The following is a 143,013-nucleotide window of genomic DNA, read 5'->3' as shown; positions in this document are numbered from 1 at the left end:
CGTCCGAAAGAATTAAGATGATTTCTCAAACTCACTATCTGCTGTCGGACGCAAGCATCAGTTGTACCGGACGTCCGATACTCCTAACGGCTAGTTGACTCTTCAACTACCTTCTATCCGTTGGAAACATTAATGAAACACTTTTTTGGTCTCATATAAATAGAGGATTGTCAGAAACTTCAAACAACTTTTGCACACTGAAGATACAAAAGATATAGAGTAGTTTTAGTGAGAAAACACTCTCCAAAGAAGATTTGTAGTCTTGGTGGTATGAAGTTCTTTGTAAGTTTTTCATTTGTGAGTGAATACTTCAATAGTGTAGTTCTGTGAGAGTTGTCCTAAGGGATAGTAAAACTTCCTAACTTGACCGAGTGTATCTTGGGGCAAGGAGGAAGTGAGTCTTCCTTTGTACATAAGATTGGTTGTATTTCATCAATTTGAAGAAATTTGTTTGAATTGATCTACAAGCTCAAAAGAAACTTGGTAGTCAATTGGTTTGCAATTCTTCCCTTCTTATTTACTTATTGTTATCTTGTGATCTTTAAATTGCTTATATTTTTTACTTCTCTCAAGTGATTTTATTCATTCATTGATTGATTCATTGTGTGATCACTTAGAAAAGAGGGTAAATTTCATATTGAGCCAAAAATGCTCATAACTTGATTAGTTTCCTAATCAATCTAATTCACCCCCTCTTAGATTGTTTTCGATCCTTACAACACGTGCAGTTTTTTACACTATGATAAGATATTATGTAGAAGAGTTAATAACTGACAAGATTTATAAAATTTTCCTAGAGATTATACTTGATTAGATCTCACTCTCTTTTCTCACTGAGCTTATAGACTGTTGAACAACTTCAACAAAGAAACAACATCCACAAACTCACTTTTCATCAACCTTGGATGGTTAATCTTATTTACAAAATCAATTCAAAGAAATTTATGTGGATAAGCACCTAGCAACTCTACCGTTCTCTGGCACATACCTCCTATGCCATTATGAGGAATTGACAGAAACAAGCCAAGTTCTGGTGAGTAAAAAGATATTAACCCCAAAACAAGAGAAAGGGAGAATAATTGTAAAGCAATCAATTAAAGAACCTGGTCCCACCAAATTGGACCTTGTTTTTCATGTACTATCTAATTTTAATCTTTTTATTTAGTTACCCTCATGGGATGTTACTAATTAAGATGTTGCTACATTCTACCAAACCCCTAACACTTTAGATTGTATACTCTTCTCTTTTTTGGAGAGACTTATGAAAGATATGCAATTACTAACCAACCTTGAAATTTACTCACATAATATGGTCATCATATGGAAGAAAAGAGAAGTCATTACCTGATTGAATATGAAGGCAGTTTGTATTTATCATAAAAAATGTTGCCTACCAACTAATTGTGGGTTAAGTAGAGAAGCAATTTGAAAGTTCAAAATCAATGGTAAACATATTTTGTGCAAAAAGAAGAACCATGCTATAAGTGGGCACGGCAAAGTAGTAGTTGAACTTGTAGCATGAGTTATTGTTAATTTCTTACCTTTTTTGTTGCATCGGCCGTTTAGTTGTCCAAGAATTTGTTTCTGCACCTTTTCATTTTTTTTCCATTATTTCAACCATGGCACGATTAAGTGTAACTTGTGAAGGTATTAAATACATAATTATTCTCAAAGAATTTATTTCAACAACTTAATTATCTCATAGATACAGTGTGCATCGTACATACATGCAATTTTTTTCACTATAATAAGATATTATGTAGGACAAATAATAATTGATAAGCTTTAGGAAATTTTTCAAGAGATTATATTTTGATTAGATCTCACTCTATTTTCTCACTGAGTTTATAGGTTGTTGAACAACTTCAACAAGGCAATAACATCCTCAACCCACTTTTCATCAATATTTGGATGATAAATCTTAGTTACAAAACTAATTTAAGGAGATTTATACGGATAAGTGCCTAGCAACTCCACCGTTATCTAGCACATCCCTCCTACTCCATTATAAGGAATTGTCATAAGAACAAGCCAAGTTCTAGCAAGTAAAAAAGGCATTAACCCCAAAACAAGAGAAATGAAGAATAATTATAAAGCAATCAACTAAAGAACCTTGTCCTGAATAAGAAAGATCGGTAAACTGTGCTGCATTTTCTCTCGGGTTATGATAGTGTAGTAATAAAAAGATCCAAAACTAAATCAAATTTCAAAATAAGTGGATATATCCTTTTTGTTGGATTTTCAAATGACAATGACAAGTTTAGTGAGGAAAGAAAATTTTTTAAATGAATTGTTTTCTTTTGCTAGAAACTTAGTTAGGAATTTTGTTGTCATAGATATTGCCTTTAAATGGTAATGTGAGTTAGTGGCATTTTCCTTGCTATATGTAGTTCTTTGATGACCAGAAAAAAAAAAGAAAAAAAATAACTGATGCCAACTTTTATTATAATTGAAAACAAAAACCATCTATTGTGGTCTTCATATAGATTTTGAAGTAGATAATCTTCATAGTTGAAAATGAAATGCTACTATTCTATTCCGAAATAAGAGAAATGTTTGTGTTGATTAAGTTTAGAAGCATTACAAAGTAATTAATTCTTTCAATTTGAAACTTTTGAATATGCATAGATAGTAAATCCAAAGATAGGTAAGAATGTTTGACCCAATGTAAATACATGTCTTTTTCAAAAACTTTAAGTTTCCACGATGGGATGCACTTGAATGTGAATTCTTTCATTTTATTTCTTGCTTTGTATTTCATTATACTCACTTGGCATTCCTTATAAAAAGACAGGTGTATAGTTCCAGAAATGATAGCAAAGGATAATCATGCAAATCTTAAGGGAATTCCACCTATAAAAGATCTTCTATCATGGATATTCTCTTATAGGTCGGAAAAGTGTTTAGTCCAAAGTAAACTCTTAAAATCAAGTTATATGACCATTATTCCAGAAAACCCTACTGTGTAATAAACACAAGTTGAAAATAAAAATAAATCTTGCTTAGGGTATAGAACCCTATGCTTTAAAATATGATGAGTTGCAATTTGCCAAAATTCTTCAGAATTAGACACTTGTTTTCTTGTACAACTAAAATTTAATCTTTTTATTTGGTTACCCTCATGGGATATTACTAATTAAGGCTTTGCTACATTCTAACAAACCCTTAACTCTCCAAATTGTACTCTTCTTTTTTTTTAGCGACTTCGGAAAGACATGCAATTGCTAACCAATCTTGGAATTTACTCACACAACATGCTCATCATATGGAAGAGTGTAAAAGTGATTACTTGATTGATAATGAGAGGCAGTTTGTATTTATCGTTAAAGATATAGTCTACCAAATAAAAAGATTCCATCATGTCTTATTGTGGGTCAAGTAGAGGAACAATTTGAAAGTTCAAAATCAATGGTAAACATGTTTTTTGCAAAAGGGAGAACCATATTATAAGTGGGCGTGGCAAAGTAGTTGAACTATTGAAATTAGTTATTTTTAATTTTTTACCTTTGTTTGCGGCATAAGCCATTCAGTTGAACAAGAATTTGTCTATGCATCTTTTCATTTTCTTCTTTCCATTATTTCCACTATGGCACAATTAAATATAACTTGTAAATGTATCAAATACATAATTGTTCTCAAAGAATTTATTTCAACAACTTAATTATCTCATAGATACAGCGTGCATCATGCGTACATGCAGTATTTTATACTATAATAAGATATTATGTAGCACGGATTATGATTGATAAGCTTTAGGAAATTCTCCTAGAGATTATATTATCTCACTCTCTTTACTCACTGAACTTATAGATTGTTAATCAACTTCAACAAGGCAATAACATCCTCAACCCACTTTTCATCAACATTTGGATGGTAAATCTTATTTACAAAACTAATTCAAGGAGATTTATATGGATAAGTACCTGGCAACTCCATCGTTGTCCGGCACATATCTCCTACTCCATTATAAGGAATTGCCATAAGAACAGGCCAAGCTCCAAATACTAAAAAAGACATTGACCCCAAAACAAGAGATAAAGTAATCCACTAAAGAAACTGGACTTCATTAAGAAATATCAGTAAACAACTATGCTGCATTTTTTTATTGGGTTATGATAATGTAGTAATAAAAAGATCAAAAACTAAATTAAACTTCAAAACAAGTGAATATATTCTTTCTATTGTATTTTCAAGTGAAAATGGCAAGTTTAGTGAGGACAAAAGATTTCTTAAATGAATTATTTTCTTTAGCTAGAAACTTAGTTAGGAATTTTGTTGTCATGGATATTGTCTTTAAATGATGATGTGAAATAGTGGCATTTTCCTTGCTAGATGTACCTTTTGGTGACAAAAAAAAATAATGCCCACTTTTTTATTGTTGTAAACAAAAGCCTTTTATTGTGGTTTTCATATAGATTTTGAAGAAGATAATCTTGACAGTTGAGAATAAAATGTTACTATTCTATCACAAAATAAGAGAAATGTTTGTGTTCATTAAATTTAAAAGTATTACAAAGTAATTAATTCTTTTAATTTGAAGCATTTAGATATGTATAGACAGTAAATTCAAAGATGGGTAAGAATGTTTCACCCAATGTAAATACATGCCATTTTCAAAAACTTTAAGTTTTCATGATAGGATGCATTTGAATGGGAATTCTTTCATGTTATTTCTTACTTAATGCATTTGTATTTAGTTCAACTCACTTCACATTCCTTACAAAACGATAGGTATATAGTTCCAAAGATGATAAGAAAATCATCCAAGAAAGTATAGTCAGCAAAGAATTATCATGCAAATCTTAATGGAATTCTACCTATAAAAGATCTTCTACCATAGATATTCTCTTATTGTTTGGTAAAGTGTTTTGTCCAAATTAAACTCTTAATCAAACTATATTATTCCAGAAAATCCTACTGTGTAATAAACACAAGTTGAAAACAAAAAATAAATCTTGTTTAGGATGTAGAACCCTAAGCCTTTAAAGATGGCGAGTTGCAATTTGCCAAAATCTTTCTGAATTAGACCTTGTTTTTCATGTACAATCGAGTTTTAGTCTTTTTATTTGGTTACCCTCACAGGATGTTGCTAATTAAGACGTCGCTACATTCTAACAAACCCTTAACTCTCCAAATTATGTACTATTCTTTTTTTTGGAGAGACTTAGGAAAGACATGCAATTGCTAACTAACATTGGAATTTACTCACACAACATGGTCATCATATGGAACAAAGTAGCAGTGACTATTTGATTGAATATGAGGGGCATGTTATTCTTGGTTTTGATGATCACAAAAGTTCGTTTATACAGACCAAGAAAGTGAACACTTTGATCAGGCCTGATGGAACAAGGAAAGCATATGTCTGATTGACTCCAGTCTACGATGCTTTGGATGTGGCAAACAAGATTGAAATAATATAAATGAATTTAGTAATTGTTTTGTTCCGATCAAAGATACTGTCTTTTAAGTGTGTCTTGTGTGTCATTCTTGGCACTTTGAAATGTTTATCTAACCTTCTTCGAAAACAAGTGTTTTTGTCTATCCAAGAATCAGGTTCGAATATGTCATCAAAAGCAAAACAACCAAAATGTGAAGCAAAAACAGGACAATCAGGTCGGACGGCCGAAAGGAATCTGTTGGACGTCCGAAAGGATGAAGAACATCAGGAAGGAAGCTCTGTCGGACGCTCATATGGGAGCATCGGACGTCCGGAAGGATCGGACGCACACCTCGGACGCATATCAACCAGATCGGACGTCCGAAAAATTCCAAGATAACTTGCTAGCTCTCGGCCCAAGGTCGGACGCTGTGCTGTCGGACGACAAAAAAACTCATCGGACGTCCGAACCTCAACTTGGCTATCATCGGACGATTGGTTCGGACGATGATTCGATCGTCGGACGTCCGACAGCCCCAACGGCTAGTTGACTCTTCAGCTGCCTTCTATCCGTTGGAAGCATTGATGAAGCCCATTTCTGGTTCCCTTTAAAATCAAACTGGTCTGAACGAAGTAGGAACTTTAGCACACTTTGTTTACAAGATCTCAAGAGATATTTTAGCTAGAAAATAGTCTCCAAAGCTAGATTTGTTTTAAAGTGGTGTGAATTTCTGGTGAGCATTTCTTTTGTGATTGAAAGGATCTTTAGTGTAGCTTTGTTGAGGGTTTTCTGAGTGATTGTAAAACTTCTTAGCTTGACTAAGTGCGGCTTAGGGCAAGGAGGAAGTGCTCCCTCCATTGTACATCTAGTTGATCTTCTTTCATCAAGGAGAAGTTGCTCTTCCTAGTGTTTGGTCTTCAAGTTTGAGGACAGCTTGGTAGACACTTGGTTTGATTCCCTATCTTACTTTTCTGTTTAATAAAATCTTCATTGCTTATCTATACTTGCTTCTCTGATCAATATTGCTATTGTCTTCTAATCTACTTGGTTGATCATTACTAAAAAGGAAGGTAAACTTTCATTAAAGAAAAAGTGCATAAACTTGGTTAAGATTTTAATCAACCCAATTCACCCCCCCTCTTGGTTGTCTGTGGGACTAACAGGGCACTTTGTATTTATCATTAAAAATGTTTTCTACCTAATAAAAAGATTTGTTCATGTTTTATTGTGGGTTAAGTAGAGGAGTAATTTGAAAGTTCAAATTCAATGGTAAACATGTTTTGTACAAAAAGGAGGACTATGTTATAAATAGGCGTGGCAAAGCAATTGAACTTGTAGAATAAGTTATTTTCAATTTTTTACCTTTTTTTGGTGCATAAGCCATTCAATTGTCCAAGAATTTGTCTTTCCATCTTTTCATTTTTTTCCGTTATTTTTGCTATGACACGACTAAATTTAACTTGCGAAGGCATCAAATGCATAATTGTTCTCAAAAAATTTATTTCAACAATTAATTATCTCACAGATACTACATGCATCATGCGTACATTCAATTTTTTACACTACAATAAGATATTATGTAGAAAATATAATAATTGATAAACTTTAGAAAATTTTCCTAAAGATTATATTTTGATTAGATCCCACTCCCTTTTCTCATTGAGTTTATAGATTGTTGATCAACTTGAATAAGGCAATGACATCCTCAACCCAGTTTTCATCAACATTTGAATGGCAAATCTTATTTACAAAACTAATTTAAGGAGATATATATGCATAAGTGCCCAGCAACTCCACCATTATGCCGCTATGAGGATTTGAAAATTCGTTTCTTATGGTTTTTGTTAGTTTCACTTACTTGTCTTGCATTTTTTGTTGTTTTAATGGTTGAATTATGATTTTTATCCTTTTGTTTTATTTAACTTGGTGCATGTCAAGTTTCATAGTACATTGTACTAGTGTGACCAACTAGTGAGATGTGTGTAATAAATTTGGTGGATTAGAATGAGTTTTGTGCAAAATGGATTCTAAGACAACAGATGTTAAGAATTAATTGGAGAAACACTAGATATTTTGGTGATTAGAGACAATTGGATAGCGATAAATTGATTTCTTGCCACTTGTCACTTATCCATAAAACCTTGACCAAGACTAATTTTTATCTTGCCACTTGTCACACCACTACAACATCTTGACTACCAAGACTAATCCTTATCTTACCACTTGTCAAATCACTACAATTTCTTAATCAAGACTAAGCCTTATTCAACCAAAACTTTAGTTCTTCACAATTTTTTCTTCTTTTTCTTTCTTGTCTTGGTTGAATAGAGAAAGAGAGAGAGAGAGAGAGAGAGAGAGGGAGATAAAAATTCCAAATTCAAGCCTTGATTTTTTACTTGATTAGTGAGAAAAACAAGATAAAATCCTAATCCACTCCATAAAACTGTGAATTAAGCTTGGAAGGAAGCTATTGGTGGAGTTCTTGGAGGAAGAAAGTTTTGCATCTTTCTTGATTTGCTTGCCTTCCTTGGGGTTGGAGGTAAAGAGGTGAGCTTGGCTAGAAACCTTAGTTTTCTTTCCTTATTTTTGAGTTTATTTGAGATATGATGTTATAGAAGTTAAAGGAAGAATCTTTATGGAAGATTTCATGATTTTGTCAAGTTATATTGTAATTTTCTAACTTTGGTGCATAATCTCTTTAGCTTAGTCTAGAGTTATATGTGCAATTTTGATGAAAATGAAGGATTTCTATCGAAGGATTGTTGTTCTCAAGTTATATTGTCAATTTTCAATTTCAATTTTGGTACATGAAGTGCATAGCCTAAATTCAAGTTATATATGTGTGATTTTGATGATTTTTCTGACCAAGTATATACCATATGACACATACTATGCTAGCCATGATTTATTGTATTTTTTTTTCATGAAAATAAGGTTGAAACTTTGAAATTAGAGGAAAGGAATTTAAGGATAAGTTGCTGAAAATTTTTGTTTGAGTTGAAAGTTTGGGATGGTTTTGACATATTATGTTCAAAATACTTGCTAATATTTTGATCTTCACATGTATGTTGATTTGGAGTTTTTGAGTTTTAGGTTTGGGCTATTTTTGATCTACCATTGCTCGAGTTATCAGAGAAACCCTTGATTTTCATATATAGGTTGGATTTGAGCCAAAAACAAAATAATTTAAGGGAAGGAAAGTGATGTTTGCCTCAAAACGCTTGATTGTTAGAAAAATTCAGTTTTAGTGCTAAATTTGTATGATGATTGTGACATACTTTTGCTCAAAATGCTTGTCAAGACTTTGATCTCCACATGTGTGTTGGTTTTGAGCCAAACAAAGAGATTTAAGCGAAAGGAAATGAGTTTTTTCCAAACCGACTTTTCGTCCAAAATTTTCAATTTTGAACATCGAAAGTCTTGACCAATTTTCTTCTAAACTCTTGACTATAATCGACATACTTTTACTCCATATTTTGATTGAGACATTGATTTAACAAGCACGTGGTTTGCCCTTTGATTTGAACAAAAAAACTTTACCCTTCTGGAAGTTATACTAGGATTAAACTTGCAAATTGCTATATTTGTTAAGTGAAACTTACTCATTTACATTGGCTTTAAGTGGTTAGACTCTTGATGTATGATATGACCACAGGACTTGAGAATGACCAAGAGAAAGAACTGAGGTATGAAGTGAAAAGATTGAAATCAATTGTTGGGTGTTCCAAATGCCTGGTAGGACCATGTGATTTAATTGATTGATGTTTTATGTGATTTGTTGATCGAAATGTGATTTGTTTCTTAAAATTGCTAGATATCTTGACTTGTTATTACAATAGGCAAGTGTGTACTTTATCGCACTCGACCTAACTTTACTTGAATGATACTCAATTCGCCTAGTTGATTGATAATGCTATATATCTTGAACTGCAAATGAATAGGTGAGTGCATACCTTATCGCACTAGACCTAACTTGATTGAACTCTTGCTATCCTATTTATAAGTGAACTATTTACAAATGAACTGATATACATGTACATGACTTGAAAGTTGGTTGGAAATGTTATCTCATCAATTATACTGTGTGCTTGGAATCCTAAACCCCATCGGATAGTTAGTCGAATCAAATCAGCAAGAGTTTGGTCGAGAAAATTGATGAACCATAGGTAGTGTTTAGTATTTATTGTTTAATCCGTTGGATGCGTCCTTTGAAATTGGTATACTCGAGTATTACCACCCAGTGTTCTATGTTCTTGGAGTTCGGGCCTGACAAGAGGGTTGATCGGTGGACGGATATTAAAATTAAGCGGTGATTTACGGACATTGTTATTGCTGCATTTCAAACGTTGACGGAGTATCAACGGACTTGAAAAACACTGCTGCGGAACTGACTTGCAAGAACCCACTGCATTCTTGAGTTGTAAGTGAAATATTTAATGAGACTAATTGTTACGCCTAGAATCTGGTAGGAGCCACTGTAGTTGTATCAACGTTTGAATCTTGGGTGTTCTGCCGAAAACCTGGCAGGAGCCACCATATCAGTTGTATCAATGTTTGAATCTCGGGTGCTCTGCCTAGATCCTGGTGGGAGCCACCGTATCAGTATTGTATCCTTTTCTTTTTGGTGTTAAATTACTTATTTGAATATGTGAACTGTTAATAACTTTACTTGTAATTGTTGACCTTCTTCGCTTTATGATTTGATATATGTGATTGATAATTTACTAATTTGACTGCATGTTTTCTCAAAACCCCACTGGACTTTTAGGTTACCCCATTATTTCTTGTCCTTAACAGAGTGCAGGATGAGAGAGACAAGAATATTAATAGTTTGTAAAAGGAAATCTTGAATTTGTATTTGGCCGACACTGTATCATGGTACTAGTCGTTAAGTTCTTTTCTTTTGGCCTGTACTTTGGTTTGAATACTGGGACGATTTGTAATATATAAATGTTACATTGAAGGATTTTAGTTTTATTGATTTGAAAATGTTAGTGAGTGAGTCCTGACGAAAGTTGGGCAGGTGATCCGCTAACCTCTGGGTACGCTCTAGAGGAAGGTGGGGTCGTCACACGGCACATACCTCTTACTCCATTGTACGGAATTGCCCTGAGAATAGGGCTAGTTCCAACAAGTAAAAAAGACATTAACCCAAAACAAGAGATAAAGAAATCATCTAAAGAACCTGGTCCCATCAAGAAATATCAGTGAACAACTATGCTGCATTTTCTATCAGATTATAATAGTGTAGTAACAAAAAGATCTAAAACTAATCCAAACTTCAAAACAAGTGGATATATCCTTTTTGTTGTATTTTCTTTTCAAACGACAATGACAAGCTCAGTGAAGAAAAAAGATTTCTTAAACTAATTGTTTTCTTTTGCTAGAAACTTAGTTAGGAATTTTGTTGTCATAGATATTGACTTCAAATGGTGATGTGAGACAGTGGCATTTTCCTTGCTATATGTAGCTCTATGGTGACAAAAACAAAAACTAATGCCCACTTTATTATTGTTGCAAACAAAAGTCTTTTATTGTGGTCTTCATAGAGATTTTGAAGGAGCTAATCTTGACAGTTGAGAATAAAATGCTACTATTCTATCATGGAATAAGAGAAATATTTATGTTGATTAAGTTCAAAAGCATAACAAAGTAATTAATTCCTTCAATTTGAATCTTTTAGATATGTATAGACAGTAAATCCAAATATAGATAAGAATGCCTGACCCAATGCAAATACATGCCTTTTCGAAAACCTTAATTTTTATGATGGGATGCACTTGAATGCGAATTCTTTCATATTATTTCTTACTTTGTATTTCGTTCAACTGACTTAGCATTCCTTACAAAAAGACAGGTGTATATTCCAAAGATGATAAGAAAATCATCCAAGAAAGTATAATTGGCAAAGGATTATCATGCAAATCATAAGGGTTGATTATCATGCAAATCCACCTATAAAAAATCTTCTACTATGGATATTCTCTTATAGGTTGATAAAGTGCTTTACTCAAATTAAACTCTTAATCAAACTATATTATTCCAGAAAACCCTACTGTGTAATAAATACAAGTTGAAAATAAAAAATAAATCTTGCTTAGCATGTAGAACCCTAAGCTTTAAGACATGGCGAGTTGCAATTTGCCAAAATCTTTCTAAATTGGACCTTGTTTTTCATGTATAACCAATTTTTAATCTTTTTATTTGGTTACCCTCATGGGATGTTACTAAGTAAGAGGTCGCTACATTCTAACAAATCTTTAACTCTCTAGATTGTGTATTCTTCTTGGTTTTTTTTTCTCTTTGGAGAGACTTAGGAAAGATATGCAACATCTAACCAACGTTGGAATTTACTCACACAACATGGTTATCATATGGCAGAAAGTTGAAGTGATTACTTGATTGAATATAAGGAGCAGTTTGTATTTATCATTAAAGATGTTGTTTACCAAGTAAAAAATTCCTTCGTGTCTTATTGTAGGTTAAGTAGTGGAGCAATTAGAAAGTTCAAAATCAATGGTAAACATGTTTTGTGCGAAATGGAGAACCATATTATAAGTTGGCATGGCAAAGTAGTTGAATTTTTAGAATGAGTTATGTTTAATTTTTTATCTTTTTTTGTTGCATAAGCCATTAAGTTGTCCAAGAATTTGTCTTTGCATCTTTTCATTTTATTTCTTTCCATTATTTCCAATATGGCACAATTCAATATAACTTGTTAAGGTATCAAATACATAATTGTTCTCAAAGAATTTATTTCAACAATTTAATTATCTCACAGATACAGCGTGCATCATGTGTACGTGCAGTTTTTTACACAACAATAAGATATTATGTAGAAAAGATAATAATTGATAAACTTTAAAAAAAAATTTGAAGAGACTTAGGAAAGACATGCAATATCTAACCAACATTGGAATTTACTCACACAACATGGTCATCATATGGCAGAAAGTTGAAGTGATTACTTGATTGAATATGACGGGCAGTTTGTATTTATCATTAAAGATGTTGTTTATCAAGTAAAAAGATTCCTTTGTGTCTTATTGTAGGTTAAGTAGTAGAGCAATTTGAAAGTTCAAAATCAATGGTAAACATATTTTGTGCGAAAGCAAGAACCATATTATAAGTGGGCGTAGCAAAGTAATTGAATTTTTAGAATGAGTTATTTTTAATTTTTTATCTTTTTTTGTTGCATAAGCCATTCAGTTGTCCAAGAATTTGTCTTTGCATCTTTTCATTTTTTTTTCCATTATTTCCAGTATGGCACAATTCAATATAACTTGTGAAGGTATCAAATACATAATTGTTTTCAAAGAATTTATTTCAACAATTTAATTATCTCACAGATACAGCGTGCATCATGCGTATGTGCAGTTTTTTACACTATAATAAGATATTATGTAGAAAAGATAATAATTGATAAACTTTAAAAAATTTTCCTAGAGATTATACTTTGATTATATCTCACTTAAACGATTTGATAACTTATAAAATTATAATAATACACCATAAACCCTTTAACTGTGTGGTATTCATCAATATGTTGGAGAAGATAAAGTCATAAAGCTAAAAAGTTCTTATGAAGACCATTGTGAGGTCATACATTCTATTAGAGAAACTAGATAAAGACTAATAGAATTTTTTGGTTTTTTTTGTTTCTTTAGTATTAATTACAGCATTGGCGAATGAACGCACTGGTTGCCAAAATTAAGAGATTAATGGCTTGTTTGGGAGTTTAGGATGAAAAAAAAAGAAGAGAAAGTTTAGATTGAAAAAGAAAAGAAGACAAGAGAAAAGATTGTTATATCCTTTCATATTGTTTGGGAGTTTTGGGAGAGAAAAAAAAAAAGAAGTAATTTTACTTTGTTTGGGAGTGAAGAGAAGTAGAAGGAAAAGATCTTATTTTACAGTAGTATCCTTGAATTTAGAACTCATTTATTAGTATATAATTTCACAAGGCAAACATCAAAGGTAAAACTAGTATATTAAAAAAGTTATTAAAGTCCCTTTCTATTTAATCAGTTTTTGCCCATAATTGGACGAAAGATTTTTTGGCTTGTGGAGGATGTCAGATCCTTCCCTTTCTTCTCCTTTCTTTTGTTATTGGAACTCCCAAATGAAAGAATACTTTCACTTTCCTTCCAACATCTTTTTTTTCTTTTCAAATCAGTTTTCCCAAACTAACTATCATAGCTAGTTTGTGACTTTAGGATAGAAAAGAAAAGGATGAGAAAACTTAAATTATGAGATAAAAGAAACGAAAAGAAAAGAAGACAAGAGAAGTGATTCTAATGTTGTTTGAGAGTTTTGAAAGAAGCTGAATGATTTTGGGCATATAAATCAATACAAATTCATGCAATAGCTTTTTAAGGGCAAGATAGGTATTTAGAAAGTATTAGTAGGCTTTCAACAAGTTTCTTTTGTTTTCCACTCAAATTTGGTGAGAAAATTTTTTTAAACTTTAGCACAGGTTTTATCCTTCGAATCCATTCCCTTCCTTTCTTTTCTATCTCATGAAAATCTCCCAAACATCTAACAAGTCAATTTTTCCTTCCTTTCTTATCTTTTCTGTTCAAATCTTTCCATCCAAACTTGCTATGAGAGTAAAGGAGTGAAGACGTGACATACTTTAATATGTTAGCTCCAAAATGAAGTACTTTAAACAAGTTTTTCTAGCATAAGAGAGCTAAATTGTAGTATTTTAATGTATGATCTTGATTTGTAACTTTAAGCAACATATTCAAAAAGTCATATTCCTGTGTAGCATAGAGCAAACTAGAGAGTATTCCTAGAATCCGCAAGTTTATATGACAAAGCTACACTAAATAATTGACATTGGAATCTCAAACAGTGTTGAAGAACTTCAACAAAGCAACAATGTCCTCAAAGTCACTATTCATCAACATTTGGAAGGTAAATCTTATTTTACAAAACTAATTCAAGGAGATTTATATGGATAGGCATCAGGCAACTCCGCCCTTATCCAGCAGATACCTCTTGCTCCATGATAAGGAACTGCCACAAAAATAGACCAAGTTCTAGCAAGTAAAAATGACATTAACCCCAAGAAAAGAGAAAGTGAAAATAATTGTAAAGAAATCAACTAAATAACCTTGTCCTCATTGAGAAAGATCAGTTTACAACTGTGAAAGATCAATGAACAATCTTGGTTAACTGATAAATATTGAGCTGAATAATAACAAACACGTCAATCAAAACCCACAAATATAAGTCAAAACCCAGCTTAAATTTATGCTTAGATTCACTACCAAGGAAAAAGAAAAATAATGAGAAAAAAAATTCATAGCAATGAAAGTGAAAAAGGCACAAATTTTTTCAGAAGACTAGAAAAAATCCAAAAGCCCAATGTGACGCCCCACTTCTTCCTAAGGCGAACTAGAGGGTATCCGTGGGATGCCTGCCCAACTCTTGCCAGGATTCAAGCAATTTCCGTTCAAACTTAAAGAAAAACTATTCAACAACACTAGATAAGTAAGAAAATGCGGAAAGCTTCCAAACTTAACACAATATATATAACGATTATCCAACCCTTACATCATTTTCCAAAAGTTACATCAATACCCAAAGTATATAACATCCAGGTACATCAAATGTCCAATTCATACATCAGTTTCCCAAAGGTGTGACCAATAAAAGGTCAAACCCAAAATATATTAGAAATCCTAAACCAAAAGTGCATCAAAAGGGCTCTTCCAAGTCTCATTTCATACCCAATCCTGCTAAGGAAAACAAATTTACAGGGTGAGCAATACGCTCGTGAGGCCAAGAATACACATACAAGCACATTGTTCAAGTAACAATCCCAAATTTACAAGTCGAGCAATAATATTTCAATGATTAACAATTCACTGGAAAAGTAAACAAAAACAATTCAAGGATACTGGAGCTCTCAGGAGCTATGTTCCACTTGCATGATCAAAAATCTCCACGAATTGACACTCCGTCAATCGGGTAGATTTAGTCCGTAGAACTCCACATTTAACCTATCCCCTTTCACCTTACATACCCCTGTTTCGGGCCCGCCTGTCATTTGTTGTTTAAGGCAATACTACTCGAATATGCCAAGCAAGATCTCTCCAATAGATCAAGCTTATCATGTGATTTTCATGGCTCGCCAAGGTTCCCGACCAAACCCATGCCGGCTCGAGTCTAAGGATCGCCAATGAGATGTGGGCGTCCCCCAAGCATGTTTGAGTGTTGAGGAGATTCACTCAAACGACGTATACAGCCATAGCATACTATTTCAAGTCAAGCAAGCATGTAACATGTGCGAGCAATTGAGACATTTGAGTATTTCAAGTACGAGTCATTTATTTCAAACGAGAACGAGCGCGATAAAGTGCACCCCCGTCTTGAATTTTTAAATATCTCAAGTATCAATAACAGGTAACATGTATTGAGTTCACGGAGTTCAAGTAAACATGCACTTGACACTCACCAAATAAACAAGAAAAAACGGCACTCGAAGTTCAAGCGTCCACCGTGGGGTCCTCTTGAAATTCCTCTTGTGTGCCTGAACAATTGATAAGGACTTATTACTCATAAACCCCCAATTATTACAAAAATTGTACTTAGTGTACAATCTAAAAAAATCTCATGAAAACGAACTACAATCACTCGTAAATCGGGGTTCAAAGATGGAATTTTAAAGCACAAAAGCAATCGAGGTTTTATCTTGGAAATCAAGTTTAATACATTCAAGTAACATCGAAGGAATAAGGAAAATTTGAAAACCTCTATTTCCTTAAGGCTTGGAAAATTTTTTTCCAGTTTTGATACGAGATTTTGGAAAAATCGTATCTCACTCTTTACAAATCCAAAATTGGAAAACTTGGTAGCATTGGAAACCTCTTCCAAAATACTAAAAGTTCCTAGAATACACTTTTCTAAGATTCCAAATGAAAAATATTCAAAAATGAGCTCAAAGTCGCTGTTTTGGTTCATATGGCAGATTTAAGTTGGTTTTTGGCCAATTTTGAAAATTCGGCAAAATTCACTTGATTGGAACTAGCCTTTGAAATTTGTAAATCTATTAGTGTTATAATCTAAGTTTACAACAAAACAAGCGGAACGAGAAACGGAGTTTTGAGCACCAAGATATGGTAGCTCAAAGTTACCCAAATTTCCTTATTAAACAAGGGTTTTCCAAAATCAAGTCTTGAACTTTGGTAATTTAGTCGAGCAGCGAAATGGACTCGGATGGGTACCAAATTCGGCAATATAATACTCCTATATAAAGGGTATCCCTCTATCAAATTTCATAGAAAAATACCTTCGGGAAGGTATCAACCAAACAACCAAATTTTCGAAAAATCCTAAGGCAGAACTGCCTTGAGCTTTTTGTTTTCCATGCCAAACATTTGGCCAAGGAAAATCCTTCAAACATGGTTCATTTGTGTAGGAAAAGCCTAAGGAACATTCATGGTACATTTGGTAAGTGTTTTAACTCCAAGAAATTTAATTGGCAAGTCCACACCAAGTCTAGCGTCAATTCTGCCCAAAATTTAGGGTTTTCAAGAGCAGAGCAGGTTTCGTATTTTGATCACAAATCACTCAATTCAACTTGAAATTTAGCATGGTTTGTGGCGTTGGAAAATACATTCATAAAACTATAATTTCACAGAAGAAATTGTTTTGAAATTCAGCAACAACTAGCTCAAATTCAAGCCTCAAGTTGCAGCTTCTGAATTTCATTCCAGGAAAACAGAGAAACAGGACAGTCATCTTTAAACGGTTGGTACGGGATACTCGGGTGAAATTAGGGGTTGCATTACCGTTGGAAAGTTGGGAATGACTAGTTTCAAATGCCACTGACGGCACTTGATTTCGACGTCGAAGCACAGAGTTATGGATGAAACAAGAAGGCTGTCTGAGCATTACGGGAAAATTTTTCCAGGTTTGCTAGCTTTGCGAGATTAATCCATTTGACCAACCAAACCTCAATATTTTTCGATGAAACTTTATACACCATCTATACAACATATAAACATCATATACAAGCTATTAAAACCTCAAAATTCTGCAAAAAGAGGCACGATCATAACAGGGGCAGAATTGGAAACTTTACATCCATGCACTCCTTGAAGTTTATACTAGCCATGCACCATTAATCTACCAAATTGAGCATTAAACCAACATTAAATCCATTATCAAGCATCACATCAGCCATCAATCCAAGAGTGGGAGTTCATAGAGCCCACATTCAAAATTTTTCAACAATAACAAGTCACTCACATGAATAACTAAGTTCATAAGTGTAAATCAACTTCCATAAATCAAAACTAGAAGGTTTGATCATTACTTACTTTGGTTGATGAACTAAGCAGAAATTTCGGTCCTCTCTTGGTCCAAGAAAACCGTGGAAAGCTCCTTTTTTTTGTAGCTAGATGAGTTTCTCAAGTGTTAAACTAAGTGGTCTTCAATTTTGGTGTGAAATGGTTGGGATTTGGTGCAAGAATTGGAGTAGAAATTGAGGAAGCAAGTTTGGTTCTTTGCTCTTGGAGTTGCACACTGGAAATGGAGCTAGGAAAGAAAGAATTCTGATCTGAAATGAAGCTTCCAAAGGAAGCTTTAGTGTGTGGTCCAAAGTTGCCCAAAAGTCAATCGCAATTAGTGCGTGCGTTTTGTGCTCGATTCTTCTTAAGTTTGTTACACTAGTGCACTAAACCTCTAATACACTTATATTCATATAAATATTATTCATTCTTAATTATCCCGAAATAATGGTCTAAAGTTCCTCAATTAATCGCGCGCGTGAAAACGCGTATCTCCACTTTAAACGCGATAGAGTGAAATCTCCAAGAAATTCTTATAACGATCGTACCACTAACTATCACTTGAGTACTTAAACCTAAAATTACCTATTTTAGGACCATTGTACATGTCTCCAATTTTCTAAGTTTATTGTACTCTCAATTGACTAAATTTTCCAAACATGTTTTCACTATTTTCATTATTCGAGCTTCCAAAAATTAATTTTTGAAATGAGTCACTTTAAAAATATAAGTAAGTCATAGATCAATGTAATTAGGTCTCAAGAGATTAGAAAATAATATTCGGAGCAAACAGGCAATTAAATATTTGAATAAGTTCGAAATAGTAATTTAAAATAATAAATTTTTGCGAGTCCTCACAGGAGTCTAGTATTAATTTTTCAATTAACCTTTCTTAATCTACTATTGATCATTCTTAATTCTCCAATATTGATACACTCCCGATTCAAGTATAGCCTAAAAAGACGTGCACTCGTTGTTCTGAACTAAACGAATTTTCGAAAAGTGAATTTTCCAACAAAACGCTTTAAAATATAAAAGAGGCGTTGTTCCATATAAATGGATTTTTTAAATGGTCGAAATAAATAATTCGAAGAAAATGAGTAATTAAATATTTAAGTAAACTTGTAATATTCGATAAATAAGAAAATTTTTGGGTCCACACACCCAATACACCCATAGGTTCCACATCATTTCTTAGAAAAAAGATATATATATATATATATGTATGTATCTATGTATGTATATCTCTGTGTGTGTGTGCGTAACGTGCAACACAAGTACACTCAAACTAATAACAAAAGCAATTCTGTGAGAACCCTAAAAGTTTCATATTTTCTCAACATTTTGTTTATTCTCATTTTCCTTTTAATTGAAACGAAAACCATTCACTATCCATTTCTAAGGAGGGTTTCATTGCATATATATGAACGTGTGATTATGTGTATTACGTGTAGGTTATATGTATGTATGTATATATCCTTGTTGGAAGAACGGATGAGCATCACACGTTCGCGCTTGGAAAGAAAACATTTTCTGAAATTTGGAAAGGGCCAAATCCGGCCGCAAAAAATTTCTGGCCGGATTGTTGAGGGGTTTTGAAAAAAAATTATTTTAGCTACTGCCTTGAATTCGGCCGAATTGTGACGTGGCACAGGCGGCCACCAATTTTGACCGCCTGTTTCCTTCTCTTTTTATACTGTTTTGGGGCAAAAATATCTTCATTTCTTTTCCTGGCCAACCGTGCATCATAGAGAGAAAACAAGAAAAGCTCTTCATCTTTCCAACTTTAATTTCTACTCAAATCTTGAGTTTTCACCGTTAGAAATCTAATCTACTCCGTACAAGTGCTAGCTAAGGGGGAATAGAGGTCTTGGTGGAGTTGTTTTTGGAAGGGAGGCCCTAAGTTTCTACCTTTCTTGAACTTATAAGGTGAGTTGCTAAACAAGTTTCTTTGTTGTTTTGATAATGGTATATCGGTGCTTAGTAGAGGTTGATTGTGCTATATTGTGGATGATTTCAAGGTTCTAAGTGAAGTTGGTCCGATTTTCGATTTATTGGAGATTTTTCTGATTTTATATGATAGTCATGGATTGGACTTGGATTAGTGGTTTAAATGGTGTTAAATGGGACCTTTGTACGTTAATTGCGGTTGATTGCGGAAAATTTCTGCTTGTGGGGATAATTTCCGGTTCTAGGGTTTCAATTTGGAGGTTTTCTTATAGTTGGCTTTGGAGTCTCTAATTGGCCTTGATTGAAGGGTTTTGTGCCCTAATTGGACATGTTTTCTTACTTATGGACCATGTGTGTGATTGTAATTAACGGTATGAGTAATGGGTTTTTGATTGTAAGGTGGAAGTGAGGAAAATTAGGGGAAATGCTGTCCGTTTCTTTTCTTGTCTTGTAAATGAGTAAAATGGTTTTGGAAATGTGTTTGTATCAAGTTGAATGTATTTCATTAAAAATTTCATCGATTCGCTCGAGAGGTGTACGAGGGCTAAGTTTCTATTTGATCATATATATATGAGTTTGGTGAATACCATGACCGTTTTACCCTTTCAAAACATGATACCTCTTCCGTTTGAAACTTCAAATGGTTATTTACTCCGTACCAAAATATAGAGGTATGAGTTAGGGTTTTCTCGGTCACACGTGAACTACTTTCAAGTAAGGTTTTAAGTGTCCTCCTTTTCGATATGATTTTCATTAAAACCTTTGCTATATAACCTTTACTTGAATATATATTGACTTTTAGCCACACAAACGATTCAGAAAGAATATTTCCTTAGCCTATCTATTTGGATTTTAATTTGTCCTTGGTCAAAAGTTTCCGTTGGAATTTTATAACCCTTTTTAGTTTGGTTTTGCGTTTGGTTTATGAAACCCTAGTTATTCCCGTCCACGGATCCAAATGTCCTCTTTTCACTTTAAATCCATCTTTATACGTTTTACTCGTAATTAGTCGGATTTTCTTCGATTTAACCTAATTGTTGTGCTAGAGGAACTATAATATTTTCTCTTGTTTAATCCTAGGTTTTGTCGGTGACTGAAGGTAATATCCGGCGGGATATTTTGGACATTATTTTGCATATAAATAGGTGAGTATTCCTTGTTTGTTATATTTTCTTGACTTCATGACTTGTGTTATTGTTTGATAACGTGTTAAGTGCTTTCAATGACTTTCAAAACGAGTTTTTAGGCGAGTGTGTACTTTATCGCACTCGACCTAAATGAACGTGAAATTTTCAATGATTTAATGATTGAAACGTTAGTTGCGCATGATGTAAGCCTTTTGGCTGAATTGGGCCCTGCCCTTCATTACCGATCGACTCGAGCCAGAAGTGGACTTGGTCGGGCGATATGATGACCCTGGGTGAATTTGGTATACTCGAGTATTATCTTGTATTCTGGTGGAGCCTGGCCAACGTCCAGGAGGGGATGAATGAAACGAAAGAACGAACGAGGGTTTTATTTATAAAAAAAAATGCATTTTCAAATGATTGGAAGAATAAGGGGAATGACAGGAGAACGAATGAACGAACAAATAAATGGCTCCCTGTGAGCCCGTATCCTTTTAATATATGTGTTATTATCGCTTTCCGTTGTAAATGTTCTTTGAATTATTGATGCTCTATGTTTAATGTATTGGATTAATTGTTTGATTATGTGTTCGGAACCTCACTGAGCTTTTAACTCATTCCTTTAGTTTTGTTCTCCTTAACAGGGGAAGGCGAGCAAGGACGGGAGCTTTGTATAGACTAGCTTAGGCTAGACCTTTGATTTTGTAATGGTTCTCGCCCTAGTGCTTGGCACGAGCTGGATGTATGCAGAATTGAGAACCCTTGAATATTCGAAGGTTGTATTTCCTTTTTAAATAGTAATGTGTATAAGTTTTACTTTAAGTTTGGATCATTATTATACTTATTCCTGTGGTTTTATTCCGAAGGTTGCTTGAGGTACGTCTGAGTCCCGACGAGAGTTGGGCAGGCGGTCCGCCGAACCCTTTGGTTCGCCTTAGGGGGAGGTGGGGCTGTCACAAATTCTTCAACCAATCTAGGATAACTATTTTGGAGTTTGCTTATTTTAGAATTTGGAGGAAAGTAATTATCTTTTTTTTGTAATTTTCCTTTCTTTTTTAATTTACTTCTCTATTGCTTCTAAAAAATCATGAGTGATGTATAATTTTTTATCAAAGAAGTAGATTGATAGCACTACAATACTTTAAATAGTTAAAACATCTATTCTTGTAATTAATTTTCGGAATATGATTATTATAGTATATATTATGAGAACAAACATTGATAACATGCAAAGCACATTCTCCCATACTAGTTCGAAAAAAAGTCATGCATATTCACACTTAACAATCAACTTAAATGACTATTTAATGCTGCAGTAGTTAACCATTTGTTCAACTGCAATAGTCTCTCGTTATTACCAATAAGTATATTATTATCAACAAAATAATGAAAAACATGTTAGATATTTCAAAATTCTCGAGATGTCCAAGTGATATAGCCACGGAGCTCCTTAATCTAGGCCAACAAAATAGATAAAAGCATATGTAAGATTTTGCAACCTAATCGATCATTTACAATCTTGCCATGAAGAAGTTTCTTAAATATGTTATGACAACAGAAAGGGCAGGAATCACTGTAGAATTTTTGTATAAATATTTGCTATGGTCTTTATATATGTTGTACATGTTTGCCTGTAGCCGCAAAACAATCCAAAGAGAAGAAGTGCCCAATTAACCCCAAACAAGTTCCTTTTCTTTGTTTTGTTGCTGCTGTTGTTGATCGAGTAATAGTCCTTCACTATATGGAAGAAGAGAATCCGTCTAATTTACTCAGAAGTCAAAGTCTCGTACTCAAGAATGCATTGCTTAGGACATGCAATGCCTTCTTATGTTGGCAAAAGGAACGTCAATCAAGATAAGTTTGTATGCAGTTAAATATTCAAACACAGTTGATTCTACAAATACATAGGTAATAGAAAAATATGTGAGATAAGATGCCTTTCTTTTCAGTGATCTCTAACTCTTAGCAGGAGACCTGCCGACAAATCTGTGTCAGAAGAATGTTCTTCTCTTCCCGGGTTCTCTATCTTTCCATTAGTTCAAACAAATTTCATAAATCAAAACTTCATCTTAACTCAATGATAGCACCAATGCTTTTTGGCTCCAACTTATCTCTTAAACTGCAGTCCTAACAAAAGGATTCTACTAGTTAAAGTTTAACTGGTCAACTGCTACGGTTGTAGGTACAATCACAGTATACAATTGTCTCCCTAATCTGCCACAAGGTTGTAGAAGAAATTTGAACCTAAATCCCTTTGTCTCGATCCTCTCCTCTCTCTTAATTGTAAGATCGAATACAATCTCTTGTACTTTTGCCAATCAATCCTTAAGGTCTGCCTTTTCCCCAAGTGCGCTTAGTTGGTATTAACATTATGCATATGATTGTGAGGTTTGTGGTTCGACTCTCAACCTTTCTTCTTTCTTCTTCTCTTTATAACAATTTACAAGGTGTTTGTCGTTTATACTTGCATTAGTCAAAGTCATGTATTAGTTTGCTAACTACAATTTTAAATTGCCTTGTAGCTCAACCCAAAAAGAATAAATGATTCAAATAATCTCCAAACATTTTGAAGGAGAAGACTATATCTTCCAATATCTGCTAACCTATGATCTTGTCATTAGTTCTTCTTAGTTGCAAAACATGAGCTAGATATATTAAGGATTTAATTTTTCTTATAAAACCTAATTTCCATTTTAAGAGCTATATAAGCAAAGTCTTTAATTATCTTGTTCGAAAAAAGCTAGTTTACATGTTTATCATTTAGGTATTAACATGAAAAAACTCTTGAATATTTTATATATGGAGATTGTCTCATAACTCAAAGTCTTGAATAATTTATATATCGAGATTGAATACTTTATAAAATTCATGTTTTTTTGGATTAATTTATGTAGCATTTCGTGAAATTGTCAAATGTACCAATGTACGAGGAACTAATAGATTAGTAAGACTTCCGTTTTCAATTCATAGCATGCAACTTATGTGAAATTGGAGTTTTCGTGCATTTTATGGGCAATCTACAAGTTTGCTGTGAATGTAAAAACTGTATTGATGAACAATTTATAAGAATTTTCATAAAGAGCTCACGGTCTCAGAAATATACTTGTCGCACCCCATTTTTTTTGAAAATAAAATAAGATGTTAGAAAAATGAATTTTTATTAAAAGATGAGTGAATTGAAAAAATGAGTTTTTGATTTTTGGAAAATAAATAAAGGAAAAGGGCCTAAAATGGGGCTTAAAAAGTGTGACGATTTGGGCTCAAAATAATAGTCTAAAAAAAATTTTTAAGAAAAAATAAGAGTCGCCACTTGATATCAGGTTTAGGTGTATCAAGTCATCTAAAAATGTATTTTTAATAAAAAAAAATAGATAAAACCCTTTTTAGATGACTCCAGATTTTCGAAAAACAAAAGAAAAAAGTTTAGGAGTCACGGTTGAATGTGAATCAAGCACAAAAACGGGCCAAAGAGTCTAGCATTGGATTAGCTCATTTCTACAAGTCTTCACTAGTATTGGACTAATGAAAAATCGGAAAGAAAGACCACAATAGTATTGGACTAGTGTGATGATGTCATGCATTTATTATAACTAAATAAATTACATAAAATATAATTAAAGCGAATAAACACATAAAACATATAGAACACATAGCACATAATCATAATATCTAGATGTAAAGATCCTAAAGAAAGCAAATAAACGCATAAACACACCAATATGCAAGCACACAAGCAAAAAAACGCGCGTAAAGACCTAACTATTACATTTGGAATCCTAACTACAATCTAAGGGGCAATTTGAAAAAATAATAATCTAACTATTATATTTATCTAACTAATTACATTTTGGCAAAATTAAAACCTATCTATTACATAACCTAGCTAAATACATGTCTTGGGGCATCTATTTATTACAATTTGGCATTTACATGCCTCTCAAATAATCATCAAAATTAAATAAAATATATGAAACTTATAATGAATAAAATGAGTAAATAAGAGAAAAAGCACTCAAAACATGCAATTACACACACAAAAACACATAGGAGCACATAAGAGGATTTAAAGTAATAAAAGAAGGTACCTCCCTTGAAGTAGTGGTTAAATGAGATTGGATTTGTCCTATTTATACTCTAAAATCAACAAAATAATCGAGGCACCAATTTAATTAATAAATAAATGATAAAGAAGTGGAAATAACCATGAAATCTACTAATTAAAGCATTTAAATGAAGTATAATTAACAATTAAAGAAGATAAACAACTTATATTTAAGAAATTAAAGTTATTAGGGACCTAATTACAAAAATGAGAACTTTTTAGGGTCAGATTATAATTATTACAAAGACTAGATGTCACAATTAAAGAAAAATAAAGTTTAGAGACCAAATTGCAATTAAATTAAGGATCAATTGAAATAAATCTAAAGGTTTTAGAGGCAGAGTGAAATTACTTAAAAGGACATGGACTAATCTACAATTTCCGTCCTCAGATTTCTTGATTAAAAGTCCACTGGGCCATTTTTATTTCCTCTTGTGGGCTGAAAGCCCTTTGGCCCGATGGAAAATCCAAGGAAAAAGGATGGGCAAGCTCGTTGTTTTTACCCTTCAAGCCCTACCGAAATACATTGGGTTTTATCATCCGAAACCCATGTCAAAACCCAACCAAAATAATAGAAAACCCACTATCAAAACCCAAACAAATTACCCTTCAACCAAACGCTAAACTATTTTACCAAAACCCAGCAAGATAATAAATCAACTAAAAATCATTAACCCTAATTATGCCCTGAAAACCTAAAATATATTGCTCAAAAATATACTACTTAAAATGTGCAAAAGAAGATTAAAGTTTAAAAGGGGCAGAATTGATTCATTTGCAGAGGCTTTTGGACAATAGTGTAATTAGGTAAAAATTAAGGGGTCCAAATGTAAATTTCTGAAAAACACCATGCAAGGCTATCGCAGCTTTCTGCGATTGCTGCCATTCTTCAAGTGCCGCAAGAACACACATGAAACCTCAAGAATCATCACCAGATTTTTTGCTTAAAAGAAACAAGCCGCAAGTTTGGGTAAGAGCCCAATCCAAAATCATGCACCCCAAGCATCAATACAAGATTTCTATTCCTAAATGCAAGTTTCAAATCCCAGCACAAAATCACAAAAAGCATGCATCATGAACCAAAAAGAGCCAGATTTCTGAGCTTTTTATGTGCAAACAAGTTGGAAAAAGAGAGGAAAGCGAATGAGGATTACCTCTTGATGCTTTATGGAGCCAAATGAACGCGGAGGGGCTGAAGAAAATTCATCCGAATGCAAGATTGGGACCAGCAAACCTCTGCTGACAAGTGTCTAAGAACTGATGATTGGTGGATTTCGAGCTGATATTTGAGAGATCTGGAGGCATTTTTTCAAGAATTTTTCTGAACAAAAGTTGTTTTTTGGTGAACTTATATAGTGTAGAAATGAAAAAATCGCCTAAAGAACTAAAATCGAGATTGAATTTGATCCGAAACAGTGTCAGAAAACCAGCCCTGGCTCAATTTTTCTGGAAATTTTCTGCACTTTTTTCTTACTTTTTTTCTCTCTGTTTTCTCTGTTTTCTTCTTTTTTTCTCTTTTTCTGCCACCTCCCCTTTCTTTCTTACCCTAATGCTCCGTTATGAACTCTTTTGATATGAACCAAAGCTCCCAAAACCCTCATCTAAACAGTGGACATAAGGTCGGGTTTTTGGGGCATTTTAGGGCCAATAGATGGCTGATTTTCTAGATCTTTCATGGTGATTCTGGTTGATATGAGTTGGCATCATACAAGCAAGGCTTGGAGGAAAGAAAAAGGCAAAAAAAAAAAATCGAGTGGAAATTAGACAAAAAATGGCAGCTGCAATTCGACTTCCTTGTACTCGTTTCCTGCTCCTGGGCTGCAAAAATGAGAGGGGTTGAAAAAAATTAATTTTTTTTTTGGCAAAGCTGCACTTTCATTTCTGTTTTTTTTTTCTTTTCATTTCAGCTTTTTCCTACAAAAATAAAAATAAAAATGATTGTTTAAACAATGACATAAACAAAGACATAATAAAAATTTAAAAAAATTTTGAAAAAATAGGGCGTCTACAATGCTTTGATTCATGGAGTAACAGGAGTTCAACACCTACAAATTTTTCTTTACCAAAAGAATTCCAAAAAAAATATAGAAGATTGCTTTTTCTTACTGCCATGAGATCAGTGTGAACAAGGTAAACCCAAAGGAAATAAAAAACCAGCTGGCATGGCATTGTGCAGAAGACAATCACAAGGTGAAGGTAATAGCATATTTTAAAGAACTAAAAATATCCAACTTTTGAAATGACCCCTCTTCGCACCATTTAAGGACGTGCTACTCGTTGGGCAAAGTCCTTGTAGCGTGTGTGTGTATATATATGGAAGTCAAGTCATTACACAGATCTGAGGTAGCTCACACCCCTCAGCTTATCAATCAAAATTGGTCTTAGTTGAGAAGGGCAGTCAACAAAAGTTGAAAAGTATGACAAAAGCATTTTCCACCAATCCTTGCAAGCGTGTCTGATAAATATGCTTCATTCGGACTTGCCGGAAATTAGATATTCAAGTCCCATTCCAGGCAAATATGCTTCTAGCGTATTTTCGCCAACTAAGGTGAACCTCCTTGAATCTGCAATTGTTGATCTATATTGGTGCAGTCTTGCAGATATGTCATGGACTCCAAGCCATGCACTATGCTTTGATTCTTTCTTGTCCTTGCTTCAGGAGAAACGAATAGTCGCATTGCAAATCATCGCTATAGAACCCAGATTTTCCATTCTGTCCCAGGATTTTCTAGCTCTGGAGAGCTGAAAAAAAACTATATGACCTGTGAAGCAAGAACGCATTTAATATTCGTAGTAGTTAACACATAAAGAATAGCAAGATCAAAGAAATAAATAACGTGGAATCCATTATGTGTTTTGACACATGCAAAATTTACCTATGAGAAAATGAGCATATGATCGTCTGCATTTAGGTGTCGATACTTGCAAATAATCAATTGACAAATTTTCATAATATTTCAATCCATATGTACCACATATATCTTTTCATATTGCTACGTTAGCTGTATAACAAGTGCACCGCAGGTAACCCACTATAACAAGTGCATATAGCCATATTTCTTTAGGGTAAAATACACTTTACCTCCTGTGGTTTAGCGATTTTCTTTATAACCGTTCTATAGTTTCAAAATCTATACACAGTCCCCTTATAATTTGAATTAAAGTGTTAATGCAATGGAAATGATCATCCACAATGGAACCCAAATTAAATGTCGAGAATATCCTTGTTTAAAAATTAAAATGATTGAAGTGACCAACATATATAAACTTAATTTACATGACACTTTAACCCCTTGTGATTTTATATTTTATTACATAACCCCCTTATGGTTTAGTACTTTACTACATAACCCCCTTATAGTTTTCAAAATATATACATTCCAACTTCACAAAGGGGTACTTTTGATATTTTAATTGATTCCATTATGGAATGCAAATTAATTATGTAACTTTGACACTTTAATCCAAATTATGAAGAAGTTATGTATAGCTTTTCAAACTACTTTGTGAATCATATTCAAACAACTTTGTTTCTAAAATTCTATATATACATATACATACATACATACATACATACATATATACATAAATACATTATACACACACACGCACACACACACACACATATATATATTTTTATAGGATTCTTCTGACAGGTGCCTATAAGGCATTCGTTAACATACCTACATTCCACTCAACCAGCCAACCTACCATGTATATACACATGCTAATAATTACTACTTTCTCTTATATTTATTCAATTTCACTAATTAGTCCCCTTGCATATATATGCTTTCCATAATTAATCTAATATTTCTAAAATCTAACATCTAAAGTACATCTAAAATACATCTGAAGACAAACCTATATATATATATATATATATATATATATATGTATATATACTTCATTGTTCAGAATAGGCCTATCTAATAGCAGTAATTAAATTAAATTTAATTAAGTTTTGCAATGGCCAAGATTGGGTTGCTAATTGTTGCAATAATAGGCATGTTAGCACTAAGTGTCCACCTTCATTTAGAAGTAGTGGCAGATGATGATCCAGTTCCAGGTTCCTTTGCCCAGTTGGCGGCTGCAGATGTCGACCGTGCAACACCAACTCTCGAGCCTCTTCTTCATGGTATCCCTTCTCATAACCGTAAACTAATGAAGGGTTGCGATGCCAAATGTTTTGCACCATATTGCGTTTGTCCCAAGTCAAATGTGATTAAATAAGAATCCTTCTGTAATTATATTGCTCCCTAATCAACTGAAAATGATTATGTGGTAAGGACCCATGAATTTGAAATTATGTATGCTCTAAACACAATCACTTTTAGGAATTTTATATGTATTTGAACTATTTATGCATTAATAAATAACATCTTTATCATATTGATTGCTTGTATATTTATATTTGTATGATAGATTTCCTAGAATAAACTTGATCAATAAAATCATAAATGCTATGATGATGAGGTTCATTTGATTAAATATAAAATTTATTTTTAAATATCTCTAGTCAAAGTATTAACAAGATTGAAACATTGTTAATATAGTTAAACTAGCATATACTATGTCGGTTCTATTAGAGAAGTAGTAAAGCTCATCTACTATAGTGTGTGAGACACTAAATTAGTATATGAGTGCTTGATAGCATAATTAAGTTCACTATATTGATCCGTATAGAGATTTCTTTTGTGCCAAAAGAATTAATCTCTAAATGATGTATTATATAAGTGATTCTTTGATTTAGAATTATCATGGTACTTTGAGTATAGATTGTTATACTCTGTGTAATTTGTTTGCTCCCATAAAGGGAATGCTAAAAAAATTAACATATGGGTATATACTTGAAATACGGAAAGGTAGTGAATAATCTTTAATAATTTACCACCTCTTGTGAAAGAGGAGTTATCTCATTTACGAGCATTTGTAGAAATATAAGTCAAGAAATTTTGTACTAAGTGAATAAATCTTAGAAAGATGTTTCTATGTACTTGTTCTTTTGGAAGTTATATTTTGGTACAAGAAAAAGAACATTAATCATATAGTGAAATTGACATGACTTATTCCATGATTAATGTGAGACAAGTGTGATAAAAGGATATTAATTGTATGGTATATGTTCATTGAAAGGTGAAGTCATCCACTTGACGTTCTCATTACTTGGGTGGTCATGATACATTACTAGATGCCAATTTTGATCGGTAAGAATGAGTTGATTGATAAGTTAAATCAACGATAAATTCTTTTAATTTATCTAGTTCTTATTAATTAGAAACTATGATTAGTTCTTATTATCAATGTATTTGGGAATCTAATGGGCCACACACATTAAGAACTTATTTAATTGGATTAAATAAATGTCAAGCGGGGACTTGAAGGATAAGTATTATAACTTGTAGTTTAATTTGTATTGGATAGTTTAATTGGCAAATAAATTTAAATCTTCCAAATACAGGTGTTGTATTAGAATAAGGAAGTTGAATTCTATTAGAAACTAGTTTGAGGTTTCCAATAAGGATATGGATAACTTATTTATTTATAAATACTCACTAAACTTTTACTTGCAAGACTAATGGATACCCAAATTATCTTGTGAGATTTTTGAGAAAAATCTTGAGAGAAAAAATACCTAAAAGTCGTCCAAAAAAATAAGAAAAAAATCGCATCTCTTAATTTTTTTATTAGGGCAAGTTTTTCATAGTGAAAAACTAGGGTTTTCTCAACCAATTTGTGAGAGGTGTCTTGGCAATAACTAGCACTAATCTAGATTAAGCTTATTCGGGTTTGGAAGTTTTGGCTAAAAGTTCGTGTGGATCACTGTTAGAGGCTGAACATTTGAGTGGCTACACGGATCTCTCGCATCTCTCTGCATCAAACGCTCGTGTGTTTCTTCATTGATTGAGGTAATACACTTAAAAACCCTTTTAGTTGCATATGTTTTATCATGGCTAAAGGTTTTCTAAGGAATCAAGAATTTTAATTTTCTGTTGCTTTATCTCTAGGATTCCTTACAAAATTGGTAGTCTGTTTTAATCTCATCCCAAATATTTCTCTTTCCAACTTCTTGTACTATACCGTACTTCTTGTTTCCAATGTTCTTAGAAACATTATTATGCTTCGGAAAATGTTATATTTAAGCTAGTTATTTTTATCGCTGGTAACTCGATAAGTTTTACGAAATGCTTTTGTTTCGCCTGGTTCTCAAAAATTGGCAAAACTGTTCCAACCATACAAAAAATGGAAGGATCAAGAGCTAGTGAGAAATAAATTCGTGATAAATTTGTTTCGATGAAGAAAATTATGCCTGCAGCAACGGAAAAAATAGTGAGAAAGAAAAGAGAAGCCATCATAATCGATCGGGCCTCTTCAACAAAATTAATTGTCGGTCGGGAAGGAAAAATAAAATAGATTTTTCTCACATATCCTATAGAATAATATCTCATACAATTCCAAAGAACGTATTCCCTGAAAGTTATGGGAAGTAAGTAACAAAATCAAAATTTCTAATTGTTTTCCCCTCTAATTAGATGAGAACATTTGAGGTATTACTACCATGTCGTATGGAAAAAATCTTGGTTCAACACATTATAAATTGAAAACCCATTTGCAACACAGCACTGCTAAGTCTTGTATTAAAGAAAACACTTGTCTATTTGGTTACACTTTTGGCAAAAAATCACCCTTCTTAAGAATAACTTTTCAGTTGTAATTCTAGAAAAAAAAAAAAAAAAAAAAAAGAAGAAGCAAGGAAATGGAAATAAGTAACTTCCTTTCACGTTATTATATTGTTATTGGAGATTTTCTTAGGTAAATAAGTGGTAATGAAAGACAAATGGTTTCATGAAAAAAAAAATTATGCTTTTTATCCTCCTCCACCCAACCGCCCCCCCCCCCCCCCTTTTTTTTTGGGCAAGCATTGAGTATCAGTTAGGCATACGCCTGTGGCGTATAATCCAAATGTAAATGCTCTTTTGAAGAAACGTTGGTGAAAAATTGAAGGCATATAGTGGTGAATTCGGATGAATTAATACGAGAGGTATTATTCCTAAGGTTGCAGTTGGAAAGGATTGAGTCTAGTTATTGGCATTATATGTGTCAATTGAAGTTAAGAGTATTATTACTAAGGTTCTCCTCGGAAACGGCAGATTCTGATGGTTTCATTGTTGAGAATTTGAGTTGTAAAATTCGTGAATTAACTTTTGACGCCCCGTGAAAATTAAATTTTTAGTGTAAGTTTTACCCCTCAAATGTCAAATATTTTGCAAGTTAGGCTTTATTCCCATTTGTTTTAGATTTTACAGAATTTGATTATGAAAAGTGATTATATGTAAAATTAATCTAATTATGGAAAGTGATTAAGTGTAACAATTAGAATCAGTGAAAGCTACTCTTTGGTTGATTATGAATTTTATCTTTTTTAATCATTTAAAAAATTTATAATCTAAATACAAGAGCAAACAACAACATCATAAAAACCGATTATCTTACCAAAATTTCTTTATCAAGGCTAGAGCTTCGAAATTCAGAACAATGAGCTGTGGGCATGGCCGCACAGTTCAATTCTCAAGGGCAGATTGGTCCTTCGCTCCTTGCTAATCACAAGAAAGAACGAATTGAGCTTAATTTGGGCCCCATAGTTGAGGATAAATTTATGCTAAATAGTAGTGTTTCGCTATCTCCCTGTTTACTACCCAGATTAGACATGCATTCCCAACCAAACTCGTATTAGTTTTCCATATTAAGGTGAAGACTGACAAGGGCTTCTTTTTTTTTTTTTTTTTTTTGAGTACCAAGAACTCGAAATAGGTCCATCAAACATATATATTGGGATGCCTTGAATCAGGTGTTCGACCTTCGCTGAGCTGTTCGGGCGAAACACACTAAGGACTAGCTTGATCATGGCGCCTTGGGCTGGTCTTCCTGAGGATCTTTTCAGGACAATCTTGGAGAAATTGAGCATTGGTGACCTAGTTCGTTCGAGTGCAGTTTGCAAAGATTGGTGGGACAAAAGTAAAGGAATTAGGCGTAAAAGCAGTCCACCATGGATATTCTACTTAGAGAGGGGTCTATACCTTGTCCAACCAAAGCTGTTTGACCCTTGTTCCAGGGAATCATACGACCTTAAAACTGCCAATCGGACAAAGATATTCGACTTTATCGACGCTGCAAAATTATGCGCTTCGAAAAAAGGCTGGTTGCTTTTTGCTAGGAAGGTTGAGGTACCATGTGAGACCTTATTTTTAGTCTACAGTCCTATTTCCAACGATTACTTCTGGCTCCCCACGTTGACGTATCATCATTCTGATGTTGCTACTTTTTCCACAAACCCTACTGCTCCAGATTGTGTATTTTTCATATCGTATCGACATCTTGGCGACACTTACATTGCTACATATTCTTCCGGTAAGGATAACTGGAGTACACAAAAAGTTGAGTTTGGTTATATTCTATACGATCAACCAATTTCAAGTGTGGTTTATAGTGAACAAAAAGGAGAATTTTACTGTGTTTGTGTCGGAGGAGAACTAGCAAAATTTGCCATTGTTGGCCGCCGTTGGGACGTGATCACACAAAACCGTCGACCTCTAAAAGAATTGGCAGCAAAAACATGGCAGCATCAATGGTTAGTCCCAGGATCAATTAGGCATTGGTTATTTCAATACGAGGGTCAGCTTCTACTAGTTTTCCTTGTTAGAAATCTTAAGGATAGGAAATATATGTTTAGTATTTCCTATTTCGACTGGTCCCAGAACAGGTGGGCTGTCAAGGATAATGTGGGTAACTTTGCAGTAATGCTTTCCAGCCTTTCGAGTAATTCTCCTTCTGTGCTACTATCCAGAGTTGAGGATGCAGAAGATTGTTTATGCAAGCATCAAGTCTCCTCGGTTAGCAACTTGAAGGTTTATGGGTATAGGCCTCTATTTTTTACCTGCAAACAGTACTATCTAGTTGAACCTCCTTGTGCTATAGGAGATTGATCCCATTGGTTTTTCCTTTTCTGTTAACAATGTTTAATTGAGCCTTTGTGCTATAGGAAATCGATCTTGTTGGTTTTCCCTTTTTGTTTTAATGGATTTTGCATTTCATAGAGCAATTGACTTTGACAAATTTTATGATGGATAAACAATTCCTGCTTTGGCTTTGCATTTTGACGTGGCCAGTCAGGAAATTATTTGACACGAATCCATCGTTAATCCCTTTCTTTTCTCGGGTGACGTATATTTTATCACTACATGCGGTTACTACTGAAAATAATAGACATACACTCAATGCCCAGAATTTGCGAAACTCTAAATCAAATCTGACATTATTCAATTCATAATGCCTTATTGGTTGCTTCACATAATCTGCATTTGTTAAAATACGTACCCTTATGCACAAAAAAAAAAAAAAAAAAAAAACTTCATCTACACCACCTGATTTTAGCAATAACTCATTGAATATATTAGTACACAATGCCCTCGTTCAATTATAAATGTGTAAATTACAAATAAACCCCCTATAGTTTCATCTATTACCACAAAATCTTCCTAACATTTCAAAATATCCATTCTACCTCTTATATTGTCATAAGAAATGGAAACTTGATGGAAAATAACCTATATAACATCATTAGTTGAAATACCAGTAGTGCTTTTACTTAAATACTATATCAAATGATGATTTAATCACCTTATATAAAACTACAGAGGGATTACGTGGATAAATGCAAAACCTATAAGGGATAAAGTGGATATTTATGCAATTTATATGGGGTTAAATAGATATTATGATTTTATGACACGCACTTTTGAAGCGTATCTCATATAATCGCTAAAACTAATTATGCATTCTACCCATTTTCCACTTTACATAAAACTATAGGGGAGTTATATGATCATTTTAAAACATTAAAGGGATCATCTAGCATTGCTAAACCACAGGGGGTTATATGTAATTTCTTGGAAATACTTGAGGCCCCCAGTCAGCTAGTACAGCGTTCAAGAACAAGCACACATGCTTAAAAAATATGCAGGGAAAATTAGCCATCGTCACTCGGTCACAATATCACGGACCATTGAAATCCAATTTTAAAAGAGAGCATTTTAATTACAATGATTGTAATTAAGTTTAAAACTCTAATTTGACTTTTTCATTATTTATTAATTTATTACTTCACAAAAATGTGGAACTACTTTTACCTACATGATTTATTTTTTTTTTTTAAAAATGCTTCTTTCTAACCTACATGACTGGAACTCTTTGTTGGATTGCACATAGTATTTTTTTTTTTTTCTCTGTAACACACATATACACAGAGGTAGAAGAGAGAGAGAGCACTTGAATGCTCTACATTTTTTTCCCGTGGTCATTAATTGGACCATCTTATTCTTTTATTTTTCGTGGTTATCACATTTGTTTTGTCTCTCTTTGGTCATATGATGAACTTTTTCTATTCTTGTTTGGTACATTAATGTGGCATCCAACTTATTTGAGGATAAGTATGTTTGGATAGCCAATTTGTTGAAAATATATTTATATTGTATAATTAAACACATTTCACTATCATTTTGTTATCTTTTTCACCATTTTTTTATTTTTACGTTCATCACTTTACAAAATTTGCTATAAATTATTCAAAAATTTTCTGAATAAGTCAGAACGGAAATCCATAGTTAAGGGTGTGTTTGATAAAATTGAAACCTAAAGTTTGAATCTATTAAGTCACTGAATTGTTAGATATTAGAATCTTAACATTTGAGCATGTTTTGTATTAACTGATAAGTGAATATGTTATCACTTATTTTTTAGAGTAAGTTTTGCTTAGAAAATTAAATATCACTTAATTAATTAAGATGTTCTATTTTTTGTTATCAAATACATATGAATATGTTGAAATCTGAAACCATTAAATTTAAATACTGTATTGGGTTATCAAGGCTAAGAGTGCACAAAAAGTTGATGTTGGTTATATTTTACAAGGTCGACCAATCTCAAGTGTAGTTTACAGTGAACAAAATGGTGAGTTTTATTGTGTTTATCATGGTGGAAATCTAGCATGATTTGGCTATATTAGCCGATGTTGGTGCTTGATCACACAAAATCATCGTCCTCCTGTGGAAGAAAATTGGTGGCAAGAACAATATGGCAGCATCTATGGGTAGACACAAGATTGATTGACCGTTGGTTATTTGTATATGAAGGTCAACTTCTACTGGATTTAAGGGTCACGAATTGTTTCGACTCAAAAGACATATTTAGTATTTCCTTTTTCGACTGGCCTCAGAATGCGTGGGCTGTTAAGGACAATGTGGGTAGGTTAGCAATAATATTTTCCAGCCTTTACAGTTATTCCTTTGGTGTACTAATATCCAGAGTTGAGGATGCAGAAGACTGTTTATACAAGGATGAAGTCTCTTCAGTTAGCAACTTGAAGGTTTACACGTTTGAGGCTCTATTTAGCTGTAAACAATATCTAGCTGAAACTTGTTCTATAGGAAATTAATCCCATTGGTTTTTTTGGTTATTTGAAATGGATTTTTCATTTCATAATCCAATCTATATCAATGACAAATTTTATTGTGGGTATCTATCATCCTTTAGTACATGTAAATGTTTTTTAAGATTCTCATTTTTTTTTCATCTGTAGTTTGAGATTTTCTTCTTTTTGTATTATGAGCGGAACCCAAATATATATGGTCTATAAAAATATACATGCTATACTTTTTTTTTTTTAAAATCCTACTATAATACAACAAACATAAACTAAAAGATAACCTACGTCTTGGATAGTATACTCATATTTTTATCCCTTCTTGTATTTTTATTTTGTAATTATCGTATATCACTCAGGCTTTTTGCCAACAGCCTCTTGGACTGTTGGTAACCTAAAGACATCTTAAGTCTTGGGAAGATGGGAATTCAAGGGTTCAATCCTTGCCTCTCATCAAAATTTGCCACAATTTGTGGCGGTCTTAATTGATCTTCATCGATGGAATCTGTACTCACATCGAGTCCCCTGCCCCTCTCACAAAAAAAAAAAAAAAAAAAAAGTATATCACTCAGGCTTTTCACTTTTTTCTCCAGTGGTGTATGTTCCAGCTATGAATATTCTCCGGCTAGCTAGTTTTCAAGAAGAATTATTAGTAAAAATTTGACTGCAGTTGTAGAAAGAAGTTTCCCAATTTTACAGCAACGAAGATCCGAACAAACTAAGACGGTTATTATTACTAAGGTTCTCGTTCAAACGGCTGGATTCTAGATTCTAGACTTTGATGTAATCTTTTGATGCACTCAGGTTTATTTCGTTTACCTTTCTCTAAGCATGTTGTAGATTAAAATTTTCAACTACGTGGACCGGTTCTTAACAAATAATATTTGATAAGCATCTGGTGCAAATCATCCAAATTTTAATAAATAAATAGCATCTTCTGCCTTTTTTATGCAACTGGGGATGGGGGATTCAATTCCGGGGCCTTTGTTGTTAGGTCAATTCCATCACCAACTCAGCTAAGATTAGCTTAGAAATCTGTCAAGAGTTGAAAAGGGATGGAAATTCTGTTATGCCTGCAATTCTGGATCTGTGATATTATATATAGTCCAGAACATCAAGCGTAAAGAAAGTTTGAGAAATATGAGAGATTAGAAATAAATAATTCAAAATAGTTATTTCTTTTTAATCAAAAATTAGATTAAAAAATACATTAGCAACATATGTAGTTCCAGAGACTTTCGTTTTTCTTATTTTTTATTTTTTAGTTTTTTCTTGATTTCTGACCTCATAAATTCATAATTATTGGCTTAAAGTCTCCGTTTTATTGGTAATTGATCTATTCACTAGCAAAGAAGGCAGTAATTAATGGACAAAGTGGACAACAATCTTCTCATTTGGATCTATAATGGAAGTGCTAATAAGTCTAAGATCTTGTTTGACAACTCAATTCAGCATTTAAATTTAATAAATTCATATCTTAATATGTTTAGATAATAAAAAATTGAACATCTGAAATAATTAAGTGGCGCTAAATTTTCTAAACAAAACTTATTCCCAAAGATAAATGATAAACCATTCACTTATCATTGAATGTGATATATACTCAAATGTATCTTCTTTAATACTTATCAATTCAATAAATTAATGGATTCAAACTTCATATTTCAGTTTTATCAAACGCAGCTTAAGAATGGTTCAACCTGCTGCACAACCAAAAGATAGTGGATGGTGGTTTCTAGTTCCCCCATCATCAAAAAAAGCATACGAAAGAGAGAAAACAGAAAAGAAAAGGGATTTTTGTCAACTTTTCTAGTCAAGAATTTACAGGGAGAGGACAAAATCAAGTGTATAAATAGCTACATACATTGCTATAATCTAAATAATAGATCTTGCTCCGTCTGGATTAGCTGTTTTTAGGAGTATTTTTGAAAAATTTTGCTGTAGCAGAGTTTTTAAATTATATTTTGGGATATTTTCATAAAATATTTTGGGATATTTAAGAGTAGAAGAGTTTCTAGAATATATTTTGAGATTTTTTTAAAATTTTAAAAAAATTTAAACTAATTTTTAGATTACCTTTTAGAGTACTTTTTAAAAATTTTTATTGTATTTGAAAAACCAGTTTTTGAAAAACAGTCCCATCCAAAAATTACTCTAAAAAGTACTTTAAAAAGTAGTTTATATCTTTTTTAATGTTTAAAAAATATCCTAAAATATATTCTAAAAACTCTTCTACTCTTAAATATCTCAAAATATCCCAAAATATACTATAAAAACTCTACTACAGTAAAATTTTTGAAAAACACCCAAAAAAATAACTAATCCAAATGAATGGATTCAGAGTTTTAACAAGTAGAATAACGTATACATTGGAAACATATGCAGTATGGATCGCTGAGAATCCATTTCTTTAGGAAAGCATTTTAACCGTAATTGCAATTCAAACTCTGAGTTGACTTTTAGAGTAGTTATTGATTAAACTGTTTACAATGATACGGGAATAAAATTTATGTGCATGATTGATTCAACCTATACTGAATTCATCTGCAATTTTGCATACTTCATTGTTCCTTTATCACTGGTATGCTTTTGACATTATTAGGATTATTTATGTGGTTGCATATTAATGTTTAGAAATAAATTAGGTTTTTCTTTTTTTCTTTCTAAAGGAAACAGTACAACAAAACTTTTTTAAAAAATTTTCTCAAACATGTTTGAATCCATTAAAGTTTCAGATTTCTGATTTAATGCTCTACTACTTCTTGATAAATTGAGTAGAGCACCTTATCAAACGCACCTTAAGATTTTGAATTTCAAATTTCAGATTTCAGTTTTAATACTCTACTACTTCTTTTTCTAAATTTCCTTTGTCATCATTTTCCCCTCTTCTTCTTTTTTTTGGGGGGGGGGGGGGGGGGGGGGGGGGGGGGGGGGGGGGGTTGGGATAAACGTTTTTTATTCTAGTTTGCTAGACCTTGCTAACATCCAACTAATTAAAGGACAAGTGTGTTTGGATAGCCAATGTTTTTGAATAAACGTTGTTTACTAAACACATTTTTGAATCACATATTATTTTTAACAACTTTTTAGGTTACATATATCATATTACAAAAAGTCCACAATCACCAAAAGTGCTACAAATTATTTTAAAGTATTTTTCCAAATAATTTACAACGCAAACAGTTGTTATATAAGTCGGACAGACAGAAATACTCAGCCTTTGAAAACCTAACAATCATATTATAAGTTAAATGTTGATGATTGAATGTTTTTTTCTTGGAGATGCTAAGTTATAATTGTCATCCATGTTCATGGGTAGAGCCATGCTATGTTGATGGTGGCTGTCAACTTTTAAAATTATGATTGTAACTTGTAAAAGTTTCTATTTTTATTTATTTGACTCACATTTGCACCCTTGAATTTAAAAATACTCCCTTTATTTTTTTTACATCGCCCCCCAAAATTTTTTTATTTTTCAAAATTTCCTTCCTACTTTAGGTTGCTCCTCAAATTAATAGAAAATTTTGCTCTTTTTTTGTGAGAAATTTTACTTTTATCTTGTAAGTTCACAAATTTACCATGGAGTAGAAAAAAATTTTTTTTTTTAAAATTTTGACTTACTATTAGTGGTACCTAAAAATCATTTTGTTAGAATTCTTTAGTAACATGTTCCTCTATTCTTATGGTTGGAAGCCTAAGATGCACCTAGTGTGGCTTATAATGGAACAAAAATGGTGAGTTGTATTGTGTTACTCACAGTGGAAATCTAGCAAGATTGCAATTGTTGGCCGACAATTGTTTGCCGTTGGTTATTTAAATATGAATTTTATTGTGTTTATCATGATAGGGGAAATCCAGCAAGATAAGCCATTTTTGGGCGAAATTGGAGCTTCTGGTCACGCGAAATCACCAGGTCCACACATGATCAATTGACCGTCCGTCGGTTATTTGAATTTGATGGTCAGCTTCCCCTAATTTTAAAGGTTTGGGATTATGAAGAAAATTCATATATAGTATTTTCTTTCTTTGATTGGTCCCAAAATCGATAGTCTATCTCCGAGGAGATCTTGTCTAGTGGTTAAAGTTGATTCTTTACGAATTAAATGTGTGCATTCAAATCGCATCCCTATTCTTGCTCACTGCTTTTTAAATTCCACCCATCTTCGGCTATAAATTTATAAAAATTAAAAAATAACGTAGGCAGGATTAGTAATAATGTTTTCCAACCCTCCCACTTATTATTTTTTGTGAACTCTTATCCACAGTTGAGGATGCAGAAGCAGGGGCGGAGGGAAGGGGGGGGCCAGGGGGGGGCAACCGCCCCCCCCCTCCAATTGTTAAAAAAAAAATTTTCTAAGTAAAAAAAATTTTATTATATTGCTTTGTCCCCCAAATATTGATAAAAAATTTCACCTTGCCCCCCCCTCCAATTGTTATAAAAAAAATTTCTAAGTAAAAAAATTTTTATTATATTGCTTTGCCCCCCCAAAATATTGATAAAAATTTCACTTTGCCCCCTCTCAAGGACCCAAACAATAATGTTTGAAAGTTATTTGGATTTGGTCCAAATAACAGAGACTCGCCCCCCTAATTGCAATTCCTAGCTCCGCCACTGTGCAGAAGATTGTCTGGACCAGGATTCACCCTTGTCAGCCTCATCAGCCATCAATTTGAAGGTTTTCACGTTTACGCCTGTATTTAGCTATAAACAATGTCTAGTTGAACCTTGTGCTATAGGAAATTAGTCAAATTCCTTTTCTTTATTTTTATTGGGTTTTACATGTTAGTGCAATCAATATTGTCAAACTTTATCCTGGACATGTAAAAATGTTTTTTAAGATTATCTTATTATTATATTTTTATTGGATGATAGAAATAGTTTTAGAAAATGGCGTACTTTTCTGCCCTCCGCTCATAAGCGTAAGTATTATTATCTTTTAGGTGTTTATGATTCCTTTCTAGTTGGTTTTGAATCTCTTGAGCTAATTCTGTAAAGGAAAATCCTGCTCTAAATGACATATTACTTATATGACAAATACAAAATAAATGATGGTCTGACACCGTAATTTTAAAAATTTTTATGTTCGTATCTATGACTTAAACGTGCTGATTTTAAAAATTCTCGTATTTACATCTATTGCTTTTATATGCCGCGTCATTCAGTCACTCTTTATGATTGAATTCTTTTGAAGAGAAAAACTTGACAGCATATAGTTGTGAGTGAAACTGAAAACACATTCGTAATTTTACAGTTTTTTAAAATTCAGGCGAAATACGAAGGATGCTACTACTAAAGCCTTGGTGTTAAAGTGGTTCTTGATACACAATATATGCGAAACATTTCATGGAAAGTATTTCAAAGTTTATTCAGATTCTTTTTCTTTTCATACAATTTGGGGTGGAGAACTCAATTCCAAAAGCTCTGGTGTCATATCATTCTGGGATTTTGGAGTTATGGTCTAACAATCAAAAACAAAGAAAGATTTAGGAGAGAATTTCAAAACCTTCATTTTCTTTGAAAAGAAAAGAAAAGAAAAAAGCAACCTAAGAAGGAAAGGAATGAAACAGGAAAGAAAAAGGATTACTGTCAGGCTTTCTATTCAACAATATATAGGGAGGGCACAAGATCCAGTTTGTATGGAAGTATATAAACTCCTCGTTCCAAATAACAGAGTTTGACAGTAGAAATAACTTCTTTAACGAGTTCAAAGCTTTATCATTGCGACAAAGTAGGCAAACCCACCTTAATAAGGTACAAAAAGATTAAAGAAACAGAATCCAGCTACAAAATATAGCTCTGTGCCGAAATTTCCAGTAGATTTATCACCCCTGCCATCTCTTATTTCTGTCACAAATTAAACCTTATCAATGATAAATTATTTCTGGTGACATTTGCTTCAGCTCCATGCTTTCAGCTGCTACATTGAATCAACCAATGAAATGCAATTTTTTTGGCCGAGATCTTGTCAACCTTGGCAGCCTGCCCCAATATGTTTTACGAAGGAATTGATAAAAACAATAATTAGTAGGCAATAGGCAATGAAAAAATAATCTAATCCCAGCAAATCAGCGAAAAATTCACGGTATTAAAATTCCCTACTCCCTAAATTTTTTTAAGCCCCATACAATTTACGCGACCATTAATGAGATGTTTGACTCATTTACAGCTGTGTACAAGCAACAAGTTGAGTTTCTAAGAATATTTGCTGAAAGCCAATTATAGAGAATACAGTGGTTTTAGTTCTCCTGAAGAAGTGGAGGAACTAGCAGGAATTCATTCAATTTCTCCAGCTTCCAGAATCAAATCTTTGATTGTTTGAGCTACTCATCTCTCCTCCCTCTACTGCAAAGATTCACTTGTTAACTTTTGTTTTTAAAGAAGAAACTTTCCACAAAATTTCTCTTTCATTAAAAACTTCCACATGAGTCAGTTTACATCACGGTCTTATTTCCAGAAAATTCACAGTTTATGTATTAGTGGAGAAAAGTCTAAAGACAATGCTTCTTGCAATCTAATAGACACACCTTTAGAACCTCAATTCAGGTTTTCTGATAGGTTGGTATAGAAACACCAGACTCTTCAGTCAGCTCCTTGTAAGCATTCTGCAATCTTTGAGTCACAGGTCCAACTCGGCCATCACCAACTATGCGCCCATCAATTCTAATAACCTGGTCCAGGTTCGTGACATTACATCATTCATCAACATAAGCAAAACCAGCAGCATACATTATTAAAAAATGATGCACAGGATTTTGATGATTTTAGATCTTTCATTGTCTAATTACAAAATGACGCGTGGTCTGACGCTACAATGAGTATATTAAGAAGATTTAATTGACTACACTACAATGAACATATTAAGAAATCAAGATTTTGAACAGCAACCCCTCTTAAGTAGTAGATGGATTAAATGTGACATCAATTCAAACACCATTTTGAGCTGCATTTCTAACAAGTGCATTTTAGTATTACCCAACCATATAAAGCCAATTTGGATTTTGACAGAATATGTAGCTATAGGAAGAACAAGTTAGCCTTCTATTGCCACCCAAAGAACAGATTACAAACCAAAGTCTTTTGATGAATGCCTTAGTTCAGTCAAAGAAAAATTGAAAACAATAAAAAAAAATGACAAGAAGCTGGTGATAAACAATTGAAACAGAAAATTCACTAGATCACAGAATGCCACACTGATTAAATGATGAAGTTTGTTTATTAAAAGGCTATAAAGATGATGTTAGTAGTTCGTACTCAAGGATATGAAAACACAGACATACCGGGCTAAGCTCTCCCACGGTTCCAGTAGTCCAGACCTGGAAGCAAGACAACTAGTTAGAACAGCACACTGTCCAGGAATGAAGCTTAAAAATCACAATGTACTTGAGAGGTGATAGGATTTAAGAAGGTGATGGCAAGTTTCAGAAATTTATCATTAGTCGGTTGATGTAGCAAGGATTGTTTCATCATTTTGCCAGTTTGATGTGCATCATCACAAGTGTTAAATGACAGAAAGAATGGAACCGCAGAAGAAGACAAAAAAGGGTTAGCAAACCCCTTGCTTCATCTTTATGCATAGGAATATACTACTTCCTGAAGGAGTTCCAGCCACAGGAAAATAGAAAAATAAGCTAACTGTGACACTTCCATTTACTGAGTCATGGTGCCAGGATGGTCATGCAAGTCAAACTAACTTTTGAAAGGGTATCCAAACATTACTGGCCTAAGTTCCTCTGAATCTTGCAGTTACTTGTAAACCTCAGTGTGTAAAAGAAAGAAGGATGCTTTTTTATATTTCCGACAGAAATCCTCACGTATGTGTGAAGAAGTATATGCAACCTTTCGCAATGGATATCATTAGTGTAAATATGAGATCAGTCCTCTTGATGAGGTTTTGGCCTAATAGAATAAGCTCCACCTTGGTAATTTCTTAAGCATTCACAAACTTTGCCAAGCTCAAGATTCACTATAAGAAAGCAGAATAGAAAATTTCTTAATGGGATGTTCAGCTAGTATCTAGAAGAACAAAACCAGACCTCATCTGCAGTATGAAATTCGGATAAGCTAAGACGCCGCTCCTGTATTTCCAACTGCTCCTTTACCACAAGGTCAATAACCTGCAGAACTTAAAGAATATTTACGATCAAGCATATGGATACCGCAAAATTTACCATTACACTTAGCAAGCAGATGTCATAAAGCATTTGCATGAGATGGCAACATGTGGAACTTTGTCCTTTCATATGCTAACCGAAGATATTCATGATTTTATCTGGGTCTAGTCTATATGGAGTTTATATGCTTTAAGATAGGAACCCTTACAACCATCCTAGCTGTTCATGGCTTATACAGGACTACTACTATAACCATTTATCTATAGTATGATAAAAAATGTTTCTGTAGGTGTTACTGTCCAAGAAATATAAGCCACATCCATAAGAGTCATGCAGTTGCAGACATCCCAAAACAAATATCAGATCAACAATAAGAAAAACTATAGGTAACAAGTTCTGATTACATCATCATTGAAGATGAAACATTCATGAGAAGAAGTAAATGGCCATGCAATGCTGGTTTTCTGGATGTTCGAAAGCAGACACGCGCCAACTGCATACAACTTTAGCTTGCAAATTGGAAGAGAATGCAAAACAAGCATCAACTGGTGCCCTGCCTTACTAATGTTTTGTGTCTTTATGTGTTAGAATTGACTTCTGAGAAAATTAAGATACCACTCCTGAAATGTAGATAGATCCCTTTCTTCAGAATTTTACATCCAACAGAATATTATGGAGCTTACCGTTGCTCGAGTCACCCCAGGAAGACAATAATCAGCATGAGGTGTCAGAACACGACCTTTCTTGACTAAGAACTGCAACAGTAACATTACAATACTTCATCAGGAAACCAATCAGAAATTTCTCTTTTAAATAGTTCAAAGAGGCATGAGAAAAATTGCACATCTGGGAGCAACTAGACTACCCCCTAACATCGTACAAACACAGTAGCTTTATTAGTGCAGAGCTGGTGGGTATTAATAGACAACTAGAAACAAATAAGGCCGGCTGCAACAAGCCTGGACCTGATAATTGCCACAAAACCCAAGGACCCACATGAAGGGGAGGGAGGGGGGGGGGGGAGAGAGAGAGAGAGAGAGAGACTGAATAGAGTGAATATGTTATCTAGGATTGACAATTCCTCATGCTGCGAGCTCATCTCTAGGAGGCTCCAAGAAAACCCCATTAAAGAGAAAAGGAAGGGGAGGGGAGCCAAAAAAATCAATAAAAACCAAGAGAAACAAAGGATATGCAGCTGGCATATAAACTTACAATATTTGTAGCGTTTGTTTCTGACACATAACCATCTTTATCGAGCATAATGGCATCATCAGCCTTGGCGTTATTCCCCTCTATCTGCACCAAATTGGCAACACTAATGTATCATTGTTGCATATCAACAGGAAAAGTATGGCTTGCCACCCCATTCCTTTTAATGAAATTGTTGACTGGACATCTTTTTACCATTATTCTTCTCCATGATTGAATGCTTCAAAGTTTTCTTTTTTTCATTCTTCCAAGTTTGCTTTTCAGTTTGAAAATATGTCAATTTTCAAAATACAGCAGATAAAAAAAGACCATTCGCATTATTTTCTTCCTGGTAACAAATTCGAATTATGATACAAAATGAAACAGCATGAGAGAGAGAGAGGGGCACGAAGGTAATTACTGAAGAGGAGTTCTCTGATATTATATGTACATCGTGTTGCATGATGTGACATCTTAGTCAAGAATAGGATTCCAATCATATGAAGTTGACAGGAAAAACATTGGATTAGGTACTTTTGTTATCTCTTTCAAGAATAAGTTGCAGACCTGGAATAAGATTATACCTTGGCAAGAACATTGTTAAGAAGGTTGTTATGGTGAATCTTGGAATCCAGATTCTGCAAAAGTGAACATTGATTTCATTGTCACATATAAAAATTTAGTCAAAGGAAGCTTTTGCATTATGATCTTTGGAAAGATTGTTTATCAATATTAACTGTAGACGGAAAGATGGCACAATTGATCATTTTTCACCTATAAAGTTTTCTAGAAGATGAAAGACAACACCGCTAGCCAAGTATATAACTAGATGATGCAGTAAATGAAACATAAATGTTAATGTGGTCACCTGGGAATCAACTGCTAGACTCTGTAGAAGTTATTCCTAAGGAAGAAATACGAGTGTACCAACAATATCATCACAAAATCTGAAGAACTAGCTTTACATCAGATGATCTAATTACCACAGCAAATCTATGACATGGAATGCCTCTGATATTGTGGTCTACATCCATCATTCTTGTATATTTTCTTGCCAGTAAAATTGCAATGTAGGTGGTGCAATCTTTTGTCAATGGATATGATACATCTGTGGCTGGAAGTAATGGCCGTTTTTGGGTTCAGGTGAGCTAATGACAACAATGGTGGCGATAATATATTAAAAACAACAGGGATACACTTTCCAACTTAATACATATTATAACTAAGATAAGGAAAAATTCTTATTCATATTAAAAAATTTTATATTTTTCCCAATTCAAAACAAGTTCCATCCAATGACAAGGAGCATCAACAGAAAACAGGACAAACAGGCTTCAGTAATTGCTTGTCTCAAGCACTAATGGAAAAAAAAAATAGTCCTAATTTATTAACAAATAAGCTTCCATATTCGGCTGATTATATTGAACTGAATTTAACTGGCATAGAGCGAATTCTTTGTGAAACTTGCTGATGATAGCCACATGTTTTGAATATACCCCAGATGGATTTTCTTTCCCATATATCTATTCAGCAGATGAGTTTGAGTATCAAACAGAATATTCTGACAATGGAGAGCCACACAGAGTGCAGTCATGATGTTGAAGGAAGCACGTGTTTGACATTAGGTCACTGAGCATAATGCATGATGTTGCAAGCAAGCCAGAAATACAATGCTCATGGATAATGGGATCAGTATAAGAAATTACGATGCCAGATGTCATATGTCATAACATAAATAGGGACAACACGAATACTCTGATGATTAAAATTACACATGCTAGTCCATGCATAACTCCAACCCCTCTCATGGAAAACAATCATAATTGTCAAACCCTTTAATTTGTTGATGAGATCAGTTCTAAATGAGAGAAGAATATGGCATACAGTAGAAGGCAACAACAAAAACCATTTAAAAACATTACATTTGGTGAATTACGACGTGTGGCTGCTGTCACCAGAGTTATTCCCCTTGTATTATCATACACTGGCAGTTTCCACTCAGCAAGCACTGCCAAAACACAAAGGAGACAATTACAGTAAAGTAAAATAGCCAATATGCTATATTAGATGCCTTAATTTAGGATTGGTTCTCAAGCACATCTTATGGCAAAATTTTCTGCTCATGTAGAGTAACTGCCAGAGCTAATTGGAAAGGCAAACTTGGAAAGAGAAATTTCCTGTAAAGAATCAGATTGTTGCATTTTTTTTTTTTTGGAAATGAAAAGTGACAAAGTAGCTGATACATTAACTAACATATTCCCTCTAAATGCTATAGATGGTGCAAATATATGAGGTGGAGTTCTCTCAGAAGCAACCTATCCTCAACAGCACATGGAAACTCTATCAGTCAGATGCCAGTATACGAAAAATTGTTAGTCACGGAGCCTCAACAAGCTCTCTCAGACTGTTTATCAAGATGCATATCTTGCATCTTTTAGTCTGGTTTGAAGGGTTTGAGGACCAAGTAATAATTTTAAAAAATATCAAAAATTGCCTAGGTCATTGCCAATACCCAAATCCATGGTCAGTTTGTCAAGAAAGGCAACCCATAATCTGTTGTGGATTCAGTCATTCTTTTAAAAGATTTTCGGTTGCATAGGTCTCTATGGTGTAAAAATAAGCTTCCATGAATGGAAAAAGTTGTAGGCTTCTTCAAGAATCAGGGAAAAGTACACAGCCTAGACAATGTTTGAATTGCAAATGAAGCTTGCTATACCTCATTGCCTGTCTCACAGGTTTTTTTTTTTAATTTTTTGTTGACAGTCTCACATGTCAGAAGTAACTTGGATATATTATGGCACTAGCAACTAGTTAACTTGTAGAACTTGTATCATTATATCATTCCTTCATAATGTTATAAAAAATGGAAGTGTTAGACCAAAAGACATCAAAAACAACAGAAAATTTTGAGGCACAAATGTAATGGTAAAAAACAACTAAATAGAAATCTTTTGGATATTCAACTGGGCAAGAAGGCTCAACTTGATGATCTCCTTATGGAATATGTTTTATTTGGTTTAAGGAACATATAGATATATAAAGGAGATCAATGATGATTCTTCAGAAAGAACAAGATACCAAGAAACACACAGAATTCCAACCTAGTACCACACCAGCAATTCTTTTAAAGCAACAATACCATGTAGTAACCAAAATAAAAGTGAGATACACAATAATTAGAGCCATGCCCTTGGCAGATAACATCTATGAAAATTTTAAGTCCATCATACCAATCAAAGTACATCCATAAAGATTGAATGCTGGGCTCATTCCAGAGGTAACCTGTGAAAATCAATAAAATGTTAGTCACAAAGTTTTAGTAAATTTGTAAATAAATATTTTCACAACAAAAAAGAAAACGGACGCTTCTATATAGTAAATCTCCACAGTTACAATGATAAAGATATATGAGAAGTAGAAACCTTCTTGCCACGAGTCATAGTTAGTCGGATGTGTGCATTATCAAACATCCCATTATAGATGAGAGTTTTAAATATAGCTTCCTTAACCTGCATAATGTAGCAGAATCACTCTCAAGAATTAACATTTTTCAGCATCAGACATTCAAGGGTATTTTAGGTGTTCTATTATGGTAAAATCCCAGTAGAGTTGTTTACAATTATAGCTTCATAATGCCAGGAGATAAGAAAATGAAAGAAGTATATTGAGTCATCACCTCGTCACGAGTTGGTACGTTGCTGAAAGCTAAAGCTTTTGCTGAGTCAAACAATCTGACAAGAGACATGAACTTAGTAATTTAGATTTCTTTATTTACTCTGTTAAAATGGTCATCTTTTACTCCTACAAGGCATTCATCCTTAACACTACACTGCATAAATCCAGAACAAATTTTGAACCAGGCAACTTAAATAAGAGATGACAAAAACTCACCCTTCTATTATACAATCATACAAGCAATTGCACTTCTAAAAAGAATGCCAACTACATTACAGGAAGTATGATTGTGGATTCAGCTAGGTTGGCTTTATGCTACCAATTTAAATAAGAAATGATAAAAGGTCAGTTTTCTAGTAGCAATCATAAAAACAAAATTTGCTCTTGTGCAAAGAATGTGAACTACTTTACAAGACGTAAGATTGAGGATTACATTGCCTGTATGCTACCAATTTAAATAATTACAAGAATATTATTTCAGCAGAAAAGACATTACATTCAGTAAAAAGTATAACAAGTACGAAGGATACCAACCAACAGCTCATTTAGACATCACCAGATTTGAGAAGCATTAGCCACTCAATTCAAAAACACTCACTTCTGCGATGGGTGAAAGGAGAAGGATTCAAAAGAGTGATGCAAGGATCAAGAAAAAATTGCATCAGTTTCTTCATTTAGCAGTTACAAATTTAGTTAATTTTTTCCGCTTGTCCATTATCGAAGCTAGTATACTCAAGGAATCATCAGCTAGAAGAAAGATATTTTGATCTAGCAAAGGCGCTAAATGTTTATATATTAAATTTTAATAAAGAGGTTAGAAATCAAATATATAAAATTAATCATCCACAAACATAGTCAACCATTTTTGACAATTTTGTCAAATCCTTAGTGTTTGTAGTTTGAACCCTTCTGTCTCTGTGCAAAGTATATTACAGTAATTCAGAAATGCAGGTAGTATGAAAACCAAGTATTCCAAAAATTCTGTTAACTTCATTTAACTAACCTGTCCAAGTGCTCCTCAAGCTTAAATATCTTTCCTTTATACACCCGCAGCCCCTCCCAAACTGCATCGCCACCTTGTACAACTGAGTCAAAGACTGAAACCTTTACAATTCCAGTAGTAAGGGTCAGATTCATTAACCTTGAAGATACATTAATCACTAAATAGGGTTTATTTTGCATTGTAATTTCATAAAGTGTTTTCCTGCCAAGTTCCGTAAAGAAGTACCCTTGCACTCTCACGAGGCACAATTTCATCTCCAACCCAAGCAAGCAGCTTCTCATTAGCAGGAACAGGAAGACTTGGAGGAGGCAAAGAAGACCTCCGTTTTACTCGGTGCCTAAGCATGTTGTAGAAAGGCAAACTCTGCTCCAGCAGGTCATACAGGGGTTGTGGAAGGGGCTGAAAAAACACAAGAAATATAGAATCAAAGGAAACTAGAAATGGTTTTCAGAGATTTTTAAAGCATTGTACAGATTATCCGCTATTATTCTCCAATGCACGTGCATATTGAGCTAATAAAATTAAATGGTCATCTGATGATTCAGTGTTGCCCCTTCTATATCTCATGCTAAGAATGGCACTTCTAATTTCAAAATCATGCTTATAATCTAGCATTCTAAATCATACGAACAACAGAATTCTCAGCTGTTTGAGGCACTGGTTATTCTATAAACAGATCAACTCAAGGAATCTCAAGTTTAAGAAACTCCAACTCTCACTTTCTAAACAACTATTGAAGCATAAGTGTTCATATATCTAACAGGAGAACAAGATAATGCTAGTGACTTGTGTATATCTGTCATAATGCTATGAAAGAGTAACAGAAGAATTAATTAAGAGTGAGGTAATCCGAAAAGCCAGTACAGAAAGTGGAAAAGAGAGTAAAGATGTTTAGATTAAAAAAGGTCAGTAGAAAGATTTGTCAAGCTAAAATGTCGACACATGCAAACAAGTTGGATTCCAGAGAACATACTATGGCATCATAAGTCTAAGATTCTGTAAGCTTCCAACTCAAAGTGCCTGAACACATTTGAGGAACAACACTTGAGCTATCCCTATAAGTCAATATATAATATTGGAAGCCACTCAAAATGTAGTTGACTGCAATACTACCTACCGAAGGATACTTTGTATTGGGTGTGAAACATGTTGATTCACGTACACTTTTGTACCACCATGGGGCCCACAAACCATCAAAGGATTTTGGTCCAGCTTCCCATCTACAAATACAAAGATTAAATTGGTCAACAGTCAATATTAATATTATCTTCCGCAACTACCATAAGGCATGGCATTCAATTAAAAAACAAAGAACAACGTGGAAGCAGGCGCAAAAATAAAGCCTATATTCTGCATTAGATAGAGTAATATATTATCAGACTTTTTGCAAGATAGGAATCTGTATATATGCCTGTTTGTATGTGCATGCATGTGGATCTATTTATCCCAAAATGAATTCCTGAGTATACATGCTTGTTTTGCAAATCTAAAAAGTTTACCGAGAAGACTACTAAATAAGGTCATAGCTGTAAAATGCATTAAGGAATTATCTTCTTGACTGAATAACCTTTTGGTATCAGAATTTACGTGATAATATAGTTCTACAATGCCATAATATTAGTATATTCTGTGGATTCTCAGTGACATTTTATGATAAAATCAAATATTTGTGAATCCCAGATAATAATGTCACGTAGTGAACAGTTTCTGCTGCTTGATCAATGCCAATTTTATATGCAGTAATCTCCAAAAGGCATGTACTTCCAGATATTTGTGGTGTATGTCTACAAAGAAAACAAAATGGATTGACCCAACTCAGAGGACCAAGAACATGTGCGATTCAATTTCTTTTTATCCAAGAACATGTATCATTCATTTTGTCCACATCACCTAACACAAATCAAGCTGTTTGTTTCAAAACTGAAGGATGAAATACCAACTTAACATAATAATTTACAATGATGTTTACTAATAATTTAGAAGCAAAGCTTAAGAGCGAAGGTTGTTTGAGCATCGCTTTGGCTTACTTAAGCATTGAATCTTGAAAAGGAATGCCAAGATCTTCACAAAGTCCACGTAAAGCAAACTGCAGAAGGACAATAGGCAACAAAAATGTTTACTTAAAGGAGTAGAAGGATTCAGCTGTTCAATATCAGGTAATAATGTACAAGTGATATTCAGTGCACGCTAATAACTACAAATACGTGGATGAAGATTTTCAAAACTAGTCAAATAAAAGCAATCTTCTATCATCTAACAATCACGCTTTTAAAAGGTTTACATGTTAGCTTAAAATTCCCAAAAATGATGTGAAATGGTTCGGCCATTTTTAACTTTCAAGTAGTATAAGACCTTCTATCAAGATAAAACTCTACTTATTGTAACCAAATTAAAAAGAAAATGAAGGGCAAGGCAGCAAGTGAGAAGAGCAGCATATGAGGGGGAAGGAGAAAGAATGCAACTATAGTCAACCTCTGTCCCCCTAACATAGAACCCCATGGTTCTAAGGAGTAGGCTAGAAGCCCTAGACTAACTTCCAACATGATGAAGCCCATTTAGGCAAGAGTTCCACAATAGATGGAACTGTTTCGGCAGAAACTAGTACTCTAGATTCCACATTAAAAGCTAAAGAAGAAAAGTAGAGTATCTGTTTGTTTTCTTGATTTATGTGTCGTCTCTCACTCCTGTTTTATTCTTTTCTAGGCCAACACACCTATCTTTGTACTTCTTTGTGTAAAATGAAATCAAGATAGGAGCATAAAGAATTTAGTGCCATGACCATCCTATATTATTTAGACCATGGGCCACTTAGTTGGTAATAACCTGACATCCTGGATAAAATCACAATTCAAAACTTTACTTCGGGGGAAATGACCAGAAGGCACAAAAAAGCAGTCAAAGTCCCATATGAAGGAGAAGTGGAAAGACAATGCCTCAAGGAAAACCATACAGAAGGGGAAAATTCTTCAGGACCTCAGGATCCGCTTGCAGTTCTGCCGCATCAATGATTGCTGGAGGCTTTCCCAATTCGCATAGCTGACTGTATATGGAGACCAATCCTGCCAATCCCAGTTCAGAAAAGGATGGGGGCACAACCTTATCAAAGGATGGCTGACAACCAATATAGGAAATCAATTCAGAAAAATGACAATAATAGACAAAGATCTACTCAGAAACAATAACAGACAAAAAAAAAAAGTTGTTGCCATACAAACTTTTACACTTAATCATAATATCTGAAGCATGTTCTCAGGCTTTTGCCTTGAAGTAACTACTAAAATAAACCTGTTAATAACCTATAACTGAACAAAAGTGCAGTTAGATAAGGAAAGAGTATTTTAGTGTGAATTAAAATGCAATTTGCAAAGTAAATCTCAAGTCTAATAGATGAAACTTAAAGGTAATACAGTACATACTCACCAAAATTTCAAGAGGATTCCGGATAAGTATGAAGTGCTTTCCTTTCTTCATCAAATCTTCACTCAAACCAGGTAGAAGTTGTTTAGCCAAATGCTATAAATTAGATGAAGAAAAACACAAATTAGTTCCTACAATTTGATGAAAAATCATCAAAAAAAATCTTATCCTTCAACATTAAACATGATTCTTGATATTGATGATACACAAAACTCAAACATATATTGAATTTCAACAAACTTCAAAGCCAGAAGAAGTGCAAATTGTATCAAAATCTGTGTACATCAATCCTCAGCCCAATATTCTTCCTCGCAGGAATCAGAAGCTGGTCATATATCACTAAGCCTAATTTGTCTTTCCAACTCTTCATCTGCTTTGAAAGGTTTTGTACTTCACATACTCTACTAGGTACTAGTTTTTTAAAAGAAAATATGGAAAAAGAAAAACACTGAGAACAACAATCACCTATTTCAACACCGCCAAAACATAATAACAACAAAACAGGAAACTTCACTGAGTATATTTTCGCATCTGATAACTAGATTAACCTAAAACATGATGCAGTCACATGATGAGAAAATCTTTTTTAATGAAAAATTGAAGGCAAAGAGACCAAAATATGGGACAGATTTGCAGGAACAGAGAGGCAAGCAAAGAGTCTGCAATATGGAGTATCAGAAGACTACCTTACAAAACCGATACTTCTTTCCTCCAGGACCAAAAATAATCTCCCTGACCACCTTATTTCCATCAGATTCCTGTTCATTTCAGAATAACAACTAGATTACAATGACTGAAGCTTATAAGAAGCTCAATAACAAAATAGAACATATGCCATCCTATGGAAATCAAGGTTAATGTAAAGAACCCGATAAAAAAAAATAATAAAAGTAAGAAAGTAAGTCTTTGAAAAATACAGTTGTCTAAGCTGAAAAAAAGTACAACTTTTATGCAATAAACTTCCAACCTGCTCTTGTATGTGCTACTAATTGGCAACTTTTTATGCGTGGAAAGCTTCGTCAAATTATCAACTGATTTAGAGCTGCAAATCTAGTTATCTACAATTTTCAGAATGCAGTCTATGTAATTCGTTATAGTTCAACTTGAGAAAATGAATGTGAGACCCCCGAAGTCCCACATCAAATGTTTGTAAAGGATGTGATTAGTATACAATATCCTAGGTCAATGAGTTACTTGGATTAAGCATTTAGGTCAAGGGTAACAAATAATTTGAATTATACAGTTGGTATGTAATAATGTGACTTCAGCAGGTTTTAGTCCCCAAATCCTAGGTGACTGCATCCGTATAGGTGGTCCAAGAAGACTTCTGTCAGTAATTTATTAATAACAAGATCTTCCTACAATTTCCATTTTCTCTGCTTTATTTGACATGACATGGCGTGAATAGGCCTAAACTTTCATTTAATCAAACCTTACCAATACAGCAATCTAACAAGTGCACGTCTGCTCTACCTTAAACTCTTCAACTCCACCCACAAAGAAGCAAAAATCTTAGCCTCCTAGTAGAGGAATTACTTAGGCATCAATGCTTTAACAAAATTCCTGGTGACCACCATCACTTAAGATCAACACCATAACCTAATATATGTCTCCAATTGCTTCACAGATCAAAATTCTCTCCCAAGCCTGATATACCTGATCTTCAGCTCATCAATGAAATTTTCTTCAGATAGCAACAAGGTCATTGGTACTACACAAACTTCCTCAAGATATACTCAATGCTGAAGTTTGTACTTTTTAAATACCACCTAGAAAGCTAGCTGGCTAAGCACCTCAAAACATTGTATGAACACATAACTTTGCTAGAAGCATAAAATTAATTATCCCATAGTTCAGTAATAAGCACAATCCAGCACATGTCAGCATCACAAGGCAAAGCTAGAATAAGACTAGTAAAGAAGCAAATTCAAACTAGGGGAATAAACTATGAATTTGTACTGCTGAATTTGAGAAGAAACACAATTAAAGAAATGGATTCCGCAATTCAAACTGCACATGCTAGAGCTCCATATGGGCGTACCAACTTGGAAAGAAGTTCTTGTTGGTATGGCCTTTCTAACCCCGTTACGCGCAGGAAATTCGCATATAGTGGTTCATCAAGCACCTCTGTATCATCTCTCTGCGCAAATCAAATTAAAAGTTTACACAAGCCATTAAGAAACAATGATCAACTATCAATAGTACACTTCTCTCCCTCACATAACAATCAAATTATCTACACAGAACTGTGAGAGTGGACTACGAAATCTTTTGACTAATTGGTCAATGAAGCTACACAATCCTGTGATCAGTTGATCTACACGCAACTAAGCTACTAAATTGAATCATAAATAAAGGCATTTGTACTGTATTGTCAGTTTCTTATCTCTGCTGTTTGCTAACAAAGTACTTGTCATGACACTCTAACCACGAAGTTTACTTAGCAACTGAACTTCGTGTTAATGAGGTTGTGAAACCTGAATTCCAGATAGTTTGTTAAGCATATGCAGCCATGAGGTACAATTTTTATCAATTACAAGCATGGTTAATCTTTCTCTAATGTAGCATACAACAATTGTACTCTGGAAGACCACCTGTTTAGTACATTAGTTCTAATGCCTCCTAAAAGAAGTGGGCCATACCTGGACACTTTAATTCCAAAAAGTTCAACCAAGAGACTATACGTGCAAATTTTGCAGAGATGAGCTGATCAAATAAGTTACATTTGGACGAGACTTCTTCATATCACTTTTTGGCATTTTTGGTTGCACGATATACCCTGCTATGAACAGACTGACGTTTTGTGATAACTACAAAAATCTACTTTCTGGTTGTTAAAATTAGAGTGAGGTTATCTCAAGGTCATATCAAGTTTAAAAAATGTTTTTGGCACAGGCAGCTCTCTACCATCTATCTCTCCCTGTATGCCAGCAACAAGTGGATGTGGGATTGCAAAAGTACCCTACTCCATGCTATGAAAATATTAGCTATAGAATTTCAGTTTGGAGGTTGTGGAAACTATCCATACGGGCCAAACAACAGGGGAGGTCACTGTAATTAAACTGAGTAGCTAGCCTGGTGATTAAACAGTTGGGAAGCAACATACATACTTTCAGTTAGCACAAACTAGAATCAATGCAAACACGTGAAATAAACAATTCAAATATTGACTAATGAAATCAAGAAATCCAAGAGAGTGAGACTGGAGACAACCACCATTAGGCCAAAATCACCAACAATTGACATTCTTATAACGCAGTTAGTATTCATTCCACACTCTACATAAAATGTGAACTGCATATCTATTACCAAAACAATCAAAAGCACCACAGAAGAAGGAAAAAAGAACAGAGTAGATGGAAAGAATGGAAACAAATTTGAAAAGGGACTCAGAATAAAGCGAAACAAGACATAATCCGCGTCTGAAAATGAATATATTTAGAATAAAAGAAGGAGAGAGAGAGAGAGACAGACAGACAGACAGAAACATTCATCAATGCCACTATTTCATAAAAGCGGTTGACAAGGATTCAATACCTGGGCAAAAGAGTACATGAGGCTGGTGCTGAGAGACCTGGGAGCAGACCATGAATGAATCACCTCAATTCCTCCATTGTTTTCTGCCATGTTTCTGGTTGTTTTCTTTCTGGGATCGCTGTGATTGGAAAGGAAAGTACAGCGACGAACTGGGACGGGTTCTTGTGTTCTTGAAAAGGATTGAAGATGGTTGAGTTGCAGAGTAGGAGTAATAAATTTTGACTTTTTCAGTGTGCCAAATTACCGCCTTACTGACGCATGCGTGTCCTAATGGTGACCGACGATAGTGCTGGCTTTTTGTTCTTGTCGGACGTCAAACGGTACAAATTTTGCTCGCCGTTGGTTTCTCATATGACTGATGTCGATTTGGTTCTCTTGACTTTTTTCTTTCTCCAGAGGGGAATCCAGCGGTTCTTTCTTGACAAATAAGGGAAGCTACAGTTTCGGTCCAAATGTGGGAAGTATTTGGAAAGAAAAGTCCTGTAGTAAAGGACAATACCATTTAAGCCCTCCTGTGAGGTTTTCAAAATATCAGAAACCTCCCCTAAAATTAATTAGTTTGTAACAAATCAATCCAATTCAAATAGAAAAACAATCCATTTAATTACTCATTGGTATTAAGAGAGAGAAAAAAATTTGACTCCATGGCAGCCCTCAAGTTTTTGCATTAGATAGTTAATTTACTATGCCCAATATAATATCTATTTTAAATTTATCAAATATGAGGGAGTATTAGTGAAATTGCTTACAAAAGCAATTTAAGTGGACTCATTTTTGGAAAATATATGGCTAGAAAGGAAGAAAAAAAAGATATTGATGTATCCTATTCCTCTACCTACTCTCCAGCTAATTCATATCTATGAAATCACAAAAATGCAATTATGAATTATCCAAACAAATTCAAATGATTTTCAACTAAAACAAGCCAGTTATAACAACCAAATGATTCTTGTAAAGGATATAAACCTCAATCAAATAAAATTAACACTGCCAATATTTACCAGGATGAATTGCTTAATATAATTTTTTCAATTAATCCATCAAATGAATCATTTTTTTATTAATGCTAGATGTGTACCTAATCCAAACTTGCGTCATGGACATCAGACATAAAATTGTTTGGATTGTAAATTATTTGAGATATTTTTACTGCAGCACTTTTCGTGATGTGATGTATGTGAAATAGAAAGGTAATTAAGAAGATAAAAAGATGTATTAAAAATTGTAATGATGATGTAAGCAAATATAATTGACTAAATAATCTGCTGTCCAAACAAACACCTAAAGCAGTAGTTAATAAAACCTACCAACCACGCGTCACAAATAAATGTTCTACTTTAATTATTCAGTTATTCTTTTCCTACTAAAGTCAATTTTTAATTTTTAATTGAATGACGACAATTCTTTAACTGGTTATTACTAGACTAGCTAGTATCGTCTTAGTTGTCTTTCGGACCGCTTCCATGCCCCAAGCTATGTTTTCAGAACCGGACCGGATAGCGACTCGGCCGAGGTCAGGGGTCAGGGGTCAATGGGTTCGACCGGGGGTCGATAGGGGTCGAACCGGATGACGTCATAAATAAAAATTATTTTAAAATTAAAATGTTATATATATAATATCTAATAATATATTGATATTAATAAAGGCATATTCATATATATTTGATGTTTCAAATATATTTAACAAGAAAATACAAAGAAATTAGAACAATCAAGTAGCAATTTATATTATTTAATAAATATTAACAAGTTTAGAATTAAAATTATGAATTTAATTGAAAAATAACATCAAATTTTAGGACAATATTTATAAAGTATCAAATATTTGAGGTATATCAATAAGTTTTAACAATTTAGGGGGTCAAAACATAATATTAAAAAGTTTGAATTTTTTTTTTAAAAAAATACTGTTGAACCGGAAAAACCGGTTTTTTCCCGGTCAAACCCGGTCAAACCCGGTTTTTGACCGGCTTTGACCGGGTTTTAAATTTCCGGTTTTCTAATGTGACTCGGACCGGCTACCTGGCCGGTTCCCGGTTCAACCGGTTCGACCGGCCGGTCCGGTCCGAGTTTGAAAACAGAGGCCCCAAGAGCTGCCATTACGCAGATCCGGATTCTCCGCCGTCACGGTAGTCATTGGAGGCAGCGATTCATGCTTGATAGATGGAGTAATTAAAAATTAGGTGATGAAAATTGAATTTGTAGGCAAAATTTTTAATAAGTGACAAAAGTTATCGCATCTCTTTGTATGTTATTATCTTTGCGCCAACATTCATTGTATAAGGACGATTTTATATGTTGCAATCTTAAAATTAACATTTATTGTATCAGAGCACGTTCTTGTATGTTATTATTTTAGTATCAACATTTATTGTGTTAGAATCAACATTATTATGATAGATTTCTAGTATTTTCATCTACCCTTCAACTTCTGATTCACCTTTGGATAGGAGTTTATTTGGATGATTTATTTGAGATAATTACTGTAGCACTTTTTGTGATGTGATGTATGTGAGATAAAAAGGTGATTGGAATTTGTGAAGCAAATTATTTTATCTGAAATCATGCCAATCCAAACATGTTGATAATTAGACAAGGGAACCTTTATTGGGGTATTTTAATAAAAGATCAAATGGTATTGACCAAATTTTAGACGAGTCATAGCTTTCTAAAGAATTTATTTTGGGAATTATGGGAGTTACATTTTGGGCGTTATAATTCTTTTTAAAAGGGTTATATATCTTACATCTTAAATGAGAGAGTTATGATATTTAGATTCCTAACTTCACTAACAAATTTTATACTAGTTAGTTATATAAGTAGCAATTTGCAAAATTCGTCGTACATGATATTTAGACATATCATTCATATTTAATATTAAGTGTGTATGTATAGTAGGTCTGTCAATTGGACAAGTTTTAAATTTTTCACGCTCAATCACAGTTAAAAATATAAAAAATGAGTTCATTCAAATTTCAATCATCCAAGCTCAGCTCTTTTCATTTGTCAAAAAAAAAGAGCTCAGCTCCTTTACATCATTAGGTTTCAGGCATCAAAACGGGCTTTCACAGCCAAGGGTGCGAAAGAAACTACGCTATGAAAAGCATCTCTACTCTCTGGCTATCTATGAAGAGTCAAAATAAATCCACTATTCGAATATTTTGAAGTTCGTAAAGACCCGCCCCTTGTTTCAGTCAGAATGATTCCCCGGGACATTAATTATTTATATCAATTTTATTTAATAAATATTATATATAATTTTTACATTAAATATATAATTATATGGGCCAAGCTCTTTTGTCCGGTTGAACCTAGAGCATCGTCAAAGCTCCGCGACCTCCTTTGCTTTTGACACTTTTTGATAAATTTTTAGTCATAGGGAATAGCATTTCAAACCAAAGAAAAGGGTCAAAACTCGAGACGAACCGTGCGCCGTGAGCAGTAACGACGTGAATAGTAATAGCGTGAACAGTGCCGCGATGAACAGTGGTACTTTTCTTAGATGTTTAACCCTAACCCTAGGACTTTAGCTCTGATACCATGACAATAGGTATTTTGGGAGGAAAAATATCTAATCACCATATTATGAGTGACCAACTAGTATTTATAATAGTACAAATCTAACAAACTATTTACAAAAATACCCTTACTAATTTATTATCTACAGGAATACTTATATTCTCTTAACACCTTTTAATAAACAAACTTCATCATTTAATCAGTGTGGCATTCTGTGATCTAGTGAATTTTCTGTTTCAATTGTTTATCACCAGCTTCTTGTCATTTTTTTTTTATTGTTTTCAATTTTTCTTTGACTGAACTAAGGCATTCATCAAAAGACTTTGGTTTGTAATCTGTTCTTTGGGTGGCAATAGAAGGCTAACTTGTTCTTCCTATAGCTACATATTCTGTCAAAATCCAAATTGGCTTTATATGGTTGGGTAATACTAAAATGCACTTGTTAGAAATGCAGCTCAAAATGGTGTTTGAATTGATGTCACATTTAATCCATCTACTACTTAAGAGGGGTTGCTGTTCAAAATCTTGATTTCTTAATATGTTCATTGTAGTGTAGTCAATTAAATCTTCTTAATATACTCATTGTAGCGTCAGACCACGCGTCATTTTGTAATTAGACAATGAAAGATCTAAAATCATCAAAATCCTGTGCATCATTTTTTAATAATGTATGCTGCTGGTTTTGCTTATGTTGATCATGAATGATGTAATGTCACGAACCTGGAGCAGTTTATTAGAATTGATGGGCGCATAGTTGGTGATGGCCGAGTTGGACCTGTGACTCAAAGATTGCAGAATGCTTACAAGGAGCTGACTGGACTGAAGAGTCTGGTTTACCTATCAACATAATTAGATTTAAATAAATTATTTATTTAAAATCATTGAATTTGTACGAGTCATTCAAATCCATTTAAGGTTGATTTATATGGATGGATCGGTGGATACTGATTCATTTTGCTACTTCTAATAGATCTGACCTTTTATGGCAAAAATAAAAATGGACTGGATTATTTGTTTAACTACAAATAATAAATAAGATCTAACATTTTTGCTTTTAAAATGATGGATTCAGGTCAAAATATGGTCGGAAGAGGTTCGGACGCGAAATTTTATCCACTTGAAAAACGATTTTTCCTTAAAAAGGTTTTTTTTTTATTTCCCCAGCAAAAAAGTCTTTGGCGCAAAATAACAAACACGTCGTCTGCAAGCATACTCTGTTCAGAAAGGCCATGGATATCCAAGAAAACCAGCAAGCAGTAGACATTTCTAAGCCTCCGTATCTACATCTGATTTCCGCCTTTCTTGCAATGGAACCCCCTGACGTCCTAATCTCCTTGGCAAGGTAAACAAATGCTATCATATTGTGCGGAACGGTAAATTTCTGGGGCTCACATGCAAAGTTTTTGAACAACTGTCAGGAAGTGTGGTGGTGGTTTGATTGGGGAAAGAGTACAGGGCTTCATCTGGAACAATTATATTAACACTACAGTAAGTTAATGAAATTTTTGAATTTTTTGACTGGTCCTCTTTCTTTCTTCCTCTTCTTCTTCTTCTTCTTTTTTTTTTTGGGAGAGGTTTTCATGTATCTGTTTAGGTAGGGGATGGTGGTTGCCAGCAGGGGCCTTACTTGAAAAGGGTTTTAAAGAAGCTAATTGGCGAAATTGAGTCAGATGGAGGTGTTGTGTTGGATGAATTATATGAGCGTTATGCTTTTATCATGACTTCTTTAAAGGTAGTGATTTTTTCTTAAATTTTTTTTTTCTTGTTATATTTTATGGCCTTCTTGCAAAAGTTTATTTGAAAGATAAGTTTTTTCTTTTTGGGTTCAATTTTTGTGGGTTTTCCAGGGTGACCACTTTTCAGGAGGGAACTCAAGGGTTTTGAAAAGAATTTCATTTCTTTTTCCTGATGGTGAGGATTTTATGCTTATATACCTTGCATTTATTCTCTTTTGTTATTGTGATTACTAATAGTTTTTGCGTTGATTTGGCACTTGTAGGATGTTGTGAACTTTCAAGTTGTCCGAAATCTAAGAAGTTGGAAGTGTCACTTCATTGTTCAGTGGACATGCTTGAAGGAGATACGGGGTATACCCTTTTTCCTTTTAATTTTAAATGTTGATGAGGGAATCCAATTTTGTAAGGATTGCAATGAGAAAATATATTTGGAAAGAGGTTGCTTTCTTTACTGGTGCATAGGTATTATTTTGCCAATCTCACCCCCGCTGCTGGATAGAAGTAGTGCAGAAAGTGAACAAATTATCGATGTGCTTTCTTGAGTGGTGAATGTGGATATGTTAATAGTTCCCAAATACATGCTTTCTTCGTTTAAAATTTCTATTCTACTTGTCTCTTCAAACCAACCCTAGGGAAATGATAATGTTTGTCACATTTTTTATTTACACTGTGAGGTGCTAATTCTCCAGTGTCTGGGAAGGGAATTGTTGTGTGTGATTTTCCATACTGTATGGCCCTCTTCATACTCCACGTTGATTGTCAAGTTTTACCTTTGTTATGCCCACTCTGCTTCTCGTTTTCTCTCCCCAACTAATGAATAGATCTTGGCGGAATTGCCACATATGAAATTGAGCTCAATCTTGATCAAAGTAATGGGGTAGATGGACATACCATTTCTCCTCCCCCCCCCTTTTTTGGCCAGGAGGATGTGGAAAAGGATACAAGAACTTTCATGTTGTTTTTTCAATGTCCATCAGTGCAAGTGGCATGCTTCTTCTCAAAAGGACAGACCATAAGTTGACAGAGAAATTAGTTTCATATTTGAAGACGTAACTGAATAAGAAGGCCAACTAGCTTGGCTGGGATTCCTGAATCATGGATGCAAGATAGACTCTGGGTGATAGGCAACTTGTGTCTTACCTTGATTTCAGACTGGTCATTCAGAGACCTTATATACGCAGTTGCTCTTTTTTCTGATTTGAGATGTTCATTACAGCAGCATATGAATTTGTAGTTCAAATATGGTGAAAATGATTACTCTTTTTAAGTAAGAGAATGTTTCTAACTGAGTTTACCAGGTTTGGTTTGCTTAACATTGAGTTGCAGGAAAAGTTTTGAAGGGTGGATGTACTGGATTAAAAATGAGAAAAGAAGTGGTCTGGGGAGTTGGGAAAACCTGGAGAAGGATTTTTCTGTATCTTTGACCATAAGTAAGACTAAGGTTGCGTTTTGTTACTTGGGAAGTCAAATGTTCAGTAAATGAAAATAACTTAAACAGACTGGTAAGTGTACTCCCTGGGCCCCCGGGGCCTGTAAAACAAAGAAAAAGATAAAAATAAGAAATCTAATTAGACCTGAAGTGGGGGAGCCTCGTGCAATAATAGTGTGTCTTTTATTTGCATGTTCTCATTGGCATGTTTCGTAACTTAGCATATATGTATGAGTAGGCAAATATTGAGTTGCTGAAATGCGACCTACTGATTTGTTCAAATGCAAAAATGCAATATAGGAGAAAATGCTATATCCTCAAAAAACATTTTTGTTCTTATTTTCTTAGGAATGAAATTCGACAAGATTTTCTTTTAATGTCCCTATTAGTGGTTTTCTATAGTCTGACCATTGTTCTTTTTATATTTTTAATGTCTAATGTACTTTAGTTGGTCTGAGATCGGTTTGTGACCTCATTGGATTTCCTTTCTGTCATGGTCTAAACAGGTGTTCAATCTGGCCGTCAAGTCTTTACCTCTCAGAGTTTATACTTTCTTTCCCAAACATATTTTCCAATAGATCTTGTTTTGAGGTGAGGTATGCCTTCCAGAATTTAGTTGCTGTTCTGTTTTTTCCATCTTTCACTCCCTGGGAAGAGTGTGAATTTGACTTGCTTATTCATCTTCATTTTACTAATCATGATTATGTTATATTCCTAGTGGAATTTTATTTTTGTGGTAATTGACCAAGAAACAGGTTGGTTCAGGTGTAGGTTTGGTTGGTGTATGTTTGGCCCACGTGAAAGCTTCTGCTGTAAGTCGCTCCCTAACTCAAGCCATTATGTGTATGTTTATGGTTTCTGCAAGCAGTCAGTGTGCTTTTCTCACAAACTCTCTCTCCTCTCTAGTTGTTATGCATGTATTACAGTTCGTTGAAGGAACCAGCATGCTTTTTGTTGAATTAAAAAAAAAATGCATCCATATGCTTTCAACCATCTTTCTTATTGGTTTTATGTAAGGCCTTCTTCCATCTTTATCCAGAGACTTGTATTTACTCTTAATATATTGAAGATCATACAGTGAACCCTTCTCGTTTCTGTGCAATTAAGACGCATATAGAATTTGAGTTGTGTGCCTAAAAGTTTCATTTTTATCGTTGAGGGCACTGGTTGGCATTTACTGTCAGCTGGATATATTTCAATTCTGAGATTGATGTTCAATTATGTAATTACCTGATGCAAAGCACTTCACCTCTTATGAAGGCCTGTATACAAATAGCAATCATCTGATTTTGGTAATTTTCATGGGCTTTGTTCAGAATACTCTTAACTCTTTAAATTGGAGAAATGTTGACAGCTTGGTTAGAGATGAAAGTATTATTTCTTGTGTTGAGGCCTGGTTGTAGCAAAGCAATGCAAGTTGCAATGAACTGTTCCAATAACTATTTTGGGAAAGCTAAACCTCCATAAAGAGAGCTCAAGATTTATAAGTACAGTTTTGATAATTCTTATGATTTTGCAAACAAAGCTTGAATACTTCTGAGATGCTTAATTCAATTCACTGAAAAGTGTTGAATTCTTGGTTTGATCAACAAATTTTTCACCGTTTATACCATTGACACCTATACCTGCATTTTGGTGCCTCCATTCACGTTGATTCCACAGTAGGTTTGACATATTTATTGAGATTACGATTGATGTTAGATCTATTTATCAGGAAAGATTCAGCTTACAAAATTGGATTGGCAGCTTTAGGAATAGAATTGGTAATTTATTATTCCAGTACATTTTTTATGCGCTTACTGTGTTGCAATGTTCCTTAGGTAATAATATCTCTATGGGTCTTACTGTTTGAGATCTCAAATAATTCCCAATATTGGCATTTTAACTCCTCTGTTTGGAGCACTTATATAATTTGTTGATTAATTTGATCATACTATGTGTGGTGTCTAAATATCCACAATTGTTATGGTCTTCAGTAGATGGATTCTAGCAACTAGGAGAAAGCTTCAGAGTCCAAATTTCACCTTTAAAAATATAATCTTGAAATGTAGATATCTTGGTCAATGTTGCCAAAGAAAATTTGATTCCTGCTGAGGCTTGGACTGCTTCTAGTTGGGTAAACTTCTTGAGAGTCTTTTCAAGCAAGAGCTATATCTGGGAATACATCTAAACTTTTCAACCATTTCTGTCTCAGTTGCTACTAGTAGATAAAATTGTCCAATAAAACTGCTTTTATCATTGGTTAAACAGTATGTTTACTGTCTTTTCAAGAACATCCTTCTCAGTTTTGTTAAATGGCATGATTTTTTATGCATTTATTTCCCTCTCATCAGAGTGAAAAGATTCTTGAGAGCATATAAAAGACTTCTGATACCATCATCATAATTGATTTCTTTATGCAGGTGGTTTTGAGTGATGGCGACCTGTCCACTTTATCCAATATGAGGCTTAATTTGGAGTCAAATCTGCTCAGCACAAGAATTGATGTACCAGAATGCAAAAAAGATGCAAGTACAGTAAGTATAGGACTTTGGTTCCTACATATGTGGGTTTTCTTAGTATTGTGTTCTGGTTTCCTAAAACTAGCAGAGCTAAATTGTAAAGAAACTGATTTCCTTTATTATGCTCAACTTCAGTGTATATGCTTAGCTTATGCTACTGAATACTGAACTAAAGAGGAAAGTCACATTGTTGGATTCTTTTCATAACATGAAACTTACATCCATGGTCAACTCCTTGTGAGTTTAGTAGCAGGAGGACGTGCAATAAAGCATTGAATGACTGAATGACATATTATGTTCAAGCGAAGATTTAATTTTTCTGATGTGCAATTTTACGAGAATTTATTCTGAGATGCTTTTATAATGGTTATATAACCACTACATACAAGGTTAAACTAGGAATATAAGTATCTGAAAACCTTGCATTTTCAAGACATTTCTTATTTCTGCTGTCATTTTGATGAGGTTTGGTCCTTCCTAAAATTTGGAGGTAATTTCTGCGAAGGGCTAGAAGCTTTTCATTGTTATAAAGCTTGCCTTGCTGTTCATGGATTTACTTTACTAGGACAAGGACAAGCAGCTAATCAACTTGACATAATTTTGGTTGCAGGTGCAGTGTGTTCATTTACCATGGGAATCTGCAACAGAAATTGAGCTGCAAAACTTTGCACCAGACATAATGTAAGTTATTTTGCTTTTTGTTTCTTTTTTTTGTTGTTGTTTTTTTTTTAAAAAATACAGTAGAAATCTATTTGGCTTCTACGAGACTGTGAACATTGTTCCAGGCCTTTGGTTCTCTTTTCTGATGTAGAAAGGAACTTGTTAGTTTTGCAATGATTAGTTTGTCCATGTATCATCAATGTTCCAACTTTTAGAATGCTTTCCAGGGAACTAAGAGAGATTTTTTTTTTTTGGCATATTTTAGCTGGGAAGTTACTGATTGCTCCATGTTCATATTCTCTCCCTGCTTTACCCTCCCTACCCAAGTATCCATACTGGCATCTTTCTCTCTCACACATCTTCCTTTAAATCTGTTCTGGTATCCCGTACTTTCCTGCTGCCAATTCTCAACCACTTGCTAAATGTTGGTTTGCTTGGTGTGAGTTGTTACCCTTAGAAGCCAGTATTTGTAATACTGTATGCACGTCATTACAAAACCCACCTTATTGTGCATTCTACCCATGCCTCTCTTTTAAAAGCCACCTCCCTTTGTGCATTGCACTTATCCGTCATGGTTTCTTGGTGCTAATTGCACCTTAAGCAGTTCACAACTACAGCGTTGAGATCTAACATATGACATCCTTTTTCCAGTTCATGTAAATTAGACTTCCTAGTTTTTTCTGCTTTTCCTCTCCTATAGGTTAAAGTAAGCCTTATAACCTCTCTACTATTCTGCAGTGTGGGTGCAGATGTCATTTATGACCCATTATACCTTCCCCATCTTGTTCGAGTCCTGACTGTTCTTCTGAAACGTGGAACATCATTCCCTAATGATGGAAGTGTTCGCTGTGAGGGATGTCAACCAGATTCTGAATGTATCAGAAGTGAAGTGCAACATGCGGATTTCGAGTTTGATAGCAGCAAAGGAAAAGCCGAGAGTTGCAGTGCTCCATGTGTTGAGGACAAAGATGATGCGTTGGAGAGACGCCCTGTAGCATATATTGCGTCTGTGATTCGTAACATTGAGACATTCAATTACTTTCTTGAGCTAATGAAGGAGGCAAACCTTACTGTCGCCGACATTACTGAGAATTCGAAGCCATTTGATTTGCTTCCCTATGCAAAATCATATCAGCGATCCACCATACGGATTTTTAGCATTTCATACAATTAACTTGTGCCAAGATTCTGTTCTCCATGCAGAGATTCCCTCTCTGGTGGCATATTGGTGTATCAATTTTGTATCAGACGTTGCAGATGGAAATCTAGTAATTATTTGGGTAAATTACTAGTAACCCACTGTCTTCCCTGTGATTTGATATGAAGTCTAAAGTGAATGTAAAGTACTTCCGTTCAATTGACCTCCAAAAACGTGTGTGATAAAACACTATAAAATCTATTCCAACTTCCCTGTGGTTTTGCATATATTGACATGATTTCTTTATAACTTTATGTGAAGTCATTATGCAGTTGTTCTGCTAGTATTTCAGAAAAGGCAATACTAACATTTCAACTAACGACAGTATGGTCACCACTTTCTGTCAAAAACTATGAGAGAGATACAAAGAAAGAAATTTTTGACATGCAAGGAAAATCAGGTGGCATAGTGTGAAACCATAAAGGGTTATTTACTATCGATTAGATTCTCAGTTGTGGTCGTAGACATATCTAAGCAGAAGGCTGAATAGTTATAGGAAACCATTTGTTGCAGCTTGGGTCCAAGTAGGTAGGGATGGCAACGGGGGCAGGCACCCGTCCTGCGGGGGTCATTGGAGTGGGGGTATGGGGGGGGGGAATTTTTTCCCCTCGTTTAGAAACGGGACGGGGGCAGGAGACTCGCATAATTATATACATAATGATATTATCAATTATATTACTAATTATACATGTCTATTCATAAAAATTATTAATTATTTATACTAAATTTATTAATACATTTATGTTAAATTTCTAACTACACTTAATAGAATAATACTTTTTCTAAAAAAAAATACAATAATAATTTAGTGATTGTATTTGTATCAAAAGTGAAAATTTGATTATTTTAGTTATATTTGTTTTATCATATTAGATTGTATTCAAATAACATTTGTTTAATTATTTTTATGAGTTTCAATTGTGAAATTATAATGAATAATAATTTGGTGATGTATTAATATTTTAGTACTCGATTATTTGCTCAAATTTAATTATAATGAAATTATATAATAAAATTTTTTTAACTCCACAGATACCCTCGCGGGGGAAGCAAGGAACGGGGGACGGGAGGAATTAAAATGCAACAGGGAGGGGGTTGGGGGAGGTGTCCCTCGCCCCATTGCCACCCCTACAAGTAGGGGTGACAATCGGATTCAAATCACGTTGTCAAAAAATTTGTTGACCCGAACCCGACCCCCGTCAACCCATGACGGGTCAAGCATATTGACCCGAACTCGAAAGTTTCAGTTGGCGGGTCAAGCGAGTTGACCCCAAATGACCTGAAATTTAATTCATCGAATGAGATTGCTCTGCCCAAGAAAAATCGTAATAAATGTTTTTCTGAGGTTGGAAAGGTCGTTAATTGATTTCCGGTGAACATTTTACTGAAGAGACTTTTTGGTGTGTGTGTATGTGTTAGAGAAAGAGAGAAAAAGTGGAAGCGGTTATATAATGTAGTTAAAATGTAAGTGACAAAACATAAGGTTTCATCTTTCTGCCTCTGTTGTTAGAAAAGAGGGAAAATGCTCAAGAAAGGAAAAGAAGTAAAGAACTCTACGGAAGGACCTTGTTGACAGTAGAACAAATCAACTTGCAACCCAAAACAAAATGTGATTGAGCAAGATAGTGAAATCCCTGCGAGATTCTGCGTGCTTAGACAGTTGGACTGCTCGTTCAATACAAACTTGGTTATGGTCATCAAATCAGTCCTGTATGCATCAGTGTCATCATCAGCCAGATCTAGATCTAAATCTGGTTTTGCGTTTAGATTTTTGAAGGAGAAAAGCTGCGTTTAGATTTTTGGAGGAGAAAAGTTGAAAAGGAAAAGAAAGATTTAGGGCCGGCATGATTTCTGCTTTTGCGTAGTGATAAGTGATAATTGGTATATTATATTTAGTTATTTACTATTAAGTTTTTAGATACTTTTTTAATATTTATTTATTTATTTTTATTTTAAAATTGGGTTAGCGGGTCAACCCGTTTTAAACCTGATTTTGACCTGTTTTTTTCGGGTCTAACCCGATTTCTCAAAATCTAAACCCAAATACATTAATTTCGTATTAAGTTCGTGTCGGGTTTTCAAATCGTGCCGAAAATTGTTACCCCTAGGTCCAAGAATTGACTTTGGGTTAGCTCATGGCAATGAGCAGCCACCGTTGCCATGTTCTTATGGCTTTTTTTGGGAAACTGCAATGCTGCTTTGTATCATATGAGGATAGGAAGGTGGATTCCTTGAGCTTTATAGATGGATTCGCTGCAAGTAGAAGAGAAAGAAATATGAACAAAGTCACATTTAATAGCCATACTACTTGGATAAATTATACAGAAAGCTATCATTCTATCTAGTTTCGTTAATAAGTTTTATGGCAAACTTAACCAAACCCTACTTGTAAAAATTGATCTTTAATCCAACAAATGAGTTGAGATCCCTTCATTGGTATATTCCGCTTTCTGGCAGTTCAATTTGAAGCATAGGAAACCACTAATCCTTTATTTGTCAATATTTGTCAACACAAAGAAAGAAAAGAAAAACTTTTAGGGTCCGAAAAGGTAAATATAGGCTTTAGTTGGGCAATTCACGTAATTCTCTTCAACTAGGCAATAGCATATTTTGCCCACAAGTGTACACGTATGCTAACTATAAATAGAGGTCCGAATTTCTGTTTTTCCGTTAATTTTCCACTCCAAAGTTTTCTCTCTCTAGATTTTGGCGGGAAAATCTTCAAAAAAATCCTCGAATTCGCATTCAGTCTTCTTCTCCGATCAGGTATAGTTCCCTGTGCTTAGGCATTTTTGGTCTGTGAACTGTGAATGTGTAGTTCAAAACCGAACTTTGATCAATAATCGATTGAATATTTTTAGTTGAATTTTGTGGTCGATTTTCAGGTTCCCATCAATTCATACACGGAAAATGTCGAAAATCAAAGTTTGCGCGCTATTCAGACCTCTTAATCAGAAAGAAAGAGCCGATCACGGCGATTCCATCTGCATACACGGCGTAGACTCTGAATCCTTCATATTTAAGGTTCTAATTTTCAATTTCAACAATAATGTTAGTATGTGTTCGAAAGTTATATGCTTTTCTACTAAAATTGTATCCTGTTGAGTTGTCGAAGCTTAATTTCAAGTGATGAATTTGTGAAATAAGAAAATTTTGTGAATTTTGTCGATGTATGGTAGGATGAGAAGGAGGACTTCAATTTTAGCTTCGATAGAGTTTTCTATCCAGGATCTCCACAATCTGACGTGTATGATTTTATTGCTCTGCCTCTTGTGCAAGGTATCAAATTTCTATTGATTCTCTGGTTTCAGCTTTCTACAATGAGATTATTGAATGTTGTTAGCGCTTTTATAATTTTTAATGTTTGGTTGATGTTGGTTTAAACAAAAGATGAGGCAAACTGTAGATTAGAATTGCTAAGTTGATCAGAAGTGAAAAAAAAAGAATGGAAATATCAAAGTTGATCTGGTCCTTTATACTGGAACATTAGTAAGATTACGACTCAAAAACTCTATATCTTGGTTACATCCAAAGATTGAAGACGTTAGCGGTTGATGTTAGTAGATTCAAAATCTCGTTTTGTGTTTGTAAACCAGGAACGATTTCATCTCTTGTTGTCTGTAGTCAGTAAACCTTAACTTAAGCTGATCCATTTTTTTTATGAAACAGGCAGTATTAGTGGAACAATTGGATTTGCTTTCACTTCCTACATTTGTCTTTTAACAAGAAGTTTAACCTGTAATTCTTGTTCACATCTTTTTCTTCTTTATTTTTTGATTCAACAGCTGCTGTTGATGGAATTAATGGGGCAATTATCACCTATGGACAGGTAGTCATGATTCGACATTTCCCATTTTTGTCTTTTCACGTCTGCAGTGGCTTTGTAGTAATATATTGAGTATTCTCCAAGCAGATTTAACAAACTTCTTGATTGCAGAACATGCATCTCAGAATAAATAATTGCAGAATTAATAAACATGAGATGTCCACTTTGTAGCTTTTCTTAATTGTTGCTTTAACCATCATAACTACAGCATACTTATGATCATGAGGAAAAATTAAGATAAATCAAGAATTGTATGAAAGAAGGCATAAAGTTCCAGATGTTTGAGATTGTAGCTGCTTCTGTCTTGTTTTGTTCTTAAATTTTACATAGAATGAGGCACTTGATTAAAACAAGTGAGGTTACGTTCCCAAATGTCAGAGATAATAGTATGCAGCTGCCACGGCAGATAATGTTGATCAATATTTATTTTCTTGATTTGCTGGTATCATGTTTTTCATGATGAAAACTCTGTTTAGTTATTGAGAGTTCTGATATTGGTGAATACCTGACATTATTCCTCAATTTCTATCAAGAGTTCAGCTAACGAAATTCTACATATGCTGCATTATGGTAGTTCTCAAAATCCTGCAGTAGCTTAACTGCTGAAGTCAAAAGTAGTGACCTGACCATACATTTATTTGAGTTTTTGATGAGCAAAAAGAAGCTTTTGTCTCACCATATTCTCATGAAACCAAATAATTTCTTTTCCAAATGTTGATAATTTCTTCCCCATCTTAACTTTCATCATAGTTAAAGTTGTGGAATGTATATGTTAGAAATTTGACTTCAAGAGTCATGATGGTGATTTAAGTGTCAAAAAAGTCCTTCGTTCACATGTTCTAGAGTTATGAAGTGTATATGGTCATTTTGCTACAGAAGAATAAGTTGTACATGTGTCAAACAATATTTTCTTTCTTCTTCTTATTTTTTTTTCCAATTGGTTGGTTTGTGTTGGGGGTTGGGCGGAGGGAAATGGCAGGTTCAGCTAGCAGACCCTGATTTGAGTTTGAATGAAAATTTTTGTTGATGTGTCTAATTATTTCTAATTAATATTGTAGGACATCTTCTTGTTTTTCAAATTATGTCAAGCTCGAATTAAGGTCCAAGAAGAACATTGATTTGTTCTATTCATCACGTAGCTAATGTACTCATTTTTTGTAGATAATGAGGAACTGTTGATGTAGCATGAAATTCAATTCGAGTAAAAATATCAGATCAGGATGAGTTTGAGCACTATACAGTTTGCTAGAGACATTTGTGAGATAAAGCCAAATTAAATGGCATGCTTCCATTAACATCATCAACTTTAGAGATCAGGATTGAAACTTGCATTTTTTGCATCATGAAGTTTCCTTCAGAGACTTATTAATAGATTTCTCGTGTTACTTGAAAAACATTTGATTTAATGAAGCTGTTGTATATTATTGGCAACAGACTGGAGCAGGGAAGACATATACCATGGAGGTAAGAGGACGATGCTACACAGTCTAGTGAAGCTGCAATAGGTAGATGCATGTTAAACTAGGAGTTTCATAGAATTCTCTCAACTTTAGGGGCCTAGCATCATGGATGGAGATGAGAAGAACAAAGGACTGTTGCCAAAAGTGGTGAATGGCCTTTTTGAGGCTATCGCACTTTCAGATGAGACGGCCAGCTCCATGATCAAGTTATCCATGGTGTGTAGAAAGTTTTATTAATTGCTTACTTGAGATTTGCAATTTCATTTTTTACTTTATTCATGCTGTATGACTTACCTGTTGATTTGATGCTTTCAGGTTGAGATTTACATGGAGAAAGTAAGGTCCGTTCTCAATGGGACATACTTCTCGGACTTGCAGTTTGCAGTACCTAACCTGTACACTAATTTAGAGATATTATGTTCTTAATAACAAGCGTTCTCTTCTTTTAGGGACCTGTTTGAATTAGTCAATGACAACATACAGATTAAGGAGAATAGGCAGCAGGGAATATTTCTTTATGGAGCTACAGAGGTAAGATATGCTACCTTCTCCATCCTTATTATCCTAATTTGATTATGGTGCACCTTTGCCAGTAATAAGAATAGTCTATGTGAGCCTGAGGAAGACAGGTTCATAGAAGTCTCTACCACAATTTGGTTTTATTTGGTCTTTGTATCCTGTGCTTAACTGCACCTATTTTAAGTATTAGAGGAACAAGAACTGGTGCTTTTCTACTGCCAGCCCTAAATCCTTCGCAGGGTAGTGCAAGCTTGGTATTTGCTCGTGTTGACTAGAGCTCCTTCATTGGAAATTTTTAACATAGACCTTTAGTGGTTTTTTTAGCTTAATCTTTTGCATCCAAAGAGACTGGGTGTTCATCTGTTACTTCACTCGTATGCTTTGTCATGTTGGCTGCTTGCTTTTGTAAATTTTTGCTCATTTATATCTTGTTAGATCTCAGGAGTGTATGTTTTCTCTTTTACAGATTAATGTTACCAATTGTACAGAAGCACTGCAAAATCTATGTGTACGATATCTATTCTTGTCCTTTTCCATGTGTTAAAGTACCAGAACAGATGTTTTTATCGCTGATTGAATTGCAGAATGGGATAGCTAACAGAGCGGTTGGAGAAACCCGTATCCTCATATCTTTTTATTATTGTTTCTGGCTTTCCAATAATTCCCTTTCCTTTGTCTTGTGCCTTTCTAAATATTATAGAGGTCTTAGATTCTTTTTTATGCATATCACTTTGTATAGTTTAACAAGTCCAGAAATGAATATGGCTAGCAGCAGAAGTCATTGCATTTACACGTTCACTGTCCAGCAAGAAATCACAAAGACTAGAAGGTATACTTCAATATGCGTTGTGAAGATTTGTATGAAATGAAACTTGAAGATGTTGAATGTGTGAACAGGATAAAATCTGGAAAGTTGATACTTGTGGACTTGGCTGGATCTGAGAAAGTTGAAAAAACTGGAGCTGAAGGTAGAGTTCTTGAAGAAGCCAAGTCCATCAACAAATCCCTTTCAGCTCTGGGAAATGTAATAAATGCTCTGACTGGTGGTTCCCCTGGAAAAGCAAATCATGTTCCCTTTCGAGATTCTAAACTTACCAGGATCCTACAGGATGTTTTTGTTAGTTTCCTTTCCTGAATTCCAATTGTTTGTTGTGCTTCCACTCCTCTTAGGGCCAATAAGCTTCCATTTTACAGGGAGGTAAATCCCAAACAGCTTTGCTTTGCTGCTGCTCACCAAGTCCTTCAAATGCTCCTGAAAGCCTGTCCACTCTTCGATTTGGTGCGAGGCATGTCATTCTACCTGTCTTGAAAGTTTTATACAGTTTCTCATTATAGATAACTGAAAGTTACACAGATATTCTTTGGTATCCTTTTGTTTTCACAAAATTCTTCGGATCCTGGTGTTCTATATGTTGCACGAAGGGAAACTATTGAAAGATGTTTCTGTTTAATTGGCAGAGCAAAGCACATAAAGGCATCAATACGTGTGAATTCCCCAGAAGACATAATTGCCAAAAAGCATGAAGCCATGTCTCTAAATAAAGATGAGCTACGTGAGAGGATACTCAACAAGGTCTTATCTGAATTGTGTTCACCAAAGTAAATCTGACTTCTGTATTTCAATTTTATCTTATATGCCTAAGGAACTTTCTATAATTTATGCAGTTGAAGGAGAATTTCAAAGCTGAAGATGTGGATTTGCTAGAGCAGCTGTTTATACTGGATGATTTTTTCTTTGATCCAGGTTCTGTTGAAGAGGTGGAAGCTGCTTATGAAGACATTACAGTAAGAACAATTTCACTGTTGCAAAAAGCTGTTGAAGATCTGAATTCCAAGGTTGAAGAGGTAAGAGGGAAATAGAAAACGCTTTCTTGCTTTCTTTAGGCAGAACACAAGAAGCTAATCCATCCAGCATATTATGTGTGATTTAATTTGAAATTTTAATTACAAAAAGAAAAGGAAAGGATCGGATTCGGTTTTCTTGATACGAGTTACCATAGCAAAATCGGTCTTCATAGATGTGGTCTCTTATTATGACTGAGTTGTGACATGGTAGGATGCATTGCACGTAATTTAAATTGTTTGGGTTATGGTTGAAAAATATACAACGGTCATAGGTGATGGTTTTAAACTTACTTTTGCGGTTCAAATTTGTCCAGCTTACAGAACAGAATGCCATTCTAAAGGCCAAATTGAGGGCTACTGAAATGTCTTACCCTCTGCACAAAGAAGCAAAAGGAAGCGCAAGCTTTTTGAGTGGGACTTTCGGCATCAACCTTTGGGTTCCTTCATTCTTCCATGGAACAAATTAAGATAACAGCTGCATGGTTACTGAATACAAGTTTTTGTTCTTCATGCTCTTCTAAGTTTCTTTACATGGATCACTGGTTGCTATGTTACTTTTGTTTAGGAGTCCAACTTCAAACATTCAATATGAGAAGCACAGTTTAAAAGCTGATTGGCTTGATTAGTGACAATTTCGAATTTTTTTATTCATTTTATTCTTTAGCTGCCTTTGAAGTTGTGCTTGACGTTTGGTATCTATTACTGAATTTACGCATATGTTCAACCGAAGTCAATTGACATCTACAGTATGTGGTTGCCCAAGGTGCGCCATGCAGAAATGCCACTTAATATGCGGACTGAAAGGAAATTGACAACCTTGAGGTTTGAAAATTTTAGAAGGAAAAGCGTACAGACAATGGTGAAGAGTAGACTTAGGTGAAAGGCAGAGATGGTGAGTCCATTAGAATTGCATCACCTTCCTGAGGGAGCGTCTGTTGGGGTATAACTTCATCTCCATGAATTATGGTATTCGCTCTCACCTGGACTTCCTTAAGCTTTGCTCCTCATAAACGCGGATTTTCTTTCAACACAAGTTGTTACATGAGCATAAAATTTTCTGTCAAACGGTGTTTAGGTAATCTACCTATCTATTCATTTCTGTAAAAAGGAACTGAAAATTGCTGAGGTCAAGTTTTGATATCCTTTGGTGTGAGGTTAAAACTAAATGACCTCAAAATTGACAGGAACATACGAGAAGATGATCCAGCTTGGCTCCAAAGGGAGGTCTCCCTCCTCCCAAGCATGAAAGAGGGGTCCCTTACTGAGTTGAGAATGATCTCTTAACGTCCTCATTTAGCTGTAAATTCTGCAAGGCAATGTTAGTCCTCACTCCATAGTATAGTAGGTAAGTGCCCCTTAGTTTTCATGAGTTGTCAAGTCTCTCAAAGTTGAAATCACGCTGACCCTTATCCCTCGGTTTGTTTTGGATTCTTACTTTGTCCATTGGGAAGATTTGTTTCACATTTCGACTTTGCTTTCGTGGTTCACTTTTCTATGGCAATTGCCAGAAGGACAAAAATTACTAGGACCTGAATTTTGGGCGTCCCTCTTTCTTGATAAATGAAAAGATCTTACACTCGTACAGGCTCTAGTTTTACAGGCTGCATCTGGTAAGGTTCTTTTTTGTCAGTTGCTAATTATTTGGGACCAATTGTGTTTCCCCATGAAGGGATAATTATTCTTGTTACTTGAAGACATGTTTCTTTTTCTTTCTTGTGACTTGAAGATTTTGGAATGATGCATTTTCCTCACCCGTGATATGGAAAAGGAAGAAACAAGAAGTAAAGTATGCCCCACACGTGGAAGCTAATACAGAAAAGCATGGCTTGCAGAATTGCTTTTTAAAAAACTGGTCCTGCTTCTTCTTCTTGATTTTTAGGAGACTTATTCATAGATCATGGATAATGCACTAATGTTTCCACCCCCAAAAAAAATAAAAAAATAAAAAAATTCCGTTGGTTCCATGTCGGGAGAGCTTAAGAACCCAACCTAGATAAAATAGGAAAGTGATCGGTTCAGCAGATTGGCCGATCAAGATTAAATTACAGGATAGGGCAAAGTTAAAAATATGTTTTAAACTTCATAATATATGTTTTTTTCCATATGTTTTGATGTAAAGTTCTATGGTTTCTTTAAGATAGCATCACCTCAATCGAAATCTCTTAATGATGATATTTGTTTAAAATTTGAATTTTTGAAATTGTTATAATTTAAGCGCAACAGATCTTCTGTCCCACATCCTGTGCCATTCTCTGTCCCATTTTTTATTATATTTGCTATTTCTCCTATATAAACACCATGTTTTAGTTCTTTTTTTATTTTTTAAGATCCAATAACTATTAATTGAATAAAAAATAAATACAACAGTTTAAAAAAAGAAATATATAATATAAAATTAAAAAATGCAGCAGAAAATTCATAAAAATCTCATTTTTTTTTATGCATTTTGATTTTTTGAGTTTATTTGCGCTTTACAACCCTCTCAATTCTAATGGTACAGAAAATGGTACTATTATTAGCAATAAAGTTAACAGCCGCTAGAGTACTTCGATTAACACTTCGTGCACTCAAAGCACACATTCTCTCAATAAGATCCATTAACAACAAGTCTTTGCAATTTTGCACTTTTTTTGCTTGAAAACAAAAAGCTCTTTCTTTAAATCTTTTTGTATTTACTCTCTTTAAGTTTGACTCTTGCTTAAGAAATAACAAATAAAAAGATGATTTCCTTCCAACAAGTTTTTGCCCCTTGTTTTCATAACTACGTTCAACCGTGGGTGTATTGCCACTTGTAGACTCAAATAACGTAGATGTCTAATGAATGGATCTAAACTGAAATTCAATAAATAATAATACGCTATTATACGAGCTAACATTACATGTTGACTACAATCCATGCCTTCAACGTCCATGTACGGTAAATGGTAATTGTGCGCAGCCCATATCTTTAAGACTGCAAGGATTAAATATACACCCAGTAATTGATCAATAGGGACCCTTCTATTTTTGGGCTTTCCCATAATTTAAGATAACTTTAGATACACACAAAAGCCTACCAGATATTCCTTTTTCAATGGGGTATGCCAGCCGGTTGAGCGGTTCAATTCACAGCCAAAACACGGAAAAGCCTTGGAGCTGTGTCTCAAACTGGACATGGCTTCAAAGGCTTCCACTGTCCACATTTTCACCTTATTCTTGATTTGCATTCCCTTTTCCAATTCAATTGACTTCAATTACCCTGCAGTGTTCAACTTTGGTGATTCAAATTCTGACACGGGTGGCCTTGTTGCTGGTGTGGGAGAATCCCTCCTTCCACCAAATGGACAAACTTACTTCAAAAAACCATCTGGCAGGTTCTGCGATGGCCGTTTGATCATAGATTTTTTAAGTAAGGGGCTGCATTTTTTGTTTCGTCCACTTCAGCTTCAACCATTTCCCCTGTTTCTCTGCTTTAAGGTAGTGTTTCTCCATTTTGCAGTGGATGCACTGGAACTTCCATATCTAAATCCTTACTTGGATTCCATCGGTGCGCCGAGTTTCAAAAGGGGATGTGATTTCGCGGTTGCTGCTTCTACCATACTTCCAGCGACAGCTAATGCTATTAGCCCATTTTCATTTGGGGTTCAAGTGGACCAGTTCATCAGATTCAAGAGCCGAGTTCTTGACCTTCAGCCCAAAGGTATGTTGAACAGATGCATATCTTCAAAGATAAGTTAAAATGATGTTTTGCATCTCAAGCTAGTACAAATACAAGTACTGAAGGACAATTTAATTGTGTAACGTAAATTTTGATTGACTCGATTGCAGGTAGGAAATCAGACAAGTATATTCCAGCAGCAGATGTTTTCCAGAAGGGGCTTTACACTTTCGATATAGGTCAGAATGATCTTGCTGGTGCCTTTTATTCGAAGACATACGATCAAATTATTGCTTCAATCCCAACCATTTTAGCAGAATTTGAAGCTGGCATTAAGGTTGGTAAAATGTAGACAACACACGCAAATGTTAGTTAATTTCTTCTGCATCAAGCTTGGCACACATAATTATGCCATGTACTAATATTATCATAGTTTTAGAACTATAATAAACTTGTAGTAACTAAGTTCTCATCCAAATGAGTAACATGATAAAAGTATCTGGAGAGTCTAGCTACTTTTTTTTTTTTTTTTTTTGTCGACCGGGGGTATCCCAGTCATTTCTGACCAGACTAATCCCCCAGGCTGGAAGAGCCCGCCCCAAGGATTCCAGCACGTTACGGGGGAGAGTCGAATACTGGACCTTGCTCCTAAAGAGGAGACGACAGGACTGGCCGAGCTAACCCCCGGGGGCGAGAGTCTAGCTACTTTGCACAACAAAAAACATATATATAAGATAACAACACGAATTTTATTCCTTAAAAATGCCAATAGTAATTCTATGTATATCATTCGTAATTGTCGTATAATCATATTGTAAATGATTTGTCGTATCTAAATGTGCCTCCTCCGTGGATTTTTTGTTTGCTTCGGCAGAAATTATATGATGAAGGAGCAAGGAATTTTTGGATTCACAACACGGGTCCTCTTGGTTGCTTAGCTCAAAATATTGCCAAATTTGGAACTGATCCATCCAAGCTTGACGAGCTTGGATGTGTCATCACCCACAATCAAGCTTCCAAACTTCTAAACCTCCAGCTTTATGCACTTTGCAAGAAGTTGCAAGGCCAATATTCAGACGCAAATGTTACACATGTTGATATATTCTCAATTAAATCCAATCTCATTGCCAACTACTCCAAATTCGGTCAGTACTTTTACACCCTTTATTTGCTTATATTTGCACATGATATTTTGCTCAACTTTAACTTGAATCCAAAGGTTTTAACTAACTTTTATTTCTTGATACAAAATTAAAAGAACTTCAACTTAAATATTTTATGTCTGGTACAATATAGATCGTGATTAGATTAGGGAAATTGAATGTGCAAATTTATTTGGGACATGTGTAGGCGGGCTTGATAGTTGATAGACGTGTTTCATCGGACGCAGTCCCAATCATTACTTGCCCATCATGCGGATTTATGTATTCTTAAGCAATCAGCAACCCTTTTAAGTACCAAAAAAAAAAAAAAGGTTTTCTTGGCTAGAGCAATAATAGAAAACAAAGAATGTGTGTAATCAGAGATTGTTCATTACTTGTTGAAATGCAATTAAGATGCCCATTTGAAGTCAAATTGTGAAATTCCTGTCACCTGTTTTAACTATTGGTTTTTGGATTCTTTATCGGCTTTAACAAGTTCTTGGCTCTATCATTTTGACCGTTAAATCACAAGCATAACCTACCAGTAAAGTTGGTTCAATTTAAACTTAACAATATTGGCATGATAGTCTAATGAATATTCTTTATGGTCTAGACAACACTGAAAACAGATTTTATCCTGCTTTTTTAGTTCCAAGTTTCAGTGACTCATTAATGGTAGGTTTCAGAATTTTAGGTGGAATGGACTAGTTGGTAGGCACTTGGTACTAGTACTACACTCTAGAAGTTCAAACCAATACAATCTGTCTTTGAATTGTGGAATCCCCACATCATTTGTTTGGACAATAACTTCTACTTCCTCCCTTCCATTTTATTTGTCACTGTCAGTTTGCACACAGTTTAAGAAATTTAATTTTTGATCAACTACTCCTTCCGTTCCACTTTAATAGTTCTATTTTTCTTTTTCGTCTGTTCCAAATTATAATCCACTTTCTAATTGAATAATGTAGTTGTTTTTTAATTTCTCAAAAATACCCTTATTCAATGTAAATTGTTATTATTATAAACTACCTTATTTAATATGGATTGTTAGTATTGAATATAACCTACTACATTTAATGCATTTAGATTTTCCATGACATATTGATATATGAAAAGTCAACTTTATTTAATGTAAGGGTATTTTAGAAAAATAGCAATCTAAATTTGTTTTTCCAACAAAGTTAACTATTTTTTCTTAAACTTTGTGAAAAAAAAAAAATAGGACTATCAAAATGGGACAGATGGAGTATTAAAAAAGTCTTTCCATGATTAGCTCTTAACTTAAATTCAAAACGTTGTTAGTTGTTTTGAATTTTACATTAGTTTGTTAGAACATTTAATGTTGAAACATAAGTTTACTGCTCTTTTTGGAAATTGAATGAAGCGTAAAATAGGGAGGTTATTCTTTTTTGCATTTTCCTTTTAAGACCATGACAAATAATTTGGAAAAAATCAAACTAGAAATCAAGACTAATAAAATGGGGCGGAGGGAGTATTAAATAGGAAGTAATCTGTGGTGAATAGCGTCAAGAATTATGAATATGTAGTATTTTCATAACAAAGTTCTGCAGCATAAAGAAATTTGATTGCGTGACCGCATTAAACTTGCAGGATTTGAACAACCTATAATGGTTTGCTGTGGAACTGGAGGTCCACCATTGAACTATGACAGTCGGATAACCTGTGGCCAAACCAAGGTTCTGAATGGAACATCAGTGACAGTGAAAGCATGCAATGATAGTACTGAATATGTAAACTGGGATGGAATTCATTACACTGAAGCTGCAAATCATTTTGTGGCTTCCCAAATTCTCACTGGAAAATATTCTGATCCACCCTTTGCGGATCAGATGCCCTTCCTACTTAAACTCAAGTTTTGAGATCCAACAAAAAAAAAATGAAGCTAAGATATGCTTCTCATTTTTTTTCTGTAATGAAACTAAATTTATTGAAGAATCTGAAATAAAGAAAGTCATTTTCTCAATGGAAGGGAAGTTCGAAGCGAAGAAAAAAAAAAAAGAATTTAAGTGTTTGCTTGACTACGGTGTTGTTCCATGAAAAGCATCAATAAAGTTGCGAAAAAAAGTGGGAGTATTGTGACGGACAGGGTCTTAGTAAAAGTTGCTCCCTCTTTTCCATAGAGATTATCACTATTGACTTGTTTCAGGTGAAATGGTCTCTTGGAATTATGGTCTCTTATTAGTACCTCTAGTAATTCAATGTAAAAATTGAGTAGCCTGCTGAAATTCCTAACTAGAATTGACACATAGAAACTTGCATGCTTCAAAATTTGCCAAGGAGTGTACGCAAAATGCTGCTCCATAAAAATCAAGTTTGAAAAGCATTCGAAATTGGAAAGAGTTCCAAGTTCCAACTGTAGCAACCACTGTGATGAAGAGTGCAATTGATATCTTGCAGACTTCACATAATTACAGAAGAGCAAGAGAAGAAGAAAATAAAGAAATGTTAGAGAGGTGGATTCACTCACTTTGTCACTTTTCAATGACCATTTTGTACAATATCTTTATACCTCTTTGCTCAGCTATGAGCAAAATAAGAATCCAACTAAAACTACAAATTGAGATCAGTTCATTTCTTGGAGACATAAGCATAGTATTGAGCCATGGGAACAACAAATGCGATCACTAATAAACCTCCAACAACAAGTGTGAATTGCCCTCTTTTCTCCTCAGTTTCCTCCCTGGATTTGAAGTTAGATTCTCTTTTGTTCTCCTTGAATTTGGGGCCACCAGGGTCAGGGAGCCCATCAATTGCAGAAACCAGACGCTTGGCAGTGCTGTATACTGCTTCATTGTATTTCTCGTCAGTTGCTAGCACTACAGAAAGGAAAAAAACATGCTCATAGTTAGCAGGCTCTTAACTGCTTGGCAGTTGGCATGACAAATAAAAAGCTGTCCTTCATGCATCGTTTAGCTTATCCTCCGTTCTAGATATTGGTTATTTTGACTAGAGAACAGCAGAAACATAGGCAACAATTTTAGGGCAATGTTCATCCCTGAGACACACTCCAGACGTTGCATACCCCAGATGAAGCCCATAACTAAACCCAAGTATGCATGCAATCGCGGTTTCTGTCTCCTGAACTTGACCCTTTTATCTGCAGCTACTAACTTAGTTGAAGAATGGGTACACAATGGAGCTTCTTCGTTTGGTTCTCTAATTGAAATAACCCAAATAAACAAAGAGAGATGGAAAATAGGTTTGACAATGTATTTTCGACTGAAGGATCTTTACTGCTTAAGCCAGTATGTGCACATTGTCTTACCTCAGACTCAGATAAGCTGGACCTTAATTTCTGAAAGTTTCCCAAACTTCCAGGGATTTCCTTTACAAATCCCTTTAAGATTCTTATGTTATTTCGTTTGGATTGAACATGTCGAAGAAATGGTTCCTGCTTCGACCGGGGAGTGGGATGAGGCACAGAGAAGTATATTTGACAGGTGTATTTTGGATCCAGAGATGTAATGTCCTACTTTCTAATCGAATTGGCACATAAACTAGTATTTCCAAGCAAAATGAAGACATGATCACCTATTGGAAAGCTTTTGCCATAAATAATAGGAGTCCTACAATAATCTCTGATACAAGCAGTGGTGTTGAGGCCATATCCACAGTATAAGACTTGAAACCTAGCTCATCTACGGCATCAAACTTGGACATCTATTCTAAACAATCAAATATAGGCACAATCAAGATGAAGTTTATTAATTGTGTTTGGTAAATTAATACTATATAGATTCAGGATGTAATAGGAAAATAATATTCTGGTTTCTGTCTGATAACATGTCTGTGGTAAAATAATGCCTTTTGGCAGAATGTTCTCATTCCTACATTTTCTTTGTTGTAAGAAATGAAAGTCTTTCTCCACTTTTTGTTAACCAAGAAACATGAACATTTTGGTTTGAAGGTTGCCCCAGTATTTTTAGTTTACATACACAATGGCAATAATAGCAGAAGCTACACTGCTACCAGCAAAAACAAGTGCAGTGAAAGTAAAGTGAACCAAAAGAAGAAGAAAGAAGAACTATACCTGGAAGATTTTCAGAGACAGTGGCATCAAGAACAGTATCACCAACAGCCTGAATAAATTCAGGGCCTCCAGTAATTGCACCTTCCTTTTGACTGGTGACAAGAACAACTATCCCCTTATTATTGCCTTCTTCAAGAGAAGGGTACCAACGTTCTAAAACTTGGTCAGCATACTCAAAAGCATCAGCTTTGCTCTACAACCAAAGAACATGAACAATTACAAACCTTTCCCTTAACAGCATCCGGTATTAGTTGAACTGTTAAGGTTTGAATTTCACCATAGCACCTAAAATAGTTTGCATGCAATACATGTTAAAGGAAATGTTCCAGCTCTGATGGTATATTGTAGATTACTTCTAGTCTAGTAAAATTGTTGCAAATTCAACATATTTGGTACTTCATATTAAACCTTTCTCGTTCTCATTTTAGTTCCCCGTGCAAAATATATGCACGGTGCATGAACTGCATTATCTCAAGGAAACTTGGAAGTGGAGGTCAAAAGAATCTAAAGTACTAAACAAAAATGAAACATAGGAGACTAATCTTTGACAAGTCCGGATTCTGGCAAACACCAAGGAAGCAATATTCCAACCGTCTCTAATCCTTGTTTGACACAAGAGACATAGACGTGGAGTATTCCAAGTCTTAATAAATTGGTGAAGTAATTCAGCATCACACAAGACAAACAAGGAGCAATTCATGGTGAAAGACAGCAAATTAGTTCACACAAAAAAAATCCATTTTATGTCTTCCAAAAGGGGAAAAGAAAAAGGATATTCAAAATGATGAAATTAAGGGAAAGGCAGAGTAAAAAGGTTTACAGTGAGTTTTCGGACAGTGATGACATTAATGTGGTACCCTTTTCTTGATTCAAGATCAGATAACAATCTTTTCAAGTCGGATTTTGTGAGCCTGCTAAGAACATTAGCATCATCAACCACATATGATTCTGTTGGTGGACGGTCATTTAGTACATCAAATTCAGATGCAAATGCAGAGTGAGTAGGTAAGATTGGGCAGTAACTGAGTGCAAGAGAAATTGCTAGAGCTGCAAGACCTTGCTGGACATGAGAAAGCCAATTTGTAGGAGATGAAGAAGATTGTTTATCACTAACAGATAACTGAGTTGGTTGTTTCTCGAGGCAAGAGCAAATGGTACTGCTACTTTTACCGAGTACTAGGGAAGTTGGTTTGGATTGAAGGGATGAAATCTTGGGGTTGAAGAGCGGGCAGAATGAAGAAGGGGAGAGGATGGTTTCCATGGCAGGGGGAAACTAAAACGGCAACAGATCAGGATTGGTGGGATATGAAAGCGAAGAATTTGGACATTGGAAGTTGGAAACAGAAAGTGATTTTCCTTCTCTTGCTCAGATAGTTTTCTGATGAATTTTTGGGGTTCATATTTTTGAGTGGCTTGAATTCTTGGCTGGATTTGAATCAGATAACGTTCTAATTTCTGAACCATGGAAAAAGGATAGGGGCCTTTTGGACTAATAACATACACTGTTTTGGCGGGTATACAACATACACTGTTTTGGCGGGTATGGCTTGGAAGAATTCCTAAATCAAACCTGTCTTGATGGCTAAAATACAAATGAAATACCTAAAATTGAGCAAGTGATTGTCTGAATTCTTTATAGTTGAACACTGAAAAATATTTATATAGTCATGACTTAAGGACTCAACATGCTCTTGCTGGACTAATAGGTATAGCAATGACATTCCTTGGGGCAAAAATACTCTCAAGTTGCCAAAGTTTCTTTCAGCTACTATTACTAATTAACTTTAGGAGCTATTCCAATATGATTTTAAATAAATTGTTTTAATTAAAAAAATCTCGAAATGTGGTTAAAGTGTTTTCGCAATTGGAAATAAAGACATGCACAGAATATTCGAACACAAAAATTGAGAGTGGTATAATTTATTTGACAAAAAAAAAAAAAGAGAGGTATAATTGATTCACATATAACAAATATTTGAAGTTGGAATTTGGTTTCAAATCATAACAAATATACTACCATATCCCAAAACAAGAAGGGGTTAAGTCTGAACTCTGGATGACAACAAAGCTGTAGAAAATCTAAAAAGCCTGTCTAATAAATTTGGTAACTTTTCATTGTATTGTCTATGGAACATGTTATTGCCTTTTCTTCATCTTTGTGCTATAGCCATAAAATAAAACAACACAAGCAAAACAAATAAACGCTATTATAGTCTCAGAAACATTATGAGTTTGGAATCATATATAATGTAGAAGATTCAAATTGTCCAACAGTTTGAAATTCTAAAAGGCTTCGTGCGAAAAATTGAGGAATAAGAATAGTTGATTAACTTTAGATTAGGAATTTAATCAAATTGTTTAGTTATATTCAAATATCAATAGTCCAAAGGGCTAATTCTATTTTGCACCCTAAATTTATATCACTTTCCCATTTTTATACCCTAAAGTTTAGTTCTGAACACTTTACACCCCAAATTCCCAAAATTAGACACTTTGCTCCTTGAACTTTCAAATTTATCATGCTTAAATCCAAATAGTAAAAACTTAGAAAAATTAAGTGCATAGAGGATATAAGAAATCAATGATAATATGCCGAAAATGGTCAAAAGGTACCACGGTATCGTAGTTAAAAAAAAAAAAAGATACTTTGGCATTAACTTGCACCATTATTTATCTCGTTAATTTTACTAACAATATTAGTAATTAAAGCCATACATTGTCATTAATTTTTACAATCCTTTATCTGGTTAATTTTGCAAACGTAGCTATTGATTGGATTTAAATGGGACAAATTTGACAGTTAGGATGCAAAATGTTTAAAATTAAAATTAAAATTATAAAGTGAAAAGGTGATATAAGGTGGCGTTTGGTTCACACCTTGGAATTGGATTTGGGTTTGAAATCATTCATTCTGAGTTTGGAATGAGTCAGTCATTCCAATATATCTGTTTGAGTATATCATTACTATAGTTGATGTTTGGTTCATTGGCTCTTTCAAAATAGGATATAAGAAATTTTCACTAATTAAATGTATTATTATAAATGTATTAGTAAATTTAGTATAACTAATTAATAATTTCTATTAGTAAATATATATAATTATTAGTATAATTGATAATATCAATTATATTACATATATTAATATATATTATATAATACATATAACTAATAATTATCCTTATTATAAGTTTGTAACTAATTAAATTAAATATTATATATATAATTATAATTATAATTATCTAATATATATAAATATTAATTATAATGTATATTATATATTAAATATAATAATTATTATATTTTATTATATTTATAATAATAAATATAAATATATACTCCCTCCGTCCCATTGTTAATGCATGTTTCACCTTTTTCATTGTCCCAAAATTAGAGTCACGCTACACTATTTTCCTTCTAATGTTCCGTCCTTGCCCTCATAGTGCATGTGCTAGAAAATCCAAATAAATTTGGTGGGACCTTCTATTTATTATCCATTTGGAAAAGTCAGAGGAGTACGTGAGACTAACTCTCACTTTATAAGGCCAATAATAGCGCGTGTCTCTAACATACAAAGGGATGCTTTTGGTTAAGATGGGACCCACGAAATCATTACTCCATGAAAAACACAAAGTGCAGCTGACCATTGTACTTGCGACGGGGTAAATTTGGAACAAAGGCTTGACTGTCAATAATGATACCAATGTATATAAAAAGTTGCATTCCCTATAAACGTCTCTTATATTGGGACGGAGGGAGTAATATATTATTATTATATACACATATAATATATTATAATTACATGCAATGCATTTGGTATTTCTGTGCATACTTCTCTTTTTATTATTTCTTCTAATTCTAAAATTCCTTTTTGCATAGTTGTTTATTTTAATTGTTCTTCTATTTTTAAATATGATTTTTCTTCTTTAAAATAATTGATTTGTTGTTTAACATGTTGAATAGTATTTATTGTTTTATAGATAGAAGATGATTGTAATACTAGTAATTCTTTTTGTTTTATTGGTGTTAGAAATTTAAAAGTTATTGTTTTTTCCATAATATTTGTGTGAACTCCTTCACTATTTACAGCAAAAGGATATATTTGAATAAAGAAGGGTGTTCCTAAAATTATATCTATGTGAATATTTTTTACTATAATAAAATTATGTCTTATACAATAATTATTATTGCATATTGATCCCGTAGTAAATTTATATTTTACTTGTAATTTTTCTCCATTTGCAGTTCTTAATTTTTCATTTGTGCTTTCTCAATACTTTGTTGGGATTATCCTTCTTTTATACAACTCTGATCTACTCCACTATCTAATAATGCTACAAATATTTTCTTAAAATCTTCTACCATTACTATTACTAAAGCATACCATCTTTGAAATGTTATTCTCTCAATTATATTTAAATATTATTTTTCATCTAATGGGTTTGCAGAAATAACTATTTCATTTGTTTTTGATGTAGAGAGTTGATCTATAGGTTGATGTTTTATTAATGATATTCTTGCTTCGATTTTTAAGTAAACATGTATAATTATTAGTATAATTGATAATATCAATTATATTACATATACTAATATGCATTATATAATATATACAACTAATAATATCATTATTATAAGTTTGTAGCTAATTAAATTAAATATTATATATAACTGAATATAATTATACAAATATTATAATATAAATATATAATTATAATATATTAAATATAATTATTATATATTATTATTTTATAATAATAAATACAAATATAATTATATAATGCATTATTATTATATACACATATAATATATTATAATTATGTGCACATATAATATAAATTTATAAATATATTTATAAATAATATAAATATATTATTATACAATATTAACAAATTCATAATATATATTATAACAATATAATTATATTTAATTAAATAATTATAATATATATAATATATTATGTATGTGTATATAATAATTATATTTATATTTATTATTATAAATATATTATAATAAGTATACTAATATTATAATTAAATATATAATTATAATTAAATATTATAATTATATAATATATATGATATATATAATTATATAAATATGTATATAATTATATATTAATTTTTTAACGGATGGCCGGACGAGCCTCGTTTCTAAACAGGAATCAGATTTGGATTTTTTTAAAAACTCTCCAGGTTATTAGGGAATTGGGGAACTCCAAATTTTTATATATGATTCCAAAATTTCAATTCTGATAGTAGTAATCCAAACAATAATTATGAAATTTATTTTAATTTTTCATTTCGAAACCTCTTACCAAACGCATTTAAGTTTTGGAGTATAAATTGGAATTTGTCATTGTCCAAATATGTCTCCAAAACCGTCAAATTTACTTTGCGTGCAATCTCGCTATTTTCCCTCTTTATAATTTTCTCCACATCCTGAATTCCATTTTTTGAAATTACCACCAACCCCCTAAGCGCAAAAGATTCCCACAGATAAAATCCCCAAGAACTGTCCCACATTATCTATTCCCCACATCACCAGCCATGAATCCCACTCCCTGTCTCCATCCCCATCGTCTCCACCATCTTTCATGGCCATGTCCACTTTCCTCCTCTCCCTCTTTCCGAAACCCCCTCAAAACCCCATTTCAAGAAAGCCCATTTCACCTCTCAAGCACCCCAGCATTCTTATCTCAAGGAGGCTTGGTATTATTTTCACTACCACTTCACTGAGCTCTGTCCTCTCCTTGGTCCTTCAATGCCCTCAAATCCCCCCATCTTCTGCTGCTGAAGCATCATCAACTTCTTTTCTATCAGGAATTGCCAATACCAAATCTTGGTTTCAGTTCTATGGCGATGGATTTGCCATCCGGGTCCCACCTCAGTTTGAAGACATCTTGGAGCCTGAGGTTTGGAACCAATTCTTTTAAGCTTGTTCTTTTTTAAATATTTGTTTAGTAATTCATTGGTATTATTGGACTGATGTCACAGTTTGGTAAGCTGCATTTGTGTAACATTTTTTGGTATTTAGTGAAACTCTCCATTTTTTTAAAAAGCTAGATTAGATCCATTAGGGAACTTTCTTCTCATTCTTTTTTTTTTTTTTTAAAGGTTCAAAATGATTTGTTGGAAAAATTAAAAAGTAAATTCCGTATGCTCATACAATGATCTTATCCACTCTGTAGAGTTCACATATTACAGTATTCCAACTAGCCAAACTTACTTACTTGTGGAAAACTCATGAGATTGACTGTAAAGTTGTTAAGATCAGTAAAAGCCGTAACTTTCCTGAAGCAATTCATTCTAACTCTGAGTTTCTTCAAAATTACAATTATAATGAACAAAATCAAGCTAAAATGCGGACTCTATTCCAAGTTAAAACTGTAATTTGGATCAAATTTGCTGTGGAACATCTTGAAAGGACTTCCATTGCAGCTGAAGCAAATTTCAAAGTTTTCTTTAAGTTTACTGTTTGCTAGTAATGTTTTAGTTTTACCAGCAGATGAATTGTAATCTTGTTTAGTGGCTTTCTTTCTAAATCTTGCAGCTTCCTTTGAATATGTTTTGGTACCAAATACTCACTATTTGGTAAAAGTGCATACTAATCACCAAATGCAGTTATGATGCAGTAACACTATGATATCTCAATTAACCAGCTTCCTACGTTTTGATAGTGGTCTTCTGCTAATATCTTAGATATCTCATTTTTGTTAATGTACAGGGTCTAATCTTTTCTGTGTTATAGGATTATAACGCTGGACTGTCTCTGTATGGAGATAAGGCAAAGCCAAAGACTTTTGCTGCGCGATTTGCATCTCCAGATGGGTAATTGTTCTGATGTTTGGTTTCATTTACAATTGCCTTGTCCTGTTCCTTTTTTGTTTCACTTGTGAAAAATATCTTTTGAGAACCCAGAATTTCCAGCAAAATACATAAACTGAAGTGAACACTATATAATGTAATGACTCTTTCTTATGAACAATTTAGCATGTGATTGAGATTGCTCGTCAAAGATATGGCTCTCAGTTGCAATGGTAATGCAGCTGAGCAGGTTTTATGGGGTTAAGAAGTTAGGTGGAAAATAGTCCCTCTAATTTTGGTAGGTTGGTGTGGAGAGGCACTTAGTAGACATTAACATGCCTGATATTTTCAGGTCTCATTAGAGTGTTTTAGTGATTTTTACTGGGTTTTCAGTTTGTGAAGTTGGCTCATTTGGTGACAATATGGTGGCACTTTCTTGCTATCAAGTTTTAAGTCTTATCCTGGTTATTCAACTAAAGTAAAGATTTTCTAGAGATCTGATTAATGCAATGTTCTTGGTGTTAACTATGCTTGTGAAATCTAATTCCACTTCTTTCTTGCATAGAGGCCTGCAATAGTATCTGTTCTAGTTGATCAACTGCTTGTGGCAGGAAACATTTACTGATGCCTCTTTGTCCTAACCCTTTCTCATTATTTGACCTTGTACCATTATAATATTGATTCGTCAAAGTAATTCTTCAAGAATGTTGCTTGCTAGGACTTTGAAATTGCTACACAGTAACTTTCAAGAGAACAAACGTAATATTGGTTCTCTCTTGCCTATTACCTTCCGTCCTTCCTTTTAAGAGCAAGTGATGGAGTCCTTTCTCTTTTTGGTACAATGAATTGCTCTGATATGGTATGCTGCTAATTTGGCTGGGTGACCACCCATTTGTTAGATACTACGGAATGACAATGGTAATGGATATAAAAATTCCTCAATGTTAAGGTTGTTGGTCAAACCTTTTTAGGTTGTTTGGTTTAATCTCCATGGTTATTGTTTGTTTTCCCTCCCTTCATCAGTCTCATTCTTCCTTCCTTTATCTCTTTCCATAACAAGCTCCCTATTTTATTGCTACTGTCCAACCCCACCTCTAACAGCCAAATGCGTTGCCAACTAAGGCACCTCCAGCCCTTCTGAAAATGAAATTGAGATCAAACCCAGATTAGTACCCTTGATGTGAAAATTCCTCAATGACAATGGTAATGGATATGAAAATTCCTCGATGTCAATGGGTGTTGGTCAAACCTTTTTAGGTTGTTTGGTTTAATCTCCATCAGTAATGGGTCACAGTTTTTTTTTCCTTCATCAATTTCATTCTTCCTTCCTTTATCTGTTTCCATAGCAAGCTTCCTCTTTCATTGCTACTGTCCAACTTCACCTCTAACAGACAAGTGCGCTGCCAGCTAAGGCATCTCCAGCTCCAGCCCTTCTCAAATTGAGATCAAACTCAGATTAGTACCCTTGATGTGGAAGAGGTAAATCTGAATTAATATAACTCAAAGTAGGCCATAGAATATAAGACAAACTTATAAAATTTAGATTGACACCTACTGCACCAAAGTTGAAACAAATACCAGACTCATGAAATTTAGCCTGTTAACCAAAACAACCATGACCACTGCCACAAAATCTTCACTGCCATGTTGCCATGTTGTTATGCATTGTAATTAGGAGGTGCCAAAGAGAAGGGGAATCAATGAGAATTCAGGAGTTAAGGGCCCAAAAGAGAAGGGGATATTGCTGAGAATTTCAGGAGGGAAGAGGCCAAAAGAAGGGGAAATTGATGAGAGTTTCCAGGCTGTGAGGGGAAGGCGTGCATCACTGGAGAAAGAAACTTGGAAGAGATCCACTGTTGTGTTCTTTTTTCCTTTTTCTTTTTTGTTTTTGTTTGCACTTCAAATTCTTTTATGGGCTGAAAGTGCCTATGCCCAATTTGGTCTATAATGGCCATTGCCTAATTTTAGGTTTTTTGAAAGTGATAGATACATATCCATAGAGCTAAACTAAGCATCATGTATGGGTGTCAATCCCAGCTATACCCAGTGGGGAGTGTCAAAACCCGTGAACCAAATGGGTGGCAAGACTTTTTGAGTCCAGGAATCCCTATGCTTATTAGCTTTTAGCTTGTATATTTTTGTTTTGGCCCTTAAGATAAAGGCTTAGTGCTAAACTTTGACCACTCCTCCAACAGTCACTGCCACCTTCTTTTCCCAACAGGCATAAGGATTGTCATTTCAGCTTGTTCTTCTTGGTTGTTTCTAGGAGTCTAGTTATTGTACCATACTTGGTGACTTAAGAGGAGATAGAGAACCTTGTTTTCCTGACCTCAGTCCTTTTCTCTTGGACTGCCTTGTCTTTCTGGCCCTTTTGGGTTGAAAATTTTGCACAAAGGCAATATCAATATCAATATCAAATTACTGACATATGGCTGTGGAAGAAGAGATGTAGAATATGGTATTTTCCATTGGCTTTCGGCTGAGTGACTGATTTATATAGATACGTCTCCTCGCAATAAAGGGCTTTGAATTCATGTCTTTATGTTGTCTGCCCCTCCATCATCCAGTGCCTAAAAGGAACCTAGTTAGTTGTTGCAGCCCTTCTAAAGTATTTTAAGTTGGATCAGAATCTGAATGTATTGAAGCTTGTATAGAAGAAATCAATGTGAAAATGTTCTTGGCATTCTCAAGTTATTACTTTGGGAAAAATGAACAGTTGAGACAACAGAATGTTTCTGAGTTGCTAATATTACAAAGTTTAACTTTTGCCTTCTTCAGGAATTTATGTTTGGTTTGCCATAAATTCCCCTGGTGATTGATCAGACAGGATTTTGAGTGAATTTTAAGGGCTTTGTTGAGTACATTCTGTAGCATCTCTATGTTTTCCATTATCACTTTACTCGCTTGATCATCTACCTCTTCATCTTCCTTCACCATTCCATGTAATGGTAATTTTTTTAATTTTTTTTAAGTTACTGGAGTTTTAGACTTGAATTTGTGTTCATTAACAATCAATTTTTACACTTTTGGCTTGTGATCCAGATCCGAAGTGTTAACTGTTGTCATTCGCCCTTCTAATCAACTGAAGATCACATTCTTAGAGGTTGGTAAGTGGAATTGTAGTGCTTACTCTGAATTAATTTCAGTAACACCAGAAACTGATTTACTTTTGTCACTCTTATTGCTTTATTGTCGCATTTGAAGCATCTACTGTCTGGTAGTTGAGCTAGATAAGAAGATGTTCCAAAACAGAAAATTCTTTGGCTGCCTACGCATTGAGAAACTAAGCTAACATTCATTCTTGTTTGCCTTTTGTTTCCGTCAAGATAACTGTCATGTGCTGTCATTTCTCTTTGCCAAATGATCATTTTCAAAGGAAAGGCTTTTGAGGGGTAGTCTATACCTCTATTTTATGTGAGCAGAGCAATTCATGCAATCAAGTACCACTTTGTGTTTCTCAATAATTTAGAGGCGAGCTTTTGGAAGAAAGGAGAGCAAAGGGGATGGGGATAGCGAGAATCAAACTTTCATTTTAAGACAAAAAATTGAAGACTCTTAACAAGTGCTCTCTGTTCAATTCCTGCAAAATGGAACCTTTTCTTTTAATATATATCCTATTGCATGTATTTGGTTATCATGTAGCAAAAATGGCAGAAAAGTTAGTTCATGCCCATCTGAAGCCTTTCTTTGGGATATTCAAGTATTTACTAATGTTGTTTGAGTAAACACGCATCGCCATGCTGGGTCCAAATAGATGGTTGTTTTTTGGGATTTTGTATAAAACTTCACTATAGATCACGACAGTGGTTTTAGGAGTTTTTCCAAAACATCATATAATTGATGAATTTTTGAAAGCACTCCCTTCCCCCTCCATCCTCGCTTCTCCTCCCCACCTCATCTTTCCCCCTATCCACCAACTTCCCCCCTTCTCCTTCCCCACTTCTCCTCCACTTCTCCTCCTTCCCCATATCCACCACCCCTCCCCACTCTTCCCCTTCTACCATCCAAGCCACCATACCCACCCCACTTTCCCCCTCCACTCTCTCTTTCCCTCCTCACCCCTTCCTCTAAAAGAGGGGAAAAAAGGGGGTGGATGTGGCCGCTTTGGTGGTGGAGGGGAAAAGAACAGAAGGGAAGAGAAAAGTAGGAGGGAGCGGGTAGAAGAAACGGTGGCAGAAAAGGAGGGAGAGAGTGGTGGGAGGAGGTGGGCTGGTGGACTATGTTACTTGGACTCTTCATTTGACTCCAAAGTACCCGTGCTGACATGACCTGACGCTGGTGCTAGTATGGGATACAAGTTTGACACGTCAAAAACTTTGACTTTTGTGAGATGTGATGTTGATGGGGAGGAGACATGGTTGAGAAAACTCATGGATATAGAAGACTTGTTACACTGGAATCCTTAATGAGCTATGATTTAGAATTCTCCAATCTTTATTGGGCTATTAACTTGTATGTTTGGCTATACTCTATAAATCACATAGGCAAATTTCTTAAATTAATGCCGAAAAATAAATTTGCCCCTCATTTCTTCGATCCGTTTCTCAATCTAGTGCACCAAACTTAAATTTTTATTTCATTCTTTTGAAATAGTGTGCTCACATCTCATAAAATTATATTTGCATTTCAATCCCTAGATAGAGACTTAAATGTCAAATTTTTTTAATAACCGTGAGAGGGTGTGCGATACCTCTCATAATTACAATCCATTAGAGGTACTGCACGCTGCTCTGTGTGGCACCTCACAATATTAAAAAAATTTCCATTAATGATTTAAAAAAATATTGCCCTGTTATAGCCATTGCAATATATATATATATATATATATATTTTAAAATCATTTGAGGTGCCACACTGCATTGATGGAAAAATTTTTTTTATATTGTGAGTGTGCAACACCTCTAACAGATTGTGTGAATGATGCGGCATATCTCACGGTCATTAAAAAAAATTTTCATTTCAATTCAAGGATTGAAATGCAAATACAATTTTGTGAGAAGTGCCACATACAATGTTCCAAAAAATGAAAAAAAATTTATTTAAATAGATGTGGCATCACTAGATTGAGAAACGGATTGGAGATTTCCTCATTTAAAGGACAAATATATTTTTTAGTATTAATTTAAGAAATTTGCCAAATCATATGTTTACTAGAAATTTTGCTGTACCCATGTACTCGTGTTTTGAGTCCTTAGAAGTGTCCGCATATCCTAATTTTAGGGCTAATTCCTTTGAATACCAGTGAAAAAAAATTGCACATATGTTGTTTTGACAGGATTTTCTTCAACTATACCTGCCGGGTTTAGTAAATGTAGGGTTGGGAAAATATTTTTTTAAAAAAAATAAAATCTGAAGGCTACCGGGCTGACTCAGCTCGACAGCCTAGCTAATTTTTTTTTTTGTTTTTGAAAAAATTGAATGACTCAGCCCGGCAGAAATGATGCCAAAGAAAAAAAGGATGAAATCTGTAGGGCATGTCAGGTGATTCTTTTCAAAAAGAAAGCTGGCCCTGCGTGTAGCAGCTGCCACTTGTGCCCGGAAGACTGTTCAGGGACTAGGGAGGCGTGTAGTAACCACCACTTGTGCCTAGAAGACTGCTTATAGTTTTCTTAATAAGTGCTAACCATTTTTTAGCTGGCCCGTTGTCTTCTGTACCCAAGACATTACTAGCGTTTAAAGGAACAATTTCTTGAAACCTAAATGTCCAAGGGATTAGAGAGGAGTACTCGTGAAATTTGGTTACCTAATTTAGATGTCATTAGAGATAATCAAGGGCGATTTGTTTGTTGATCAAACTCACCCGAGAACGTAGATGTCAGCAGAAGGTGATGCACGTAGCCGGTATTCTAGATTCAAATTTCCCCAAGCTTGTCGTGCTTAGTCAACTTGGCAGCCTTTAGGTGTTTTTTTTAAAAAAAGAATTTTCCCAAGTTGGCAGGCAGAGTTGAAGAAAAGCACCCTATCAGAACAATATTTGTGCGATTTTTTCATTGATATTCAAAGGAATCAGCCTAATTTTAGATAGTTGACGAATTAGACACTTACACATACTCGAATTCAACACTCGTACCCAACTCCTAGTAACGTAGGTGGTGGAAGTGGGAATGGTGGTGGAAGTGGGAATGGATGTGGGTTTTTTTGGTATTGTTGGGTGTTTTCGTTGGTGGTTTTTATATAAAACTTGAGTGTTTTTACAAGTTACTGTAGATAGTGTTTAAATAAAACTTTTGCACATCTAAAACAAGACTAAAACATGCCAAACCCCCACCCCTGACATATTTTAGCATAATGGAAGCTCACACCTTAAAATTTGTGCAATTTAGAAAAATGGATTTAGCAAGGGAACTAAAAAGAAAATGACATAAAAAAAGGAGTGAAAATTATTGGATGTTGTTGTTATTAGGTAGCCATGTGATAGTAGCATGTGATTGAGCATATTTTTGGAACGATCAAAAGGTGTAACACCAAAGTTGCTCATGCCTTATGTTTATTGATATATGGGCAAAAGTAGTTTTTGAATGTTTTCTAGGTCTTTTCAAATTTATTCTAGAGGATTCATGAAAGTATATATGCCATGTTTTTTCTTATGTCGTGTAACCCTAGTTACTACCATTGATGAGTTTGGATTCAAGTTGAGCTTATATAGCTAATATTTGTACTGAGTGTCCTATTGATTTCCAAATGTATTAGGTTTCAATTAAATGAAAAGATTTGAGCATAGCAGATTTAGGCATTTGGTGGAACGGGAGAGGAGGTGCTCTAGAGGGGAGTAAGTTCTTTCAACGTTATGACTGATGCTATTGCAATGTTGAATGCATTGAAACATGGACAAACAGTGGGCCTGTATTGGCTTTCATTGTAGGAAAATTCTTAGGTAGACCTTGGTCCATGGGCCTTGGGATTTGGTGTGTTTGCAGTTGCAAGTGCACAATGGGTGGCCTAAACCGGGCTAGCTCAGCTCTGTCCGATTTGGGTCATTCATTTCAAATTCCTTCTTCCTTCTTCATCAACGCAAAGAACATCTTCCTCACCTATTCCAAGTGTGTTCTTACCAAAGAACAAGCATTAGATGCAATTAGGAATATCCAGTTTCCTATTTCTCCCGTTTATATACGAGTTGCTCAAGAAACCCATCAAAATAGATCTTCTCGTTTACATTGTCTGATTCAATTCACAGGTAAATTTCGTACTGAATCTGCAAGATTCTTCGATATCAAATCATCCAATTCAAATTTAATGTTCCATCCAAATGTTCAAGACACAAGGAATTTATCCGCAGTTAGGGATTACATATCAAAATACGGAGATTTTGTCGAATGGGGAAACTTCAGACCAAATGGGCGGAGCAGATTCTCATCTGACAAAACGGGGGAGGTATATGCCGTTGCGCTTGCCAAGGACAATAAGGAAATGATCCTTGATGTCATCAAGAAGGGCTATCCTTGATAATTCATCATTCACTGTGACAAATTATCGAGTAATCTCGATAGAATATTCTAGAAGTCACCAGAACCATACATGGCTCTCTTCCCTCAGGCAGAACGCGTTCCTACGTTTTTGATAAATTGGGTTACTCAAAATATAACTGAACCTGCTAACAGACCACACAGATGCATGCCCATAATAATTGAGGACTTAAGTCGAACAGGTAAAACACATTAGGCTAGAAGTCTCAATCCTCAGGAACACAATTACTATTCAGACCATATTGATCTGGCCCATCACTGTGACAATACCTGGTATAACATCATAGATGACGTAAGCCCTCAGTTTCTCAAACACTGGAAAGAATTCCAAGGGACACAACGAGATTGGTCATCCAATTGTAACTATGCCAAACTAAGGAAAGTAAAAGGGGGAATTCCAACTATTATACTCTGCAATCTTGGTTCCAATTCTTCGTATCATGACTACTTAAATGTACCAGATCGCGTGGATCTCCTCAATTGGACTAAGCACAATGCAGCATTCTACTTCCTCGAACAGTCCCTATTCGCACTTACAAATCAAGATCAGACACCACCGGCTAATTTCTTAGATTATACGTTAAAAAAAAATAATCCGTCAAATGCACCTCTGACAGTGGGTGTTTCTTGTTCTATAGCGTCAGCACGGCCGCATAATAAAAAATTCCACCGTCTGCAAAAAATTCAGTTTTGCAGCAGTGTCAGGTGCGGACGTGCCCAGTCAGCACGTCCGCACCTGAGCAAACAGACTGCTGGTCTGCGCAAATGTCTGGCGCGGACGTGCTCGTGCTCCTGAAGAAACAGACTTCTGGTCTGCGGGATTATAATTCCCTTCTAAATAGTAAAGGGATTATAATTGTACATATGCTACCATTCATGACTTAGGAGTGTATTAAAAGGAGTCTTTTTTTTTTTAGGGGTTAAGTAGTATCTTGGAAGCTACGTTGACTTAATTTACGTTGTATGACATTATTATTGTTTATTGAAGACGCCAGACTACAAATTGGCACTCTCCCATAATTACTCTTCTCTTTTAACTACTCTCTCTCTCTCTCTCTCTTTTCTTTTTTTGAAGAAACTACTCTATCTTTTGATTAGGCATGTTAATAGGTACAAGCTGAGTGTAATCTCTTTTATCCAAATCTAGATCTATTAAATTTGATTAAATCCAAACCCAAATCCAAACTGTTATGGGTCTAAAAAGCAAATTCAGACTCAAACCTTATAATATCCAACGGATATTCGTTATGTTTTTCTAAACATACTAAAATAAAAAATTATTAAAACATGTAGAGTTCAAAAATAATATAAATATCATCCAATTTTTACTTTCAAATAATAAAATTAATATTCAAGAAGTGAAGTGCAATATTATGAACTAAATTAACTACTTCTATTTATTTTCAAAGTTTTATATCAATGTCCAATATTATTTTATATATTTACTAGTATATATGTATAGATACACACACACACTAGTATTTAATTATATATACATGGGTTTGGATTTTGGTATGGAATTACAGGGTCTGGGTGTGAGTTTAAGAAATTAAATCAAAATGCAATCCAATTATATTGGATTTGGGTAAGATCCGACCCAATAATATGACTAGTCTCAAAATCGACTTACTATGACAACATCAAATCAACATATATAAGAGCCGTTTAGGTTGCTATTTTCTAGGATTTTTGTGAAAAAAATAAATTTATTATAACGACATGATATATGTAAAGTAAAAAGGTAATTGAAAAAGTATATTCACAAAAAATATAAAAATATTTTAAAAATGACAATTCAAATAATGTCTTTCTAAATTGCCATTACGTACAAACTAGATTAGTAAAAGGATAAATGTGTAAACAAAATCTTATGTCAGTAATCTTGTAAAAAATAAAATAGATATGTCATTTTTGACAAAAAAAAAAAATTAAGCCTTTGAATTTGGATGGATAAAGGGAAAATACCAAACAATAGGATAAAAATAAAAATAAAAAAGGTATCACAATTGACATCAATTAATAACTCTACGAAACCTTTAAACCAAAAAGTACTGGGAATAGCGAAATTAAAAAAAAGGATATACAAGATATATCGCATCTTTATCACAGAGTGTTTTTTTTTCCTGCTTGATTGATTATAAGTTATAACTACAGAGCGAAGACGACCTATACTACTACTTCGAGAATGACGTCAAGGTTTATCTCTAATTCGATCCGATATTTCATATATTTTTTTTAACAAAAAAAGAAAGTAATACGGAAGCATTCATTCGTGCCCACCTCGCAATAAATCAAAAAAAGGTTCAAAAAAAAAAAAAAGAACATTAATCAGGTACTGCTCATAATTACAACAGTAATGATTTTGTTTGTTCTCATAAAGCATGGTCAAACATGGCTGACTGACAAAATGAGATGAGATGCTCTTGGGGAGGTGGGGTTGTTTTCTAATCTATCCACATGCGCAGACCAGAAGTCTGTTTCCTCAGGCACGGACGTGCTGACTGGGCACCGCACCTAACACTGCTGTGAAACTGATTTTTTTGCAGACGGTGGAATTTTTTATTATCAGCACGGCCGCTATAGAACAAGAAACACCCAATGTCAGAGGTGTATTTGATGGATTGTTTTTTTTTTAACGTATAATCTAAGAAATTAGCCGACACCACCTGTACAAGACGAAGAAGAGGCGGACAACAATAATTAAGTTTGCATGTGGCTATATATTCCTCCAGTGGAATTGATGCAATAAGGGACACCACGTTCCAGACCAGTCCCACCACTTGGTCGGTGTCAATTCGGGCAAACTACAACCTCTGCAAGAGACACTGCCTGTGGGCACGGCTCCTGATTAGCCTCGACAAGATGTGGGTATGACTTTTGATCAGGACTCTTTTGCGGAGGTTGTAGTTTGCCTGAATTGAGGAATATACAGTCACATACGAACTTAACTATTGTTGTTTGTTTCTTTTTTTTCTTGGACAGGTGGTGCCTGATTTTAATTTGTGAGTGCGAATAGAGACTGTTCGAGAAAGTAGAATGCTGCATTGTGCTTAGTCCAGTTGAGGAGATCCACGCAATCTGATATACTTAAGTAGTCATGATACGAAAAATTGAGACTAGAATTGCAGAGCACAATAGTTGGAATTCCCCCTTTTATTTTCCTTGGTTTGACATATTTGCAATTGAATGACCAATCTCATTGTATCCCTATGAATTCTTTCTAGTGTTTGAGAAATTGAGAGTTTACGTCATCTATAATATTACAGTGATGGACCAGATCAATATGACCTGCATAATAATTGTGTGCTTGAGGATTGAGACTTCTAACCCAACATGTTTTACCTGTTCGACTTGGCTTTCGATTATTATGGACATGCGCCTGTGTGATCTGTTAGCAGCCTCAGTTACATTTTGAGTAGCCCAATTTATCAAGAACGTAGGAACGCGTTTAGCCTGAGGGAAGAGAGTCATGTATGGTTCTGGTGGCTTCTGGAATATTTTGTCCAGATTACTCAATAATTTGTCGTAGTGAATAATGAATGATCGAGGATCACCCTTCTTGATGACATCAAGGGCCATTCCCTTATCGTCCCTGGCAAGCGCAGCAGCATATACCTCCCCCGTTTTGTTAAATGAGAATCTATTCCAACCATCTGGTCGGAAGTTTCCCCATTCGACAAAGTCTCAATGTTTTGATATGTAATCCCTAACTGCGGATGAATTTCTTACTCTTTGAACATTTGGATGGAACATTGAATTTGAATTGGGTGATTTAATATCGAAGAACCTTGCAGATTCAGTGCGAAATTTACCTGTGAATTGAATCAGACAATGTAGATGAGGAGATCCATTTTGGTGGATTTTTTGAGCAACTCGTATGTAAATGGGAGAAATAGGGAACTGGATGTTCTTAAGTGCATCTAATGTTTGTTCTCCAACAAATCCTTGACATCCCACCATAGACCGTGGTTGGCCTAGGAGTTTTCCTCCAGTTTAACCCAATAATCCTGACTCAAAAGGAGTCAAAATCTCTTTTTTTATGGGTTTAACATCATAAATGAAGCGCTAGTCGCTAGTGGTTATTTTGGTGGACTTGGCCATAATTTGCACCTTGTTTGAAGCATGTAAGTTATTGTAAAACTTTGTAAATGAAGGGCAAGAGTGATTACTAAGAATATTTGCTCAAGAAGTAATCTCTAAGTGATATATCTATTTCCCCTCTAATGTGATTTGGGAAATATATAGAAAGAGCAACCCACCTTTTCTTTTCTGCAGTTGGCATCCTTGTATTTGTCAAACTTTGGTTGGCTTCAGTTCATTTGTGCTAGATGTGGCATAATTTGGTTATGGGCATGGCCAATTCATTTTTCCCTTGTTTCTGTTGAGTTTAAAATGGGTGCTATGGCACCAATAGTACTCAAGAAAAAAGAACTATGGCTTGATCTTAAATTGAGATTTGAGAATAGGAATAAAATAGTCCAGCCGAGTTACAGTCTGTACGATATGTGACATTGACACCTAATTTTTATGCTCTGAGGGTATTCCATGTGCAATAAGAATTTAGCATGTTGTTCGTGTGCAACCAAGTCTGAACTTGGATTTTAGCCAATATATTCAAGTTTACAATTCTGCTGGTTTGAGCAATCATGATAACCTGTCCCCATACATAGTAAGGTTAGTTTTCTAATCCTCCTACAACACATAAAAGCTGTCCATTTCTAAAAGCATGAACAACCCCTTTTGGCACATCATACTTCTTTCTGGCACCCTTGATTTTTTCGTGCAAAGGGGAAACTCATATGGAGAATATGGGTAATATTTAAAGCATACAGACATCTGATTAACTTATATTTTGAGTTTGCCCCACAAGGTGAACATACCCATACATGCCTTATTTTGTATCATACTTCCATATGTATATGTATTATACACTACCTTTCCAGATTGAGGCATAAGACATTGGAGAAGCATAAGCAAGCATACCAAACCGAAAATTGTTCCATTTGTCACCCCCCCCCCCCCCCCCCACATACCACCACCAAAAAATCTTTTGGAGTTCGGGAGCTTCTCCCACAATAAAAACTCATTTCAAATCTGACACATCCTTGGAGGAGAGAAGCTTGTCTTACAAACAGTAAACTTGAAAGCTGTCAAAAAGTGTCCTGCCATTTCTGTCACTTGATTGCATACTTCTTTAGCATTACTTTCATTTGCATGCATCAAAATGATGTGATATGTAGTATAATGCATGCAATGTTGTAATAAATTATTCCATGGTTAGTATGAAGTAATTTGACAAAAGCTGCAGAATATTTTATCATACTTTAGCTTTCTGTTTTTGTAAAAGGAGATTTTCATTGCCACAAGAGAGTTCTTGAGCTCTTGTATGTGGGGCTTTGAGCTTGATCCAGTGCTTGCTAACTCCTACTCCCTGGAGGAGATAATCCCCTTTCACTAAAGCAAAAGCTCTCAGGATCTGCTACTTTTGTAGCATTATCGCAAGTAAAAGGTACTAAAGACTAAAAATGAGATGATTTAAGTATCTGAGCTCATCAGACATTGATTTGTCCAATTAGCTTCATCATGAAATGTTGACAATGATGTCAATCTTTTAGAAACCAATCTGAAAATGCTTCTTTCACCTTAAGCAAAAATGAAACAGTTGCTGTAAGAATTATGCATGCTGTTTATGACATACCCATAGTTTAAAACTGAATATTCTGATAATATTTTTTTAATATGATTTATTTGGGCTTACATACACTATTATTACAAATTCTATTCCAAATTAAAGAAATAATGATGCTTTTATTTGGTTCCCTTAGATATAAAAATTGATTTTTCAAATATCAACTTGAAAGTCGATTTTGGAGAGGAATTGACTTCCTTTTTTCCCCTTTTCTTGTTTTCTTTCTTTTTTTTTTTTTTTCCTTTTGCAATTCACAAGACGCACACAGGGTGACATAACCAAATACACATGGACCAGTATGAGTATTTGCATGACACCAACACAATAAACCAAGGTCTTGAGCATTTTACATGTTTTCAGAAGGAAACAAATGAGTAGTCAAACGAAGGAGAAAAATAGACAGACCAAGTGTCAGATGTGAATGAAGTAAGATACTGTTACTGTAAGAGACGGACAAGTGGCTGATCAAATAGTGCCTGCATGTTGGTAGAATACTTGGCAGTTTGCTGCAAGTGTGCTGTGAAAATACAGCTGCAAAAGCCTTGAAAGTTTGCTACAATTCTTCAGTCAAAATACAGTTGTAAATTCCAAATTATATCCAGCCAACTTCCTCCCAGCTCCCCAAGACAATTTAGTTTCTGTGGATTAGTTGTTTAGTTTTTCTAGCTAGTGATCCTAAGTTATGCTATATGACTAGCAGGTGTTCAGTGTCAAATAAGTATATGATTTCTGAGTTCCTTTTTATAAAGCTGGAACTTGAAGCAGTATACGTATGAGTTCCTTTCTACAGCTTCAAAGACCCATACAAAGTTTTCAATTTCTAGCTGCTACCACTTGATGACTAAGGTGAATGACTGATCTAAAGAAAGTAATTGGAATGTCATGGGGAGGTGGTGAGAAGTTGGATAGCTTTTGCCTGCTTATTTGCAGCTGCAATTTGACAACATAATGGTAGCAAACATCCAAGGCTTATGCAGCTGGACTTCGACAGCATACTTGTAGGCAATAAAGCTTGTATCGCAGCTTCTGTTGGCTGTAGATGGGAAATTACTGCAATCAAGACTGAAGTAAGGTCCATCAATATTTGTGGTTGTACTTTTGAGGTGTGGAGGAAGAGGAATTAAGGTGTTGGGTGTGAACTGCAAACGGAAAGAAGAAAAGTAATCATGAGGAGGAAAACAGAAGTTGCTTTCTTATAAATTAACTTTAAAGCTGATTTTTGACAAATCGATTTCTATTTTACAGAAATCAATCAAAACCAGCAATGGTTGCTTGACTTTGATATGAAAAGCAATATTGGTGTAAATAACTCATGTCATTAGCTATTTCCGTTTTTCATTTTTTGTGCATATGCAAAAAACCTTTTTGGAAAGGGAACAGATTGTGCAGTCCTGTTACTAAATTTACAATTGGCTTCTTATAATTTTTTGAGCAGGCCAAAGATGTTACTGATTTAGGCTCCATAAAGGAGGCAGCTAAAATATTTGTTCCAGGTATTTTGGTATTAGTTGATTTACCTGCTTTTTACTTTCGAGCAAAGGCCTGAACATCATTCCATCCATCAAGATAATTCATGGTCTACCCCTCAGATCTTTCTTTCATTTTCAGAAGTGATTTGTCTGTTTTTTGGTGTTGATATTTCAATTCCGAACATGGCCTGGCAGGTGGAGCAACCCTTTATTCTGCCCGCACAATAAAAATAAAGGAGGATGAAGGATTTAGGTAAGAACAGGTTTCTTAAAGCATATCAGTACACATTGCTATCTTGTTTATGAATGGATTCTAAATACTATACGAGAGAAAAACATTAAGCTTTAAAAGGTGTAAATGGAAAATTTGGATTTTTGTCAACCATAGAAGTACCCTGTTTTTCTTTCTTCCCTGCACTTTCAGACTAGAAAGCTTTCTTGACTTCAATATCTTTACAGGAAAACCACCTCTCATTACTGTTATTCCTGCAATTTAAGTATAACTGTGTCCTTATATCTTTCCATAATATTTGCATTTCAGGACTTACTACTTCTATGAGTTTGGTAGAGATGAGCAACATGTTGCACTTGTAGCTGCTGTAAATAGTGGAAAAGTATGTTGCTTCGATTCTCTTAAATAGCTTTGATTCTTTTTGTCCTGAAAAATTAGAGTGCTCATTCTGCTGGTTAGTACACTTTTGTAATTTCATCTCTCACTATTGCTTGCAGATCACTGGATTCAACAATTTCCTAAATGAATTAAATTATCCTGTAATCTTGAATTTATGTTTCTCTTCTTAACTAACTTTTTTGACTTATTTGGTGTGCATTTGTTTCATCAATATTCTTGTCTGCTTTAAATGTTTTAGGCCATTATTGCTGGAGCTACTGCACCACAGTACAAGTGGAATGATGACGGTGTGAAGCTTCGTTCTGCTGCTGTCTCGTTGACAGTCTTATAGCCTATAATCTGGTGCTAAGATTTCATAAACCGAGTTTCCTTTTGACTAGGACAAAGAAGATGCTACAGATAACAGCTAAAAGTAAATACTGACACTGTCATCAGTTATCTCAAGCCTTTTCAGTAATAGGCATTATGAATAATATCTGCTGAGGATGCATGGTATAGGCAAAAACTTTCTTCTTTGCCATAGCAGCATATAGGAGCAGAGATATATACATGTGTTGTATGCATATGGCAAGAGATTTACTTAAGCTGGAAAGGGGCCTAAATTTTTGTTTGTAGTAGTTTCAAACAGGAAGCTGAGAATGATTGGTCCATTCCTTTTTGGGTGCTGAGATTTTTCTTAGTAGGCTAGTTGTTATATCTTGTCAGCTCCAAGACATGTAATCAACTTTTCATGACTTCAAATTTTCATCTTCATTGGTTGTTTTGTTTGCTTCTTTTAGGAGTCAAGGGTGGATCTTTCTAAAATTTGTGCGGACATTGGTGAAGGAGACCAAACAAACCACTGTATTATTAGCAAAAAACCTGCCATTTCATTAATTTCTTCTTCCCCAAAGGCTTGTTTATCTTAATATTTTTTTTGGAGTGGCTGTAAAATCATGTTTGAATCTTTGACGTGCATAAGAATCTGTCTAAGACTCAGGCATGTTATTACGTTATAAATAAATATTTCATATATATATAACTCAATCATGCGATACTGTACATTTGTCCTCTTTAACTCAGCATTACTGCACACGACCTGAACTCTCTGATGTTAGATGAATCCTGAGAAGGTTTTTGCATCAGGCTGCTGCTTTTCTTGTTTTCTTCTCACTGTTATTACCAAGGTTTGAACCCATCACAGGTTTTGCACGTTGCCTTTAATTGGAGTTAGCTTATTGAAAGACAGACGAGAGGGGGAGTGTTGAAGATAGATCCTTAATCATTACATTGATTTCTTTCTCATTTTGGAAACTATACTATTCAGCTTAAGCTGACAGAGGAGTGAATTACATGCTTAATGCTCGTACAAAATATGAAGTAGGTCTACCAGTAGACTATCTCACGACCAAGCAGGACTCGCCAGTGTGGGATCAAATTTGTTTGAGACGGCCTATTGGTAAACCTGGTCTATATAAGAAAAAAAAAATGGTATGAAATCTTATTGTGTTAGATGAAGTTGGAAACTCCACTATTTCCCCCTAATTTTCTTCCTATCCTACTTATTAGTTCATACACAAAGTTTGATGTCTTCATAAAAATTTAAACATAGACTGTCACTTGACTTATTTCAATTCCTTTTTGAACCGTGGAGCGTTTGTTGAACCTTGCCAGTTAGGTCCTTTGTTGCGTATCAATAGAAATTTCCATTTTCCCTAGCAAAAGATGGTTTGGTTAGTGCAAAATTGCTAGTCTCATCTCCTTAAATCTTGTGGCATTTTGAACTAATCTATCATTGTGAAAAATCTCTATTCTCATCATCACATGACAGTTCTAGCTGATGAAGCATTCGCATTAACATTATCTTGTCAAACATAACATTTTGATAAGCACTACATTTTTTCCACCCAAGACAAGCATAAATTTGAGTCTCGTTATCAAATTGTATTCCCAAGATTCAATCATCAGTTATCTTATGCTAATCTTCAAGACTGATTAAGAAGGACAAGCTTGATTCAGTGACAATTGAAACACAAGTCTTTGGTGTGGAGCGTGATAGCTGATAACCAAATTACCTTATCGTGTTCAAATTCCCAATCCTACAGTGGAGTTCCTTTCCTAGCTGAAAAGTCAAGAAAGTTTGCAATTTCTTCTCCGAAATAAGACCTACTGTGTCAGTATCTAGTACAGATAGAGCCGTGGTCTTATTGTCAAGTATCGAGTTTTTGATTTGTCTATGTTCCCTTTTGGGGTAGTTCTGTTTCTATATTCCATTGAGATTGTGGTTGTTAATATTTCCTTGCAAAAATCCATGGTAAGTGTTAATTCTTGATCATCAGGGGATAAATCATTTGCATGGATTTCATAGCTATCCCTTGCATTGTGCAGGGAAGTGTAAGTAACCACTTCGGTTTCTGCCTTTTTGGCAATATTTTTACCTATGCCATCAAATTTGACACTTCAGGAAAGGTAGATGGCTTGATGTTGCCTGCACCACTCTCAACAAATTAGGTTGGACTAAATGTAGAATATCAAGCTAAGCGTAGAAATTACATGGTTTGAATTTATCAAACACTATCATAATTTTTCTTTCCAAGATCATTGTAGACCATTTCAGACTAAATCAGATGCCCCTCTTGTCATAAGCAAGTGAAAATCATCAAAAAAATGTGTGAGAGCCAACTAACAGCCCTACCAACTTGTTATCACTTGCCTGAAAATGAAGCCCCATTAAATGCACTAATTGACAGATCCTTAAGAAAAATGTGATTCAGAAGCTGTAGAAAAATCTTACCAGTGACGGACAGTTCTTTTTTTTTTTCCTAACAATAAGACAATGCAACCTTCAACTACCAGTCTTCCCTCCTTCCAAACTCTTCTGAAATCAAGTTTCATCGTTCCTTTGCTTCAACAAAAAAAAAAGTTTCATCGTACCTTTGCTTAATTTCCTGATAAGTGACCGTAGTTTTTATGCACAAAAATTAATGATCACCAGTTCTTTTCGCATATAAGCAGTCAACAGTAGTTTAGATCATAGAAATAGCTAAGTTTAGTTGAATACTACACTGTGAAGCCCCAGACAACCTCCATGTCCAGCATGGTGCAAACTTTATCTTCCATGGCCAACGCCATACTTGACCAACCAACTGTTATAGCTGTTACTGTATTTGTGGCTCTCCTCTGTGCATGCATAGTAATCGGTCACCTGGTGGAAGAGAATCGATGGGCTAATGAATCAATAGCTGCCCTTCTGCTGGTTAGTAAAAGCCAGTCTAGTTTTATCTTTTTTAAGTTTTTTTAAGCTAAATTTCAATGGATTCCAATGTGATTCGAGTCTTCATTATTATAGTATATACGAACTTAGACCGAGTTTTCATGTATAGGGATTGGCTTCTGGAGCTGTGGTATTGCTTGTCAGAAAAGGCCAAAGTTCACAAGTGTTGGTTTTCAATGAGGATTTATTCTTCATATATCTGTTGCCCCCAATCATTTTCAATGCTGGGTAAGAGCCTTATCCATCCATCATTTTGCTGTTTAAGATTAGGTTGTTTTGGTTGAAGTCTGGTTAAGCTTTTGAAATTGCAGCAGTAGAACCGTTCATGTTTTAAATATCAAGGACATAGTCTAATTCTTAGCCAGAAATATTTGAATTAAGCGGCCGCGATGACTCCTGTATCTAACTTTTCCAACTTTGAAATGTTTGCAGTTTCCAGGTCAAGAAAAAACGATTTTTCAAAAATTTCTCGGTGATATTGTTGTTTGGGATATTCGGAACAATCATATCTTTCTGCCTTATAACTCTGGGTAACATCTAGTCTCTATTGCTGTTTCTACTGTTTCTTGCTTTCCAAATTCAAGTAGTTTACCAAATTGATCAAGGTTAGTACCTACTAATCTAATAATTGAAACTGAAAAGCGCTATCAAAAGAAAATTTCACCATTCCATGAACTTCAATCCAAGTACAGCATTGATTTCTGGACCAAAACTCACACCAGTTCTTTTAAAGTACTTTGTGTTTCATAATATGCAATGCCAATCACTTGCTATCAAACAGAAGTTAAAAGAAAAATATAAAATAAATTGTTTTGCATGAAATTTCCTCTTTGCTGCCACTTCTAAAAACTATCTTCTTTTCTAGTAGCCTTGCTACAATGATTGAGTTGCTTTTCTTTCATGAATGAGCTCTTAATACAACAAAATAAAAAACATGGTCATCCTATGTGAAAGCTCAAAAAAAAATTTTTTTTTCGGGAATAATGCTAGTTAAATATTTTCCTTCTGCACATATTCTAAATCACAATAATGCTGCTTGAAACTGGCATAGATTCTAATAGTACCTCTTGTCCTTTGAAGTTGAAGTGCAGAAGAGCAAACACCTTTTGACTTTGTATCAAGACTTTAATTCAGCTTCATATTTAAAATGCAGATTTTACTTTGGAAATAGCAATATATGTTCAGGAATTGGATTTAATTCCTCAACAAATAGAAATATACTAACTTTATTTGTTCGTGATAATTTGCAGGTGCCTTTCTACTGTTTAAAAAGATTGGTATAACATCCTTGACTATGAAAGATTGTCTAGGTAACAAAAACAGACAAATAAAGATTTCATCAAAGGCCATCTATATTCAGGTATTCACTAACCAGGCATTTTATGCTGCAGCTATTGGTGCAATATTGTCGGCAACAGATTCAGTATGTACATTGCAGGTACATTTACATACTTTCAGCTATTGATCATAAACCTGTCACGTTTGAAGATGTTACAATTTCCACTAATTCTCGCCACACACCATGCAAAAGGTCCTCAGTCAAGAGCAAACACCCTTCCTTTACAGTGCTGTCTTTGGTGAGGGGGTGGTGAATGATGCAACCTCCATTGTACTTTTCAACGCAGTCCAGTCAATTGACATCAGTGATATTGATGGCTTGACAGCATTAAAGTTGCTGGGAAACTTCTTATACCTCTTCTTCACGAGTACTATTCTGGGTATTGCTGTAAGTATACCCTCAGAAAACATAAATTCGAGCGATATGTAACTTGTGATTGTGATGATACATTAACTGATCCACTATGTATAAGCCAGTTTATATATTATCTTCCAGAGAAACAAAAAATTGTGTTAAGTTAGCAAATTGGTAACTTGTTCTTTTACAATAAATTACTATAGTAGTAATTGGAAAAGCAATAACTGTACCATATTCTCATCTTTAAGGAAGCAAAATAAGATTCCCCTAAACTTCTTGATCTTTCATCTTCTCTATTTGATAGTTTAACTTGGTCTCTGTGCATCTATATTAGGTGGGACTCTTGAGTGCTTTTGGGATAAAGACACTGTACTTTGGGAGGTAATGTTTTGTTGGTACCATGCCTTGTTCATAAATATCTTCTTTTGGAGCTTGAGAAGAATATCAGTTACAAACATGTTAGACAAGAATTCCTTCTGTTTCTGATGCATGAAATAGTTTTTGGACAATTTACTTCTGTTGATATTTTAGTGTGAAAATAAGTAGACTAGTTCATAGCTTACTGGATCTAGAAGTACATTACCACAAAACTATGTCAGCAACGTTGAATATGACTATGACAGCACAATGCATAAACAACTCGAGAAAACAAAAGATTCAGGTACCAATTTGTGTTTTTCTAGAATCAAGATGTACTTGTGGAAAGGTAAGTAAAAGGGCGACAATACAATATCAAATCAACATTTTACTGCATTCCTGTCATGATACTCATCTTTATAACTCTTTCATATTGATAGGCATTCAACGGATAGAGAAGTTGCAATCATGATGCTCTTGGCATATCTATCATATATGGTGGCTGAGGTACCAATATTTACTGGTTTCCACACCCTTCTACATATATTGTAGACTTGTTTTCCACTTTTTTGTTTTGCTATACTAATAGTGCATTCCATGATGCTTTTGTCACTAGTCTACTGTTGCAAAGGAGACACTGAAACCAATTCCTCATGAAATAGGATTTGGTCAAAGACCAGTTTTTTCATATACATTATGTCTTCAAAGTTCTCATCCAAAACAGATGATTTGATCACTTATATACAAGTCAAAAGCTGTAAGTAAATGGTTTAATGACAAAAAGGTTTAAGATGGATGACTTGAAGTTAAAAGGCCCCAAGTTTGAGTCCCTCTAGCTGGAGAGTTGATCATTTAGTCACGTAGTAATCTGCATGGTGATTAAAAATTAGGTAAAAGTAGAACTTTTTCTTTTCCAACTAATTGATGCTCGATTATGTGAGAGAACTCGGACACAGATAGTTTCACCCCTTTTTTCCTTTGGATCCGTCATTTTCATTACCTTTGGATCCATCATTTTCATTACCATGGTCTTTATACATCTTTATCTGTTTATTTGCAGAAATGATCTTTCAGTTAACCATATGCCAATAAAACCTAATGCTTCTCTATTCCATCTTTCATCCCACATTATCTAGTATAAAATATGCCTTACTTGCAGAACTGTTTTTTATAATTGTTTTCTGGAATCTTACATGCCATGCCCCAGATGATTGGGGAATATTCTGAATAATATTTCAAGATGGATTGATGGCAGAATATTGTTAAAAGTAATAGAACATACACATCCCTAATTTCCAGAATAACGTAAACCACTTCCACGTCTAGAGCAGCATAGTTTTCTAGAGTAACTAGGATGGAATGTTTAAACCATTATCATTGCAATTCCATGGGTACTTGTGTTCCTGAAAATTGAGGAAAGTGATTCTCATCTTGCAGCTGTTGTCGCTAAGTGGAATTCTGACAATTTTCTTCTGTGGTATTGTCATGTCACATTACACATGGCACAACGTAACTGAAAGCTCTCGTGTAACAACCAAGTGAGAATTTACTACTGATTGAATTCTATGATCTCCCTGTTGTATAAGCATGGGCATAGTTCTATTGGTAGGGACTATCTTGTTGCATAATATAGCTTCATGATTATCGGACTGAATGTTTAAAGGGGCAATGTGTCTTGCAGAAATTAGCATGCATCAGGTTTAGAACAATTTAATGCCAATAACTTAATCAAGAAATCAACCTCTGTAATTTCTTTTCTTGACCTTTTACAAAACCAAAAGTGTTATATGCAAGAGATTACCAGCTCTCTCTTTGGTAGAGGAAACACTTGCAATAGACCAAATTATTTGTTTCATCTCTGGGATCTACTCCTTGAAAATTTTCCATCATCCATATTTGAGTTTAGCTCTCATTACACTCCGCCTAGTTTCTGATCAGGTTCTAGGTCACAGAGCGCTTTTGAGAATCAAACAACAAGTGAAACATCTTTTAGAAGTATAATGACTCTGAAGAATCCTGACATCAGATTTTAACTTGATTTAATAAAATTGCTTCGAGAATTACCATTTGATATTCTAGACATTTCCAGGCACGCATTTGCCACACTATCTTTCATAGCAGAAACTTTTATATTCATTTACGTGGGAATGGATGCATTGGACATCACAAAGTGGAAAGAAAGCAATGCGAGGTAAGGGTTACTACCTTGTTTTCTTTTCCTCAAGTCGAAGATGCATTGGTGAGTTTTGCAATGGACTTCACTAATTTGTGTTTCAGTGCAGGAACTTCAATTATTGTTAGTTTGGCTTTGTTTGCACTCGTATTGGTAGGAAGAGCTGCCTTTGTTTATCCTATTTCTTGCATTCTAAATTGCACTAAACAAGGCAGTGAAGAGATTGAGATAAAGAAGCAGGTATGTCTTGGATACCATGTTAATACACTTTTTCTTACTAGCAATTCTCCTCCTCCTCCTGCTAACCTTTTAGCATTTCAGTTCATTATATGGTGGGCAGGGCTAATAAGAGGTGCAGTCACTATTGCTTTAGCCTACAACCAGGTGAATAAGATGAATTCTTGAATTCTTGATCAAGTGGTGAGAAGTACGTTTAATTGCAATCTAATTGAAGCATCAATCTGCAACTTCAGTTCTCATCGTCTGGGACAAAATCAGCAAATGTGGACTCTATGATGATTACTTGCATCATCATTGTTGTACTATTTAGCACAGTGGTAAGTTTTACCATTAAACATGAAGGCTCAAACAGTGTATATATATATTTTTCTACACTATATATTATAGTCTGTTCATTTTCTTTTGTAAGTCAAATTTTTTCCTTTCTGGAACATTTTTTGACAGGTTTTTGGTTCCGTGACAAAGCCTCTGATTCAAGCAGTGCTACTAAACAATGCAAACCCATTGACTTCTAGGGAAAATGATTTTGTAAGTTTAGAAGACCTGAGACTCTTGTCTCTGGAAAATGGAGGGCCAGTAGATAATGGCAACAACCAATCAGCCCCAAGACGAAGTAAACTCCAATTGTTCATCAGACATCCAACATCAACTGTTCATCACCTTTGGAGGAAATTTGATGATAAATTCATGAGACCAGTTTTCGGTGGACGAGGCTTTGTTCCTTTTGTTCCTGGTTCACCAAGAAGTACAGCAGGAGAAACCTCCGATTTAAACAACTCAAACTGACAACTACATTCAGGAATGAATTTTGCGGCGATTGCTCAAATACAGCCATTTCAGGTTGACAGAAAAGATCAGGCCAACAACTCCAAGAATTTCTGCCCTGTTTAAGCATATCTGATGATATGCTAAGAAGCCTGTGGAAATATGTATTTTGTTTGTTTCAATCTACCACTTGAACATGTGCTTGGTATCAGCTTAAATTACTGTCATGGGACTAGTTTGATACTAGATGATAGTATTCATGTAAACTGACATATTTGAATCACTCACAAAATTACCCTACACTCCCACAGTCTCCAACAGGAAAAGTTAACAGTCATTTATCAGCTAGTGCATTAGGTTTGAGTGTGTTTAGCAAATATCTGAGGTATAGAGTGATTAACGAAAAGCAGTTGAAATCAGGAGTACACAAAATATTGTACTCTTGCATAACTCCGAATGGCAAACCGCCCCCCCAATCTTAACCAAAATTGTTTTGAAATGTGTATCCTAATTGAAGTCAATCAACTGAACCTCAGATAGGTCAACTTGGTGCGCTAAGAACATGTTATTTTGAGTAAACTGAAGGCGTGGTTACTAATCCGGCAAATCAGTACGCGATCCTACGGGGTAGAGTTCACGCCTTTAGGTGGGGCTTTGGAAGCGTTATAGGGTCACTAATTCAAACCCTCTTTCTTTGTCAGGGTAGTTTCTCCGATTGTTTTATCACTGCATCAGAAGCAAGTTAACATGCAGGGACAGCTGAAGAAAGCAAAGGTAGGAAAGACAAAAGTACCAGTCAACGTTCTCAAGTCCAGTAATGAGAATTTGCCAAGGATATGAATAACAAATTTTTGAGATCGTTATTTACAAGACAAACATTTCAAGTAACCAGCAGCACTGGTCTGAGTAGCCCAACTTTTGATGCAATATACTATATCATCTAACCCCTGAATACAAACATCAGATCCCCTCTTTCACATGTTTCTGGCAATGAGAAAGCCGAAATGGCTTTGAGTCATTTGCAGGCAATATCCTATTCCCACCTCAGTTTGTACTGGATATCCATTTTATAACAAAGTCGCCATAGTAAATGAAAAATTCTTAAATTATCCTCAACCAAAGGGCTTGATACTGAAATTTTATAAGGATCCACCAAATTGTTGTCTACGAGAACTAAAGCAACTAAACTGTCCCTTCCAAATATTAGCAAGCTTATATGGTCATTCCCTTTCAAATATTAGGAGGCTCAATCCAGATTGTAAGGTCATGTTTGAGGTCGAAAGTACCGCTAGATGTCAGTATTTTATGCTGCGGATCCTTCAATTGCTTATCCTTTAACGAGTACACCTTCAAGTCATGGGTTTCATAGTCAAAGTAGCAAATACAGTCTGCAAGGTCAACTTGATCCCCAACAGCTTGTACTACAAACGAATTACTACTTACGCATAATGCCCACTTTCCTAAGCTTATCCCAGCAATCCATTTCATCTGAGACTCATCATATCTGAAAATACACCAATTGGCGTCCTCATCTGCGGTTGCCAAGAGAATCTGTTCCCTGTGTTCAACCAGGTGATAGCTAACAAAGGAGCTTTTAGAATCGCGTTTGGGAAACCTTTCAGTAAGTACACTGCAATATTTCCCGGAATAACTAAAGCAGCCCAACATTCCATCCTCAAAAACATAATAGAGTACCCCCTCAATGTATAACATGCTCAATACTTCTGCTGCAGCTTTTCTCTCGGCAATTATTAGTTTGGTCCAACTTTTATCACCAAAACGGTAAGTACCAAGGTGTGTCTTGCCCCAACTACGATAGAAAACAAAGATTATGCAGTTCGACGAAGTAGGGATTGTAGAGAAAGTTGCCACATCTATCTGATGTCCCAATCTGGGTACTGATAAAACAAGGTTGGAAAAAGGGTTACAAAAGGTGACAGTTCCAGCAGTGTGTGCACAGTCCACTATAAGCAACCAGCCCTCTTTGGAAGCACAAACCTCTGGCCATCGGTAGAAAAAAGAAGGCCAACCTCTTTCTGATATATTATAACTAGCCTTGTGAATCTTTCCACCATAAGAGTCATAAATCTCGCATGCAAAGGTAACATCTCGATCAGATGAGTCATCCCATGGATCCGGCGAGATTGCAGAATAGCAATGCTTAGAGAAATAGGCCATTGCCATCAGCGGTCTCCCAGAAAGCTGCCAACTTTTACAAACTGCACTAAGCCTTACTTGATCAGAAAGGCATAACTTGCTCTTGATAATCCTCAACATGTCTTCGTGAAGATCTGCCCAAGGTCTGTATTCAGTCTTCTGCTTTTTTCTAGGGATGCACCTCTGCTTCTTTGCTCCAACAACAATGGTTGACCTCCTTCTGTACCTCAAAGTCCTCTCACTAATTTTGTCCCCTCCCATCTCCTAAAAATGGGCCTTTTGGCCCTTTTCTCCTCTTTAGAGCAATATTAACGCAGCAGAAGGTCCAAAAGCAGCTACAGATACCAAATAAAAGATCTACAGGATGATGCTGGTGATGCCATGATGCTGTTAGAACCCTAATATTATTTTGGGTAAAAAAATCCCATTAGATCCTTCTTGATGTTCAGAATCAAACAGGAAAAAAGTGCAACATGATGTTCATCAAAGCAAAGTGAATTTAGCACTAATGAAACTGGTAAATACAAAGCAATCCAAAAAATAAACAGCCTGTAAATTCTTCCACGGTCAACAACGTGGAAAATAGGCACATCCACATAAATTTAAGGAATGCAAACAGATTTCTTAGTTTCATGAGCAGTTTTTGTTAGCAAAAGACCAGAATTCCACCCACTCAACTACAATCTGGATTCCTAATTTCGATCTATTTTTCTCAAGGTTTCTCCCAATATAAAATGTGAACAACCAAAATCATTAAACACAACACACAGCTCACTGATTAAAGTATCAAGGGATATACGTAAACTCAACAAATGAGCTAAAATTGCTAGTTTTCCATACATAGTTGTTAATCAAGACTCCATTTCCCATTGCTTAAGCTAATAAACTTAATCAATGAAAACTTTAATTCTGCCCAAAATGCAGTAAGCAAAAACCCTTTATCATTCCGTTCAAGACAACTAAAAACAGACAACCCGCAGCATTTTCTTAATCAACTTCACCAAAATGACAATCCAATTCAACAAAACAAAAGCTTCACAGAAAACAAATAAATCTTAAAAAAATGTTAATACCAAAAAAAATTCCCCAATTTCACAATTCTCCCCACAGATTTTTTTTTTTCCTGTCTTCGTCACAAAATTTAGGGAAACAGGAAAAACAAAACCACCCCCCCCCACCCCAAAAATCCAATAGCAAAAGGTATAAAAATCGTCACGAAAGCATAACCTTTAACCCGTAAGTATCATAAAACTTTACAAACAAATTCAAACGGCTACCCTTTTTAATAGCTACCCTAACCGGAAAGTTGCCGCCGCCCCCGCCGCCGATCACACCTCGAGGGTAGCGGGGGGAAAAAGATTGTATTTTGGATAGGAGTGATGGAAAGAAATAGAGAGATTTTTCTAGTGGCTAACAGGATATGAACAATAGGAAATGAACCAGCTGAACATGCATTATACAGTTGGATTATTAGCATTTATACTGGTCCCAAATTTGAATTATAAAGGGTTAATTTCCCACTAAAGATTTTTTTTCCATTAAAGATTTAAAATTTTGATTTTCCAACCAAGCACCAACGAAAAATTATTCTTTTTCTATTTTTATCTTTAACGATTATATCTCGTTTAATGATTATGTTTATATCTTATTAATATAAAGATAAGTTAAACGACTGTGTAATATAGACGTTACGTTTACTTATATAAAGATAATATAGACGCTGTATAAACGTTACGTTTACGTTACGTCTTTTATAAATTAAAGATTAGGAAATTTAATTTTCTAACTAGGCACCAACGAAAAATTGTCCTTTTTCTATATTTAGCGTCGTCTTGAGACGTTACATTTATATCTTATTTTGAATGATTATATTGACACGTAATTATTTAAATCTTATATACATTGAATAATTATCTTTACATTTAAATCTTATATACATTTAAAGGTCGCAATGGGTGGGCACCCACCCAGTAGGGGCAGAAATAGGGCGAGGCGGGGCAACATACACCTGGCCTATCCCACGCATACAAAAAACTTATATATATTTAAATTTATAGATGTATATATAATACATATAGATACACAATATAATAAATTAGTTATAATCCAATTCTTTATATTTAATAATATAATTAATAACATAATTGTATATCTCTAACATAATCTGTGGCTATTTTTTTTATTTTAGTGCAAGCTACTTGTTCTACTTCCGAAGGGATATCATGTAATACATTGTTTGATGAAGAACATGATGTTCATTGTGTTACTGAATAGGTATTAAAGAAATTTGATTTATCTAAATTGATTTTCTCCAATTTTTTGTTATAGAATATAGATGGGTGACAAGCTTCTTCTTTTATTTTGGCATCAAATGTCAAGGTTGCTTTATCAAGGGAATTATCACATCTCGAGATTGATGAAGAGCAAATGTTCTGAAGTTGTTGTGCTAGGTTGATGAAGAGAAAAGCTAGACTTATTGCTGAGTGTCTTTAGTTTGTTGAATATGAGAAATCAACTTGATTGAGTTTGTTGAATAAGGGAATGTAATTTGACTTATTGTGTTTTGTTTCCATCTTGACGGCTATTAATCTTATTTAGTGTTATTTACAATTGTATTATTGTAAGTGAACATATAATTGTGACTTAGTTCTATTACATCTCAATTGGATGTTTTTATATCATTTTCATGGTATTGATAAGTTGCTAATATTCTTTAGTTATTAATATTTACAATTTGTTGAATGGTCTAAGGTTGAATATTTTTTTTTTCAAAAGTGGCAATATATTTCACATCTACTAAACTTTAGTTACAAAAATTTGAGCAACCGCACGCAGATGCTTCCCTGGCTATATTCATCGGCTAGACAGGGAAGAAGTTCCTCCAAGAGGTTTCTTTACAAAAGTTAGTGACAAATTGTGCCAAATTGTGACTTACATAGTTGAAATTCCTTTTAACAAAAGACAAACAACATTTCTCAAGAGAGCAGCACAATATGGAGATGTCTTCAAGTATGTGCCAAACCATTTATCATTCCAATCTTTCTTTGCTATCTTGTCCACTATCTCCTTACAATCTGACTCAAATTCCACCCTTTTCCAGCTTTCCAGTGTGGCTATTTCCATGGCTTTCCTTATCGCTAGGACTTCTTCCATCTTCACATTTCGGCTGCATGTTCTTGGGACAGCCCATGTTGCTATCAACCTTCCTTTGTCATCTCTTGCAACTATTCCCCATCCTGCCTTTCTCAATTTTTTATTGAAAGTTGCATTCATGTTGATCTTTATGCTTCCTTTCTCAAGGGATTCCCATGTTTGCATTCAATCTTGTCTCTGGTCAACTTATTTCCTTCACCATCCTGATTCTTTGTTACTTTATGGTATTCTCTCCATTCTCCCAAAGCTTTGTTGATCGGAAAGAATTGGTCCCTTTCCACCTCATTAAATTGGCTGTCATTTCTTGCCTTCCAAAATTACCATAGCAAGTTTGCTGTCAGAATAATATGATCACGCCCCTCCTCTCTCTTTGTTGATTGCATCAGTTCTCCACCAATGCCAGAAAGAATTTCTTAGACCCTCTAACCCGTCCCATTGTATCGGTGCTGCTTTCCAGATCAGTGCTACCCTTCTACAATGGAATAGCATATGTTCCAAAATTTCCATTGCTTCTCCACATCTGTTACACATAGGACTTTTCCAGTTTTGTTCGCCATTACTTCATTGACTGGTAAGACCCCTCTTAAGCACTTCCATATGAAATGTTTTAGTTCGTGCTTCATGTTGAGCCCCATGATTCCTTCCATACTCTGGACCCCTGCATGTTCTTACTCTGATTCAATTCTCTTTTATCCTCTCTCCTCCTTCTCTGTTTCAACTGCTTTGCCCATATATACCCAGATTTTATACTATAAATTTCTTTCTCATTTCCCACCCAATACATCCCATCTCTCCCTCCTATTTTACTAATGGGAATTGTCATTACCTCATTGACATCCCTCTCCTGCAATGTCTTTTCCAGCAACATTTGATGTCATTCTCCATTCTTTATGAGTTCACTCACCTTCTGCACCATGCTATCTTTTAGCTTTACTGTTCTTACTTTCCCATCCCTTCCTTTTGGAAACCATCTGTCCTTCCATATATTAACATTTTTTCCATCACCAATCCTTTTCCTCATTCCTGATTCGAGGACATACCTTGAATTGAGCAAACTCCTCCACATCCAAGAGTCTGATGGTTTGGATTCCATTTCCCATAATGACTTCCCTCTAAAATACCTTGATTTCAATGTTTAGCTTACCAGCAAATTTGGTTGTGATACAATTCTCTAGAGTTGTTTTGCTAGCATAGCATCATTGAAACTTTCTATATCTCTAAATCGTAATCCACCTTTTCCTTTCACCTTTGATAACTTCTCCCAGTTGACCCAGTGTACCTTTCTTCATTTTTCTCTCTCTCCCCACCAAAACTTTGCCATTTCACTACTAATTGCTCTACACAGCCCCTTTGGTAATTTGCAGCAGTTCATAGCATATGATGGCATGGTCATAGCTAGTGATTTGAGTAGGACTTCTTTTCCTACTAGATTGAGCAATTTTTGCTTCCAGTTATTTAGTTTCTTTGTAATGTTCTCCTTTATGTACTTGAACACTACATTCTTTGATCTCCCAATCACCATGAGCAATTTTGCTTCCAATTATTTAGTTTCTTTGTAATGTTCTCCTTTATGTATTTGAACACTGCATTCTTTGATCTCCCAATCACCATAGGTAGTCCCAAATATTGGCTCTTTTTGACCTGTTTCATTCCCCCCATGACTTATAGGACCTGCTATCTCACTTCCTCCCTTGAATTTTTGTTGAACAAATTTGAGGATTTTTCTGTATTTATCACTTGGCTGGATGCTCTCCCATATTCCTTTGTCAATCTGAATCACAACTTTTGCTTCCTGCACACTTGCTTTACAAAAAATTAAAGAGTCATTAGCAAAGAAAAGATGTGTTAGATTTGGGCCTTTATGTGCAATTTTCATGCCAGAAATTTGGTATCTGTCCTTTGGTATATTTAAGAGACTAGTGAAGCCTTCTACATAGATTAGGAAAAGGTAAGGGGAGAGGAGGTCCCTTGTCTTATCTCTCTAATGGGTCTAATATAACCATTTTCTCCCTATTTATATTAACACTATAGGAAACAGAAGTTATGCATTCCATTATCCACTTAATCCACTTCATTCAAAAGCCCATTTTTTTCATGATTTTGGCTATGAAGCACCATTCTACTCGATCATAAGCTTTGGACATGTCCAATTTGATAGCTATGCAAGCTTTTTTACCATTCCTTTTACCATTTTATCAGTGGATATATTCATGAGCCATTAGTACATTGTCAATGATTTGCCTTCCAAGTACAGAAGCTGATTGATTCTGACTTATGCACTGTCCTAGTATAGGCTTCAGTCTATTAACTAGTATCTTAGTGATGATCTTATAAGCCACATTGCACAAACTAATAGGCCTAAACTGAGACACTAACATTGGGTGTTCTACTTTGGGGATCAGGGAAATAACTGTTTCATTGAAGGCTTTCAGAAGTATACCAGAATGAAAAAAACTCAATACAACATTTTTAATAATACTCCAGAATTTTTGAAAAAGGAAATAGGACATAGCATCAAGTACTGGTGCCTTATTAGGATGCATGGGAAAGACTGCTTCCCTTATCTCTATTTCTGATATTGGTCTAGTCAGTCTCCTATTCACCTAGTTAGAAATAGTATGTGGAATTCTCCTCAGAATCTCACCTCTCCCCCTAGATTTGATGTGGTGAAAATCTTTTCGAAATAATCTGCTATCGCCTCTTCCACTTCCTCTTTAGATTCACACTAGCTTCCATCCTCTCTCTAGAGTATAGATATATTGTTTTTCTTCCTTCTAGCAGCTACAGTTGCATGAAAAGTATGAGGAATTTTTGTCTCCCTCTTCAGCCATTTGACTCTAGCTTTTTGGCTCCAGTATATTTCTTCTCTCTTGTAATCTTTTCCTAAATCCTTGCTTAGTCTAAGGTTGAGTACTTGAATATGTCTTTATTGAATATTTTGAAATAAAATGAATAATAAAATTGTCCTGTAGATGAGTAGATTGTTAATTATGGTAGATTGATTTCTTTTCCTATGGGAAAAATGGAGTGAGGGATCGGGAGGGGAGGGGGGGTTATTTGACAATAGGATGGGGGGCTGGGGATCCCATTACCACCCTTATATACATTGACATGTTTCATTTTGAATAATTACCTTAAATTTTTAGAGTAAAACATATATACACTAATAGTATATATATATTATTACATTTTGATTTCATAATTTAAATGTAAAAGTTAAATTTTAAATTCAAATACATATAATTATAATTAAATATGAAATAAAAATAATTAAAAATACATTTTAGGCTATTAAAGACTTATATTATTTAACACTCGTACTAAATTTGAATTTTGAAGAGTTATGCTAATTTTAATTATGATTTTTTATTTTAGATTGGATTTTATTTTCCAATTTTGCTCCATTTGGAAAACAAAATATTTTAACTTAATAGCACTGAACAAAAAATAAAAATAAAGAGAAATGCTATTTGCACTCCTACTTTTGTTAATCATATTTACATTATCATTTTAATCACATAATTTTACTTATTAGATTATATGATAAAATAAATGGTAATTTTAGAAAAATAAAAAATAAATGATAGAAGTACAAATAACAAAAAAATGGAATGCAAATAAGGCTCTGCTTGGATTGAATTATTTAAGTTTATTTGAAATATATTTTACAAAAAGTGTCTAGATTCACTGGATATTTTACCTGGCATGTTGTTTCTATGTGTTTATTATCTTTGCCTTGTCAGTCCTGTCATCTGCACCCTTTCTATGCACACTGATGCATGTCAACCCGATAGATGGCTCAGATTACTTATCCGTTGGGTCCTCAATATGAGACCCATCAAAGTAACAAAAAAAAAAAAAAAAAAACCACAACTCATACCCCAACATTTACTATTTTGTATAGCCACTTTTACCGAACATTTACTTACTTCCATCACTACAACTTCTTGCACCTTCACCGGCAAGAAAATCACACCCTTAGATCTGTTCTCCATTCACCTCAGCTCGCAATTGCCAATAGAGCATCTTATTGGATTTTAGCCGATTCACAAAGTGGCATTTTCTTGATGAATACAAGAAAGGTTTATCGGCAAATCAGAGTTCGACCGACACCAGCTTTTGTCTATATACAGAATTCGGTAGTCGTCTATAAGGTACCATGACAGCACCCACATCTTGCTCAGTTGCTGCATTCACTTTTCCATTACCAATATATTGCGCACTCCATAGTATTAATTGAAGCAATATTGGATCGAATTGTACTCCTTAAGCATATTGCCCCATTTTTTGAAAGCAACATAGTCCAGATTTATGATGTCTATTTCACTTTCTGTTTAGCACAATATTCGTAAGGATTCAAATATATCAATTCTGGACTGTGTTGCCTCATTTTTTGAAAACAACATAGTTCAGATTTGTGATGTCTATTTCGCTTTCTGTCTAGCACAATATTCGTAAAGATTCAAATATGTCAATTCCCTTAACAACTTTTAGCTGCCGCAGCACTACTACTAATCCCTAATATAAATATGTACTCGGTACTATTTCATTTGAATATCGATTTGGGAAGGGGAGAAAAGACCCTCAAAGTACACATCAATTTTTGGGACTATATGTTTGCTTTGAATCTCTTGTTGCGAAGAGGAGAAAAAACCCTCAAATGCTCCGTTTTGGTATTAAGCATTTTCCTTTCTACTACTGCAACCTCCTGCATCAGGTTTGGGATTAAGCATCTTCACCCATGAACCTTATAGTTGCTGAATTTATTATTCTGTTCATTCCAAAGTTGCTTTCATTCATGTAACAGTCATTTGAAGCCTTGCTCCTTTGATGGAAGAAGGCACTCAGTTAAACTTTGATTTTTTTTTTTTACATAAATTGTTTGCACAGTGTAGTTTAAGTAAAAAAAATATGTACAATTGTCTTGATTTAATGTATGTTGTTCAGTTATCTAGGGTAAACGTAGCAATTAGCAATCATCCTCAATTACTATTTTTTTCTCTCTTAGTCGTTGTATTACACACATAGCAATTGAATCATTTCAACAACAACTCCGGGAAAAAGCATATAGTTCCTCCTACCTCGCGCTTCTTTGAAATAGTTGATTTTTTTTGTTTTGTAAAGGCCATGTCAAAGAGCTTCCGGTGATGCCCCTCCAAACAGAACAACCAGCTCAAGTGTAGTTAGTGTAAGGCCTGGTTCACATTCTTTGAACTACAACTTCCTACTCCGTTGTATTATCAATTTCACATATTTATTTGTCTTCACCTTCTCCTATCAGCTGCACTTCCATTTGCACAGTCCAGTCATCCACTGATTTGAACAATCTAGAAAAGTGCATCAGTAACTTTGAAGCAAACCAGAAGGTACGATAATTCACTCAGTTTCTAGCGAATTGGAAGATTTATGTAGCTAGTTTTGTTCAACAAAGTGCTTGTCATGTAGCTAGTTTTGTTCAACAAAGTGCTTGTCTACTGTAGGAGATTGGTGCTAGATTCGAGTGGACTCCCGAAATGGACGAACACTTCATTGATGCTTATATCGCCTTCAAGGTGTCCAAAAAATGGGATCGATTTAGGCCGCTAGACTGGAATTATGGCCAGATAGCCGAGCATTTGCGTGAAAATCATAGTCATGAAATCACAGCAGCCTAGTGCCAATCAAGATTCTATCGGTTCAAGAAAAAATGGCAACTTTTTTGCCTGTTTTGTGGACTTTTAACAAGATCAAGACTGGCATTGGATAGGAAGAGAATGTCTAGAATTTCACTGCTAGCTTTAACCATTGGGCTGCTTTGTAGTCGGTTAGTGTTTTCTCTCCTTACAACTCGACTATTATTAAATTGTAATAGCAATTAGGTTCCTGCTGTGTTTTACCAAACCATGCACAACACTTAGGCTTTACATATAAAACATGTTGCATGTTCACTTATAATTGCTGCCACATTAGACTTTTGATTACCTTGTCTCTTTACCGACAGTCCAACCAGGACTTTGTCGAATTCGCTGTGTCCTTCAGTTGTGGTCTATAAAAGCGGTTCACTCTCATCATACTCGGGGAGATCGTTATAGGTATTCGAGCACAGTCCGCTAGCCAGCCTAGCCCATCGCTCTCAACTAGCGGGGAATTGATCAGTCCACCTCCAGGAAGAGTGCAAAAGGCAAGGCCAAAGTCCGATCTTCATCCCAACCTCTTTCTAGCATCTCCCCTTAAAAAGAGAAGGATGTGTACTACATCTAGCCTATTTCGGAAGCCAGTAGTGGTAAGCAACCAGCATCCAGTTTGAGAAACTTCGGTGAGCGAGAGAGCTCCAGAGGCAATAAATCCACCCGATCGTCTATGGATAGAATCGAAAACGCATTAAGCAAGATCGGGAACTTCACGGATGTGGCGATTTGCGACTGAAAGGACCACATGGATAGAGATGAAACGTACAAAGTTGAGCACTGTCAAAACATTGTCTCCAACATGGATGTCCCCGTTGAGTGAAAGGTGGAAACAGACTCCTCTCTCACAAAAGATGCAAATTTAGGTTAACGCATTCTCTTTATGCAGTACAATGATGCTAGACAGATTGCATATGTCGCAAGACTAATGAGGAAGAAAAGTTTGGCATAGTAACAATTCATTCCTAGCAGAAACAATGACCGTTATACTTGCTGGTTGAATTGGGGGTTAATTATTGCATGATTTAATGTATCTATTTGGCTGCTGTGCTTGTGTTCTTTAATAATGGACTATAGTTGTGCTTTGAGGGAATATGGCGTTGACCATTTTCGAACTAGTGGTCATGCTCATGTCCGAAAGCATCCAGTTTGTTTAGTGTGATTGAAAAAAACTTGAATCTGTTATTATATCTATAATTCCAATTTCTGAATTTGTGAAGTAGTAGTGTAGTGGGGTCACTAATTATTTCTCCACTTGTGTTACTATATGATGTTTATTTGTCTAACGTCTAAATTGTTATGTATAAATTTAAGTTGGACAGACGTATGTCTTGTTGTTTTTCCTAAAGACAATTCAATTAGTTTTTTAGTTTGCTTTCTTATCTAGTTCCCACTTTGGAAGGTGAGTGGATTGTTTTAACAACTGTAGTGATAGACATATAAAAAAAAATATGCTTGTCATGTGCAGATACAGGGGTATCAGCTTTGCCCAGACTACTAAAAAAGATTCTAACTACGCAGGTAAAAAAGAACTGATAGCTGACAAGCATGTTGATATGAATTATTGAAAGGATGAAGATGTAAGTCCAAACCAAACCAATGTCATCTGCTCCACAGGTATACCGGTCTAGTTGTTAAAAGAAATGCAAATTTTTCTTTTAAAAAAATAAAACAAGGCTATAAAATATAATAATATTTAAAGGCACCAATATGATTAAAGGTCCTACTTCACAGACTAATATGAAATATAATAATATTTAAAGAACTAATATAATCAAGAGCGTATCTCTGCCATATCTTTCACAATTTGATTCCTTATATGTTCCCGGTCTTGGAGACCATAATTATATATAAGAAGTCAGCAAAAAGTTATCATCTTAATTTTGAAAGCGAATGAGTAGTCATTGAAATGGAAATCAGACTTTCACCTGTAACATGTCAGCCTTAATAGAAAGTGGGTGCACATAACATAGAGAGCCATGCAAAACTTTGGCGTACATTAATGGGTGTCAGCGGCTTAATTCCTGTATAACGTGTGATGTCTGAAGGAAACTACAACTCACGCAAAACTCTTGCTCATGCTCTGCTCTCACTCTACAATTTCAATTTTTCTGCTATCGAAATGTCTGTGGCCTACTAACTATGAAGGTAAACATACTCACGTACCATGTCCTAATGTATATGTCAATTTGTCCATATTCCCTAACTTATTATATAGATTTCCTCTATGCATTAGGAACATGACAAATAACAATAGGAATACAGCAAGAGGACGAAGGCACTCTATATCTGTAGAAAATGAACGGGGCGAGGCCATGCTACCCTTGGCAATAGAATTAATGACATTGCATCGAGACTTGAATAGGGATAAAATATCTCACCATGAGAACTCTTTAAGTGGACGTGAATGGGTCGAAGAGTTGATCAATGGCCATCACCGATGAAAAATAGAAAACATGCGGATAATGATTGATAATTTCTTTCGATTATGTGACATACTAGTGCAGAATGGTTATGTATCTAGATCCTATCAGCAAAGGGTTGAAATCGAGGAAGCTTTGGCAATGACATTAGTCATGGTCAGTCATCGCCACACTCAGTGTATGCTAGCCGAATGTTTCAATCGGTTAACGAGGACAATTAACCGGAACGTGCACAGAGTTACTTGGCCTATACAGATTTGCCTCCACACTAATAAGGCCGTATGACCATGATAATGTTCACCCAAGAATAGCGAATTCAAGACATTTCTATCAATGGTTCAAGGTAAAGTTATCGTGACTTTATATTAAGTTTTCAAGTAAAAAAGAACTGACATTTTGTGTAGCTGTTAACTCTGGCTAAAGAGCATAACATTTGCCTCATTAATTTTGAGGTGTAGACAGTCCAAAATAAAATACTTGATAGATCCAAATGAACAGGGTGCTGTTAGAGCTTTGGATGACACACATATTCCAACATATCCGTTTAGTGGAGAGCAAATGACGTATACCAATCGACATAGGATTCACTCACAAAATGTCCTAGCAGTCTGTGATTTTGACATGCGCTTCAACTACGTGTACGCTGGATGGGAAGGTAGTATCCATGATACTCGCATTCTTGAATTTGTGTTGATGCCGCCATCAGATTTTTTGATTCTGCCTTTCAGGTCATAAGTGGTGACATTAATATTTGACACACACTTTGGGGGCAATAGTTTGACTATTAATTTTTGTGCTAACATCCCCTACAGTTTTTGGAAATATAGGCTAGTACTACTTGGTCAATGCAGCGTATAGAAACATTCCGAATTTCTTACCACCATATAAGAATGTACGTGAACGAGACCCAACCAAACGGTTGTTTAACACTCGACATTCAGAACTTCGGAATGTTATAGAGAACAGTTTTGGTGTATTGAAGGCAAGATTTAAATTCCTCATAAACACAGTGCCGAATTTCTATATGAGCACCCAAATTAGTTTGGTAATTGCATGCTGCGCGTTACATAATTTTTTGAGAATAGCATAGCCTAGGGATGCTTACTTTTGAGAGTTTGAGGATGAGAATGTCCATTTCAAGGTATAACCCCAACCCAAAGAAAAAATATGTATGTAGCCATTAAATGTTTCTCGAGAAGGGGTTGAGGCGTGAAAGGCAGCACGAGATGCAATGGCTAATGAAATGTATGTAACCCAAGGGCGACGCAGGCGCTAGAAGACAGTATCTGAAATATGGACAATATCATTACTATCCAAGGAACTAATGCCACACTAGAGCCAACCGGAGCGAACTAGAATTGGTGATTGAAGTCAAATAGGTACATTGTAAGTAGAAACTCCAATGTCAAGCATTTATAGTCAAATTGTGGTGAACCACTTATAAGAGAATAGCTCTTGGTGGGAAAATGATAAATAAATGTTTTAGCTATCCAAACAATTATTTCAAGTAGACGCTTATTTGGAACTTTTATCATTCACAAAAATCAAGTTTGAATATCCCAAATAATACACTATCCAAACGGCACCGTTATTTCCCTAAAATAAAACAACAAAAGAAATGTTTTTTTTTTGCCACCAAAACCAAAGTTCAAAGACGTGAAATATAGATCGCGCCTTCAACTGAACCAAAAAAAGCAACTCTAGCGCTGCTGGTAATCCCCTGAAATCTTAAACCCTTGAAACCCAAAAACCCTTTCTTTCTGTCTCTGTCTCTGTCTCCTCTGTGGAAACTCAAAAATGGGTTTGGGTCCTCGATTGCAATTGATCCGGAATCTCTATCGAGCAAAAAATCAAATTCCAGAATTCTCCCGTTTGTTAGTTTCCTTTATTTTTACTCCTAAGACGTTGAAAACTTTCAAGAATCGTTCTTTTGCCCCTTTATTTCAAATTTCACTTGGTATAACTGTCTTGCAGGCTTGGGAGCTCAGGAAGATATTCAAATGTCATTTCACATGGTAATTTGCGCATGTATTTCTTTTTTCTTTTTTCTCTTTTTTTTTGAAGAAAAATTTCTGTATGACTGGTTCTTTCTGGTAATATGTCTATGCATTGGAAAAGTTTCTGCTGTGCCTTTTTTTTTTTTGGATTGAATTGATTTATGCGGATCACACAGGGAAGTGGTTTTCCCCTTCGAAAAAAGTTAAGAAGAAAGAAAATTATTTTCCTCGCTTACATTAGCTAAATTAGGCGAAATGGGATTCTTATTGTCTTTTTTTACAGTTCAGGAGTGCTTCTGAAATTTGCTTGCTGAACAAAGTTATAGGCTTTTTCTAATTTATTGATTTCTTTTTAATTTTTTTGACCATTAATTTCCTATTTGAATTCCCTTTTTATCTCAAAGATGGGTTTTTCCTATGAATTTTGACTTGGCTCCTTGTTATGTGGGACTCGTAATTCTAAATTCTGGTATGGTTGATGGGCTGTAATGTTCTTTATGATCAGATTCCAAATCCTGGGGCAATTCCTCTTGTTTGGATGGAAGATATCTTAATCATCAATCATGTAATAAATGTAAGGAGAAACTTCCTACGTTTTCATTAATTCTTTCTCATTTCACCTTTTACACTTCTAGGAAAGTATTTTTTTCACATTTGGTTTGTTTATTCAAAAGTTCAAGAAATTTCAGGCTGACACTGTTGATTTCTCTATATTTTTCTGGCAGGGACTGTTCCACTAGCTATTTGTAGGACCATGTCGTCCTGTGTAACCAAGGACTCTAGAGGACTTCCTTGGACTCCTGGTACTAAAATCATACTTCAAGCAACAACGGTAGGTTTTTTGAAAGTGAAATGGCAATGTTGCTTTCATGTTTTGGATTATATTCCTTTGCTGGTGCTTGGTCTCTTCTGGGATGACTTCTGTTCCTCCTACATGGATGCATCTACTTGAGTCTTAGTTTTGTGGATTCTGTGCTTGACTCTCTTCCACTGTTTTTTCTCTGCTGTTTGCTGCTGCTATTTGTTTTGTCTTTAGAATTTCTTTTTTTGGTCAAATTTCCTGTCTGATAAACCGTGATGTTTGAATCTCACCGAGCATTTAACTTTTACTCATAGGTAGCTGAGCTATCCAATTTTGGCTATGCTAGATTTGTTACAACACAAGCAAAAGCTCCAGCCCAAGCACGACTAATGGTATGGGAGTTTATCCTTGATATTGCTGATTAATGGTCAATTTTTAAATTGCTTGGTATGCAACAAGGAGTTGAGCACAAGGGTATCAAAGTTCCTGATAGATAATGTTTTCATGCTTTTTTTCCCATTGTGTTATCGTCTTTTTACGAAAAAAGGTAGATAAAGTGGGAGCACAACTAGTCATAATTCTTCAATGTAACATATGGTGACAAATACTGTCCTATATCTTGTTCAAAAGGTTGTAAAAGTTGATAATTTGCTATGGTATTAGCATTCTGGTTCTCACCTAAGAAATTGTTGCTAATGGCAAATTTTTGGTTTGGAAATGATTGAGAGCTGTTAATGTTGTTTGCCAGGTGAATTATTAATGGCCAATAGATTCTGTGGGTTATGAGGTTTAGCTGCTTTACTAACGGCAAAATGTGTAACTGAAAGTCATGTATCTGATTTGCTATTTCTATTGTCTACTAATATATTGACCATGTGTTATGGTTTTAATCATTGGTCTACCTATTGCAGTTTTTACTACATCTAGCTTAACATCTTATTCGACTGTCTGGCCCATTAGAGTGTGAAAATATCATTTTGGTCTTGATTTGTGCTTGAGTTCTTTGCTCTCTCAATTTATTTATAAGTGCTGCCTCTTCATTTACAGCATATGAATGTCTTTCCAACTAGATTACTCTTCATCCTCCAGTGGTTAATTACCTTCTTGTTACTCCCTTGTACTTTTTAAACATCCCTTTTGCATATAAATTAAAGGTAGGATGAAAAATCTAATGACATATACTACCAAAGCATCTATATTACTGCCAACTTGATATTTTACACTGAAACGAGCATCTTTCCCCTAATGCTTATGTTTGGAGAGTGAAAAGGTGATGTCCTGGGATGAGAAACATCAAAACTTGGATACCTCAATTTTTTGAGCAGAAATAGAACTGTTGAATCTGAAACAGGAAAAGTTGACATCATCCATAAACAGCAAAAGAAATATTATTAGTTAATTAGTTAATTTCTAATCTTCAATTAATTGTGTTTTGCTGAAATGGATACTTATGGTGTGGTCAATGCTTTTTCCCTCTAGTGTTCTAATACATTTAAGTGTTGGTCTTTTCAACAATCTGCTAAAGTGCAATCATGTTGTAAACCCACATATAGCAATTCTTTATTGCTCAGAGAAGTTATCTTGAGGCCATTGCAGAAATATGGTTTAAGATTACCAGGATGTATTGTTCTTTTTGACCTGTAGTAGCCTTGGTGGCATCATTTGTTTGTGCATGCTAGGTTATGAAGATATAATCAGCTGTAAAAGAAATAGTTTGTTAGCTTATTGCCTCGTTTACACTCCTAATATGCAGGGAGCACTTCAGGTATCTATGCAGAGTCCTGGAATTGTGTATGAGCCATATGCACCTCGTGAAAAGCTTCCTTTCTGGAGAAGGTTAGCATACTCTTCAAGACAATGCTAATTACTATTAAAGTTTTCCTTGTGACAAGAACTTCACCATTTTAAAAGTGAAGGAGAATTCGAACTCTTTATAGTATATGGATACAAATAATTTTAGTAGCTGCGGTGATTATATATGCTACTCGAAAGAGCAAAGTGAAAAAAAGTATACATGTACTAATGGTCAATCTGTGTTTACTAAATGTAGGTTTCAAATCTATCCAGTATTGTTTTCTATAATTTGTGACAAAATGATTCTTTGGTTATAAAATATTAATCATTCCTCAGCTATATCATCCGTGAAATATCATTTCCTTCTTGGGTTTCATTTTCTTACCTATTTTGAGAACAATGCAAGCATTTAACAGATAGGCATGCTAGTGTTCCAAGAACACATTGAAGACTTTCATGTACTAAGACTATTGATTTCTCATTTTTCTACGTTATTGTCCTTACCAAGGTTATGGTAGAAATTGATAGAGTTAAAGAATGAATTTTCCTTTAAATAAAGATTAATTATGTTGTATTTTTGTTCTATTGATGAAATTTTCATCTGCTATTTAAATAAAAAAGCAGCATGTTGTGCTTTGCTTATGATTTTGACTGCTCCCCACTATTTCAAGAGCTGATCTGTTAGCTAGTTGGCAAGACATTTTGACTCTCTTGACCTCTTGTTTAACGCCCTAGAGTGTTTATAAAAAGATATCAGCATGTTCTTGAGTTCCATTGGAACTATAAATGCTCTATGATTCTTTAGGGAATTTATGGGTACAGATCAACTTGGCTTATACTTGTGTCTTGTGATTTCAGGTGGTTTACAAGAAGTGGTTGGCGTAGAACAAAAGATGATCTTATTTTAGAGGTAATGAACCCGATTGAATTTAGATTTGTCAATCTGTGAGTTCGATAGTTGTTTTATCCTTCCGGACTAATTTCATATTGCAGCAAACAGCGGGAAATTCACATTTGTAAGTTGTCCAAACTTGCATGAATTTGTCATTTGAAAATTGTATTTCCACATTTGTACTTTTCTATCTCAATAGAAGTGCTTATAGTTACCTGATGCTCCACATGCGTGTGTATGTGGATCTTATATAGAAGCTTTGATTAGATTTGAGCGATGTATAATAAATCTTTGCAGATCTTTAACCTGTTTCTTGTTGATTATTAAGTTCTTAAGACACTGATTTTGTGTTTGCAGCTCAAAACTGCGTATGCCATTGCTAAATTGCGAAAATCTGGATACTCTAAACAGAAGTTCTATAATGAAGCTTTTGACTTGTACAAAGAGGTTTGCTTTTGCCATCAAGAAATTACTCTGCGGTAGAACTTTGGCAAGTTATATTTGCTGTTATCCTTTTGATTGTGGTGTTTAGTGGAATTTCTTTCTCATGGAACTTTTTCTTCTTCTGAGCTTCTCAGATAAGTACTAAAGTTGCTAATGGAGACAAAACATCATTGAGGAAATTAGTTACAGAGAAGATGTATTCTGTACGTGCGCTTTTCTCCTAAAATGTGCTTTTTTAGGCACAATTATATATGGACGTTAAAAACATCTACCTTTCTTGAAGCTGACTTATAGGAACCACTTGAATTTGTATATGGATATAAATCCAGACGAGCTCAATTCCTTCATTGCTTATAACAGGCTCTCAAGAATGAAATCAAGCAAAGAGAATCCAGGTGGAGTAAAATGTATTGGGAACTGGTGGAACCAGCAGTTCAAATACGAACACTACGTGCTCGACTGGCAAGTATCTATGAACATTGACATAAATTCTAAACGCTGTGCTATTTTGAGGTTTATCTTTATGTGCTGAAGAGGTAACATAGATGTAGAGGCATTGCTTGTTATTCTGGTTCTACACAGATGAAATGCTAACCAATAGATTTCCTTTCCTCAGCAAGTTGTAACATATTCCAGAGCAGAGTTTGACAAACTTGAGAATGTGTCTGGGTTACAATGTTTCTTTTGCTTCTTTGCATATTTCTTTGTGATTTTTCTTTATTTGCATGCTATTTTGCGCCAACACCAGACATGGACCTTTGTTTCTGCTGGTTGAGCTTTGAACATTTTTCCGGACACATGTGGTGTCTGGTAAAAAATGCATGTCTTATTGATTTATGAATGCTTCATAGAAATTTTCTGTAGTCTGGATGCTTCATGTGCATGTATGTGTTTGCAGGAATGCTACCTGTTTATGCGTACACGCATGTTTTACTTGTTAATCTTTCTACTGTGGTCATTAGTCTTGACTTTGAGAAGGACCTTAGGTGGCAGATCTTATTTATAGCAAGTGCTGTTCCACAACGATTTGAAACTTTATGGGATTCCCTTCATGCTTTCTATCCTTAGTGTTCCACTAGTTTGTTTAATTTCCAATGTCTGGAGGGGATTTGGGTTTGTAGTGTCTTCTTTCTACCAATATCAGTTCTAGTGTAAAGGCTTAAAATTCTACCAAAAAGAGCGTCTATAGGGCAAATCAGTGTTGCTTCATTGCTGTCATCGAAATTCATATAGTTTTCAAGATACGAGTTATTATTCAAATAGCGAAATTTAATCATTTGTTACATTTAACCTTAAGATGATTATCATTTTCAGTATTTTCATTCTGCATTAAGGCATTTCTGTTTCTTTGCAGATTGCCATTGATCGGGAAAATCTTAATAAGGCGTTTGCACAGCTTACACTTGAATTTTTGACTAAACAGGTAAATCTGCTTTGTGAGTGTGTTTAATGGTTTGTCATTGTTTGCTGAATTTTGTTTGCTGTTTTGATTATAATTTACAATGTGTTTAGTCAATTATAGTCAATTAGTTAATTCGAGCATTAGGACCATGTGCAATGGTACTTGATTCTTTTCAATTTGGTTGTTCATGCGTGCAGAGTTATAAGTAGAAATAAGTGAAATACTCTTCTTAGCATCTGTCTAAGCGGGAAACAGGACAGAAAACTAAGCATAGTTGGTTCAAGTCAAATCTTGCAGCGAACTCTAGGGTGAAAGTTGCTGAGGTGTGTGCATGTTTCAGATCTGCATAGTTGGTTAGTGATTTTTGCGAAATGTTAACACAGCAACGGAACTAGTGATTATGGATCTGAGAGAATAAGATCAAAGCGTCCTTTTACAGAGAGAGAGAGACCCTGAACTCCTGTGTTTTCTTTGGGTGATGCCAGATGTCATGATGTGGAGGATTGTGCCAGATGTCCAAGTGTGCTGTAGAGATTGACCTTTCTACAAGTAACTTCTTTTTCTAATAGTACAACCACATGAAATAGCAACTAACATAATAGTAAGTCCAAGGAGGATGATTTCAATATTGGAAGGATGCCTTAGGAAGGTTATATATCGCTTATGGCCAGTGCCGTCTATGGTCTATGTGTGGTCGTATTCACATGCTGGCAATTCTTTGTTTCGAATCTGTGGCCTAAAAGCAGTATTCTATTGGAAATTAGAATGCTTTTTGGGCTTGCTTATCCTAGGAGTTACAAATCTTGCATGAAGAAGCTCATCTTATAACCCCACTGCTCTGGTTCAATAGTAAAGATCATCTATAGATTGTTACACAAGTGTCACCATTTGTGTTTGCTTGGTTCATGATCATTTTGTCTGTCTACTTTTGCCAATACACTTTTATTTATTTCTGCAGAAATATGAGGCATATGATACAAATGGAACTGTTGTTGCTGGAGACAAGGACAAGGAGGTAGGTGCTAAATGCTTATTCTTCTTAAGTGAAGTGAATGAAAATATGCTGGTAAAATTTTGCTAATCTTTTCTGAGATGTGCTTCTAGGTGTTAGCCATGATCTGATGGAGAGTTTCAATATGAAAAAATTTAGTTGTCCTGCTCGAGGGATGAATATTGTCCTTGCACGGAAGAATTGCCAGACTCTGGCACTTTAGTAAACAAATTACATGATACCAATAGAAGTTACTAATTGGGTTTATCTAGTCTTTCAAAGTTTATCACATAACATTATTTCTCAACTTTTCTTGAAGAAATGAGTGCTAATCTGTAACTTTTGTTATTATCTTTATGGTTTTTTTTTTTTTGGGTAAGTATTATCATCATGGTTACCTGGTCCATTTACTGGGTGTCTTTGTAATAAATGTACCTTACTCTAATCCTGTTTGAAGGAAAATTAATTAGTTAAATTGCTTCGGGATAGTATTCATGCCTCCAATAAGATGCCAAAACATCTTGTAGCCCCTTAGAAGGTTTTAGTGGTAGCCCTCCTGGTTAGAGCATTTGAACATTGAACAAGTTAACCATTTACTTTCTAGTTCTTACTTTCTAGGGACCTATTTGAAAGTGCGTGTAAATAGATTACATATGCCAATGCTTCTGAGATTAGTTCTTGGACAAAAGGGGATTGTAGATTATAGGAATCTGAAAGGTGACTAGTTGAGAACTGAATCCCCACCCTTACTGAGGATTAGTACAGGTCATGGTGGATGAACGAAAACCTACCCTTTGGTAGTTGTTCATATTAGTAGATGTTCACATTTAATTGTCATCCATGAGAGTTGGAATCTAATGCCATTTGAAATTCAGTGATGCTCACCACCTTTGATGACAAGGACTGAAGCTATTGCTTCTCTCCTGAAATAAGATAATAAGATGTACCTGACGCTTACCCTTTTGCCTCAGGTTCTTGTGCGTGAGATATGGGTTTTTGAGAAATCTCTCTTCCACCCTGGAGCATATTGGCGTCTATGTGGACGAATCAACACTTCATGAGGTTTTATCTGATGAGGAGATATTTTGTAAACTAAAAATTTTGAATAATGGCATCTTATCATTTTTTAGAATTTGTTTGTTCAGTAAAATTTCTGATGTAAAGGACTAATTTTAATTTTTTTTTTTGGCCACGAATAGCTTATACTGTGAATTCCCTGTAAGTCATTGGGCAGATTCAAATAGCTGCTTTCATGCTTGTAAAGTTGAATGAGGGGATGACGTTTTGGAGTTTTTGAACACTGCACTTATTTTAAGTGATATTCATCTAACGACTTGTGAATTCCCAGTGGATATGTACTTTACAGCATTGATATACTCGAATTCTTGTTGGTCTAGTTGTTTAACCATTTTGGGGAATCTTAGATCATGGGTAGTCGGATCATTTATCTTTAATTTTCAGACCTTGAGACTTATTTGCTGGATCTTTGAAATAATCCATTTTGTGGAATTACATGCATGGTTCATATTAAGGTTTGTTACTACACAGGACATCAGTTTATGAACACAACCTCTTCCCGACAAAGGGGGGAGAAAGGAGGTGAAGGGAAAGACTTTATGCACTAGATTTACTGAATGAAAAACCAGCAAAGGTAGGTTTTTCATTTTTGTTATTCTTTCTAATCTGCTGAACATTAATTTACCCTTCAGATGAAGTGCTGCTAGGATTGTAATTTGCGACTTGGTAAAGCCCTGGCATTCATTCAGTGTTGTGATTGGTTTCGTGGTGTTCGTTGAACATGAAAGCATACTAACATGTTTTGTTATTATCTCTGGCATTCATGTATAGATAATAGTCTTGGGGGTTGTCCTCCCCCCATTCATTTCCTTTACCAAATCTTGCACTTTGGCCCGTTTCAAATTTCTACAAATCTATATGTCAAATGTGCTAAATTCAGTCAAGATTAGGAATATTTTGCGGAACTCAAGAATTGGGCTAAAGTGACTCGGGTATTCCTGGGAACTGAAGACCATACCAGGTTAGAGATTCCTTGTGTCCTTTCTTGACTAACTGGTCCCAAGGTTGTTGTACATGCTAAACTTATATCCCCTAAATTGTATGTTTGTAGGAATATCAACAGTCATCCTTTTTCTTACTCATGGTAAATCCTTCAACTAATATTCAAGGTAACAGTCAAGCAACTGGATCTTGTATCTTCCCGAAAGCGACCTATTTCTTTAAAGCATAATCAACTCTGGGTGGATATCGGGCAGAGGAAAAAGAAAGAAAAGAACTTTTCTGGCATAAAGTAATCCTTGTTGCTTGACGTGTGGGAGATTCTCTCCCATAACACCGTGATTACCTTGCGTTCAGATGAAGCAAGCCCTCAATGTTTTTAATGCAACCTCTGAAGAATGGAGGAGGATATGGATGAATTAAAGGGCAGCCCTGAAAGCCTTGGCATTTTTCGCATATTCATCAATTTCATCCTGCCTACAGAATGTTTTGTGCGGGATGCTTTAGCCATTTTCTGCAGACTCTTCATCTTCATAGCAAGTTCTGCAGTTCTAGCAGCACAAGACTTGAAGCAGCATTTGAGTTTGGGAGGCTTTCTTGGCCATGGATTTTATATCGTCCAGAGACTGCATGATTGGATCATGCAAACCCTGGAAGCTCAGGCCATGAAGCCTGTGACTTTAGGACGCATGCCTGGAATTGCTGCTGCACAATCGCAACATCGAACTAGCACCAGAAAAGATCAAAATCTGCATTTGACTTCTCATACAAATCCATCTGAAGTGAAGGATTATTGTCCAATGAATGCAGCAAAACAAACGGAACCGGTTAGGTACCACTCGAGCTTCCCCAGAGATGAAAGAGAGCTATCACAACTCCCAAACGGTGTAGATGATGAAGTTCTTTCTTCCTGCTCATCTATACAAAAGAAAGATGGTGAAGATATGGTAAAAGATCAGGAGTCAACTGTGCCAACCGTCGTGCTTTTCCCTCAAAAAAGAGCTCCCAAGGAGTCGGTTAGCAAAAATGAGAATGTAGAGATATTGAAGGAAATTAAACCAAATTATTTTATTATTTAATTTCCTAAATTCTTTTAGTTTCTTATTTCAGTGTCTAGTTTTGATAAGGTATAGTTTCCGTAATTGAGGCCAGGTCCAAATAGTGACGAGTCAAGTGTTAGTCCAACTCCTAGTTGGTTTGAATTGATTACTCCCTTGGGTTAGTCTCTCTCTCTCTCTCTCTCTCTCTCTCGCTATATATATATATATATATATATATCGCACTACTAAAAGCATGTTAACACTTGAGGAGGGACGACTCCAAGGAATTGCTAGAGTTGTGAGAGCAGTGAGCACAAGAATGAAAGGTCTCCGGCTTGTCTTTTGTTGTTTTTGAGATTTGATTCAATAAAATTATTGAGGTTTGATTGTGAGTTTATTTCTTTCCCTTTTCCTACATATTTTTATACTAGAGGTACTTGAGCTATACAAAGTACAGCTTGGGCCTCCTAGAAATTTAGTCGAACACATAAAATCAAATTATTTTGGCACATGATGAATGAATAGAAATATAGGAGAAAAATTGAGAATCAAAACAATTAAAATTGACAAAAGTTGTTTGACCTCTCATTTTTGTTAATCACACATTCACTATTATTTTTTATGATATAGTTTTTATTTATTTAGGAATATAATTAACAAAATATGGAGTAGGAATAAATTTTTCATCAAAATTTGTTGTGAAGAGAAATTCCATCTATGAAGTCAACCCCTTATTTATTGTGATTTGAATAAAGATTTTTGAACCACTATTATGATGATACCCAAAAAGAAGAGAGAATTAATACATTATAAGTGCATTACTGTATTAATAGCAGTATAGTTTTAGTTGTAATTAAATCAAAAATAGTCATAATGTTTTTAGTACTTTAATAATGAGAAAAAGTTTAGAAAGCCACTAAGACATGGCATAATATTCAACATCAATATAGTTTTTTCCTATAAACTTCCATAGTTTTCTTTCTTTTGATGGAAGAAGCTAATTCATTTATTTAAATCCTGCTTAAATGTGACAACATTATCCTGCAGTTCCAGGATATAAATATCAAGGTTAGATAAAAATATGAATTGTTACGTTTCTAGATCTACATATACAAATTAGAACTAAAGCATTTTTTTTTATTGCAAAAGCATCTTCCTAATCAAAATTGAATTTTCTAACAATTTTTTTGTCAAGTCACGCCCTAAGTTGAAAGTCTCAATTGTGACTTCCACCACCAACTACAATCCTTGTATGCCTGCCCAATTGATACTACAGCACTTGAGTAATTAAAAAACAAACAAAAATTAACATTAGTTTAAATATATACAAAATCTTATTGGATCCTTCAATTAAATTGAATAGACCATAAAGTAATTGCAAAGGGCGGGAAGGGGAGGAAGAAAGAAACAGAGAAAAATAGATGTAGAAGAATGCCTAATTAGATTGATCTTGATGGAAGTATCACATGATATACCTTTTCTCTTTAAAAAAATACACAAAATTGTAGATAATTACAAAACGTGACCAAAAAACAAAAAAAAAAGGAAAAAAAATGTGACGTAAGAAATCAAATTGTGGGAGGAGAAAATAAAAGAATGAATTTTTGTTTTATTCTTCACAGAAGATGATCATTGGTATAAAATGAATTCCAAGATCTTTTTATATATTTTAATATTTCACCTTTTATCCATGAAGAAATACCAAACAACAACGTCATCTTATAAATTTAACAAACAAATGCCAGCTGGCTATAATATTATGATTGAAGAATAGAGCAAATATGAGAAATTAGAGATGAAAAAAAAGGAAGAAAAGAAAATGTAAAATGGGATAAAAATAATAATAAAGGCTTTTCTTTGCTAAGTAGCTAATCATCTCAACCAAAAAAAAAAAAACATGGGAACAATCTTAGTTAGATTAGTTTTAAAAAATAAAAAATAAAAAAGGTGAGGGATGACAGCAGCTGCTGCAAGAAGAAGAAGAAGAAAAGATGGAGCTGATTTTCTGAAGAAGAAAAAATATTTTAATCCTTTTGGCCCAATTGAATCAAGAAAGGGAAGGAAAAATTTAGCTAAAATTACCAAGATTCCATTTGTCAAAAATATATGTAATACATGTGTCAAAAAGATGGGCTGTTATAGCAACTTGGCTTTCTTCTTATATATAATGTAGACATGTGTTAAAATTACTTTCACTATGTGCGTGATTTTTCGTACTAACAAGTGGTATCAGAGTTCTAAACTTTAATTCTCGGGCTTAGGGATTGTTCTTGAAGTTGAAGTATGGATCTATATTATTTAGCATGTTGTGTTGTTTTATCTTTGATGGTTAAAACAATTTTGAGATTTGAAGTTAGATGATGAAAAGATTTTCAAATTATTGGAATTTGAAATATTGTTCAAAAGGGGTTCATGGAACCTATATGAGGCATGGAATCATCAGGTGATGCACTTAAAGAGTTAGAGAGGAATAGACAATTGGATTGTAAGGCATTCCACTATCTCAACACATATGTCCAATTGTACGTAGTGAATAAATTCATACATGCAAAGACGGCAAAGGATGCTTGAAAAGTTTTGATAAATTCTTATTGTAGTCATGGTGCATAAGAAAGTTGTGCCAAGAAAGAAGAAAAAGGATTTGTTGATGAAACAAAGAAGAAGAAACTGCAGAATTTATGGGTACATATGAAGATGAAGAATTTATAGCTAAAAAAGAAATTTTGCAAGTTGTTGAGAAAGAAGCGAAATTATTGATGTGGTTTGAAATCATGACAATGTAGATATTGTTAATTTTGTTGGAATTGATGAATTTTTTGAAGAAGAAAATCAAGTGATAAAGTTGATTAAAAATAATTGTGAGGTCGAAATATTAGTTGAAGATTATGGCATTGCTAAAAACTA

The 143,013-nt window shown here is 34.7% G+C and overlaps 10 protein-coding genes and 1 long non-coding RNA gene across 18 annotated transcripts; 8 read left to right on the top strand and 3 right to left on the bottom strand.

The window, feature by feature from the left end:
• The first annotated feature begins 32,763 nt into the window (after positions 1-32,763).
• On the top strand, positions 32,764-33,843 carry LOC113724587 (F-box protein At3g56470-like). The gene has a single exon (XM_027247473.1). The coding sequence runs from the start codon at positions 32,764-32,766 to the stop codon at positions 33,841-33,843; it is 1,080 nt and encodes a 359-aa protein (XP_027103274.1).
• Positions 33,844-41,898: 8,055 nt separating this feature from the next.
• On the bottom strand, positions 41,899-57,686 carry LOC113727582 (branched-chain-amino-acid aminotransferase-like protein 1). 2 transcript variants are annotated; one of them, XM_027251825.2, is made up of 20 exons: positions 57,271-57,685; positions 55,775-55,873; positions 54,420-54,491; positions 53,737-53,829; positions 53,290-53,427; positions 52,344-52,402; positions 51,434-51,536; positions 50,542-50,715; positions 50,317-50,417; positions 49,315-49,369; positions 49,061-49,147; positions 48,869-48,920; positions 47,561-47,646; positions 46,223-46,276; positions 45,663-45,746; positions 45,134-45,205; positions 44,373-44,453; positions 43,617-43,652; positions 42,864-43,007; positions 41,899-42,318 (listed from the first exon to the last, which is right to left on the bottom strand). In XM_027251825.2, the coding sequence occupies exons 1-19, from the start codon at positions 57,358-57,360 to the stop codon at positions 42,879-42,881; spliced, it is 1,665 nt and encodes a 554-aa protein (XP_027107626.1). In that variant the 5' UTR covers positions 57,361-57,685; the 3' UTR covers positions 41,899-42,318; positions 42,864-42,878. The 2 variants fall into 2 exon arrangements, with proteins under 2 accessions (XP_027107626.1, XP_027107627.1); XM_027251826.2 differs by lacking the exon at positions 41,899-42,318 and adding an exon at positions 42,345-42,681 and having other exon boundaries at positions 57,271-57,686.
• A 3,770-nt stretch (positions 57,687-61,456) lies between these two features.
• On the top strand, positions 61,457-68,472 carry LOC113727581 (uncharacterized). Its single transcript, XM_027251824.2, has 10 exons — positions 61,457-62,131; positions 62,208-62,277; positions 62,384-62,521; positions 62,637-62,700; positions 62,789-62,876; positions 64,461-64,545; positions 64,710-64,766; positions 66,357-66,470; positions 67,066-67,136; positions 67,854-68,472. Exons 1-10 carry the CDS (start codon positions 62,019-62,021, stop codon positions 68,287-68,289), a joined length of 1,236 nt encoding a protein of 411 aa, XP_027107625.1. The 5' UTR covers positions 61,457-62,018; the 3' UTR covers positions 68,290-68,472.
• A 2,500-nt stretch (positions 68,473-70,972) lies between these two features.
• LOC113727580 (kinesin-like protein KIN-1) lies at positions 70,973-77,426 on the top strand. The gene is made up of 16 exons (XM_027251823.2): positions 70,973-71,079; positions 71,199-71,337; positions 71,493-71,592; positions 72,099-72,142; positions 73,574-73,603; positions 73,693-73,815; positions 73,915-73,940; positions 74,049-74,130; positions 74,585-74,626; positions 74,703-74,736; positions 74,872-74,947; positions 75,016-75,235; positions 75,313-75,404; positions 75,577-75,691; positions 75,784-75,963; positions 76,278-77,426. Exons 2-16 carry the CDS (start codon positions 71,224-71,226, stop codon positions 76,428-76,430), a joined length of 1,431 nt encoding a protein of 476 aa, XP_027107624.1. The 5' UTR covers positions 70,973-71,079; positions 71,199-71,223; the 3' UTR covers positions 76,431-77,426.
• Positions 77,427-79,034: 1,608 nt separating this feature from the next.
• Positions 79,035-82,726, top strand: LOC113727579 (GDSL esterase/lipase At1g54790-like). The gene is made up of 5 exons (XM_027251822.2): positions 79,035-79,351; positions 79,442-79,642; positions 79,771-79,937; positions 80,475-80,745; positions 82,354-82,726. The coding sequence occupies exons 1-5, from the start codon at positions 79,117-79,119 to the stop codon at positions 82,620-82,622; spliced, it is 1,143 nt and encodes a 380-aa protein (XP_027107623.1). The 5' UTR covers positions 79,035-79,116; the 3' UTR covers positions 82,623-82,726.
• A 472-nt stretch (positions 82,727-83,198) lies between these two features.
• LOC113727575 (UPF0603 protein At1g54780, chloroplastic) lies at positions 83,199-86,185 on the bottom strand. Its single transcript, XM_027251816.2, has 3 exons — positions 85,614-86,185; positions 84,794-84,986; positions 83,199-83,579 (listed from the first exon to the last, which is right to left on the bottom strand). Exons 1-3 carry the CDS (start codon positions 86,052-86,054, stop codon positions 83,332-83,334), a joined length of 882 nt encoding a protein of 293 aa, XP_027107617.1. The 5' UTR covers positions 86,055-86,185; the 3' UTR covers positions 83,199-83,331.
• Positions 86,186-90,327: 4,142 nt separating this feature from the next.
• Positions 90,328-107,740, top strand: LOC113727576 (uncharacterized). Of its 4 annotated transcripts, XR_011839588.1 has the most exons (9): positions 90,328-90,701; positions 91,538-91,617; positions 94,636-94,696; positions 106,184-106,241; positions 106,413-106,470; positions 106,759-106,831; positions 106,947-106,988; positions 107,087-107,260; positions 107,628-107,740. XR_011839588.1 is itself a non-coding variant. In XM_027251817.2 (8 exons), the coding sequence occupies exons 1-8, from the start codon at positions 90,384-90,386 to the stop codon at positions 107,177-107,179; spliced, it is 783 nt and encodes a 260-aa protein (XP_027107618.1). In that variant the 5' UTR covers positions 90,328-90,383; the 3' UTR covers positions 107,180-107,612. The 4 variants fall into 4 exon arrangements, 3 of the variants coding, with proteins under 3 accessions (XP_027107618.1, XP_027107619.1, XP_027107621.1); XM_027251817.2 differs by lacking the exon at positions 107,628-107,740 and having other exon boundaries at positions 107,087-107,612; XM_027251818.2 differs by lacking the exons at positions 106,947-106,988; positions 107,628-107,740 and having other exon boundaries at positions 107,087-107,612.
• Positions 107,741-107,990: 250 nt separating this feature from the next.
• LOC113727574 (sodium/hydrogen exchanger 1-like) lies at positions 107,991-115,634 on the top strand. 2 transcript variants are annotated; one of them, XM_027251815.2, is made up of 14 exons: positions 107,991-110,083; positions 110,211-110,329; positions 110,534-110,631; positions 111,352-111,411; positions 111,493-111,539; positions 111,633-111,827; positions 112,132-112,178; positions 112,595-112,661; positions 113,592-113,692; positions 114,244-114,345; positions 114,432-114,567; positions 114,649-114,711; positions 114,801-114,884; positions 115,012-115,634. In XM_027251815.2, the coding sequence occupies exons 1-14, from the start codon at positions 109,916-109,918 to the stop codon at positions 115,351-115,353; spliced, it is 1,629 nt and encodes a 542-aa protein (XP_027107616.1). In that variant the 5' UTR covers positions 107,991-109,915; the 3' UTR covers positions 115,354-115,634. The 2 variants fall into 2 exon arrangements, with proteins under 2 accessions (XP_027107616.1, XP_027107615.1); XM_027251814.2 differs by lacking the exon at positions 111,493-111,539 and having other exon boundaries at positions 111,352-111,461.
• Positions 115,635-116,147: 513 nt separating this feature from the next.
• LOC113727573 (F-box protein At3g56470-like) lies at positions 116,148-119,114 on the bottom strand. The gene is made up of 2 exons (XM_072076240.1): positions 118,767-119,114; positions 116,148-117,887 (listed from the first exon to the last, which is right to left on the bottom strand). The coding sequence occupies exon 2, from the start codon at positions 117,748-117,750 to the stop codon at positions 116,563-116,565; it is 1,188 nt and encodes a 395-aa protein (XP_071932341.1). The 5' UTR covers positions 117,751-117,887; positions 118,767-119,114; the 3' UTR covers positions 116,148-116,562.
• A 5,331-nt stretch (positions 119,115-124,445) lies between these two features.
• On the top strand, positions 124,446-127,486 carry LOC140035405 (uncharacterized). The gene is made up of 5 exons (XR_011839587.1): positions 124,446-124,796; positions 125,767-125,830; positions 125,924-126,008; positions 126,123-126,445; positions 126,623-127,486. It is a non-coding gene; the product is annotated as an uncharacterized lncRNA (long non-coding RNA).
• Positions 127,487-130,394: 2,908 nt separating this feature from the next.
• Positions 130,395-140,506, top strand: LOC113727572 (uncharacterized). 3 transcript variants are annotated; one of them, XR_011839586.1, is made up of 16 exons: positions 130,395-130,605; positions 130,706-130,746; positions 131,234-131,302; positions 131,454-131,564; positions 131,849-131,922; positions 133,284-133,366; positions 134,183-134,234; positions 134,318-134,340; positions 134,574-134,706; positions 134,795-134,863; positions 135,021-135,122; positions 136,015-136,083; positions 137,021-137,077; positions 138,025-138,115; positions 138,602-139,091; positions 139,182-140,506. XR_011839586.1 is itself a non-coding variant. In XM_072076238.1 (14 exons), exons 1-14 carry the CDS (start codon positions 130,529-130,531, stop codon positions 138,112-138,114), a joined length of 1,050 nt encoding a protein of 349 aa, XP_071932339.1. In that variant the 5' UTR covers positions 130,396-130,528; the 3' UTR covers positions 138,115-138,394. The 3 variants fall into 3 exon arrangements, 2 of the variants coding, with proteins under 2 accessions (XP_071932339.1, XP_071932340.1); XM_072076238.1 differs by lacking the exons at positions 138,602-139,091; positions 139,182-140,506 and having other exon boundaries at positions 130,396-130,605; positions 138,025-138,394; XM_072076239.1 differs by lacking the exons at positions 134,318-134,340; positions 138,602-139,091; positions 139,182-140,506 and having other exon boundaries at positions 130,400-130,605; positions 134,574-134,663; positions 138,025-138,394.
• Positions 140,507-143,013: the final 2,507 nt, after the last annotated feature.

The sequence above is a fragment of the Coffea arabica genome, chromosome 2c, assembly GCF_036785885.1.
Source record: "Coffea arabica cultivar ET-39 chromosome 2c, Coffea Arabica ET-39 HiFi, whole genome shotgun sequence".
NCBI lineage: Eukaryota > Viridiplantae > Streptophyta > Magnoliopsida > Gentianales > Rubiaceae > Coffea > Coffea arabica.
The sequence above is the reverse complement of the archived record's forward strand: the minus strand, read 5'-3'. Positions and strand labels throughout refer to the sequence as shown.

Excerpts from the sequence above, each read along its gene's own strand:
- LOC113724587 (XM_027247473.1), top strand. The coding sequence starts at position 32,764 with ATGGCGCCTTGGGCTGGTCTTCCTGAGGATCTTTTCAGGACAATCTTG.
- LOC113727582 (XM_027251826.2), bottom strand. The coding sequence starts at position 57,360 with ATGGCAGAAAACAATGGAGGAATTGAGGTGATTCATTCATGGTCTGCT. Across the intron at positions 49,370-50,316 it reads CTTGAGGAGCACTTGGACAG|ATTGTTTGACTCAGCAAAAG; the intron begins GTTAGTTAAATG and ends GTCTCTTGTCAG. Across the intron at positions 46,277-47,560 it reads CACGTCGTAATTCACCAAAT|AATCTGGATTCCAAGATTCA; the intron begins GTAATGTTTTTA and ends TCACTTTTGCAG.
- LOC113727581 (XM_027251824.2), top strand. The coding sequence starts at position 62,019 with ATGGATATCCAAGAAAACCAGCAAGCAGTAGACATTTCTAAGCCTCCG. Across the intron at positions 64,546-64,709 it reads CCAATAGATCTTGTTTTGAG|GTTGGTTCAGGTGTAGGTTT; the intron begins GTGAGGTATGCC and ends ACCAAGAAACAG. Across the intron at positions 66,471-67,065 it reads GCAAAAAAGATGCAAGTACA|GTGCAGTGTGTTCATTTACC; the intron begins GTAAGTATAGGA and ends TTTTGGTTGCAG.
- LOC113727580 (XM_027251823.2), top strand. The coding sequence starts at position 71,224 with ATGTCGAAAATCAAAGTTTGCGCGCTATTCAGACCTCTTAATCAGAAA. Across the intron at positions 74,627-74,702 it reads AAGCACTGCAAAATCTATGT|AATGGGATAGCTAACAGAGC; the intron begins GTACGATATCTA and ends ATTGAATTGCAG. Across the intron at positions 75,405-75,576 it reads ACTCTTCGATTTGGTGCGAG|AGCAAAGCACATAAAGGCAT; the intron begins GCATGTCATTCT and ends TTTAATTGGCAG.
- LOC113727579 (XM_027251822.2), top strand. The coding sequence starts at position 79,117 with ATGGCTTCAAAGGCTTCCACTGTCCACATTTTCACCTTATTCTTGATT. Across the intron at positions 79,643-79,770 it reads TCTTGACCTTCAGCCCAAAG|GTAGGAAATCAGACAAGTAT; the intron begins GTATGTTGAACA and ends ACTCGATTGCAG. Across the intron at positions 79,938-80,474 it reads AATTTGAAGCTGGCATTAAG|AAATTATATGATGAAGGAGC; the intron begins GTTGGTAAAATG and ends TTGCTTCGGCAG.
- LOC113727575 (XM_027251816.2), bottom strand. The coding sequence starts at position 86,054 with ATGGAAACCATCCTCTCCCCTTCTTCATTCTGCCCGCTCTTCAACCCC. Across the intron at positions 84,987-85,613 it reads TCACTGTCCGAAAACTCACT|AGCAAAGCTGATGCTTTTGA; the intron begins GTAAACCTTTTT and ends CTTTGGTTGTAG. Across the intron at positions 83,580-84,793 it reads TGTCTCTGAAAATCTTCCAG|TGCTAGCAACTGACGAGAAA; the intron begins GTATAGTTCTTC and ends TCCTTTCTGTAG.
- LOC113727576 (XM_027251817.2), top strand. The coding sequence starts at position 90,384 with ATGGCCATGTCCACTTTCCTCCTCTCCCTCTTTCCGAAACCCCCTCAA. Across the intron at positions 91,618-94,635 it reads CGATTTGCATCTCCAGATGG|ATCCGAAGTGTTAACTGTTG; the intron begins GTAATTGTTCTG and ends CTTGTGATCCAG. Across the intron at positions 94,697-106,183 it reads TGAAGATCACATTCTTAGAG|GCCAAAGATGTTACTGATTT; the intron begins GTTGGTAAGTGG and ends TTTTTTGAGCAG.
- LOC113727574 (XM_027251814.2), top strand. The coding sequence starts at position 109,916 with ATGTCCAGCATGGTGCAAACTTTATCTTCCATGGCCAACGCCATACTT. Across the intron at positions 110,084-110,210 it reads CAATAGCTGCCCTTCTGCTG|GGATTGGCTTCTGGAGCTGT; the intron begins GTTAGTAAAAGC and ends TTTCATGTATAG. Across the intron at positions 110,330-110,533 it reads CCAATCATTTTCAATGCTGG|TTTCCAGGTCAAGAAAAAAC; the intron begins GTAAGAGCCTTA and ends AAATGTTTGCAG.
- LOC113727573 (XM_072076240.1), bottom strand. The coding sequence starts at position 117,750 with ATGGGAGGGGACAAAATTAGTGAGAGGACTTTGAGGTACAGAAGGAGG.
- LOC113727572 (XM_072076238.1), top strand. The coding sequence starts at position 130,529 with ATGGGTTTGGGTCCTCGATTGCAATTGATCCGGAATCTCTATCGAGCA. Across the intron at positions 130,747-131,233 it reads TTCAAATGTCATTTCACATG|ATTCCAAATCCTGGGGCAAT; the intron begins GTAATTTGCGCA and ends CTTTATGATCAG. Across the intron at positions 134,235-134,317 it reads AAGATGATCTTATTTTAGAG|CAAACAGCGGGAAATTCACA; the intron begins GTAATGAACCCG and ends TTCATATTGCAG.